General features: G+C 61.7%; 2 protein-coding genes and 1 long non-coding RNA gene across 25 annotated transcripts; 2 read left to right on the forward strand and 1 right to left on the reverse strand.

Annotated features, from left to right (window-relative positions):
* The first annotated feature begins 73,746 nt into the window (after positions 1-73,746).
* LOC309633292 lies at positions 73,747-83,079 on the forward strand. The gene is made up of 2 exons (XR_014247413.1): positions 73,747-77,223; positions 81,512-83,079. It is a non-coding gene; the product is annotated as an uncharacterized lncRNA (long non-coding RNA).
* A 15,095-nt stretch (positions 83,080-98,174) lies between these two features.
* On the forward strand, positions 98,175-108,005 carry EGFL7 (EGF like domain multiple 7). 22 transcript variants are annotated; one of them, XM_082402076.1, is made up of 10 exons: positions 98,185-98,414; positions 99,894-99,984; positions 103,397-103,624; positions 103,831-103,952; positions 104,200-104,316; positions 105,245-105,360; positions 105,572-105,667; positions 105,801-105,965; positions 106,614-106,678; positions 107,641-108,005. In XM_082402076.1, exons 4-10 carry the CDS (start codon positions 103,873-103,875, stop codon positions 107,899-107,901), a joined length of 900 nt encoding a protein of 299 aa, XP_082258202.1. In that variant the 5' UTR covers positions 98,185-98,414; positions 99,894-99,984; positions 103,397-103,624; positions 103,831-103,872; the 3' UTR covers positions 107,902-108,005. The 22 variants fall into 22 exon arrangements, 20 of the variants coding, with proteins under 20 accessions (XP_082258195.1, XP_082258198.1, XP_082258196.1 ...); XM_082402063.1 differs by lacking the exon at positions 103,397-103,624 and adding an exon at positions 107,273-107,435 and having other exon boundaries at positions 98,186-98,414; positions 107,641-107,750; XM_082402075.1 differs by lacking the exon at positions 103,397-103,624.
* A 436-nt stretch (positions 108,006-108,441) lies between these two features.
* AGPAT2 (1-acylglycerol-3-phosphate O-acyltransferase 2) lies at positions 108,442-121,547 on the reverse strand. Of its 2 annotated transcripts, XM_082402510.1 has the most exons (6): positions 121,191-121,532; positions 112,680-112,813; positions 112,100-112,275; positions 111,745-111,840; positions 109,969-110,041; positions 108,442-109,156 (listed from the first exon to the last, which is right to left on the reverse strand). In XM_082402510.1, exons 1-6 carry the CDS (start codon positions 121,370-121,372, stop codon positions 108,981-108,983), a joined length of 837 nt encoding a protein of 278 aa, XP_082258636.1. In that variant the 5' UTR covers positions 121,373-121,532; the 3' UTR covers positions 108,442-108,980. The 2 variants fall into 2 exon arrangements, with proteins under 2 accessions (XP_082258636.1, XP_082258637.1); XM_082402511.1 differs by lacking the exon at positions 109,969-110,041 and having other exon boundaries at positions 121,191-121,547.
* Positions 121,548-121,896: the final 349 nt, after the last annotated feature.

A 121,896-nucleotide genomic window follows, 5' to 3' on the forward strand; every position in this document is an offset into this window, starting at 1 on the left:
GATGTAGGAACCTGTCACTGTGTGTCCTGCCCCCTCCAACAGACGCAGACTGACCCACGGCTACCGGACGGCTCCATAATGCGGGACCCTGCACCAGGCCCTGCCCTGCTGAGGGTCCTGCCCACCCGTCACCCACAGTGGTCACTCCTTGCAAGGCCCCAGGCCTCTTGGCAGCTCAGGGCCAGGACGCAGGTTGGCTGTGAGCCCCCCTGCTGCCCACGAAGCCCAGGAAGGAAGGTCAGCATCCCAGAGGCGGGCACAGAGCCTGGGGAGCGTGTTGCCCGGGCAAGTCCCCGACAGGTAGCTGCCGCCCTGAGCAGGTGAGCCGATGCGGCCGGCTGCTGTGGGCTCCGAGGGCCGCAGGACTGGCCCTGGTCCTTGTCATTTGAGGGGTGGGCTGCGGGGCGGCCAGAGGAGCACAGGCCCCGGCGGAGACCACCTGCTCCTCCCCGGGAGCCCCTGGACTAACTGCTCAGGGCGCTGACCCCAGCGGCAGGGGGCCCTGGGCCTGGTGTCCCAGCTCTGAGAAGGAGGGGCCCTGCCTCCGCCTCTCCAGGCCCCGCGACCCCGTCAGCTGCCCACAGAGCCTGGGCGGAACTGGGCCTGGGGTTGGATCACTCAGGGCTCGGTGGCCCACCTCTGGGTGCCCCTGGGGGACAGCCGGCCTCGGAGGAGCCTGCCCAGACTCTGGGACATTGTGTGGAGCGGGCTGGGCCTGCTGAAATCGCGGAGGGACACCGGCGGGGCGGGGCTGGGCTCCGAGCTGACCTCTCCTGGCAGGGGCTGGCAGAGGGGCTGCAGCAGGGACGCCGTCACCGTGCCCGCTTTACGCACACTGATGCTCTGAGAGGGCTGTGGGGCCCAGCCCGGGTCTAGGTCTCCCCCTCCCACCCCCGGGGATCCTGGGACCCCTGCAGAGGCGGCTGGGAGAGTGGCTGGCTCTGGGGAGCTTCCACCCGGCCTGGCCCTGCTGGCTGCAGCTCAGAACTTTCTCCAAAGAGAAAGGGCCCCGAGGAGGGGGGGGGGGGCGGGAACTGCTTGGCCCCATCCGTCAGGCTTCAGTAGGAGCCTCTGCAGACCTGAGTCACTCACCCAGGGAAGAGCCGGCCAGGCTCCCTCCTCCCCCGTCTCCTCCCTCTCCCCTTCCTTCCTTCTTTCGTTCCTTCCTTCCTTCTGTCCTCCCTCCCTCCCTCCTTCCCTCCTTCCCTTTCTTCCTTTCCGGGGTTAAAAATAGCTGGAAATTACCTTCTAAAAAAAGTCCATTTTTATTTTTACAGGGAAGGTATAGGCTTCTCACAGCAAACTCTTTCTGCCCCAGCGGGAATTGCTGGAGGGAAGCCAGGAGTCCCCGCAGACTGTCCCCCGCACTCTCCACACCACACCCGCATCCCCACCCACCGGCTGCCCTGTCCCCCAGGCGGGCCTTCGCGGGGAACCTCAGCCCCTCAGCAAGTTTCTCAGGGCCGCCTGGGCTTCTTCCCATTTGCTCCAGACACATTTAAACATGTCTAGGGCTTCCCCCTCCCCCAAACTCCCCCCCAACGGCCCCCTGTTACAGAGAAAATGGGCCTGGAAATCAGGGTTTGGGTTACAGGGAACACAGGGAATCGCGTTCCCGAGGTAAACGGAGCGCAGGCATTAGCAGGTACGGCACATCTGTGAGTTATTTTCGTGTCTCCAGGGGGAAGGGAAAAACCCCCAACAATCCTTAAGTAAGACCAGAATTCTTCTATATTTCTGCCTTGACAGCTAAGGAAAAAATTTGCCAAAAACCAGAGGCGCTGCTGAGTGTTGGCGTGGGAATGTTAGTTTAGTCAGAGACTTGCTCTGGGCCATTTAAATAAAAACAGGCACTTTGGTGGCAAATGCCAGTGGGCCGAGCCTGCGACTGGAGCTTCTGCGATCCAGGGGGGGTTTTGCAATCTCCCTCTCGCGTCCCTTTTGCTCCAGCCTCCTTATCGTCACAATCAGCATCTCGTGGGTAAACATTCGTTGCAATAATTCTCAAAAATCAGCAAGGAAAGCCGTCTTTCACGTGGCCCCAGCTGGAGAGAGGACCGTTCAGCCGTCGGAGCCCGCCCCGGGGGCCTGCAGCCGCTGGAGGGTCTCTGCACGGCATAAATCAGACCGACTATCACTCAGGCACAGAGAGGATAAACATGTTTCAGCATTGTGGGAACCAGCAGGCCGCGATGGGATTAGCTTGCAGGTTCCCAGGGGCGCGCGGCCTTTGGGGGGGGCCGCCGCCCCTCCTCACCTCCGTGCGGGACCTGCCGGGGTGTCTACTGTGTGCTGAGCATCTGCGTGGGCACCCGTGAGGCTGGGGTGAAGGGCCTCATGGGTTTTTTCCCTCTTTGGTTCCCACGCATCACGTCTCGTGGAAGGAAAGCTGGTTCCCATGCCTGTGGGCAGGGCCGAGAAGGGGCGACAGGGGCCCAGGGCTCTGCTAGTGCCGGGGGAGTGTGGGGGAAGTTCTCCCTTGGCCACCCACCCGCTGTGCAGGGCGCTGGGGGAGGGGGGCGCCTCACCCCCTCCCTGGGGGCCCTGACTCGCGGGCGTGTCCGTCCTCCCTTCCCCAGAGCTGGGGGTCCTGAGTATGCTTGGACTAACGTCTGCTCCTCACTTAGAACAGCAAGGCTTGGGGTTAATTCAAGGGGAGAAACGTGACGCAAAGCAGACGCCACCTGCGTGGAGACCCCCGTGCTCTGCCCCCGCAGTCTGGGAGCTCGGCAAAGCTGGGGGCAGGGAGAGGCCTTATCACTCCGACGCCTGACCCCGGCGGCTGCAGGGGGCCGGCGGGTCCCAGAGGACCTGAGGCGGTGTGCCGAGCCACCGGCCCCAGCGGCCTGCCGTCCATCCATCCGTCCATCTGTCTGTCCCTGGGCCTGGGCCCCTCACCGGGCCGGGGCTGCGACCCCCAGGCAGCAGTTACGCACTGGGTGTCAGTGCTATGAGGCCACCTGGGCTCCGACCTCTTCCACCGGCTGAGCCTGGCCCGCGGCCCAGCTGACCCCCAGCTGAGAAATGGACCGGCGCCCGGAGCACAGGGGTGCCATGGCAGGGGGTTAAGGCGGGATTTGAGAAAATCTCGGGCTCTGCGTCGAGCAGGACGGGTGCCCTGGCCGGGGAGGTGACAGGGCCTTTCGTTGGCTCAGAGGACATCGCTCCTTCCCGGTTGTGTGACGGGACTGGCGGGAGGTGAGCGCTGGGTCCTGCTGGGCGAGGTCAGCTCAGGAGGCCTCTCTGAGGAGGCGACGGGGTGGGGGGGGGGCGGGTAGAGACCCCAGGAAGTGAGGGACATCTGGGCAGAGTGGCCCCAGCACACCCCGCTCTGCTCCCACGGGGACCGGCCACGGGTGCCAAGGGCTCGCTTGTGCCTTTAGCCTGGCAGCCCACGGTGGGCCTTTGGAATAAGATCGGATAAGTCCGGCATCGTCCACCGGCCCAGTCTCCCTCATTGTGCCCGGCTCTGCCCGCCGGGAAAAGCTCCTCGTTTGTCACTTGCCACTCGTGGGTGTTATGAGCTGAATTGTGTCCCCCAAAGATGCATCGGGTAGTTTCCTCCTGGAACCCATGGATGTGACCTTACTTGGAAATAGGGTTTTTGCAGATGTGATCAAGTTAAAATGAGGTCAGACTGGAGTATGGTGGGCTCCCATCCAGTGACTGGTGTCCCGAGAAGAGGGAATTTTGGACCTGGGAGCAGGCCCCGTGAAGACAGACGCAGAGATCAGGGTGATGCAGCCACAAGCCCAGGAACACCGAGGACTGCCAGCCACCGGCAGGAGCTGGGAGAGGCAGGAAGGACCCTCTTCTAGAGCCTCCGACACCTCGATCTCGGACTTCTGGCCAGGAGACTAACACAAGGGGTTTTAACGCAGAGAAAAATGGTTTTTGAACTTCACAAGCTTTGCGCAAGGTTGTGTGAAGTTGGCAAAAGGGGGGATGGCGGCGAGGTGAGTGGGGGCATCTCGGGGTCCCGCTCCCTCGGGAAGGAGAGAGCGAGGTGTGCCGCACCTGCCTCCGCGCCCACTGGCGGGCACGTGGCTACAGCAGGTCCCTCCTTAGATGAAACAACATGATGAGAGGCCTTGCTGTCTGTTAGACTGTGGGCTGGGACTCGGCTCGTCACAGCTGGCGGGGAGAGCACCGCTCTGGTCCCCCCCGGCTCTCTGGTGGCTAAGGGACTCTGCCCTGTGTCCGCTGGTCCATGGCGTGGGGCCGATCCCTCCTCAGGCCGGGAGGTGACCCGCCGCCTCCACAGGGTGCGAACACTCTGCTAAAATGCGACAACGACGCTGAAACTTGAACTTGCTCTGTCCCCAGACGCAGACTCCGACTGGCAAACTGTGCTGTGTTTGCACCACTGCGTACGTCCAAGCCCGTGGGCTCAGCGTTTCCAAGGAAAGGACAAAACAACCCAGAGGGATTAGTGTGGGTTACAAACATCCCAAGTTGGCTTTAAAGTGGAAACTAAATCAGGGTGGGTTCAAGTTCCCTGTGACTCAGGTGAAAAGTGAGGACGGAGCATTTCTCCAGGCTCCTCTGAGTCCTTTCTTCTGGGCGTTTCTTCCCAAGGGAGACGGCTGAGGGGTCCTCAAAGGAGCCGCGCTTCCTGTTTCTGCAGGAGGAAAACGGTTGCTTCTCGAATCTTCTGGGCCTTGCTCGGGTCCCCAGGCGGCTGACATCGGTCCTTGCGTGCGACTCCTCCAATTAACTGAACGTGCGGTAAGGGAGCTGGGTGCGCGTGGCACACAGCCTGCTCTTCTGAGACGCAGTGTCCCAGCCCAACGAGCGGGGACTGAGACCACATCTTGGCCTTTTCTCAGTCAGTTCATCTTCTCGTGCAAAGGTGGGCGATTTTGGTTCCAAAGGAGACTCTGGACTACAGGGAGGCGGCCCCCGTGGGGTGGCCCAGCCCCTGCTCGCAGACCCCGCAGGGGGGCAGGAGTGGCCTGTCTGGGAGGTTCTGGAAGAAGGGGCCCTCCTCCCCTGCCACACACGGCCCAGAAAGGCACCAGCTCCAAGGACATGCGCGGGACCCCGGGAGACAGAGGGACAGGCCTGAGATTTGGACCAGCTTCCCACTGGGAGGTGGTAGGGACCAGCACCCATCTCGTCTCCCTGAGGCCCTTGTCAACGCCCCACACCACTGATTTCTGCCCTCCACCCCCTCACGTGCTGCTCAGTCCTGAGCTGGGCCCTGGGGTGACGGACACCCCTGGCCTGTGTCCCGAGAGGCCCCCCAAGAAGGGAGGTGCTGTGAGATTTGGGGAGGCCGGTCTCTGCTGGAGCTGCACCCGGGGAGGCGGGGGCAACCTTCCCACCCCACGCCCAGCGGGAGGCCCCATTTCCTTGGAGCCCAGAGCCAGGAAACGGCTTCGCTCCACGGACCCCTTCCAACGGGACCGACCCAGCCCCCTGGGGACCCTCGTCCAGACACGGCAGGGGCGGGAGGGCAGTGATCCTGAGAGCCACACAGGCCGGGGCTGGGGACCCAGGGACCTGGAGGGGCACAGCCGGGGAGAGGCCCAGGGAGGGCCAGGTCTTCTGACCCGGCATCCTCCTCTTGGTCACAGCTGAGCCAGCGGCCTCTGAGCTTCCCAAGAGGGGAAACCAAGGCAGAGAAGCCGGAGGCTGGGGCCACTCTTGTAGGCAGGTCGCGGGTGGCCTGGGCCTCTCTCCCTCCGTGGCAAAGCAACATTTTTTTTTCACTTCGAGGCCAATGGAGGAAAAACAAAATGTTTGTGTTTACTGGTTACATCTTTTCACACAAGTGAAAATGCCTCATCCCCCACCCCGTCACAAAAATTCAGACAAAACCAACAAGCGTAGCAAAGGAAATTACATTGCGGGCAACCCCAGCAGAGGCCGCGGGTTTTTTTGTTTTTGTTTTTTGTTTGTTTAATTTTTACTGAAGTATAGTTGGTCTATGATGTTGGAAGCCGAGTTTTAAATGCATCTGGGGGCTTCTTTCCACCTCTGTTAGAATCCACAGCGTGGACTGTTTTGGGGTGGAGGCCCCTCCACTCTCGGGGTTCCCCTCCTGGGAACCTCCGCAACCCCGCACCCCGACCTCTGGGCCCACCTTTATGGTTAGACGTCGTAGTTATTTTCGTGAGTCTTCACCCACTGGATCAGGACTCGCTCCTGAGGACAGGGCCTGGGTGGGACCGTTTGCCTGGGGTCTACAGGGCCTGACGCAGTGTAGACGCTCAATCCCGGAGCGCCAGTCCTATGAGCGAGTATAAACTGGGGACTTTCTGAGCCAGCGCACGGCGGCCCCCACCTCCCACCCCGTGGTCCGCTCTCCGGCACCTTACCTGTGGTCACACCCCTGTAGCCCAGGTCCTCTGCATCTCGAGGTCAGGAAAGCTCTGGGTTCTGGGCGGGCTGGATGGAACAGGGAACTAAAAACCACGATGACCTGTGTCCCAGAGTCCTTGAGCCTCTTGGGGACATCCTGTGACCCAGCTGTGGGGGAGGGCCCTGTGGCCGGGCTGTGGCCACGGTCAGAGTCTCCATGGCCAGGGTGAGTGAGGGCGCACGTTGGGGAGCGGTGCTATTTTCCTTGGACGGTGGAGCTCATCTGGGATGCCATGCCCTCGGGGGCTGGCCCAAGACACGTTGCTTCCTCAGTGGAGGCTGTCGTGGGCTGGAGGGGACCCCGAGGCCCATGTTCCCCATGCCCTTCCCTGGACCTTGGGTGTTCTCTTCCAGCATCTCCCGGGCAACCTGGCATCCCAGGAGCTGAGGGAAGACTCCTGAGAGCCTCACCCGAGGTGCCGTGGGGTGCCGGGAGCAGAGGCAGTGGGGCATTCTCCAGGCCAAAGCCCACTGTAGCTGTCCTGTTGCACGAGTGTGTGTGTTCATATTTAAAAACTGAGTTTAGGGGCTTCCCTGGTGGCGCAGTGCAACTAAGCCCGTGCGCCGCAACTACTGAGCCTGCGCTCTAGAGCCCGCGAGCCACAGCTACTGAAGCCTGCCCGCCTAGAGCCCGTGCTCCACAGCAAGAGAAGCCACCGCGATGAGAAGCCCACGCACCGCAATGAAGAGTAGCCCCCGCTCGCCGCAACTAGAGAAAGCCCATGTGCAACAACAAAGACCCAACGCAGCCAAAATTAATAAATAAATTTTTAAAATAATAATAATAATTGAGTTTACATTTGTTTTAGAATTCAGGCACACCTCGTTTTATTGCACTTCTCAGATATTACGTTTTTTACAAGTTGAATGTTTGTGGCAACCCTGCGTTGAGCGGGTCTATCTGAGCCATTTTTCCGACAGCATTTGCTCACTTCCTGTGTCTGTGTCACATATTGGTAATTCTCGAAATATTTCAAACTTTTTCTTTTTTTTAATTTTTAAAAAAGTTTTCTTTTATTTATTTATTTAGGCTGTGTTTGGTCTTTGTTGCTGTGCGCAGACTTTCTCTAGTTGCAGCAACTCTTGGTTGAGGTGCGCAGGTTTCTCATTGCGGTGGCTTCTCTTGTTGCGAAGCACGGGCTCTAGGCGCGCGTGCTCCGTAGTTGTGGCTCTAGAGTGCAAGCTCAGTAGTTGTGGCGCACGGGCTTAGTTGCTCTGCGGCATGTGGGATCTTCCCGGACCAGGGCTCGAACCCATGTCCCCTGCATTGGCAGGCGGATTCTTAACCACTGTACCACCAGGGAAGCCCTCAAACTTTTTCATCAGTATTACATTTGTTATAGTGACTGTGGTCAGTGATCTCTGATGTTACTTCTACAACTTCTGCATTTTTTAGCAATAAAGTATTTTTTAATTAAGTTCTGTACATTGTTTATTTTTAGGCATAATGCTATTACGCACTTAATAGACTACATTATAGCGTAAACATGACTTTTAGTTGCACCGGGACCAAAAAATTCGTGTGACTGGCTTTACTGCAGTACTTGTTTTATTGTGATACTCGCTTTATTGCAGGGTCTGGAACTGAACCCACAGCATCCCCAATATCTTCCAGTTGCCCCTAAGTAAGACCCTGCTCAGAATAAAAAGGCTCTGCTTTGTCCCATGGGTCTTGGCTCTTCTTGTGCCCCACAAGTGCCCCAGTTCGAGGAGCTTTACCTCAAACGTCAACCCCAAATAGGAGGAGCACCGGGTGGGCAGGCCCTGGCACTAGGGTGATGACTGACTTCTGTACTACCGAGGTTTCCAGGATCGCTCCCAAAGCCCGCGGGAGAGCTTGGGGGTTGCATCCTAGACTTTGGGGCCAGGACCCCCTGATCCGCATCTCTTGGCCACAGTCTGGAAGCTGGGTTAGGCTTACGCAGGTGGCTTTCCTGCTGTGAACCTCTGGCTCCTTATCTGTAGGATGGACTCACTTCTGGCCTTGTTAGGGCATGAAATGGGCTAAGTGGACACTCAGTGCTTCTGAGTCCGGCTCATGGTCAGCACTTTCGGTGGACAGCTGTGGTTTGGAAACCTACTGTTCCCCTAACCATCTGCCTGTGTGTTTGGACTTCTGGGTCCACGGGTGGGCACATGCAGAGTCCCTCTTCCACAGGAGTTGCTGAGCAGGGGGCACCTGAGCCATCTCTGCCACTCTGTGGGGAGTGGGACCCCAGGAGCCCAGAGACAGACAGAAAGTCTAGATGGCATTGCTGGAGCCCCGGGATCCAGCCATACCTGAAGCTGTTGGGGTTTTTTGTTTGTGTTTTCTGGCCATGCTGTGCGGCTTGTGGGATCTTACTTCCCTGACCAGGGATTGAACCTGGGCCCATGGCAGTGAAAAGGCAGAGTCCTAACCACTGGACTATGAGGGAATTCCCTACCTGAAGCTGTTCTTAATAACCCCATTTACCCTTCCAGGGCTTTACTGTCTACAAAGCAACTAAATATTCATCTTCGCCTTTTACCTTCAGCGACCCTGCTGGAGGCTGGGCAAGGCTATCCTGCCTGCAAGACCGTTGGGACACTGAGGTCTGAGAGAAAAGGACAGCATTCAGGATGGCACAAGGCTTTGGAAGCAGAACCAGGATGAGAGTCCAGGCCTGTCTCCCTCCTCAGACCCCTCCAGAAGCCCCCTGGCTGGGCAAGCTCTGCCTGCCTGTTGGGCTGGTGTGAGAATGACCACTCAGGGCTTCCTGAGCGGACCTGGTACCCGGCCAGAGCTGGGAGGCCCGGCTGTCCAACGGCAGCCAGAAACCCTCCCAAGGCCCACCCAGCGCCCCCCCCCCCCCCACCGCCCGCCCTCTCTGGTCTCTGTACCACTGCCAAGTCAGCCTGAGAGGCCCCTGTGGTCAGCGACCTCAGGGCTTGGAGCAGACCCCTTGGCTCAACGCCTGTCACAGCAGACACTGAATCCACCCACTTCCTTCCCAGGTCGCCCGGCCCGGCCGGGGGCTGCACCGCTAGCCACCTGGGTGCCAGGGCCCCTTCCCATCCGGGCCCAGCAATGGGCACCCTCCCTTCAGCCTCGGGCCCTTCATCCGCCCCTGTGCCCACTTCCTTCTTCAACCCTGGCCAGGCAGCTTGTCGAGGGGAGGGTGTTGGCTCCGCTCAGGAAGCGTCCTGACCCTGATGTTTTCCCTCATGCTGAGCTGTGCCCTCTGCCGCCTTCATCCCAGGGGCGAGCAGGTGTTTCCGCACCCAGGCGCCCAGAGAACCTCCAAGCCTCACAGTGGGAATCAGAGGCCCCCAGAGGCCCCACAGCTTGGCCACGGTTTCTGTTGACTCTTAGGAGAAGTTCCCATCCACCTCGGCAGGAGCTGGTCCCCCAGCAACCAGCCAGCCCAGCCTGGCCCTCTCTGGGCGAGTCTCATTTCTGTCCTAGGATCACGAGGGGCCCGTGTCCGGGTGGGAGCCGTGGGGCTGGGTTCTCCCCTGGCTCATGGGTCCTCACTCTTCCTCAGGCAGGTCCAGCTCTCCTGCATCAACTTTCCCATCTGTAAAATGGGGCCAACAACCCCCCCCCAGAGACAGCCGCAGTGAGACACGGGGAGGGGGGTGTAGAGGGGTGGCCAGAGGCTCAGACGCAGTGCCAAAGAGGAGCAGACTCGTGTTACAGTGGGAGGTACCGAGGTTGATGCCAGACCAAGGAGGTGGGGCATCTTCTGGGCCTCACCTGGGAGGGGTGCCCTGCTCCTGGGCCCCGGCCCCACCTGGCACTCGGGTCTTCAGCCAGCTGTCCACAGGGCGTCTTTTGGGCCCCTGACCCCAGCGTCCTGGCCTGCCCCAGGAAGGCCAGACCACCGGGGACAGGAAATGTTCCCCTGGGGACTGTCCCCTCCCTCACCTGATGGTAGCAGGCCAGCTTTGTGACCACAGACAAGTCACCTCACTTTTCTGAGCCTTACTTTTCTCCTCTAGAAAATGGGAATATTTCTTCCTACCCTATTCACCCCATGGGATTGGCCAAAGATTGGAAAAGGTAAAACGGGGGGGGGGGGCGAAAATGCTGGAAGAATTAGGAAGAGTTTGGACTCCTCCAGCCAGGCCACCTGCCTGGCCCTGGACCACATGCCACCTTGGGAGGCATCAGCCCGAAAGTGTGTTGGGCGTTTGACCATCCACAAAGCAAGGCTGACACTTCACAGTTTGTCTACACTATTGCATGGGACCCTTCCCCGTGGCACCCTGGTCTCTCCGACACTAGGACCCCCTCCCCCCAACACCATCCCCCAGGCTGGGCTCTTCCTGGAGTTTGGAAGATGGGGGTCACCACCCTGCCCCCAACCAAACCGACCACTTGGAAATGTGTTTGTTGGGATGGGGTGGGCCTGAGGCTCTGAGGCTCCGGGTTGGGGGTCACACTTGGAGAACCTACTTCAGTAAGCCCCCCACGGCCCCGGCACTGCGTTTGGGCCTTCAGGGGTCACAGCCTCGCAGGCCATGGGCAGCCGGACAGCCCGTCACAGCTCCGGGGCCCTGAGCCCGCAGCAGGGCCCTCCTCTGCTGTGTGAGACAGTGTGGCCTGGTGTCAGCCTGGCTGCGGGGTGCCAACCCCCAGACCAGCCCGGCTGTCCAGGACCTGGGGGCCTGAGGCCGAAAATGGAATTGAGCAGTCCTTTCGGGGACCAGCCCCGAGCAGAGGGGCCGGGTCAAGGACAGCCTCTGGGGTGCAGGAAACAGCAATATCCAGGGGAGCTGGAAGCCCGGCGAGAAAGGGAAGGGCTGGGTCATAGGGCTTCACAAAATATTTGAAATAGGCAGGAAGTGATGACTTCTTAATGTCTACTACACCCCTCACTCCCGCCGCCCGCTGCTGCGCCAGCTCTGAGGCCACCAGGGTCCCAAGTCGGAATTTCAGGGAGCCCACAGCGTGGGCTGAGGTTGGTGCCCGCCCGGCGCCCATGAGGAAGCCCAGGCTCCTCTCCCAGCCCTCCGGGATGTGCAGCCAAGCGGACGGTTCCGGGGGCGACCCGGCCCCAGAGGGTGGCTCAGCACAGGGTCCCGTCTCAGTGCCAGACGGAGTCCCAGATTTATTCTGACGTCAGTGTGTAGCGACAGGCGTAAAATGTTCATATTTTTGACCCAGTAATTCTACTTCTGGGAATTTAACCTGAGGAAATAATGTGAAACCCAGAAAACCGGCCGCTTGGAGACTTCTCTGGCTGCAGCCAGAACCTGGAAGCAACCCAGATGTACGGAGAGGCTGGCTAAGAAAACCATCCGTGTCTGTCTAATTGAATAATGTGCAGTTGTTAGAAGGCATGCCTGTGGAAAGTTCCAACAACGTGGGAAATGGTTCCTATGTGATGGGGGGTGGAAGAGGTGGCAGACAGCATCTCCGGGCCACGCGGAACAAAGCCTTGAATTTCATGTGTCCTCCCTATCCGCCCTGGTTCCGGGTGGTGGGAAACAGTGGTTTATGTTCCTGCCTAAATGTTCTGCTCTGGTCCGTGGTCCACGGTGGGGACCTTCTTACAAGACCCTGGACTCAGAGACCTTCCACCTGGGCCCCCAGGGGCTGGAATCCCAGGGTCTGCCTTCAGCTCAGCAGGTGCAGGGGGTCTCCAGAGGGGAGTTGGGAGGGAGGGTGCACGTGGCCTCCTTATGGGGGGTGGGGCGACAAGGACGTGCGCCCTTGAGGGTTAGTGGGTCCCAGGGAGCACAGGACCCCGCGGCTGGGCCTGCCAGGGTCAGGAGGCGGCCCTCGGCAGCTCTGGCCTTGGTACGGTGAGCACCAGTCTCCTCTAACCTCCGCAGGCGGCAGGCACGGGCCCAGGCGCTGGGCTCTGCGGCTGGCCGGGGTTAGGCTGGGGGCTCTTGCTTGGGAGAGCACGGACAGCAGTAGCCACGTTCATCCCAGCGGGCACCACTTTTACTCTCTCTACTGTGTTACCCGACCGTCCTTTGAGGAAGGCCCATGTAAAAGTGGGGAAACTGAGTCACATGGTGTGTGGGGGGGGGAAGGCAGGGCAGGATTGGGTCCGATCACCCTAGCAGTGGCCGCAGCGTTTCTCCACAGTTCCCAGGACACCCTGGAGTCTGATGCATGACTTTGAGCTTCTGGTTTTCCTGGGGGAGGGGGTCTGAGCCTTCACCAGGCTCCCCAAGCCCCCCATGCCATGCAGAGGGGAAAAGCCAGGGAGCTGGCCCGGGCTGGCCAGGGAGGAGCCTCCCACAGCCATCTGGCTGGCGCTGGGCCGCACACATCTCCCCAGAATACTTTCCGTTCTTTCTACTTAAGACCTAATTTCAGGGGTGACCCAGGAGCAAAACGGGGAGGCCAGCAGGCTGGGAAAGGCCACGCACCCGTGGTGACCGATGCACCCCTGCGTGGCACGGCAGCTTTCTCACCGTTAATCATCTCGATGCTCACACAAGACACAAGTAATTACCAGGCTGAGTGAGGGTGTTGATCTGCTCTCGCTGCCGCTGCTGGGAGCGCGGGGCTGGGTTGGGCCCAGGCTGGTCTCCCGTGGGCACCTGGGGCTCCCTCATTCCCTCCACCCCACCAATGGGGAGCCCGCCCTAGGGGCGTGCAGGGAAGCCCCGGTCTGACTTCAGACCGTCCTGCTCTCGCCTCCTGGCCTTTGGCCCCAGCTCCCTCTGCCAGGCGCACCCCCCCACCCCCTCCCTGTTCCTAAAAGCACAGCCCAGGGCCTAGTCTCTGGGAGCAACGCCAGCCCCGCTAACCTCCCCGGGCTCAGTCTTCTCACCTGGAAATAGGGGCAGCGCTACCTTCCTCATGGGCCGTGAGGTGACAGGGGCGGCTACGTGAGATTTCTGGGGACCTCGTGGGGACAGGCTGAGCTTTGCCCTCGGCATGAATGAAGGAAGGAAGGAAGGAGGGGAATGCAGTCCTGACACGTCTACACACGATGTGCTCAGTGAGGAAAACAAGACAGGAAGAGCACGTGCTACAGGCCACCGTTGATACGAGGTGCCCACGAGAGGTAAACCCAGCAGGTAGAGCAGTGGCCGCCAGGGCTGCAGGCCGGCCTGGGAGTGACTGCTGACGGGGAGGGCTCTCCTCTGGGGGTGACAAGGAGGTTCTGGAACTGGACAGTGGTGATGGTGGCCCACCACAGAAGATGTATGAGATGCCACTGAACGGGGCATCTTAAAGTGGCTACGTCTACGTTATGTGAATTTCATCTCAAGTGAAAAAACCAAAGCATGAACGGGTGGAGGTGCCCCACCCAGGTAGCCGCCTACCCCCCGGCACGACTCTGGCCCCAGAGGTGAGCGCTGGCACTGTCCCCTCCCAGGTGAGGAAGCTCAGCCCAAGGAGGGAGGTGACTTGGTCAAGGGCACACGTGGTGGGTGGGGTTGAACCCAGGTCCCTAGCTGCAGAGTGGACACACAGGAGGCCCTCCGACCCGGTTTCCCCCTCTTAAGCCCAGGCCTCGGGCGTGGGGCAAGGTGAGGTCCGTTCTGGGGGCCGAGAGTCTGTATTCCCCGAGGGCATCCTTGGAGGCAGGAAAAGGCTGGACCAGGCCTGGGGGGCAGGCGGGCGGGGTGGGACGGGGGGCGGCCCTTTTGTGGGTCACACTCTCGACTCTGTCTGGTCCGCCCTCCCGCCCACATCCGGGGCCGCCGATGGCCGGAGTCTGGGCCTGACCCTGTGTGTAAACAGCTCCCGCCCCTGCCCTTCCTGTCCCTTCGGCCCCTCACCCCAAGCCAGGCCTCCCCTTCAGCCAGAGCCCAGGGGCTGAACCAGGGCCCCATGCCAGGGCCCAGAGCCGGGATCGCTGCCTGGCAGGCCCGCCTGGCACTCGAACCCTACCTGAAACGAGGTGACAGGCCCCCAGCACCGCTGCCCAGGGTGGGGCCAACCTTAGCCCCTGCGAGGGTGCGGTGCCCTCTCCCTGCCCTGACCCGGTGTCCTGGCCACTCGCTGGAGGCCGGGTGGATCTGAGGCTAGGAGCCAGCCCAGTTGCTTACAACCCCTGAGATGCAGGCCGGGGGGCCCTTCCCTCCTCCCCGTGCACCCCCACCCCAACTCTGCCTCTCACAGACTGTCCTCAAGGCTCCCGCTCAAGCTCCGGGCCACCTCTTCAAGGGACCCCCGCCCAACCCGCGGCCCTTCCTCCCCTGCAAGGCGCATCTGCCTCCTCCCACCGGTCAGGGCAGCCCCACGCCACTGCGTCCTCTGGGCTCCCACTTCATGGGCGGGGGCTCCTAGGGCAGGGAGGAGTTGACTTGCACTCTCCGGGCACCCAGCTAGGTCTCCGTGACTGTCCCAAGCTCTACGTGTGTGTGTTTGCACACGAGTGTGCGCATGCGTGCACGGGTGTGTATGCGTGTGTGCGCGCACGTGTCGGGGTGGGGCACGCTACGCGCTCTCGGGCTCGCTGGGCCGCTGACGTCTGCTGCTGCGGAGATCCCCGGGCCGGGAAGGAGGAGAGGCCTTTCTCCCGCGGCGAGGCCCGGCTTCCCGAGTGTTGGCAGCGGGCACGCAGGCTCAGCTGGGCCCCTGGCCGGGGTCAGGCCCCCTATATGGCCGGGAGAGGCTCTTCCGATGGGGCGGCTTCTCGGGTCTGCAGGTGGAAAGGCTCCTTGCTGCCGGCCGTCAGCCCAGCTCGCTGATGCCTGCCCCAGGTTTGGCCCGTGCCGCGAGCCCCCCAGATGCCCCTAGACTGCCCAGACCTTCAGGCCCCCGTTTCCATTCCTGTCCTCGTTGTCCCTCGTCTTCTGTGTCCTCTGTCCTCCCCCAGAGGTTCCTGAGCCCGCCCTGTCCATCGCTCCCTCCCTCCATCCGCGTCCCTGGCAAGCCCCTGCCACTCCCAGAGCCTTTTCCTCAGCCTCACAGTGAGAACTTGGCCCTCCCAGCACTGGGGACCCCAGCCCACTTGCCTTTGGCCATGTTCCCACTCCCAGTGTTGCCTCCGCCAGGGAGCCCTCCTGGCTTGTTCCAATGCCAACAGGAACCCCCTCGGCCAACTCCATGGAGCCAGTCAGAGCCTCAGTGAGCCCTGGCCGGTGAGGTCAGTGGCCATCCCCATTTGACAGACAGGAAACTGCGGCTGGGAGCAGAGAGCCGCTGGCCAAAGACCACACAGATGTGTGGTCAGATGTGTGGCTGAGCGGGGCCACGTCCCCTTGGAACAGGTGAGAATGTCCTTCCCTCCCTGTCTAATCCCCAGGGGAGCCATCGGACGGCAGTGCCTCCCACTGAAAAGGGACGGAGGGGCTGCCCTTCCCCAAGCTTTGGCCTCCCAGGAGCCCAGCCTGATCCGTCTCCTGGCCCCAGCTGGCCTGCTGCCTGTCGGCGTCCCTTGCCACGGCCGTGGATGCCAGGACAGGGCTGGTCAGGGCCCTGCCACACCCCAGGCTCTCTATGGCATCCACTGACCACCTGTTTCCGGGATGGCATGTCCCTTGGCTGGGGCAGAGAGGGGACAGACCGCCGCACCCTGGGCCTCCCGGCTGCCCCTCTGGCCTCATTTCCCCTCAAGGCAGCCCCCCTTCCCTCGTCCTCCTCAGCTCCCCCGCCCCCCGTGACCCACCTGATCACCGATGTCACCGACAGCCCTCCCTGCACCTGGTCACACCCCAGGCCTGTTCCCACCTTCTGGCCTTTGCCCTTGGCTCCCTTTGCCAGGTGCACCCTCCCCCGTCCACCCCCCACCCCTTCTCCAGAGAGCACAGCACAGGACCTCTGTCTCTGGGAATGATGCCAATCAGACCAGCCGTGATTTCTGGGGAGCTGATACTGGGCAGCCTCTCTGATACTTACCAACCCCCTTACCTCCTGCTCCCTGGGAGACACCATCCCTACTGCCTCCCCCATTTCACAGACAGAGGGCAGGGGTAACTTCTGAGCTGCTGACCATCACCCCAGATCTGCAGGGGGCACTTCACCACAGCGTCCGGGGCCCCACACGGCCCACAGCAGCCCCTCATGCTCCTGCATGGCCCACAGCCTGTCAGACAAGGGCCCTCTCCCTTCTCACAGACTCAGCAGATTTCCTTCCCTCTTCCCTTCCCTTCTGCCTCATCTCCCCTTCCCACCTTGGGCTGAGACCATTTTACTGCTGAGATCACTAAGGTCAACAGGGAGGCTGCAGGGTTGCTGGTAGTTGTGGCTGCCCAGGTGAATGGCGTACCCTGGTGTTGTGCAGTGCACAACCTGAACCACTGTGCTTGGCAGCCCGTGGTCACTCCCACTTGGTGCCTAAACCTGGCCAGTCTCTCCCTGTCCACCCTCTGCCTGACAGGTGTGAGTGACGGGAAGACTCAGAAGCTTGACAAGGATGTGCCTGGCTGGCCAAGTGCTGGGACCGTGGCCTCTTGGTGGCTCAGGCAGCATTCCTGGGATGCTTGTGCCCCATTCAGCAGCCAAGGCACTTGCTATGCAAACACTCAGGGCCCCACACACAATGGTTCCCGCCAGCCTGGCTGGCCAGCCAGACCCCCTCCTCTACCTCCTCCCTACACCATTGTCCTTCCCTCTGGAGAGGGGCAGTGTGGGGAGCACTGGGAGGGGGACCCAGGCCCGGTCCCTTTCTCCAAGGCAGGAAGGGGCTTCTGGGGTGTCTGGGAATGCAGGGGAGGATGAATGGCCATGCAAATGAGATGCTGATGAACCTGGGCCAGGATTCCCCAGCAATTGAGTCCTGGGAGCTGCCCCACCCCAGCCCAAGGGAAGGGCTCACCCACCCCGCCCCTGCCCCATCTGTGGGCTCAACTTCCAGCCCCTCCACTGGAAATTCCTTGGGTGGAGAGGGCGGCTCATCGGCCTCCCACCTTGGCCTCACACATTCTCTTCCTTCTGTCTGGGACCCCAGCCTGGTGGGCGCCCCTCCTCGGGGTCTGGCCCTCCACAGCGCGGCCCATGCCACAGGGGATTGTCATTGCCCACCTGCAATGGTGCTCCGTCACCCCGGCTGAGGTCTGAGTTGGAGAGGAAAGGGCCTACTTGGTCGGGACTGAGTTCTGGGGCCAGCAGCCACGTTTGATGAATGAATGGGCAACCTAGTCAGCCTTCCACACCTACTCCCACACACCCAGAGTCCCGACCCAGGCCTGGAACAGGGGGCTTTGACAGGACCCCGGCCCCTCCTTCGCTCCTCCTCCCCTGCTGTTGCCGACCCTTCCCTCCGCACTCGCGTTCCCAATGGGAACGCATTCGCCTGGTTCTGAAATCAACAAGGATCCAAAGAGCGTACTGAGGAAAGCTTTCCACACCCATCCCGGCTCTCCGCCCGTCCTGAGGGCCAGCAGGTGTCGTGTCTGTGGGTCCTTCCTTAGACCAGATTCTGCAGGCACGTCGAGCGCACATCTCTCTGCCAGCCTGCTCTGTTCCTTGACACGGTCGGGAACCCATTCTGCACACCGCTGGGCATCACTCTTTTCACGTACGACGCGCAGAAATGGCCCCTTATTAAAACTTGAAGGCCTTCTTCTGTACTCTTTTCTTTGTCCATCGAATATTCTGCCATATGGTTTCTACAGTCCACTGATGGGCATTTAGGGTTTTCTTCTGGACAGCTCAGGAACCATGACCTTGTACCTGAGATCACTGTGGGCAGGATGCCTTCCTAGAGGTGGGACCACTGGGTCAAAGGATGTGCATTCGTAGTTCTGAGACAGTTTGCCAAATGGCCCCCTGCTGTGATTGTACCCATTTCCAATAATTTACAGTAATATGTGCGAGTCCCTGTATCCTCACTGCACTGCCAACAGTTTGTCATCAGAGGCTCTGCCAATCTGATAGGTACACATGCCATGGGTGCATCTGTAATTTGCATTTCTCTCACCAAGAGTGAGGCCAAGTATCTTTCATCTGTTCATGAGCCATTTGCTTTTCCTTTCATGTGAACTCTCTGTTCATATCCTTTGCTTTTTCATTTTTTCCCATACTGCATTGGTTACCGTTTTATTGATTTGTTGGAGAACTTTACATATAAGATAAATGATCCCTTTGTGTGATAGAGCTTGCAAATATTTTCCCCATGTTGCTCTGGGTGGTTTTTGCTAAGTAGAAATTTTATTTTGTGTATTTGAATTGGTCAAAACACTTCTTTGTGTAAATTTGGTTTTTGTATTTTATGTCATGCTTAGGAAGTTCTCACCTCAAATTTATAAAGAAATTTCTACTGTTTCTTTCTAGGCCTTTGTGGTTTTATTTTTCACCTTGAAATCTCTGACCCATCTGGAATTTATTTTGGTATGAGGTGTGAGATATAGCTCCAATCTTATTCTCTCTTTATTCTTTCCAGATGGCTTCCCAGGTATGGGTGGGTCTTTGAACCATCCATCTTTTCTCACTGATTTGAAATTCTATCTTTGTCACATGCTAAATTCTTTTACGTGTTTGAACCTGCTTTGGGGCTCTATTCTGTTCCATTAATCTACCTGTTTATTCTTGCACTAGTATCACACTGTTTTAATTATTGTAGCTTTAGAATCGTTTTGATACTTGGTGGGGCGAGTCTCCTCTTCTTACACTGACAGAGATTACAGGAGCCCACCCCAACATCCATGACCTTCTCCCTTCCTCCTTTGTAACCTGGTTTTATTTGAGGCAGAAAAGCACTAAGAACCTGCGTCTCCCAGCTTCAATGCAGAGAAGTGTGGCTACATGACTAGGTTCTAGACAGTGAGAGAGAAGTAGAAGTGAGGTTTAGTGCTTCCAAGGACTTTCCCTGTAAAGGAGGGCGTGAATGCTTCTCCTCCCTTTCTCCTCCCAGCTGCCTGGAATATGAGGTGATGGCTGGAACTCCAGCAGTCATCTTGCACCACTGGGCAAACTTGGAAAGGAAATCACACAACAGAAGGGCAGGGTGGAGAGATGGAAGGCTCCTGAGTCCTGAATACCACGTAGCCACTGCAGCCCTGTACTGCCTGCCTCACTCAAGGCTCCTTTTGCAGGAGAGAGAAATAAACACTCATCAGAATAAACCTCTGAATATGGGTCTCTGTTATAGTAACCAAACCTAATTCTTATTGAAACATATTTGTTCTTTTTCAGAATTTTCTTGGCTGTTTTTGCTTGTTTAGTTTTCTACATGAACCTTAGAATTCGTTTGTTTAATTTAAAAGTAAATCTTATTGGTTTTTAAAAAGTGAAACATCATTATATTTATGGATTTATTAAGGAGAATTGATGTCTTTATGGTATTTTTATATTTTAAAAGTTAGGCCTTTCCATTTGTTTAAATATTCCTTTACATCCCTCAGTTGCATTTAAAATCTTTCTTAATATGGATCTGGAATATTTCTTATTGATTTCCAAATACTTTATAATTTTACAACAATCATATAGGGGATCCTCCTTTCATATATTGCCCAATGGGTTAGTATTTCTACATATGAAGGGTATTGAGAGTCCTGTATTTATTTTGCTCCCAGCCACCATAAGGAATTCTTTTATTGTTTGAAACCTTTCAGTTTTTTAGATATTTAATAAAATTTTCTGCAAACAATGATACTTTTATTTCCTCTTTTTCCTGCAGTTAAAACTTTATTTCTTTCTCTTATCTAACTGCATTGGCCAGTACCTCCAGAACAGTGTTAGATACTGGTGGACCCCATTGTCCTATTCCTGACTTTAATAGATATGCTTCTAGAATTTTCACATTAAGCAAGATGTTGGTTTGGGGTTAAGACAGATATTTTATCAAGTTAAGAAAATATTTATCTAGTCATATTTTATTATGATTGTTTAAAAATCTAGATATTGTTGAATTTTGTCAAATGCCTTTTTGGACATCAGTGGAGATGAATTTTTTTTTTCTTTTGAGCTATTCAAAGGTAAAGTATAATCATATAATTCGGAGTGCAAAAAGTAAACAGATGGTGTGCTCAAATGAGGTAATTTCAGGAGATTTAGTAAAGGGACTATTTACAGAGGTGGGGGCAATGATTAGGGAAACAGCAAGGGGTCCTGCAGCCTGAGGGCCATATGAGCTCCAGCTTTTAGGGCAGGGACAGGTGAGTACGGGAACCTGCAGAGAGGTTGCCTGGCAGGTCCCGTGACCCTCGTGACCCTCGGTGGAGAGATGAGCCAGCGCAGAGGGGGAGGCAGCAAAGCCGAGATCCTCACCCACCCTCGTCCCTCCCCCAGGCCCGCCTGTGGCCTCAGTGGGCGATTCCTGCAGGGGTGCCGGCCAGAGTCTTGCATCCCAGGGCCCAGCCAGGGGTGGAGGAGCGGGGGCTTCACCTTTTTAGGACTGCTGGGTTCTGCCAGCTGATAGCTGCCTAGGAGTTTCGCACTGATTTCCAAAGGTGAAATTTGTCTACAGTTTTTCATATATTTTAGTGCAATTTTAGCTGGGTTTGATATTAATATTATACTGGTTCCATAAAATAAAATTGGAAGCTTTCTCTTTTCCCTCTTTTTTTTTTTTTCCTTCTCTGTGTGCTGAAGGAACTTAAACAGCATCAGAACCGTCTCCTTCCTGACGGTTTGCCGGAATCCTGCTCGCAACCGGTGCTTTGGTGGGAAGCGGGTGGGTCACGCTAATTGCTTTCTTTTCTGGCACTGGTGTGTTTACATTTTCTATATATTCTAGTGTAAGGTTTGGTTAAAACTACCCACTTCTGGACTTCCCTGGTGGCTCAGCAGTTAAGAATCTGCCTGCCAACACAGGGGACACGGGTTTGATCCCTGGTCCAGGAAGATCCCACATGCCGCGGAGCAACTAAGCCTGTGTGCTACAACTACTGAGCCTGCACTCTAGAGCCCGCGAGCCACAACTACTGAGCCCACGTGCCACAACTACTGAAGCCCGTGCGCCTAGAGCTGGTGCACCACAACGAAGAGTAGCCCCCGCTCACCGCAACTAGAGAAAGCCTGCGCGCAGCAATGAAGACCCAACGCAGCCAAAAATTAAAATAATAAAATTGCCCATTTCATCCAAGTTTTAAAAATCCATTTGCATATTATTGAGCAAAGTGGACATTTAAGGGCCCCTCAGCGTTAGTGCTTGGTCCCCACATCTCACTGTTTATTTGGGGTAGTTCCACCTTCACCCTTTTAAAAAAAACCCCAGTTAACGAGTATGCTGTGCTTTGCAGGAGGACGTCAAGATCAGGATGCTACACCTCAGCATCTTGTACAAAACCTCATACACCTTTGCTGCTCCAGAAAGATCTTCTTTGCTGCTCCAGAAAGATCTTAGCAATATTTGGTCCAGCCTCCCAGCGGTGCAGATGGGGAACCAAGGCCCAGAGGGACCTGTCAGCCACAGAGAGACAGGAGAGTTGGGGCACAGCCACCATCAGCACCAGCATTTACTGGGTGCTTACTGGGTGCCAGGTGTGGGCGGGGGACTTTCCACCCACCGCGTCATCTCACCTCCGGCTGTGAAGCTGGGTGAGGCCCCCAGTCCTGGCGAGGGCAGCGAGGCTCAAGAGGTGCTCCTGCAGGAGGGGGATGGCGACCAGCTGAGGAGCAAGGTGGGCTGCGCCTCCTGAGCCTGCGGACACCAAGGCCGGGCCCTGCCAGTCAGCGGCATTTCCTGGGCAGGAGTGGCCTGGCAGAGGCAGGCGAGCCCCGAGGGGAGGAGGAGGGAGACGCAGAGGCCCAGGTGCCGCCCTTCTGGAGAGCTCTGCCCTCAGTCTTCGGAGAGTCGGTGGAGGCCAGGGCGGGGCCCCAGACCCACCTGAGCAACTGTCCAGGCCCCTGGTAGGGGGCCCTTTGTCTGCACAGCCCTGTGGAGCCCGTCTGGGCCTGGCCCACGTGGCCGGGGTCATCCCAACACGACGTGTGCCTAGAGGCTGCACCCACCCCTCCCCACCCTGGAGGGCTTTCTGTATTTTTACCCATCACGTGTATTTTGTTTGTTTGTTTGTTTTGTTTTGTTTTTCTCTCTCTCAATTTTAATTCCCTGCACTTTTTTAATTTATTTTTTTAAATTTTTTAAATTTTTTTATTTTTTTTATTTTTTATTTTTTTAATGCTATTCTTGTCTGCTTACATTCTTTTTATTTATGTATGTATGTATGTATGTATGGCTGTGTTGGGTCTTCGTTTCTGTGCGAGGGCTTTCTCTAGTTGTGGCAAGCGGGGGCCACTCTTCATCGCGGTGCGCGGGCCTCTTACTATCGCGGCCTCTCTTGTTGTGGAGCACAGGCTCCAGACGCGCAGGCTCAGTAGTTGTGGCACACGGGCCCAGTTGCTCCGTGGCATGTGGGATCTTCCCAGACCAGGGCTCGAACCCGCGTCCCCTGCATTGGCAGGCAGATTCTCAACCACTGCGCCACCAGGGAAGCCCTCCCTGCACTTTTTTCTTAAATTTTATTTATTTATTTTTTGGCTGCATTGGGTCTTCGTTGCTGCGCACGGGCTTTCTCTAGTTGCAGCGAGCGGGGGGCTACTCTTCGTTGCGGTGAGCGGGCTTCTCCTTGCGGTGGCTTCTCTTGTTGTGGAGCGCGGGCTCTAGACGCGCGGGCTTCAGGAGTTGTGGTGCGTGGGCTTCAGTAGTTGTGGCTCACGGGCTCTAGAGCACAGGCTCAGTAGTTGTGGCGCACGGGCTTAGTTGCTCCGCGGCATGTGGGATCTTCCCGGACCGGGGCTCGAACCTGTGTCCCCTGCATTGGCCGGCGGATTCTTAACCTCTGCGCCACCAGGGAAGCCCCCTTCCCTGGACTTTACACGGTAGCTCTTCCACAGCAGGAGCCATGCCAGGCAGGGGCTCACAGCGGGAGGTCAGTCACATTTGGGGAAGAATTTGGGGGTGGAATCAAAGAGGAGGGGGCCTGGTGGGGCTGCCTGGACAGGTCACGACCTTCGTCCTTTCCTCAGTGCCCCGTCGCCCACTCTGAGGGACACAGCGATCCTCGCCTCTGGCCTTCCTGCCTTCAGGTGGCAGGGTTCCCCTGGGGCTCGCCTCTGCTCCCGAGGAGTTGAGGGAACCTTCGTTCACTGGTGCAGTGAACTGAATGGTGGCCAACACAGGCCCACCTCCTGATGCATGTAACCTGAGAATGGAACTTTATTCGGAAAAAGGATCTTTGCAGATGTATTGGGTTGGCCAAAAAGTTCGTTCAGGGTTTTTCTGTACCATCTTATGGAGAAACCCGAACGAACTTCGGGCCAACCCACTAATTAGTTAAGGATCTTGAGATGAGGTCCTCCTGGATGAGGGTGGCCCTAAATCCAATGACTGCTGTCCTTATAGAAGAGGAGAGACAGACACAGAGGAGAAGCCGCGTGAAGACGGAGCAGAGACTGGGGTGACGCGGCCACAAGCCGGGGACGCCTGGGCCCCCAGCAGCTGGAAGAGGCAGGAAGGACCCTCCCTGGAGGCTCGGGAGGGAGCGCGGCCCTGCCGCACCTGGATTTTGGACTCTGGCTTTGTCCGGCTGCCCTGGGACATTCCTGCTCCAGCCTCCAGGACGCTGCCGCCTCTGTGCCCCCTTCCGCCTCCCTGGTGGGGCCTCTTCTCCTGCCGCTCCTCTCTCCCTGCTTCCTCGGTCAAGACCCGACCTCGGGCTCCACAGGTCACATGGCGGCCAGGCTTCTCCAGCGGAATTCCCTGTCGTAGCGAGGGCCGGGCCAGCGTCGCCCCCGTGGCAGGTGAGCGCCTGGACCCCACAGCTCCGAGACTGAGCCCCGTCTCCCCCCGACCCAGGACGCCGGCCGTTTTCTGTGTCCTCGGCTAGTGGCAGCTCTGGCCTCCCAGGTCCTGGAAACTTTGACCCCCTCCTTCCCCACACCGCACTGTGAGTTTGTTAGCAAATCCCATCAACTGGGGCCTCAGAAGGAAGCCAGGACGCACCCACTCCCCGCCCCTCCCCCTGGATTACCCCGGGGACCTCTTACTGGACCCTCCCAGCCCTCGCCCTGCAGGCTATTTTCAACGCTTCCAACTAGAGCAGACTTTCAGAACGCAGGTGGGAACAAGTCACCCCTCTGTCTCAAACCCGTGGGCGGCCTCGTTGCAGCCTGAAGAGCCGCCGAGTGACCTCCGAGGCTGGCAGACCGCTCCCACCGGCCCTCACCCTCACTCCACTGCCGACCTGCCTCCACACCTTCGCTGGCTGTTCCCTCTGCCCGGAACACCCCTTCCCGCCCGCCCGCCCGCTGGCCCCTCGTGGCCTTCACCTGCCGAGGACATCACAAGCCCCCTGCTTTACTACGAGCACCCCCTGCCCACACTGCCTGCACCCACCCGCCCTGCCCGCCCCCTCAAGGCGGGCTCCGCGCAGGCAGAGATTTTGTCCTCTTTCTCTCGCACTGCGACACCCCCGGCACCCCGATGGGGCCTGTCGAGCTGTGGGCTCTCTCCTCACAGATATCTGCAGGACGATGAACGCACGGAGGGGTGAGATTAAAACACAGAAACTGAGTGAGCAAAACCCGGGTGGAGGGCTGCCGACCGCCGGTGGTGAGGCTGCAGAAAGCCGGGGGCGCGCTGGTGGCATCAGCAACGGGTCCGTTAGGTTACAAGACCCATAAAACTGTCCACGGTCTTCCAGAGACAGCTGGCCCTGTTCAGCGCACACCTAGAGAAACAATCCCAGACCCTGAGGGGAACCTCGTAGGAACAAAGGGCCTCTGCGAGGGGGTCGAGGAGAGCACGACAGCCTGCCCCTCAGGTGGCAACACTGAGCGGGGCTGAGGGCACCAGGTGTCCCAGGGGGTGTCAGTGCAGGAAGGAATCCCTTCTCCCTCCGTGTGATGGTACGAGTTATGCTGTGTGTTAGCACAGTGGCCCAGTACCAAGCGCCTTCCGCTGGGATCCCTGCTGACCTGGGGACACTGAACCTCAGAGGGTGGCCCCGGGGGCCACAGGGCACTGTGTCAGGCTCCTAGCCCTTGGCCAGCCCCACCTCCGGGGCCGGCTGGCTCTGTCCTTAGGTGATGCGGTGAGGATATTCTCTGAAAAGCCACCTCCACGGAGGCCACAGCCCAGGCACCCACAGCTGCCGAGGCCCGGCCCCGTGGGAACCGTTATTTCCTAGGGGGCGGGGGCTAGGTTTTGCATGAAGACTGTTTTCCCAACCAATAAAATAAAGATTCTAAATGGCTTGGCAAATGGCCTAAACGACAAAACTCATTTTCCCTGGTAGAAGCGGACAGCATCAAAGGATAAAATGTAACAAAGCTGCCCGCTCTGCCCCAGAGGCTCCTGGCATCAACCCCACTTTTACACCCCCAGACACAGGCTGCTTATAAATAAACCCAGCCTGGGTATTTTTGTTAGAGAAAGATTCTCCAAATACAGCTGCCAAAGGCCCGATATTCAGAGACCCGTCCTGGGCCGGAGCTTGTGTGTGAGGTCCCCTCGGGCGGGGGGCTCAGAAGGAGGCATCCAGTGACTGTCATTCCCAATGAAGTTATTTTTATGCTCAGAAATGTTTGTGGGAAAGTCAGGGAGAGGTGGGAGGAAAGGAAACAGAAAGACCCCGATCACAGGCGGGAAGGGGACCGTTCACTCCAGCAAGGCTGCATCCTGCCCCCTAGGCCTTGGCGGGGGACGTGGGGGGCCAGAGGAGACCAGGCTGGACTTCCCTCGGCCTGGCCAAGCTCCAGGGGCTCGGGCCAGGGGGCAGAGGGCCGGGGGCTCTGTACAGCTGACTCTGGTCCTTCCAGGGCCCACCTCCAACTAGGGGCTAATTACAGCTGCTGAGGGTGCGGGGGCCCTGCACCCCCACCCCGGGCACTGAAATAAGCCTGTCCAGACAGGGCCCGCTGGTGGTCTAGCCCGTTCCCAGCCCAACTGAGCTGCCAGGACGACTTTCTGTGGCCAGGCAGCCCCGCAAGGTGTCTGGGGGTGTGCGGGGAGGGCGTCTGCCCAGGACCCACCCTCACCAGGCAAGGAAACTCCCCCACCCCCAGCCTCAAACCCGCCGTCAGAAGGGATGTGTTCCTGCTGGGAGCGCCCTCTCCCTTCCCCCATCCTGCAGCCCCGAGGGGGCGGCCAGCCTGAGCTCCCCCCTTGGTCTTCCGGAAAGGCCGGGCAGCTTCTGGGCCTGATGAGAGAACTTCCTGCTGGATACACCCAGGGTTCCTGGGCTGGTGGGCCTGCCTGTTTCCTCTTATTTTCTCTCTGTCTCTCACTCACTCACTAATTCACTCATTCATTCATTCAATAGATGTTTTCTGAGCCCCAGACACAGAGATGAGGGAGAGAGGGCGCAGGCCGGGAGGGGCCGAATGCCCGCGTCCGCGTCCAGTGCCCCGCAGGCTGTGCGGGCACAGGCCACCGAGATGTCTCCCGCCTATCAGGGTATGGGCAGCAGGCCGGCTTCCATCCCCATCTTTCTCCACTGGGGTCTCTCCTGGTGGCCCCACCCCCAAGGAGGCCTGAGGTGGGTCCTGAGCCAGCAGGGCAGGGTGGCTGAGGCTCCCTGGAGCCCTCTGGGTCACTGGACACACACATGGGGAAATGGACAAGCAAGCAACGCAACAGCAAGTCCCAAGTTGGCCAGAGACGCGAGGCAGAGACACGAGGCAGAATGAGGTGACCTGACCTCATGACTCCTCCAGGCCACACTCCGGCTGGCCTCTGAGCTTCCTGGGACACTGGGGTGCTGGCTTGGCCAGGTGCAGGGGACCCCTGAAGGACACACTTCCTGGCTCTGCCCTGGAGGCACCCAGGGTCGGGGTTTTGTCTTCAGAGGGACCCAGGCATGGGCCAGGGAGCAGCCCCTGACCCACTGGCACCTGCCACATAGGGAGGCACCCCACCCTCATCCCAGACCAGCCTGCGCTCACCTGTGCCCACCTGTGTATGTCTGCCTGCTGTGCCTGCCTGTCTACCTGGGTCTTATCTGATGGGCCGGCCATGCCCCTCGTGAGCCTGTGCAGGCCCCTGGTAGCAGGAGGCAGTCCCAGCTCACCTCCTATCCCCCAGACCCTTCCGGCAGCCCTGCCCTGCCCCTCCTGGTTGGGGCCCCATCCAGGCTGGCCGGCTGGGTGTCCCATCTCACCGCACCTGAGATAAGGGCCCGGCTCAAAGCTGCTTTGTTCGGCCAACAAAGGACATTTCTGCAGCGCCCTGGGAGCCGGGCCACAGGCTGGCCCGTGCTGGGGAGGCCCCGGCCCAGCCTCGGCACCAGCTCGGGAAACCTTAGCCCGGCCCGGCTGGGCCTCGGGGGCTGGGGACGCACCTGCCGCAGGCTTCCCAGGCCCTCGGGCCCACAGGAGGTGTCCCATTTCTGCTCCCCGGCCTGGCCCAGCTCCCGGCTGCAGGGCCCACGGCCTCGCAGCTCCACAGCCAGGAGAGCAGGCACCGGCGGGCAGAGGGGCAGATGCGCTGCCAGGAAGCCGAGCCCAGCGGACAGTCACCAGAGGGCAGGGAGAGCCCCCTGCTCCCGGGCCTGGGCCCCAGCACCCCAGTCCTGCGTCCTGGCCTTTGCCCACGCTGCTCCCTCCGCCGGGAGCACTGTCCCCGGCCCTCCCCCAGCTAACTCTGACTCGAGGGCACTGGGACTGAAGATTGCATCTGGGGAGGGACTGCTTGGATGGCCGGTGCTGGACTGAGGGTCCACGGTGTTTGCAGTGGGCAGAATTGCGGCCCCCAAAGGATATGTCCGCTTGGAACCTCCGGAGGTGAATTTATTGGGACTCGGGGTCTGTGCCGATGTAATGCAGTAAAGAGCTCGAGATGAGACCCTCCTGGGTTAGGGTCGCCCCACAGCCAATGACAGGCATTCTCATAAGAGAAGAAAAGAGACACAGACACGCAGAGGGAAAGGCCATGTGAAGAGAGAGGCAGGGGTCAGAGTGATGGGCCCACAAGCCCAGGAGCCCCAAGGGTCACCAGCAGATCGCCAGCCCCTGGGAAAGGCAGGGAGCGGACCCTCCCCGAGAGCCTCTGAGAAAGCGCGGCCCTGCAACGCTGTGATTTCAGACTCTGGCCTCCGGAACTGGGAGAAAATAAATTTCTGTTGTTTTAAGCTGCCCAACTTGTGGTCCTTTGTTATGGCCACCCAGGGACACTAATAGTGTCACCAGACGCCCCACCCCCAGGCACGGCCGGCTGGAGCCTCCTGCGCCCCCGACATCTTCAGGGCACCCCGCGCCCCCGGTTTGTAGGGTTCCCAGCTGGGCGTCTCCTGCAGCGGGACGGGTGTGTCCCCTCCTCTCTGACTGCAGTGACTGCCTCCCAGCCGGGCGGACGGCAGGGACTCAGCCGCTGCCACTGTCCCCGGGCTGCAGCCGGGGAGGTGCTAGTCTCCAGGGGGCGGCCTGGGTGGCTGGAGAGCCTGGCATTGGCCCCACCAGCTCCCGCCCCTCCCTCTCCCTGCTTGGGGTTTGCGGGGCCCCCCCAACTTCCTCCCTCCTTCCCCCACAGCCCTGGTCACAATGAGCGGCTCCCTAGGCGTCCCTGCTTTCTCCCTCCCCCCAGGCTGGCTGGAGCCGGCCTTCCTTCCACCTCACCCCGCTGCTTCCCACAGGCAGGCGGGCAGGCGAGCTGCTCACCGGGCCCAACCTGCATGCTCTGGGTCCCAGGGTCCCGGGCAAGTGCTGCAGGGACAGCCCAGGAGCCAGGGCCCCCTCACCTACTCACAGCCTGATGGGGCTGACGCTCAGCCGGTTAGAGGCGGGAAAAGTGAGGCAGGCCCAGAGAGGGCGAGCAACCTGCTAAAGGTCACACAGCCAGTGAGTGACAGGCTGGGCCTGGACACCGGGGGTCTGACTCACTTCCCTGTGACTCAGTCCCTGCCCCTTCCCCGCAGTCCCTCCTGGGACCAGCGAACGCGACGCGAGTGCCGCATGAGGGGACACCCCACTGCCCCCACCCTAGTAGTTAAAGATTTGGGCTCGAGTGACTTTGGCTGAGTACCTCCAATTCTCTGAGCCTTGGTCTTTGCGTCTGCAGGGTGGGGAGACAGGCCAACCACAGGACAGGGCGGCACTTGGACATGGTGCGGAGGAAGGCCTTTCTGGGCGGGGCGGGGAGAGAGGCTGGGCAGGGCCCCTCCTGGGCCCCTGACTGTCTTCCCTGCTTCCTCAGGCTCATCCCAGACAAGCAGAGATTCGTTCATTCATCCATCCATCCACCCCTCCATCCCTGGCGTATCTGCGGAGCACTCACGGTCAGTCGGGCCTGTGGGGCCTCTGGGAGCTCAGCCTCAGGAGGGGCCGCCCTGTGGGCTGCCGGGGGTCCACAGAGACGCCGGGGGTGGGGGGTGGGGCCAGGAGGATGAGCGGGGTCACATAAGCTAACGGAGGGCACAGGTGGTACTCCCGGGGACAAACACAGGCAAAGATCCAGAGGCGAGGCCCAGGGCGCTTCGGGCAGGGGCAGACCCCGAGTGGCAGAGCCCAGGCGCCAGGAGGACGAGGGGGAGCAGGGCAGGGCCGCAAGGCCCGAGCCCCACGCCCGAGGGGGCGGCCAGGGCCTGCCCCCACGCAGACCAGGACGGGGGGCCAGTGCAGGCCAGCGGCTCCCTCCATGGCCATAGGGGCCAGCTCCCCAGCACAGGTGCACACGCACGCCGCCACACACACTCTCCCACGCGGCCTGGCCTGCACGCACTCACCACCCCCCTTACACTGATGGCGGAGTCACGCACTTAGGCCTGGGGCCGGGCAGGAAATATCCAATAAATGTTTATCCGGTGACACATGGGGCTGAGTCAAGAGCCTGGGGTGGGCTGAGTGCCGGGACGTGAGGGTCCTGTTCTCGGGGCTCCAGATGGCGGGAGGTCCCCAAGGTGGCGGGTCTGGCGCCCTGTGCAGGGAGCCGTCCTGGTTCTGCCCGCTCAGGGGCCCTCCGGGCAGGTGCCCTGTCCTCCCGGAGAGCGTCCCACCGCTTCCCCACGGGGCGTCACACAGCTGCGTTGTCGCCCTCGGCCCGACCCCGCCTGCTCGGCCCCGATCCCTCCTGCTCCTCCCCCCGGGGGCCCAGAGCCTAGCAGACGCGGGCTTGGGCGAGGCCAGGTGATGCCTGGGCACCAAGAGGGGGAGCCAGCTGTACCCGGTGTGCGCATGCACGTGTGAGTGTGCACGCAGATGTGCCCCGTCCACGTGCAAGTGTGTTACCACGTGCACGAGGACACGTCACGAGCGCATGCTGTGTGTGTTCTGCATGTGCATGTTTGTGTACACAGGTGCGTGCAAGTGTGAGCCTGAGCTTGTTCGCCTGGGCGACCCACTTACATGTGGGCACATGTGAGCGTGTGCTTGTCTTCAGGCGTGCGTGCTGTGCGGGCGCCCTTGAGTGTACAAGTGCATGTGCGCACACACGTGTGTGTGTGGACGAACGTGTGCACGTAAATGTTTGGATGTGCGTATGCGCACGTGTGTGCACGGTGTGGCCCAGAGTGGGCAGCACTCTGCCAGGCGGGGCCTCCGAAGGCACGGGGAGGTGGACAGCAGCAGGGGAGGTGCTAGGCTGCTGGTGGCCCAGGGCGGAGGCGAGGGCACCCACGTGGGTCCCGGGGGCCTGCGGGCACGGAGCCTCCGCAGCCCCTGCTCTCCAGTGCCCGCGGGGCCCGCCCACGGTGAGGCTCAGGGCGGCTGAGGCACAGCAAGGCAGAGACCCCGAAGGAGGCCTGAGTCCCCCGGCCCGGGCGGGTCAGCCCCGGGGCCTCCCGGTCCTCAGTATCCCCATCTGATTAATGGGGGCAGTGTGGGCCCTTGCCCCTGTCTCTCTGACGGCGCCGGCCTGTGTCCCCAAGCCCCAGCACAGGCCTGAGTCCCGCCAGGCCCTGCTTGCACTCCAGGCCGACACCCCCAACCACTTCCTCTCCCCGCCCCCCGCCCCCTGGGCCACAGTCCCAACATCTGGTCAGCGTTTCCAGCGAGCTGGGGGGCGGGGGCTGGGAGCCAGGAGGGGCCCGTCTGCGGGACGGTGTGGGAGCGTCACCACTGGGGCTGTGACAACTAGCGTGTCCGGGGGCGGAGCCTAGCCTGGCTGGTGGCGGGGGGAACAGAAAGGGGAGGCCGTCAGGCCAGAGGCAGGTGGGTGGGAGACCCCCTCTGCAGGCTCTCCCAAGGAGGGGTCCTGGACTGCAAAATCCCCCCTCAAGACAGTGTGAGGTGAGGGGCAAGGTCCATCCCAGGCCTGCCCCAGGGGCTGGCCCCGCTCCCTGTGGAGCTTCCCACAGCCTCAGTTTCCTCTTCTGTAGGGTGGGCATGACCCTGCTGGTGCGGCCTCCAGGCTGTAGACGAGGCTGGGAGGTCAGGCGGCCGCTGCCTGGCCCAGAGTGGCCTTCCTTGCAGCGGGGCCACCTGCGTCCCGGGCGTGGATCCCATCCCTGCCTGTGGGTTTATCCCTCGGCCTTTATCAGTTTCTGCATCCGAGGCTGCAGGGTGAACTGTGTAGGGGAGGGAGGAAGTGGGTCTGGTGCCCCCCTGCAGGGTCTCCCCCAAAGCTGGCCTGCTGCCTGGCAGGTGGGTGCCAGGGCAGTGGGGGGCAGGGACCCCAGGCACACTGCGTCTGCTTCTACCCCAGGCTCAACGCCACCCTGGCCAAAGAAGACGCCAGCGCATCCGTGTGGAGGGCCGGCCTGACAGCGGCTCCAGGGGGGCGGCTCACCCCCCTCCGGCTCAGCCCTTCCGGGTGAGGTAATGGGAAAAACTTGCCGCAGAGGGGCCCCCAGCTCAGGATCCCCAAAGACGCCCACAGGTTTAGCGTGGCTCCTCCCAGCTGTAGGGAGGGTTCCCCAACTCCAGGGCCGGCCCAGCCCCGGGCTCCTGGTCAGGTGCCCCAGGTCCCCAGGCCCCAAAGCCCCGGTTATGGGGGCCGACCTGGGGGCGTTTCCGGGTTCTCAGACTCCACAGGCCAGGGGTTTATTTATTGCTGAGGCTTTGATTTGTGTGTGTTTTTTCAGTCCCTCCCCTCCCCCTTGGAGTCGGCTTCAGGAAAGCGGTTCCCCAGGCTGTGGGAGCCTCGGAGGAGGCCAGGCCGGAAGGGGGGACAATTAAATCCAGAGGAGAAAGAGTTAATCCCAGCACCCGCCCCCAGCCCGCTTGCCTGCTCACAATTCACCAGGAAATAAACAAGAAGCGGTTTGTTTCCATTTGTCCTCAAAAAATACAAGGATTTCCTCTCAGGCTGGTCTGGTCTGCCCCCCAAGGCCCCTCTGAACCCCAGGGCGGGCAGGGCAAGAAGGGGGTCCTGCCATGGGGAGCCCCTCATCAGGCCCCCGGCCACCCTGTCCCCCTCAGAACTTGCAGTCCGGCAGGGGTGTCCCAGGACCCCTGGGTGGATGGAACACCCGTCCTGGGCCGTGGCGGGTGAGCCAGCGCCTCCCCGAGGGTGGGGCCCGTGGGTCGTGCGCTCTCTCCCTGCCTTGCTCACTCATAGGTCACTTGTAGAGGACCTACTGTGTGAGGGCACAGCTTTGCTCTCAGGAGCTCACCGCACAGGCTGGAGAGCAGCCTTGTGTGTCCTCGTGTGTCAGGCCCCTCTAGAGAAGAGCGAGGGCCAAGCGGCCTGGCCAGGTAGCAGCTTGTGCAAAGGCCCTGTGGTAGGCAGGCACTTGGCACCTCCAAGAAACAGGAAGGAGGGGACCGAGGCTGCAGGGAGCGGGGGCAGGAAAGGCATCAGGGCAGCGACAAGGCCCCTCCCGCAGGATCTCCCAGGCCACAGGGAGGCATTTGGAGCTCGATCTGGCTACAGTAGGGAGTCCGGAGGGGACTAGTCTGGGGATGCTGTGGTTCACGATTACTTTTTAGAAGCTCACGCTGGTGGACGGTGACGTGGGGCGGGAGAGGGGCCAGCAGGACCTGCAGTTTCTGGGGCACCACTGAAGGGAAGGGGCAGGTGTGGGCGTCCAGTGTGAGAGGCCTGCTTTCTCCCCGGTGGAAAGGCGGAGGGAGGTGGGCGGAAGCGCAGCTCTGGGACTTGGGGTACAGGTGTCCTTCAAAGCCGGGGACCTGGCATGGCCTCCCGGGAGCTTGTACTGGAGGAGGGTTCCGTCTGAGCACTGGGCCCTGCAGCCAGTCCTCCAGGAGAGGGGACCCTGTGGGCACGGGGAAGTCGCTGCCTGGGAGGCTGGAGGAGGGGAAGGAGGAGGCTGTGGGCAGCGCCTGTGGTGCCCCCGGCCACCCTGGGCTAGGTTTCCTCACCCAGAGAGTGGGGGTGGTGATAGCACCTCCCCCACGAGGTTGTGCCCTTGAATGAGGTAACAACAGGCTCATTCAATGGGAGCTGGGCCCCAAAGGCCCTGTGGCCTCTTCAGTAGAGGAGCTGCCTGGGTGAAGCCTGTGTTGGCCACCCCCAGGAAGCCCTCCTAGATTGCCTCACCTACTGACTCACCACTGGTCCCCTACACTGGCTGTTCACTCTGCCTGTCACTCCCTTCCTCTCCCACCTCAATCCATGGGTGCTCCGCCCGTGTCCCCTCACTTCCAGTGGCTGGCGCCTGTATCCTTATCCACTTTCCCCAGGGGTGACAGCACTGGGGGGCTGGGAGTCCTGGGGCGTGTTTTGTTTTGTTTGTTTGTTTGTTTAATTTATTTTATTTATTCTTATTTTTGGCTGTGTTGGGTCTTCATTTTTGCACGCAGGCTTTCTCTAGTTGCAGCGAGCGGGGGCTACTCTTTGTTGCCGTGCGCGGGCCTCTCCTTGCAGTGGCTTCTCTTGTTGCGGAGCAGGGCTCTAGGCACGCAGGCTTCAGTAGTTGTGGCACGCGGGCTCAGTAGTTGTGGCTCGCAGACTCTAGAGCACAGGCTCAGTAGGTGTGGCGCACGGGCTTAGTTGCTCCGCGGCATGTGGGATCTTCCCGGACCAGGGCTCGAACCCGTGTCCCCTGCATTGGCAGGCGGATTCTTAACCACTGAGCCACCAGGGAAGCCCCCTGGGGCATGTTTTGTGTGGTCCCCCAGCTCCCCTGCAGGTTGAGCTGGCCTGGTCGTCAGGTCTGTTCCTGGGAGAGCCACACTAGGTCCGTTGGGACCGGAGAGGCCCCAGGTGGGGGATGCTCAGGTTGGGATTCTGGAACCCGAGTGCCGTCCAGCCGGGTGGCTGAAGAGCCCTGTTCTAGCGGCGAGGGTAGCAGACCCAGAACGCCGCAGGTGTGCAGACCCTCCCAGCCATGGCCATCTTGGAGGGGATGCTGGCCACGCAGTCTCCCCAGACCCCAGGGGCTGGGGGGCGATCATGTCACAGTTGGGTCTGGCCTGGTTTTCAGCCTGAGCTCCCCTCCGCCCATGGGAGGGGAGGGTCATACAGACTGCTGGTTTTACATGGCGGCCAGAGCTGGGGTGGGCTATTCTGGGCGCCAGGACCTCAGTGGACTCACAGCATTGTGGGGAAGGCAGAGCAAGTCCCCTGGGGAAGGGTCAGGGCTCTGACCCGGAAGAAGGGGACCCTGTGACCGGGAGTGGGGCTAAGGGGTGGGGGTGTCCGAGGAGAGGACTCCCCCTGCTAGGGGTCCACAGCCCCCCGTGTCCCATGGGACTTGCCCCCTCCCTTCGAGGCCACTCCCAAGGCCAGGCTGCAGTAACCAGCTGGGCAGTGGGGGGGGGACTGGTCAGGGAGGGGCTGCAGGACCCACTGGTACCTCCCCCACACCTGGGGGTCTTGAGGATGCCGGGTCAGGGCGGGGGCTGTGGACATAGCTGGATGGGGAGAGTCTGCTGAGACGCAGTTCTGTGTCCTGAGTCAGGATTTGACCCTGGAGCTGGCTCTGGGACGCAGCTCGCATTAGCCGAGGGGCGGGGCGGTGCAAGGTGAGCGCTGGACGGGACCAGAGAACCCTCTGTCCATCTGTGCCTCCCCCGAGGGCCCAAAGGACACCCTGGCTAACGTGAGCGGGACGCTCAGCGGATTGGGCACTGCACAGCTGAGGCCCAGTGGTGGCCGTCCCCTGGAGGCCGAGGTGAACAGGAGGGGACGCTGCCAGGAGCCGGCCTCCCAGCACCCCAAGCCCCCGTGATGGGGCATGTCAGAGGGCAGAGGCCAGGTGTGCAGAATCGTCCTCAGGGGCAGCAGAGCCAGGACGGCAGCCAGGGTGTCCTGCCCCGGGGACCTGCGGCACGGGTATAGGCCGCGCTGGTCTCTGGTCAGTTAGCCACAGGGCGGGGCTGATGGGGCACATGGGCGGGCAGCTGGCCAGGGAATTACCCCACTTATGCAGCGAAACATGGCAAGGACAGGTGAGCCAGAGCTGGCGCCAGCTGCTGCCATAGAAGCATTTCTCACCCATGTTCTGGGCCCAAGCCGGCTTTGAGACCCGGAGCCCAGCGCTTGAAGTGGAGGCCAGGTCCCTTAAGGAAAGACCCTGTGATGCCAAAGCAAGGTGTGCAGTGGCGGTTCTGCCCGCGCCTCCTTGAGGGGCCTGTGGCTGCTTCCCAGAGCACCTGGGCACCCAGGGGAGGACATTGGGAGACCCCAGTGGCTCGTGGCCCAACCCGTCCAGCGGGACATGGGGATGAGGTCATAAACAGAGCCTCTCCACGGAGCGTCCTGCGAGGTCAACGTGTTGACGACATCGAGGGAATCTGACTGGGGACCAGGAAGTGCCAGGTGGCTGATAAGCCTGCAGAGATTCAGGGGCTCCTCCACCAGAAACATTTTAGAGGTTTGGTGGGCTGGACCCGACGGCAGAGGCCACGTCGCCCTCCGAGACTGGAAGGGACCACTGGTCTCCGAGGGCGGGGCCGACGGTGCCCTTGCCCCTGCTGTGCAGGAGACAGCATGGCCCCAGCTGCCTCTGTGGATCCGAGAGGCACTCCAGGGGCCCCTGGGCACTGCCCCACCTGCCTTGGTTGGGGGACGCAGAACACAGTCAGTTTTGAGTGGGGTCCAGAACAAGAGAGTGTCTGCAGCCAGTTTGAGCTATGAGGCAGGCCTCCCTGCCCCATGGGCCAGGACCGGGAGACCCCAGGAAGCCAGAGGCATCGCATATAAAAGGACTCGGTAAGCCCGGCCGGAGGGCTACGGCCAGACATCTGCTAGCAGCGGGCCTCACCGCTGCGGGAGGAGCAGTCCCTGGTGTGCCGGGCCTGGCAGAAGCTGAGAGCCTGCAGGGGCCAAGTAGCCCCCCCGCCTACACAAATCCATGTCCACCAGGAACCTCAGAAAGTGACCTTATTTGGAAATAGGGTCTTTGCAGATGTAATTAGTGAAGGATCTTGAGATGAAATCATCCTGGATTGGGGAGAGCCCTAAATCCACTGACAAGTGCCCTTAAAAGAGAAAAGGAAACAGGCATAGACACAGAGGACGCCACGGGAAGCTGAGGCAGAGATTGGAGCAAGGCGGCCATAAGCCAAGGAACCCCGGAGCCACCAGCAGCTGGACGAGGCAGGAAGGACCCTCAATTTCTATTGTTTGTAGCCCCCCGGTTTGTGGTCCTTTGTTACGGCGGCTCCAGGAGACTCACACAGCGCTGGCCACGAGACAAGAAGTGCCTGTGATCAGGGCTACCCATCCTGGCCAACAAGTCCTAAGTTTGGGCAATAATGTGCCAGGGTGTCAACGGCCCTGGGGCAGCCCCTGGCCAATGACTGACCGGAAGCCAGCCTCCCGCCCGCTTCGGTTTCCTCGTCTGTAATGGGAGGTCTTGGGAGGAAGCATGTGGCTGGGCCCCTGCCAGTGGGCACCCAGCTGGGGGCCTGTGCTGCCCCGGTGCTTCGCTTCCCCTCCGTGAGTTTCCCTGGGGGTGACACCCCCGTCCCGGGGTGGGGGGGCGGATTAATAGTGCACCCTCAGCGGTCACCCGCCTCTAGTTGCATCTCTCCCCTGCCCAGCACTGTCTCCTGTGCCTCACCCGGAGCTGCTTTCTCTGTCTCGGGTGTGCCCCGGGGAGAACCTCACGGAAGGACCACCCACCCCAGGAGGTCCCGGGAGAATGCCGTTTCCAGTTGTCTTTGGATAAAGAAGCTGCACAGAGGGATCGGATGCATCAGAATGAAACAAACATCTGCGCTTTGAAAGGCACTATCAAGGCAGTGGAAAGGCAGCCCATGCGATCATATATGTGGTAACGAGTTAATATCCAGAATTCACAAAGAACACCTACAACTCAACAACAACAACAAACAACCCAGTTCCAAAATGGGCAAAGAACGCGAATAGACATTTCTCCAAAGAAAATATATGGTTTGCCAACAAGCACACGAAAAGATGCGAAACATCACTGATCATTAGGGAAATGCAAATCGATACCACAATGAGGTACCACCTCACATCCATTTATCACGGTATTATAAAAACAAAACCACCAGCAGATAAGTGTTGGTGAGCATGTGGGAAAATTGGAAACTGTGCACTGCTGGTGGAATGCAAACAGTGTGACGGTTCCTCAAAGAATTAAACATAAGAGTTACCATGAGGGGACTTCCCTGGCGGTCCAGTGCTTAGGACTCGGTGCTTTCACTGCCGGGGCCCGGGTTCCATCCCTGGTCGGGGAACTAAGATGCCGCAAGCCGCATGGTGCGGCCATAAATAAATAAATGAACAAATAAAAATAAAATTTTAAAAAATTACCATACAATCCAGCAATCCCACTTCTGGGTGTTTACTTAAAAGAACTGAAAACAGGGACTTGAACAGGTATTTGCTCACCCATGTTCACAGCTGCATTAGTCACCATAGCTAAAATGTGGAAGCAACCCAAGTGTGCCCTAACAGAGGAAGAGATAAACCAAACATGGGCAATGCAAACCTTGGAATACCACTGGGCCCTAAAAAGGAAGGGAATCCTGACACAGGCGGTAACATGCATGAACCACGAGGACCTTGTGCTGAGTGAAATAAGCCGGTCACAGGAGGGCGAATACTGTATGATTCCCGTTCGATGAGGTCCCAGTGGTCATGTTCACGGAAACAGTCCAAAAACGACTCAGACTCATCTGCCAGGAGATCCCGGCAGTGGGAACAAGGAGCGGACAGTTCAGCCCGGTGCTTCTTTTAGGGGAGCCAGGACCCCCCGCTCCGTGAGGGCAAGGGTGCTGCCAGACCCAGCCGGGCCACCTGAGCTAGGGTTTCCTCCTCTATCTGATGGTCGATGGTCGATGGTCGCGGCGAGCCCTCCTGGGTGTGGGCGTCTCCTGAGATGATGCGATGGTGGCGGAGAAAGTGCCCTGCCTGGTCCCACGGTCTCACTGCCACAGCACCTGCTTAGGCCGCCAAGAGCCTGGTGGGGGAGAGGTGTCCCAGACAAGGCTGATTCTGCCCAGGGACAGAGAGGTCCCCCCACGGGAGGCTGGGAGGGAGTGCTGGCTGCCAAGTCAAACAGACCCCGTGCTCTCATTGGTGGGCACAGCAGGGTGTCTCTCTGGCCCTCAGTCTCTTCATCTGCACGGCAGGGTTCATAATAGCACCTGATCCGCGGGGCCTCTGAAACCATACTCACCAAGCGCCTGGCACACAAACAGCAGCTTTAAAATTAAGCTGCCCTGAAAGCATGTTTGATAAACCGTGGAAAAATGCCTTCCATGAGACCCGGTGCCGCTATTAAAAAGGGAGTTGCAGAAACATGTCTAATGGTCCGGGCGAGTGCTCACGATCTATTGTCAGATGAGAAAGAGTGATTAGATGACGATCCAGTGTGTTTGCCTGATGACTGTCCCACCTTCTGGAGCGTAAGGTAGGGCCCCCGTGTTGCTCATTTGCAACAGCACTTCTGTTTGGGGGAAGCTCTGGGCCCTGGGCTTTTGGATAATTACTTGTGGAATGAATGAATGGATGGATGAATGAGTGAATGGATGGATGGATGGATGGATGGATGGATGGATGGATGAATGGATGGATGGATGGATGAATGAATGGATGGATGGATGGATGGATGGATGGATGGATGGACGGATGGATGAATGGATGGATGAATGGATGAATGAAGAGTGCCTCCATTTTGTGAAGCAAGGCACATGTTATAAATGTGTAGAGAAAACCTGGAAGGATATGCCCCAGATACTGATAAGCTGCCCCTGCCAGGAGGAATAACTGCTGATTTTTTATCTTCTTTTTTTGTGCAATCCCCCCTCACCCCGTTTTTTTTGGTTGTTTGTCTTTTTTTTTTTTTTTTGCATTCCCAAAGAGCTGCAGTGAATGTGTGGGAGAAAAGGTCAGAGCTGATGGACGGTTGTGCGGGGTTGCAGGAGGGGAGTCGTGCGGGAGTCACAGCTCTGTGCCCTCTGGCCCTTCTGCCAGGCAGGATGGATGGATGGATGGATGGATAGATCATAAGGAGGGACAGTCCCAACCCCAGGGACAGTGCGGTGGGTGCTGGAAGCCTGTGGGCTTCAGGCACAGAGGAATGTGTTTATTTCAACCCCTCCCCACCCAGGGGAGGACCAAGGGGAAGGGGCACGCTGCAGCTCCTCTCCCCTCCCCTCCCCTCCCCTCCCCTGTTCCTCCTCTCCCCTCCCCTCCCCTCCCCTCCCCTGTTCCGGGCCCCTTGCTCTAGCTCAGGATGCAGGGCGTTTCGCAAGGGATGAGAAGGAAAAACCAGGGCCCTCCCTGCTGCCATGTGCTGGCCCTCTGCAACAAAAGTGATTCTGTACTTGAGAAAAGGAGAGGGTTATGAGAAAAACTTCCCGTTACAGGGTTTTACATTCGGAGGGAAAATGCTGGGCCTTGCTGGGTCGTACCAGGGGGGCCTTCACAAAAGCCCCTTTGTTCCCCCCCCCCCTCAGTGCCCGACAATGGTACAGAAAGAAATTATCTTTTCAGCAAAAGATTAAGCGGGAGTCCGAGCCCAGACTGGCTTGTTTCCATGTGGCTGGGAGGGGTGGGGGCGGGGGGTGGACTCCTCTCCAGACCCAGGTCCTGGTGGGCCTCTTGGAGGAGGCAGCAGCCTTCCCAGGAGCTGACAGTTTAGCTGGGAGAGAGGAGGGGAGACCATCAACAGCCTCACTGGATCAGACGCTGTTGCCCCGAGTTACAGATAAGGAAGCTGAGGCGGACGGGCAGCTGCTCCACCCCTGCTGAATCTCACTCTCTCAGGGTCCCAGGCGGGCCTTCCCTGCCCTGGGAAAGGGATGACATCAGAGAAAGGGGGCTCGGGCCACCCAGGCCGGCATCAGGGGATAAACCTCGAGGGGGAATTAGGAAACCAGTCTGCAGCACTCACCTGCCCGCCTGGCTCGTCTGCCCACCTGGCCCTCCCCCAGCCTCGTACCTGAAACTCCCAGTTTCAGTCTTCACTTTGTCCAAGACTGTGGCCCCTCCCAGCCTCAGCCTCCCCTCCCCCATCGCTCCTGCGAAAGCTCCCAGGGAAGGGGGTGCTGGGGACTCGTGCATTTCCAGGAACGGAGGCAAGTCTGGACGGGCCTGGACCACATTCAGCCCAAAGCCCTCAGTCCAGACGGGGCCCAGGGAGGCAGGGGGCATCTGCGGGGGAGGGGCCACCTCGGGCCGGTAGTGCCGGTGAAAGTGAGAAGCAGGTCTAGGTGTGGAGGAACCCGCTCGCCTCAACCCCTCTCTGCCAGAGGGATCTCTATCCAGGCTGGGAACCCGGGGCCGTCTGAGGGTCTTCGTGGGCGCAGGGTGGCCCCAAGCTGGGACGGTGGGCCTCTGAGGGCACCACTCCTGCCCTGCCCCCCGGCAGGCACCACTTGCTGTCCCCTCCTGCCCTGGGAAGGGAAGGGGTGGAGGCCCAGGTGGCAGGAGATTGGGGCCCTAAAGGCTCCCGGTTGTGGAGGTGAGCCCAGAGGGGAGGGCTGGGGCTGGCGGGAGAGCGTGAACCCTCCGCTGGGCCTGAGGCTGCCCACCTGGACTTTCCTGGGCCACCGCCTGCCCTCCCCTGCCGTCCGGGCCTCACTTCTAGGCCCAGAAACTCCCAAGCAGAATCTCAGGCTGTTTGAGCTGGAGGCAGCCTGGGCGCTGAGACCCCGCTGCTGCCTCATTACAGATGCCGAGGCCGGAGCGGAGCTGGCCCAGTGGGGTGGGCGGTGAGGGAGGGTTCCCACCGCCAGCCCCCAGCGCGGCCACAGCGGCCGGCGGGCCGGCGGGGCGAGGAGCAGCCCCAAGCTGCCCATCTTCTTCCTGCTCATAACTCGGACCAAGCCTGTCTCTAGGGCGTTTTCACAGCTTTGGTTTCACGCTGTTGGTCAGCGTGGCTCCTGGCAGCTGTGCAGGGCCTGTCTGTCCGCTGCCCTGAGCGCCCAGGGCAGGGCCTGCGGGTGCCCTCACCTGGTGCTCACACCCCAACATGTTTTGGGCGCATGGATGGACCCCACCATTGTCCCAAGTGCTCAGAGCAGAGACAGCGCGTGTGTGCGTGTGCGTGTGTGTGGGTGCAAAGGCCTGTGGGCCTGGGGCAGGGATGTGGGATGGGTAGGTGCCACACAGGCAAGCAGGGCCCCCTGGGCAGGAGGGGCTGTCCCTGGGGTGCGGACAAGCTGGAGGCTTCCTGGGCCTGGTAGGTTCTCCAGATCCCCTGTCCTGCCCTCCCCTTTTCTCACCAGGTGCTGGACAGCTGTGGGCGGGGCCTGAGGGGAGGAGACCCCGTGACCCTCAGGAATCTGGGTCAGGCCTCCTGGCAGGATGAGGTGATAAAGGACTGAGGCCGAAGCTGTCACCTCATCCCCATCCTGGACCCCCAGACCCCCGGCCGTGTTGTGAGTCTCTTCCTGGGGATGCAAAGCTCCCAGCTTGGCCCTGACCCTGTTCAGTGGCCCTTGTCTAATAGCTGGACTCACAGGGCTTGAGGGCCCTGCAGTGGCCACAACACTGGTGGGTCGGGGCCCAACCGGGCTGCAGGGGGTCTCCACTGACCACCGACCTTCGGGGCCTGCTGGTGTCCCTGCTGCGCTCCGCCACTCGGGGTCCCCCCACCCTGCTCGGGCCTGGGAACGGGGGTGGGCGAGTCTCCTCCCTCACCGTGGAGCACTGCGCTGAGTCTTCATGACCCTGGGGCTCCTCGTGAGGCCCCGGGGGCTGGAGGACGCCTGCCTTGAAGGCCTCTGGAGGTCTCTGAGGGGCAGCCCCAGCCCCTGCTCTCTTGCCTCCGGGGCCGGGACCGTCTCCCCACTCTCCTGCATGGCTCTGAGCGGCCGGGGACCTCCAGGCTGGGTTGAAACTGGGCAGAGGGGACAGAGGACAAGTTCCTCCCGCTGCCTTCAGTTGCTCACCTGCAGCCTCCCTCCCGCCCGGCCCTGCTCTGCTCAGCTTTACTCTCCACACCCGCTTCAGTGTACACGTCCAGAGTCCTGGCCGGGCAGCCCTCGCTGGTCCCTTGGAGGGGCGCCTGTCTCAGTGACCAGGCAGGACGCAGAGTGTCCTTGATGAGTCCTTGCTGTGCCTGGGGGCAGTGACATCGTTACCCCACTGAGCAGAGAGGGGCCCCGGGCCCCAACACGGTGCGATTTGGACCCCGAGTAAGAGGCGGGCTGGGGATCCAGGTGCCCACGCCAGAGGTGCCTGAGGTGCATGGGGACCACGGGATGAGCCCTGACGGACAGGCCGGGCCTGGGTGCTGACCACAGAGTGACTGCTCCCCAGAACATTCCCCTCCAGGCAGCTCCCGGCTCCCTGTTGACCCCCCAGATGCAGCCTGCCCCATCCTGGTCCTTAGGGGTCAGCCGTAGGGGTCCAGCAGGCTGCGGCAGCCTGGCCCTGCCGCCTCCAGGCAAGAAGCCAAGAAGCGGGCAGGGGCAAGGGGAGGGGAGTAATGGAGGACAGACCACGGGGTGTCTCACACCCACTCCCCTCGCCTCGCCCAGCCTAGAAGGTCACCGCAGGGGGACCGGGGTGAGCCTGGGAGACAGGGCCTCCCCAACGCCCCACAATTTCTCTCCCCCCCTTCCCCTGCCTCCCCCGTGCAAGCCCACTGCTGCGGGGGAAGCCTGCCCATCTCAGCAGGGGCCCAGCAAGACCCCTCGGGGGAGGTGGCCTGACCTCTGGGCAGTCCTCCAGCTGCAGGTCCCAGAACAGAATCCCATGGGACTGCCGGCTTCCCAGTGTCCCTGGTCCAGCCTCTGGCCCCAGAGACCTGACCTCCTGGGACCCCTGGGCTCTGGCACTGGTTCTACTGGTTGGGGTCTGTGCGCTGGTGGCGGGGGGGGGGGGGAGTCAGGAGAGGTGAGAGCCCAGCGTGGCTTGGGGGCCTTGGCTGCGAGGCTTCAGGGCCTGGCACCTCCCGCCATTGCCAGCCGCCTTTCAGGCTCAGGGTGGCCGGGGGGTGGGGGGCATGGTAATGGCCATTGAACCCTCGCTCTGTGCCTTGGCACGCAGAGGGGTGGGGGGCTGCCTCCAGGGGGCTCGCTCGGCTACCTTAGCCCTGGCAGGGGACAGGCAGTGGGGACACAGAGGGCCCTTTGCCCGGCCACCAAGCCTCTGTCCCTGTCCAGGGCCCACACTTGCTCTCCTCTCACAGGCTTGCCCTCCACACCCCGTGTCCTGCCAGCTCAGGGGCCTGGTGGAGGCCACACCCCGCGGGCCTCAGTTTCCTCCTCCGGAACACAGCCCCTCAAAGCCCTCTCAGGGCAGTGCCCAGACCCCGGGGCTCAGAGCCACAGCCCAGGGAGCCCCAGGCCTCTGGCTAAGGGGTCAGGCCAGAGCCCAGGGCGGGCAGGGACTCTGCGTGTGCGTGTGCGTGTCCGGAATGTGCCTGATGCTCCGCGTGGAGACACCTGCCCGGGCGCCCCTCCCCCGCGCCCCTCCCCCATGCTCCGCAGCGGGCCCCTCCTGTCGTGGAGTCCTGCGTTGGTTCCAGCGCTTCCCGGGCACATTCCCTCCTCTCCCACCCTGGACCTCGAGCCCCTTGGGGTGCCCTGGTCAGTAGGGAGCCTCAGCTGCAGCTTGGCCCCCCCTAGGGACTCCCGAGCCCCTCAGGCCTCCCCCAGCTGAGGACCAGGGCGCGCTGCCAGGCGGGGGGCTGCAGGACATCTCGCCTAGGGTTGACCCTAGGATGGGCACCGGGGGAGTGGGGACAGAGCCTCTCCCGGAAGCCGGCATGAGGATGGACCCAAAGGGCCCAGGAGTCGCCTTGGACGGGGAGGCCCCAGGAACCCCCCAGCAGTCCTCCCAGGCGCCCCTGGGCTCAGGTGGACTTTAGTGGCTGGTGACCCGGGCCAGGGGCGCTGGAAGGCCCTCTCATCCTCTGTCCACTCACTCTGAGTGCTGGCAGCAGTGGCAGTGCACCGGCGCCGGGCCTGCAGTGGCTTGTGTCTCTGGGCAGTGATTTTTGGGGTGTGGGTGGGACGGGGAGGGGGGCTGTCCCCAGGGTCCTGGGGGAGGCGGGCAGGGAGGGGCGGTGCAGGTGGAAGGGAACACCTGCCACTGAAGCCTGGGAATGTGGGAACCGAGCTCGCCTGGGCCTCTGATCCTGCAGGAGGAGGTGGGGGCAGGGCAGCGGGGGGGGGGGGGTGGAGGGAGGGAGGGAGCATCTGCGGTCAGGGGTCCCTCAGGCCTCCAGGTGGGCTTGCTACCTCCTGAGCTCCAGCCTGTGGCCCTCTCAGCTGAACCCCCAGCCCCGCCCCTGAATCTGTCCTGGGGAAAGGGTGGTGGCCATAGACTCAGCCCCTTCGCAGACCCCGGAGGACCAGGGGGTCGGGGCGCAGCCCTGCCCGCAGTTTCCCGCCACCCCTCCCCAAGGCTCTGCCTGCACGCTTACTGCACTCCCACTTCAGCAAAAATGTTCCGCTTGCTTCCACCCCTGCCAGGGGCCTGATACACCCCCACTGCCCCCCCCCCAAATTCCTGGCACACTCAAAGTGCCCAGAACCACTCATCTGTGGCCCCCTTCCCATCAGTGACCCCCTCACCCAGCAAGCCCTTGGGCCTTCTGGCTGAGGGTCACAGGCCATGGAGAGCGTGGGAAAGGGGATTCGGGGACGGCCGGCTGCCCCCTTTACAGAGCGCTGACCACTTTGTATACAGCAGTCCCTCCAGCCCTCGCGAGCTTGAAAAGCCTGCGTTCTATCCCCACGTTATAGCGGGACACTGAGGCTTGGGCGGTTCAGCCAGCTCCTGAGGGCAGTCACCTGACAAGAGGCAGAGGTGGGCTTTGCACCAGTGGGCCGGGCTCCAGGGTGTGTGCTTGGGGCTGTCACTCACTGTCCCCGGTAAAATCGTCTGGAACCAGAGCTCCGGCAGGTACTTGGGGTTGGGTCTTGTGAGTCGGGGGAACTGAGGCCAAGGGACACCACACATGACCCCAGTCTCTTCTGACAACTGGGGATCACAGCTGGGATTTGAGTCCCAGAGCCAGGCTCTTACCCATGCTGGGCACGCTGGCACGGGCCAGGCAGGGCTGGGGAAGCCTGAGCTCCAGCTTGTTGGGCTCTGGAAGGCCCGCCAGCTGGAGGCTGCCCTCTGGCCGGGCGTCTCCAGGCCCAGTGGTGTGGTTGTACAAGTCCAGCCTCTGAGCAGCCTGGGGGCCCCACCTGGCTGGCCGGGGGGTAGCCGTGGGGAACATCTGTGCTTCCAGCCCCTCTAGAAGGCTCTCCCTCTGCCAGCAGGCTGCGGCCCAGCCAGCCCAGCTCTGCACACCCCTGGGACACCCTTCATGTCTCCATCCCTCCCCGCCCCCCAGCCTCAGTTTCCCCACCTGTCAGGTGGGAGGGACACCTCCTCCCCTGACGAGGGCTTAGCCTGAGGCCCACGGACTCCTCAGGTCTGAGCTTGAGCTTCCCGGGGTCTGTAATCCTCTGACTCTGAAAACTGGGCATGAAATTCTGTGCAGTTGTGCATTCCCCCAGGGAGGGGCTCTGTGATGCGTATCAGATTCTCAGGTGTCTCAGGCCCCTGAGCAGCAGGGAGCAGCGCAGCTGGGGCAGTTGCCCCAGAGGCAGCACAGAGGTGTGGGCAGGGGGCGTGGCTCGGGGGCCCTTGGGGGGACCTCAAGGCGGGAGTCGCTCCGTGGTGGGGGGCATATGGTGCAGATGAGAGGCAACTGCAGCGAGGATGGAGGGTCAGGAGGACGGTGGGCAGATGGGGGTCATGCGGTGTGGGGGGCAGGGGAGCTGTGGTGCGCTGGATGGAGGACCACTGGACGTTTCCCCACAGGGGCATCCCTCGGGGCTCCGACCTCCCTGAGCTGGGGCCGCCCCGGAGCCAGGATTTCCTGAGGGAGTGTGTGTCAGAGCCAGGGCCTGGCTGGGGCCCTCGACAGGGTGGCTCCTGGACAGGAAATCTGCGTCCCTGCGGCCCCTATCCCATCACTTAGGACTCTCCTGAGCCCCCGGATCAGCTGCTGGGCGGGTCCTGGGAAGAGAGAGAGCAAGCCGTGCTCATAGGGTCTTATCAGCCTCAAACCCCAGGCCCTCCCTGCTTAGGAGCCGTCCATGTCTCCCCCATGTCTCCCTCATGAGATCCAGGCACCCCTGCCTGAAAGTCAGCCCGCTCCTCAAGTCTGGCCTCCCCCAACTCCACACCTAGAATCTCCACCTCCGTCATCCTAAAGGGCCAGGGAAATGCCTCCCCCTGCAGGAAGACCGCGCTGATTGACCATCCACCCGTGGGCGTGGCCAGGCCCTTCTTCCCATTTTAGCTTCCGAGGGTCTCCCAGCAAGTCAGACCCCAGACCGAGCTCCTGGACTGAGCCTGGCACACTCCGCTGCCCCAGACAGGCTCAGAGAGGGCCCCGGGGCTGGAGGGACCTGGGCGTCCGACACTCTTGGGAAGCTCCGCCTGCCCTGCCCTCCCCTCCCCGGGTCCCCCCAGGCTCCATCTCTAGGTTCTGGCTGCCCTGACCCCGGGCCACACTTACAAGTTCCTTCCGCTGCCTGCCGCCTGCCTGGGGACCTTCCCAGGCCCAGGGACCTGCCCTTCAGGCGCAGCCCCATCCCATGGATTACACGGCTCAGGCTGGAGGGCTCGGCAGGGCGCATGAGTTCCAGGGATACCCAGTGCTTTGCTGTCCCTGCTGACCCAGGGCGTGGGGTGGGGGCTGGTGGCTGCAGCATCCACAGGCAAAGTGCCAGGTCCCCAGTGTGAAGTGGGCTCAGGGCCCCCCCGCCTCCAGGCTGCTCTGAGACCCCCCAACCCCCCTCAGTTAACGGTGACTGCGGCCCTGGCTTCGAGTGCCTCTGGGGCTGGCCGGCTGCCCTGGGGGCCTGAGAGGGCATCAGGGTCGGGGAGTGGCTGCAGCAACCTGGTCAGACCAGGGTCAGCAGGGCCACAGCCCTCGGCCCCCAAGGGCCCCGAGGTGTCCCATACCTTACGCAGATGTGAACCAGGGCACCCAGCAAGCTTGTGGCTCCCAGCGGCCCCTGGCCCCGGGCGCCCGCCTGCTGAGTGGCTCCAGCGGGATTGACCCCAGGCCGTCTCAGCCCAAAATGTTCACGTCTATCTCCACGTCTCGGTTCTGCATTCATTCGTTCAACAAATATTTCTTTTTTTTTTTTCTTTATTAAGCTCTACTGTATGCAGGTGCTGACCCCTGCCAGCATCGGCCCCCGTGGGGACCCCCCGCAGGGCGATCTCAGGGATGCGAGTCTGGGGGGTGGGAGTATCTGCCCACAGACCAGTGTGGCTGGAGTCATGGCGTCGGGGCCCGTGGGGGAGCCGAGGTCAGCGAGGGGGATCACACTGCACGCCCCTCGCCTGCACATCTGATCTTGGAAGTCAGAGCCGGGCCCCAGGCAGGACCTCTGGCTGTTGCTGGCTGCCCAGAGGCACAGAGGGGCCTTGGTGGCCGGCTGCACGGGTGGCTGATGCAGACACTTCAGGGGCCAGGCCCGGGGACAGCGTGCTGCCCCAGCCTCCGGGGACCCAGCTCTCCCAGTCGCCCACAGCGGGCCTCGGTGCCCCCGTCCACCCGCCCGGGGCGAGGCCCTCACGCTGAGCTGCCCTGTCCCCTTCCGCCCCCTGTCCCTGCCCCAGCTCACCTGACAAATTCCTGTCCCTCTTTAGACCTCAGCTGAGACAGGCCCCGCCAAAGCCTTCCGGACACCTCCTCCACCCCCTTCCCAGGGAGGCCACTAAGTGGGGGCCCCGTGTTGCCCACCCCTCTGTCCGGCCCTGCTCCACCTGTGCTCTTCCGGTCCTCGCTGGACCCTGATCCTGGGGGCCATCACTGCCGTCCAGCGAGCCCCCGGCCCCCGGCCTGCGAGATGAGCTGATTAACACCGGGCTGATGTCCTAGTGCAGGGCTGTAGAAGCTACACAGGTCCTGGGTGGGGTCCCTTCGCCTCCCCTGCCCCCTAGGGGCCCGAGGCTGGAGGGCTGCTGCGGGAGCTGTGGGCAAGGGGTTTCTGGATGCCCGACGTGCCCGTGCTCTGGCCAGCGCAGTGCCCGCTACCCCTGGCAGCCCTGCTGGGACAGGCCGGAAGGGCCAGGAAGGAAGGTAGTGTCAGCGGAAGGGGACCGCCTGGTGACTTGCCCCTCGCAGCCATCGGGGGGAGTTGGGGCTTCCTCAAGGGAACAGGAGCCCCAGCCCTGGCCCTCACCCTGCCACTACGCTGATCTGAAGGGCCCAGTCACCAGCTGCATGGTGAGACCCCTGCCCAAAGCTCCGGACACTCAGTTCTGGGTGCTGGGCTTGGGTCTGGGAGGGAGGAGGTGCAAGAAATTAGGAGTGTGTGTGCGTGTGTGCGTGCTTCCCCTCCCACGCCCATAACTAGGTCATTCCCTGAAATGATGTACTGCAGGTGACCTCACACTCTGGGCTGGCAGGCCCCGTTGTCCCTGGAACAATGGCCCAGGCCCGGCATTCCAGACCGTGGCCGCTGGGACAGGCGGGAGCCTCACCCCAGCCCTTTCTCCAGCCCCAGCCTCTGCATCCCCTGCAGAGGCCCAGCTAAGATGGCCCTTCCAGGAAGGGCTGCCGCCGGAGGCCCCTGAGAGCATCTCTCCCACAGCGCTGTCTCTGTTCTCTCCTCTGTGTCTCTTCCCCGGAGCGGAGCCTGGCCAAGAGTCGATGCCCCGTAAACCTGTGCTGAGTGCGCGGAAGAGTGGATGAGTGTGAACGGATGGATGGATGGATGGATGGATGGATGGATGAATGGATGGACGGATGGATGGACGGATGGATGGACGGATGGATGGACGGATGGACGGATGGATGGATGGATGGATGGATGGATGGATGGATGGACGGATGGATGGACGGATGGATGGATGGACGGATGGATGAATGGATGGATGGATGAATGGATGGATGGATGGATGGACGGATGGATGGATGGATGGACGGATGCATGGAAGGTCCCAGGGGGTCCCCCCACCAAGCTTTCTTCTAGAAACAGGATCCGGGCCCCCAGGTGGTAGGACGCTGAGAGATGGAGGAAGCCCCCCGCCGCTGACCCCAGCAGCAGGGAAAGAAGCGCTGCGGGGAGCCACCCCTCCCCCTCTGCCTGGTCCCTTCCTGCTCAGTGATGGGACAGGTAGGCGGTCCTCAGGGGAGCAGGTCCAACCACCTGCCCTCTTGGGGATGGAAGCCAGGTGGCCATGGAGCCAGGAGACCCTGCCCAGGGTCCTGTCTGGGCAACCAGGCTCCATCCTGGGAATCGGCGGCTGGTTTTCCTCCGCGTGTGGGAGAGTGAAACCTCCGTCTCTAATTATACACTGGCCCTTCTCCTCCTCCCTGCCCAAACCTTCCCACTTCAAAGGCCGCTGGCCCCTAGGCAGGGAGGGAAAGCTTCTGGGTGTCCTCACAGCCTCCCCTCCTCCTGGGGCTGGCGTCCCGCAGGAGCGTCAGTCCCAGGGTGGAGGTCGGGGTGCAGCCAGGGAGCCTCATCCTTCTGTGAGCCCCGGGGGCTCTGACCCAGAACCCAGCTCACTGGGCTGCCGGGCCCTGCTGATGGGGTGGGCGCTCACCCCAGGACCCCAGCCCAGCCCGTCTGCCCAGCTCCTCTGGCCCTAGCGGGGTGGGGTGGGATGCTCCAGCCCAGACAGGTGAGGGTGGGAGCCTGGCCTGCTCCCCACACCCGCTCCTGCTGTTTTTCCAGCAGCGCCCACCTCCAAGCAGCCCCACCCGACGCACAGGCCCTAGAAGCTCTGCTCTCGGGAGTCTGCCCCCCAGCCCCATGCAGCGGGCCCCCCACTGCCTGTGGCTCTTCCAAGTTTCGGTCCATCCTGAGTTTGCTTTTGGCGCTGCCCTGGGCTGCCCCTTACCCAGGCTCTGCCCTCAGGGCCCTCTTGCTGCAGACACACAGAGCCGGCGCCCCCGAGACCATGCAGCCACCTTGAGCTGGTGGCAGGGAGTTGGAGGGGGGGAAGTGCTGCCCCAGGCCAGAGCCATGCCAGAGAGCTCAGGATGCCCAGAGCTGCCCAGGGGTGTGGGGAAGGCAGAGCCCGCGTTCCCAGGCGAGGGATCAAGGCAGGTGGGACGGGGGGCCGAGGAGAGAGGAAGCCAGTGTGTGCCCAGGGAGGCAATGTGGGCAGGGCTGGGACGTTGACGTCACCACCCTGGGAGCGGCTGGCCAGTCCCCCATGGACCACGCAGCTGGATGGTTCCCAGGGGGCCAGAAGGGAGAGATGCCAGTGCTGGCCCAGGAGCCAGAGGTGGCTGTGGGCCGGGAGTGCCAGGGAGGCAGGGCCTGCCCTGAGCGTTCAGAACGAGGGAAGTGATTTCCTCTCTGCATTGCACTGATCGGGGCCCCCAGGCCAAGCCCCACCTGTGCTCCCGGCTCCGTCCTGACCCGGGAGCCCTCCCCCAAGCCCTGCGCCATCACCCCACGTGCAGTTTCCGAGTCGCTGCTCCCAACACCTTTCTGCCCATCAGAGAGTTGCCTGCTGGCCTCGCCCTGTGTGTGGAGGCACCAGCTCCCTCCAGCCTGGTGGCCCCCCGGGGCCAGGGACGGGGCTGCCAGAGAAGTGCGTGGCCAGCATTGGCTCAGTTAAGACAAGAAGCCCCTCCCTTGAGGCCTCCTCCCCAGGAAGGAAGGAAGCAAGGGAAGGAGGAAGGAAGTCCTCCCAGGATCCTTCAGGCCTCTGAAGTGGACCTCCAGAGGCAGTTCCAGCCTCACCTGTACCCCCGCCATTATACAGTGAGGCCCGAAACCGCTGCCTCTCCCAGGAGCTCAAATAAAACTCTGAGCATTTGATCTCGATTTCAAAGGGGTCTTTGTCCCTTGCCCGCTGGCAAGTAGGCCTGGCCGCTCCTGACTCACCTGTCCCTCCCCCAGCCAGGAAGGGCAGGCCCGGGAGCAGGTGTGGCCTGGCCCTGGCCCCTCCCCTGGGCGGGCAGCCTTGTCCTGGGTTGGGGGGTGGGGTGCGGCTGGCCGGCCCCTCTCCTGTTCCACTCTCTCTCTCCCCCAGCCTCTCTCTCATCCACCCTCTCCCAGCACGGCCCGCTCCCTGGGAAACCAGAAGCCGCGGGGTCTCTTCGGTCGGTCGGGGGCACAAATGCCAAATGGGCCAAGGCTGTCTTCTCGGCGGGGGGGCGGGGGGGGTGAGGCCCGACAGCTGGGCAGCAGCCTCAGCAAATGGTGTGCGAGGTTAGGCCTCCCCGCCCCCCGCCCCACACAAGCTGCTCCTGGGGGGCCGGAAAGGCATGCCGCCGGCTTCCCCTTGGGCGGCAGCGGGCTGTGGGCACGGAGATGGAGTCAGGCCCTGTGCCAGGCAGGCCCGATGGTGCCTCCGCCCTGAGGAGGGGGTCCTGCGGATGGGCGGGGTCGCCACGCCTGGATGGAGCCCATTGCCTGCCCCACTGTGGGAAGCCCAAGGCCTCCCGGGCAGGGCCAGGCCCCTTCCTGCAGCTGCCCTCTCCCCCCCCAACCCGGGCTGGCCTCGCCCCAGCCCCGCTCCCAGCTCCCCTTCCTCTCGGGCAGTGGCCCCAAACGCACACGGCCATCCCTTCTTGGAGCCTTCTCCCCTCTGAGGGGCCTTTCTTCGCGGGGCCTCTCGCCACCAACCGCCCGGGGCGCCTGAACCGTGTGCTGGCCCTGGGCTTGGGGGTGACGGCACGGGGACCAGCTCCGCCCCAGGGGAGCCACCCTCGGGGACACGGCGGGGCTCTGGGGCCCGGGCACCAGGAGGTGCCCTTCACTCAGCAAGTCTCTTCTGAGCGTCCGCTCTGTCGGGCCTCTCGTGAGGCGCGGGCAAGCCAAGGCGACTGGGCACTCTGTCCCCACGGGGCTCTGAGTTGGGGTGGTGGCCACCCTGACAGGCCTGGAAGCGCACAGGGTGCAGGGGGTGACGAACAGCGGTCGGAACCACCAGAAGTCTGCTGTCCCCGCGCACGGGGTCCCGGGGGTCTCCGGTCTCTGCCTTGGGAGGAACAGATGGCATTTGGGGTTTGCACCTCTCCCCCGCAACCCGAGCTGTGGCCTCAGCTGCGCATGCCTCCTCACAAGGCTTCACCCGGGGAACTGTGGAAACCTGACCCCACGGACAGCTGAGGGGCAGGGTGCCATCCCGCCCCGAGCCCGCCAGAAGGCTCAGCTGGTGTGGGCCACTCCACCAGCCCTCGGAGGTTTCCGGGGACCCAGAGGCCAGGGTGGCTGGCATGTCCCTCTGGCCGTTTACCACCTCCCTGGAGACCACCTGGGGCAGGGACGGCGGTTTCTAGGAAGCGAGTGGGCAGACGGTGCTGCCCAAAGGGTCACCGGCGCTTCCTGCGGGGGCGGGGCCACAGCTCAGCCCAGCCAGGGCAGGGCGGCGAGGGTCCCTCCCCGTGAGCGCGGCGTCCGGGCCTGGGCACCCCCATCCCGGCGTCCCCGGCGCCCGCCAGCGTCATCCAGGGGGCAGCAAGCGGACCGAGTGTGGGCCACCGGGGGCCAGGGCGGGCAGGGGGCTCCCGCAGGACCAGGGAGGCCAGGCAGAAAGGAAGCGGCAGCGGGGAAGGGGCCTCACCCTGTGCGTGTCCACCGGAGCCTGGGGGGGAAGGGGAGAGCCCAGGGGGCCGTGGACCACAGCCGGGCGGCCACTCACGGGCTGGCCACGGTGACGCAGGGAGCCCTGGGGGCCACGAGGGCCCTCCAGTACCTCGTGCCTGAGTGTGCTTTGGTCCTGGGCTCTCTGGCTTCGGGCCCAATGGCCGGCTCGAGCCCGGGCCAGGTGAAGCGTGGGGCTCGGGTACGGGGTGAGTGGTGGGGGAACCAGTGCTCCCCGAACTCCTGCCTCGCCCAGAGGCCTGGAGAACGCTGCCCAGCGAGGGGCGGGCCAGGCGGCCTGTGCCCCCATGCCTGGGGCCCCCACTCGAGGAGGGCCATCTTTCCCAGCCCGTGCGCTCCTGCGAAATGGGGACCCGGCCTTCCTGCCTGCCAGGGCTGACCCTCCTCAGACCAGTCTCACGGGCGTCTAGTGACCGCCGGTGCGTGTGCGTGTCGGGCCCTCCTCGCGCTCACACCAGCCACCAGCTGGGCCGCCCGCGGGAGGAGAGGAGCCCAGATTGTCCAGGGAAGGCTGGCGAGCGGGTGGAGAAATCAGAACCACAGGCACCAGTGCTGGGAATGTGACATGGGGCAGCTGCTCGGAAATCAGGTGGCAGCTCCTCGGGGGATTAAACACAGAGCTGCCAGCTGGCCTGGCAGGTCCACTCCTGGGTGGATACATACCCAGGAGAAATGACAGCGTGTCCACACAACACCTGGACACATACGTTCACAGCAGCCAGAAGCCAAGTGTCCGTCAACAGATAAACATGTGGTCCATCCAGACGGTGGAACATCACTCAGCCACGAAGAGGAGTGAGTACAGACACGGGCTCAACCTGGATGAGGCTGGAGACGTCATGCTGAGTGAGAGGCCAGCCTCAAAGACCACGTCGCGTACGATTCCACTCACGGGAAACACCCAGAACTGAGGAGTCCACGGAAGCAGAAAGAGGCTTCCTTAGGGTGGAGGGGGACTTGGCGGGGGGGGGGAGGAACACGTAAACGATGAGGGGTTTCTCCTGAAGGTGATGAAAATGTTCTAAAATTGATTGTGGTGATGGCCGCCCGTATTTGTGAATGCACTGAAAACCGTTGAATTATACACTTTAAATGGGTAGAGTGGATGGCACGTGAATTCTACCCCAAGCACGCCGTTAAAACAAAGACTTGCCCAGGGTCCCCAGCCGGGCAGGGTGCCAGCCTGGACTCCACACAAAGGAGCAGTGGCTGTGCCTTCTGCCACTGCTGTGTCCCCTGCCGCGGATGAGGGCGGGTAGCCACGGGGGCCAAATGGGATTGGGAAGCGGAGGCCCAGGCCTGGCTCCGGGCTGCCGTGGGTCTAGAGCTGTTTGTTCAGGAGGCCTGGGCCCTGCTCCTGACCTGCCCAGAGCCCTCCTCCCCTCCCGCCCCTGTCGGACCTTCCCAGAAGGATGTTTTTCCAGGGACCTGCTGAGCAAATGGCATTTAGTCTCAGGCCTGGAAGCCTCATGGGGACGGATCTCATATCCCACCCCCGTTCAGCAGCCGCCTGTTTCCTCCGGACAACCCAGACCTGGCCAGAGCCTGCTCTGCCGCTTCTCAGCCTCTCTGAGCCGGGGGATCCGGGGGTGCTAGGCTCATCGGCTCTCCAGGGCCTGACGTCCCCCACCCCAAGTGTGTGTGGTCTTTTTTTTTTTTTTTTTTATCATTAGGATAAAAATGGCTGCAGAGGCCCGGGCAGCTCAGCCTCAGCCTGGCAGCTCGGGGAGCACAGCCCAGTTGCCTAGGAGGGTGGGAGGCATCCCAACAAGCATCTCATCCCTGTCCCGGGCCCAGTTCCCTTCCCCCAGACCCCGGCCCCTAATCACAACCACATTTCCCACAGCTGGCCCCCGCGCGGCCAAGCCCTGCGCCATCAGATCTGGTGGGGGGGGGCAGTTTTCCCAGAAACGGCACCGTGAGTCACCAGCCAGCCCAGGAAGTGGTTGCCTCCTGTCCAGCACCACCAGCTGACCACTGGGCCTCAGTTTGAACCACAGAGCAAGCCGTTCACGCATGACCTCAGCGTTGACCGAGTGCCTCCTGCGCCCTGACCTGAGAGGCTCGGGGCTCGGTGGGCGGGGCTCGGTGGGCAGGTCCCCCATCAGCAGCCAACAGAACCCTCACTGAACTGGAGGGGTGACAGGAGCTCTGGGGAGGCGGGGGTCGCTGGGCCTGGGGCAGGAGGAGGGAGGCCCCTCGGGGACCTGTGTGGCAGGAAGGGCCTTCCCAGAGGGAGCAGCTGGTGGGGAGCCCTGAGGTCAGAGCAGACAGACAAGCCTGGAAAGGAGGCTGGGCGGCTGAGCTAGCAGAAGGGGCCAGGCTGGGCCTCGGAGCTCAAAGTGGCCACAGGACTGAGAGCAGGGGCTTCCCAGGTGCCAAGGGTGCACCCCAGGAAGCCAAGAGGAGGCAGGGGAGAAGCAGCTTGTAATCCCCTAACCACCCAACTGGCCCCCCACTACGGCCTTGGACGTGAGTGCCGAAGGGACCAGAGAGGGGAAGCAGGTGGCTCAAGGCCACACAGCAACCTAGGATCAGGCCCCATGAATCTAAATCCCATCCAGCAGCTTCCAGACCCCTCTCCTGCCAGCGTGCTGGAATCTTCCGGGGAGCAGAAGATGCCAGCTGAGGGGTATTTTCAGGAGAGGCAAGCAGGAAAACCCAGGTCCTCAAAAAATGAGGCTTCTCCGCCTTCTGGGGGTCGGCCCAGGCTGTGAGCAGGGCCCGAACACCGCGCTCAGCAGGCCGGATGACACTGGCCCTGCTGATCCCTGTAACGGCTGGGGGTCTGGGGAAGGGGCCTTGGGGACAAGGCTGGGCCTGGCAGGCTTTGTCCTGAGTGGGGAGGGGTGTACCCTGGGTCCAGCATTCTCACCCTCTGGCACCAGCTGCCCAGCCTGAGATGCAGGGGCCACCAGGGCGGAGCCTGGCACCCCTCCCCTGCCAACAGCTGCTCTTGGCAGACGCAGGGTGTGAGGGGAGTTGAGGGCGCTTCGTCAGCTCAGGAGAGTCGAGCAGCGCACAGGCCTGCCTTCCCGGCATTCCCTCCACTCGGGCCGTCTGGCTGAGCTTCCCCAGACCTTCTTCACCCAGTCCCACCTCTGAGCCTTTGTCCCGCCACCCCTCCCTGGGAACACATCCGCCCTGCAGGCCAGCGCCCACCGGCTCCACCTCAGCCCTGGCTTTGTTCTACCTCTCTGTGTCCGCCTCCGCTCTGGGATCCGGGACCGTCTGGGAAGTCGGCCACTGCGGGCTGTGGGACCTTGGAGAAGTTACCCAACCTCTCTGAGCTGAGACGTCCTGGGGTAGGATGGAGCTGTTTGCCTCGAAATGCCACTTAGAGGATGAACAGGGCACGGGCAGCGCCTGCCGTGGTGGGAGCATTATGGTCACCCACCAACTCCTCCCTGCCCGGCCACAGCAGGTGCTCAGGAAATGCAGCCCCTGGGCTGTCAGAGCCGGAGGGACCTCAGAGGCTCTTGGAACAAAGCTCCCGTTGAGCCAGGAGAGGCTGGGGCCAGCGGGGGCCGGGGTGCCAGCCTGGCTACCTCCCTCACCTGCCCCTGCGGACGCCCCCCCTGGCAGAGACCCCGCCTCCTCAGCCTACTCCGATCCCACCCACCCCCACCTCCTCCGGGGGCCTGTCCTGCCCCTGCTCAGCCCAGGGACCCCGGTCACCACCACGGCCCCTGCCTCCTCTTGGGAAGGGACATCAAGTCACCCGTCAGCCCTGCCGTGAGCCCGTATCAGGACTGTCCCTGCCCTGAGAAGACAGCGGCTGCTTGGGCTGTGTCTTGTCCGGGGCAGCAGGGGATGCCAGCTTCGGGGTCGCCCCCAGTCAGGGCAGAAGGCATGCCTGGCCTGCATCATACCCGAGGGTGGGCTGCGTGGGCCTTGTCACCAGACCAGGAGACAGAGGTCACACTGCTTACCGTCTCCCCACAGGGACCTGGCCCCACTGGGGCAAGGTGAGCCCTGAGCGCCCACAGAGGTCTCGAGCCTGCAGGGAACTCTGTGTGCCCAGGGGAAACCGAGGCACAGCAGGTCAGAGTGGCTGTCACACGGTGAACGCCCTCCAGCCCTATCGGACTGGCCTCTGCCCGCCTCCCCAGTGCAGGCACAGGCGGGTGCTGGGTCCCGGCCGGGGGGGGAGTGCAGGGTCATTCACATCTTCCCCTGAGCAGCCCTACTCCCTGCTGCTTTCCAGAGCCCCGGCCTTGGGAAGCGGGGGGCCCAGGAGCCCCTCTGTCTGCCCACACCCCGGGGCCAAGAGCAGAAGTTTCCCAGCCACACAGCTGTTGACATGTGTCCGTCCCGGCTCTCCTGCCGGGGGGAGGGCGGTGAGGAAGATGCGGGGCGGGGAGCGTTCGTTCTTGGGTCACAGAAACGTTGCCTCCTGCCAGCATCTTCCTGAGGAGGGAGTGCTCCTGGATCCTGGCTGACAGCCAACTCCAGAGCCCCGTCCTTCCCCCCAACCCCACCGCGGCCCCGGGGGTGCTCCTCCACCTCCAGCTGAGTGATTCTTCCCTGACGGAGGTGACTTCCTCTGCTCGGCCTCCTCCCATGTTCGCTTCCAAAAAGACTAATTAAAAATGAAATGGGGCCAGGCCGCGGGCTGGCTCTGGCCCTCCCAGCTGTCTAAACACCCCGTGCCTGCAGGGTGACCTGGACGGGGGAGGCTGCTTGACCCAGCTCCCAAACCGGGGGCTCAGGGATCCATCCTGCCCGGGAGCCCCCCGCCAGTCCTGTTGTTTCAGGGGTTTGTCACCGCTGTTGGACTTTAAGAGGTAGCCGGAGAGGGTGGTCTGGGGAGACCCTCAGGGTTGCCAGGGATGGCGGACTCTGAGAGACGTCAGCGAGCCGTGGGCCACCACAGGGGTGCGGGGGAAGGGGAAAGATGGGAGGGTTTGGGAGTGAGTCTCAGCCTTGAGGTCCAACAGGCTCTGAGGGTGGGGACCTAGCCAAGCCCTGGGTCTGGGCCCAGACAGGTCCAGGAGACACAACTGCCAGAGCGGGGAGGCCAGAAGTGGTGGGGGGGGGGTGGCTCTGAGCTCAGGATGGTCCCTGAGGCGGAGAGTACACGTGGCCCGGGGCTGTGGATCTGGGTGGGGAATGGAGTCCTCACCAAGGCGAGTTGGTGCACAAGTACGTCAGCAGGCACCTGGGCCAGAGGGCTTGTCCTGTCTGGGAGGGGTAGGCTTGGGGCAAGGAGTGGGGGAACCCAAGGTGCCAGGACAGGAGGTTCCTGAGCCAAAGGCCAGGGAGGGGACAGGGCAGCTGGGACGTTCGGGGGTGGGGTGGCAGGGAGAGGTCGCCCCAGGGCAGCCTAGCTGGCCAGGTTCCCAGCCTGTGGCATCGGGGGCCCCGCTGCAGGCCTGCTGTGGGATGGCCCTGCGCCCGACGGCCCAGCTGCAAGGGGCGAGCCCAAGGGCCCAGTGCGTCTGTCAAGGTGCTTTTCGGGGAGGTGGGGCCCCCGCTGGACCGTAGGGCTTTGGTGTGAGTCTCAGTGCAGAGGCGCCGGTGGGGAGGGCTCCCGAGAGGAGGCAGCCCCGCCCAGCCAGGGGATCTCAGGCAAATCTCTGCCTCGCTGGTGCTGAGAGCCTCGCCTGGGAGCTGGAAAGGAAAGGAGACTGTGGATGAGAAGAGGCACCTTGGGAGCAGCTGCGAGGGAGTTGCCAGATTTGGGGCGATCAGGAGCCTGGGCCCCGGCACTCACCTGCTCCGGGGGTGCCTTGGGTGGGGAGGGCGGCAGAGGCCTCCTGGACAGCTGCAGAGACAGGCAGGCCAGGGCTAGAACCTGTACTTCAGGGCAATAAACTCCCCACCAGCCGAAACCAGGAGAGAGGGATGAGAGAGAGGAGATGCGACGCCCAGGCCTGCTCGGCCCCGAGCGATGCCATTATGGGGCAGCCCCGCCCACCCTGGAGCCCACAGGCTGCGTGCGGAGAAGCTGCGGGGTGGGGGGGGGGGGGTTGCTGTCGGGGCCCCCAGGTAGGACAGGGCAGGCGGGAGGGCAGAGAGCATGGGGGCACTGGCGCTGCCTGGCCAATTACTCCGGGGAGAAGCCTGAGTAGGGCCTGGTTTGAACGAGGATTCAACCTTCTAAAGGACAAGATGATGTGAACCCAGTTTTATTGTCAGGCAAGATGTGCAGGACCTGCCGTAGGTTGGGGAAAAGGCAGTGGGCTGTGAAGTGTCCCTTCCAGGGTGGCTCCGGCTCTGTGAGAACCGTCTGGGTTGGGGGGAGGAGGGGGCCCGAGCGGCCATCAGTGCCCACAGCACGGAGCTCCAGGACCGCCCGCCCAACCACGTTTCTTCCTTTCTTGCCTACCGTGCATCTGCCAGTCTGTCTGCATTGAGCAGTACGGCCTGCCTGTTTTGTAAACAAGGCACCCTTTGCTGGAGGGCAGGCCGAGCCCCACCCAGAGCTACCTGTCCTGCTTCAGCCGCAGGCCGCAGGCCGGCGCCAGCCACCCCTCCCCTTGAGGGCTCAGGGCTCAACAAGGCTTGGCTCCTGGACCAGAGCCTTCCCCCTGCACCCCAGCCTGGCTGGGGCCTGGCCTCAGTGGGCGCCCATGGCTCACAGACGGGCATAGCCCTTGAGGGAAGCCATCACCCCTTCCACAGGTAAAGAAACTGAGGCAATCAGCAAACATTTAGGGACCACTTAATGTGTGCTGAGTCCAGTGGAGGAAAAAGAGAAAGAGCTGGACGAACACACTGTCCCTGAGCAGCCCGAAAGGGGCCACTGCTGGACACGGGAGGGCCCAGGGGTGGCTGTGAGTTGGGTGGGGGGGTAGCAGCAGGTAGGGCAGGACTCCCTGTTGCCTAAGGAGGCTGAGACCCCTTCTAGGTGGAGTAGTCCAGGAAGATTTCCTGGAGGAGGAGGAAGAATTTCAGGGGCCCTTGGAGGCTAGGCACTTCTCTTGACATCAGTTTCCCCCGCTCGGTGAAATGGAGAGAAGATGCTTGTCTTGTTGACTGAACAGATTTTTGTTTGGTTTTTTTTCTCAGAAAAGAGCAGATGAGCTCACGGACAAGAAGATATTAGGGCTTCTGCTCCCTCTGTGTGCCTCTGTTTCCTGTTTGCACAATGGGCCCAAGAGTCATCGTGTTCCCGGGTTCACTGGTAAGCCCTGGTGACCTGGAGGCTGAGCCCTGGGTGGACCGAGGCCGGTCCGTGCTCTGCACGCTCCCCCCACTCCCGTCTCAGGAGCCCAGGAAGCAGCTTCTGGGACCTGCCAAGGGCTCGGAGGTCCACACCCTCCCGGCCGGGAGAGCCGCTGACCCTCTGGGTGGCTGTCAGCAGAGCAAAGAGGAAGCCAGGCTGGGAACCTAGTGGTGCAACCAGTCCGTGGTGCCGACGACCTCGTGAGCTTGTGCAATGGACCTGGGGTCCGGAAAGCTGGCTGCCTGTGGCCGCACGCAACGGTAGGCCAAGGGGTCACCCAGGAGGCGGCCCTCTAGCCCAGGTGGCCTGGGCAAGCCGCGACCACAGGTCACCCCCGCCTGAGCCGGCCAATGGGACCCCAGCCGCCACTGCCCTTCCGGACACTGAGGCCCACACTTAACATCCCCCCCCCAACCCAGCTCCAGTGCCTTCTCCCTGGGGGCTCCCAGGGGCAAGGCCACCCTCCCCCCCCACGCATACGTGGCCACTGTCCTCCCTCCAAGGGTGCCTGTCCAAGCCCAGTCCCTATCCTGTTGCCCTTTGGGCCCTCGATCCCCCGGGACAGAGCAGGAGGCCTGGCCCTCAGTCGGAGCCAGGCTCTGGTCTCCGAGCGGCCCTGGGTTGGAGTCCTGCAGCCCCGGGACTGCCCTAGGGGCTGCGTCCGGAGAGGAGGGCTGGGAGGGGGTCAGGCGTGTCTCTGGGTGGACCGGGCATGGGAGGAGCCACAGAGGCCACTGCAGGCCAAGGGGGGCCACGGGCAAAGGCCAGGGCAGCAGGAGATGGGCCCAGGTGAGGAATCGGCCTGCCTCGGCCCAGCGTGTGCCGGGGAAGGCCGGGCTGCGGGAGGCCCAGGGGTGGCGATGTGGGGATAACAGGACGGCTCTTCCCACAGCTCCTGGCGGCAGCCCACCCCCCAGCACACCCAGGCCCAGGCCGGCTCGGATCTGGGGTTGGGAGGGCTGGTCGGACCCTGGTTATCTCGGCTCCCCTGACAGGGCGCTGGATACAGAGCCCAGAGCCCCCAGCCAGGCCGGTTATCAGGGGCCACTGAGCCCTGACCTCACCAGGCCCAGGCTGGGCACAGGGGCGGGGGTGCCTGAGGCGTTCCCAGCCCGCCCCCGTACCCACTATCTGGAGCAGCCTCGCCCGGCCTGAGATAATTGCCCAGAGAGGAGACAGATGCTGGGAACGACGCCACAGGGCCGGCTCCCAGTGGCCACGGAGAAGGGAGTGGGGAGGTGGCCCCGGACCCGGTGGATCGGCTCAGCGCAGCGAGCGCTGTTGGGGCGAGCCTGAGGGTCCCGCTGGAGAGGAAACTGAGGGCGCGAACTGCCTGGCGCCCACGTGTGTCTGAGCAGAGCCTAGACTGGGGCTCGGGCTCCGGCCTCCCGCCCACAGTGCCCTCCTCCCGGGACCCTCAGATGGCCTCTGCCGTGCAGGCCACGCGGTCTGCAGGCCTGGCTGCGTGCTCTCCACTCGGGAGGGAGCTGAAGGACCGAGGGGATGCGCTCGCCGCCACGGGCGCGCCCTGCACAGGGCTCCCAGGGCCGCACGGCCCTGCCAGGGACCTGCCGGCCCGAGCCCGTGCCCCAGGCAGGGGCTACCCTGTGCGAGGCCCAGCGCGTGGCTTGTGGCCTGGGGCGGGGGGCGGAAGGAGACACCTGTTCACGCCCACCCAGGGCCCTGGGGCCCGGCCTGGGCCTCGTGAGGGCAGAGGGGTTCCTGGGAGAACGGGATCCCAGAAAGCCCCTCTTCCCACACGAAGGGCCTTCCAGGGCCACCCAGCGCCCGCGGCCAGCCTTCCTGCCAGCTCTTGCAACACTGCGTGAGGGCTGCGCAGAAACCCGATCTCGGGCTCAGGCCCTGACGTGCCCCCGCCGCCCGTCCCACTGAGCTCTTCTCCGTGGCGGGGCCGCCGGTCCCAGACCCCGTGGAGACCCATGGCTCGTGCCTGCAGGTTCTCAGGAGGGCAGCGGTGGGCACTGTCCCGGCCCTGCCTCCCAGGTAAGGGGACTCCGAGACGGGACCCCCTGCACGGAGCCGTCCAGCAAAGGCCTCTGTCCCACCAGCCGGCCAGGGCTGTGGAAGAAACCAGCCCCTGACCCTCTGGCAGCTGGGCAAGTCCGCCCACTCCCCGCACCTCAGTTTCCCCATCCGGGAATGGGACGCCTGCCCAAGACCCTCGTCAGATGCACCCCCAGCCCGGCCTCCTGCAGGAGAATGGGTGCCACGCTGCTCTCCAGGCGAGAGGGGCGAGCTCTCCTGATTCTGCCAGGAGCCCAGGGCTGCCCCGGGGCCGGGCGGGTGTTCGGGTCCTGCCTTCTCCAGCGCTGGCCCCACTCTTGTCTCCTGGGAGGAGGGGTTCCGTGAGGTCTGTGGGAAGGGAACCCTGGGTGCCACGGGGAGATGGTGGGTCCTGCTCAGGCACGCCCAGGCCTCAGGAAGCTTCTCCAGGACTGGCGTGGTCAGAGCTGGGAAGAAGCAGCAGGTCTGGGTGGGTGAGTGAGCACTGGGGGCCCCTAGATTCTAGCTGGACACCCCCAGGACTCGTCCAGCCTCAGGCCCAGCCTTCTTCCCCCCCTGCTCCTCTTGGGTGGTGGAGGGGTAGGCAGGCCGAGGGCAGGTGGGCAGGTGGCCTGATAGCCTTGGCTTCCTGTTCCCAGCACTGGCCACCGCAGTTGGGGCCTTCCTTCCTCTGCAGCAGATGGTGAAGGAGCAGTGGTGACGGGGGATAAACAAGCCATGGGCCTCCTCCCTGTGGGGAGCTGCCAGAGCAGGGTCCTCACAGGTGGGCTCAGTGGAGGAGGGGGCTGGCCCTGTGGCCAGAAACCTCCTAGAGGCAGGCAATCTCCTCTCTGCACCAGGACCAGGCCCCTCTGGCTGCTCTCTACTCTGAAGCTGGCAGGGCTGCCCTGCCTGGGTGTGCAGGTTGGGCACTGCTCAAGGGGCTGTGAATCGTCAGGGCAGTGGTCCTGCTACACGAGGCATCTTCCTAAAGCTCGAATCGGAGCCCCTCCTCAAGTGCTGGCTTCAACCTGGAGCAACGCACCCTCTCATGCCCCCCCCCACCCCAAGGGATGAAGCTTGACTCCTCTGCCCCCGGTGCCACCATGGCTCTCAGCTTGGGTCTCACTTTCCCTGCGAGCTCTGTGCTCCTGCTGCCTCCGCCCCCCCACTGGCACCCTGGTCACACCATGCTGACACTTCCTGGTCTCTGGGGCACCTTTGCCTCCGCCATCCCGGCCCGTTGGTCTGTGCGTTCTGCCAGGGCCGGAATCAAACCACTTTGGAATCCCACCGAGATCTGTAGAAGGCAGGGGGGCGGGAGGGGCCTGGGGCCGTGGGAGATAGGCTTTCCTGGTAAGGCAACCCAGGACTGGGGCAGAGAGTACGCTGGCGGTAGGGAGCAGGTGGGTGCAGGGGAGCCTCTGGTCAGGGGCACGGTGCCAGGGCCAGCGAACTGAGGGAACCGTGTCCCTCTGTCAGCCCCCAGGACCCTTGCAGCCCCCAGTTGCCCCGCAGCCCTGAACCCCCTCCTTCCTGCCTCACACAAAGCCCAGGCTTTCCGGGCCTTACCCCTCCCTCTGTACAGGAGCCCAAGCCCCTCCACATCTCCCCGCCCGGGTAGCACCCCCAGCCGCTGGTGCAGCCGTGCCCCGTCCCTCAGGTGCGTCTCTGCTCCCGCGGCAGCTCAGCCCCCTTTGAAAGTCATGCTGGCATTCAAGGGCCAACCCCAGAGGTCCTGGGAAGATGGGAAGAGCCCGCATCTCCCCCTGCCTTGAGGGAGCCCTGAGGGGCCTCTGTGGGGCCCGGCTGGACCCTCGGGACATTTGAAACCCGGGACACTCAGGAGGCCTGTTAGGGGGGCCCACGCTCGCTGACCCCGCTGGGCATTTGGGTCTCCCCCATCCTGTTCCCACCAGGCAGCCCAAGGTGCTGAGAACCGGCACATGCCCGGGCAGGGCCCACTGCAGTTGGCGGCTCAGAGGATGGCACTCCTGCCCCGCCGCTGGCTCATGCCCCCTTGGGAGTCAGGGTCAGGGAGGTGCCCATCCACAGGTCACACCCTCCTGGCTCTGGGCCCCCGCTTCCTTCCTCCCTCCTTTCTCTCCGGCAAACTAGAGACCCAGAAACCAGACCTCCATGAGCCCAGTGGACTGCTGGGAGCCTGGTGACTCTGTCCTCCCCCATGCTGGGGAGCAATAGTCTCTCGAAGGGCCTCTGGGCGTCTCTCAGGCCTGTCCCCAAGGGCCGGCGCGGCTCGGGCTTCAGTGACCCTGAAGCAAGTGTTCCGGCAGCTCTCCTCTCTGCAGACCCCCACTGGCCACATGGCCAAGCTGCCCAGCTGAGGCTCCTGCTAGAGACAACCGATGGGGCGGGAGGGAGCGGCAGCCAGGGGTCAGCCCTGGAGGGGCCAGCGGTGGGTGTGGTCTCCAGGCCAGTCCCGGGAAGGGCCAGGGAAGGGGCCAGAGGTGGCCTGGCCTCCTCTCGGGCAGCAGAAGGGTGGACACCAGCTGACACCCACACCCCGCTGCCTGCCACACCTTCCTCCTCGGCCCAGCGTTTTCTCACGCTCGGAGCTGGCATGGCGAACCCTGCCGTGCTGGGACTTGTCACCCCATCCCGGGAAGGTGGGCGAGGCTTTTCCTCTGGGCCTGGGGGCAGGGGCCACCGCAAGTCAAGACATGGCCTGGAGTGGCGGAGCCGGGTTGCGACACCGGCTGAGCAGCTGCAGGGGGCCCGGCCCACACCTGGCCCGTGTCCCAGTCCGTCCGCCTACCGTGGCACCTACCCTCCACTGGGGAGGGCAGAGAGCATGGGTGGGCTTGGGGAGGCAGGTTCCCATCCTTCCTAGAGGTGGACCCAGGGGCTTGGGCCAAGGCCCTGCCCCGCTCTGGTCCCCAGTTGGAAACTGAGGAAACTGAGGATCATAACGGTCCGTCGGGACACCTATGTGCACCCACACGCTCGGCACCTTGTCGGAGCCTGGGGGTGTGGTCAGCAGTGTGACCTCAGTTTTCCCCTCTGGAGAGTGGGATGACAGGACAGCTACCTCAGGGCTGCTGGGAGGCTCCAATAGGAAATGCACACTTTGGGAGTCTTGGGTCTTGCAGCATCACGGCTGTGACTTCGGGACAGAAGGCCAGGAATTCCTAAGGGCCCCTGAGGCTGGTGCACTGCGGGGTCAGGGGCCTGATGGCCCCCGACTCCCAGGCGTCGCTCAGTCCCCGGACAAGACCTCGGATCTCTCTGGCCAGAGCTGGTGGGGCTCACTCTCCTGCTGAGAGCTGGGTGGAGGCCCCCCTCCAGCCGGGGCCCCACCTCCAGCTGGGCCCCCACCTCCAGCCAGTTCCTTCAGGGGCTAAGCCTCTGGTGACAGACTCTGGCCCCTGAGCAAATCTATGTCATCTGAGGTCAGGCCGGCCTGTGGATCTCCTCAACCCACCAGGCCCTGGAGTGGGCGTCTGGTTGTAAAGAAAAAACCAGATCTTCTCTGGGCACCACCCCTGTAGGGCTAGTGGGGACCCAGGCTGAGGGTGGTCCCCAGGAGGGTGGCATGAGTACCTGGCCTGTCCCATTTGCTTCAGCGAAATGGGGGGCGGGGGGTAGAGTGGGACATGGGACAGGCTGGAATGGCGCCCTGGACAGACCCTCCTCAGTTCTGTTGTCACATGGAGAAACTGAGGCCCAGGGAGGTGCAAGCCCACGGCTGGGTCCGTGAGCCAAGCTGGGCCCCCGGAGGCCCTGGGCCTTCCTGGCCTTGATGTGCAGGCCTTTCACTGGGCAGGAAGGAGGGCATGGGGCGCGGGGCTCTGGGGAAAGGGCCCCACAGCTTAAGAGCTCCTTCTGCAAGAGTCACCAGCTGCCGTCGGAGGCTGGGGAGATGGAGAGGCAGGCCCCCTGGGAGGCAGCCCCTTGACACCCTGGCAACCCCCCAGGCAGGCGTGGGAATGGGACTGGCGGGAACAGGGCCTCTCCCCCAGGAATCAGCAGCTGGGTGCCGGCCAAGGCCGGCCTGATCCAAAGAGGAAGCGAAGTTCAGCTGCTGCGGAGCAGATGAGCTGCTGGGGGCAGGCACAGGCTGTATGGATGGGGCTCCAGCCCCGGCACTGGCTGAGCCCTGATCCCAGGTGCAGATGCCCCAGACTGAGCCCTGACCCCAGGCCAAGCTGAGTCCTGAGCCCTGACACAGGCGTGAACTGAGCACGCACCCCAGCCTTGGACCAACCCCCGACCCCAACCAGACCGGCCCCTGATCCAGGCACAGACCACCCCAGCTCCAAACAGACCAGCCTCATCTCTGCTGACCTCAAACTCCAGCTTTGTCCACCTCTGGCTCTTTGCTTCCTCAGCCCCCAGACCGAGAGCATCCTGGGTTGCATTAGCAGAGGCCAACCGCCGGGATCGGGAAGGTGACGGTCCACTCTGCTGGATGCTGTGTCCCTTCCTGGTCCTGCACTTTCAAAGGTCCACAGACCAGCTGGAGGGGATGCAGGAGGGAGACCAGAGTGCAGGCCTGGGGGCGCCGAGGGGGCCAAGGCTGGCTGGTGTGGAGGCAGGAGGCCTGGTCAGCCTGGTGGGACCCATGTCACCTCCGGCATGTGAGCCAGCGTGTCACCTCCACCACCTTGTCTTCCAGCCAGCCCTGAAAGGTGGAGCGCGCCCGCCCTGCTTTGTGGACAAGGAACCGGGCCGGACAGGGTCAGTGATACCCAAACGTACACAGCACGATCCGAGTCAGTCTGACCCGAAGCCCAGTCAGCTGTGCTGGGGACAGACCTCAGCCTGATCCCAACACCACCAGCCTATGGGGCGGGGGCTGCCTTGAGTGGATGGGGCAGCTTCACGGGGGCAGAGGGAGACGTCGGGGGAGACGCAGGGGACCACCGAGCTGGGGTGTCGGAGCCGGATCTGGGCCCCCAGGTGGGAGGGGGGCCAGCCTGGGCTCTTGGGCCCCTGCAGCCACCAACTCGGGCTCCCTGAGCCTCCCAGGAGCTGAGGCTGGGCATCCCGAGCTTGGGGGAAAAGAAGCTGTGTTTATTCGGAGCTCTAATCTCTGGGCCTTATCGCCGCCTGTTTGCCCATTGAGAGTTCAAACATGGCTGGAGGTCACAACGGGGTGGGGAGGGGCTGACAATATTTGCCCGCTTCTCCCGGTGGTGTTATAAATAGTACGGAGCCTCTCAGCTCGGAGGGGTCTCCCGCGGGCACCAGATGCCAGGTGGTGCGCCTGCAGTGTTGACATTCCCCAGCTCCGAGTTTGGCTTCCGATAGCGGCGCACGAGGGCGTGGCCGGAGAAGCCCTTTCTCATAGGAAAGCCCGAGAAACAGCTGCGCAGCCCCCCGCGGGGCTTGGTTGCCCCCATGCTGTCCCAGCCCACACCTGGGACGTGGGAAAGTCCACCTGGAGTGTCCAGGGGCCGTGCTGGGGCTGGGGACAGCAAAGCCCCGCAGGAGGCCGGGCCCAGCCCCACGTCAGGGCCCACGGCGTGGTGCCCAGACCCTGCCCGAAGGAGGCAGTGTGGCCTGGTGGTTAAGGCACACGAAGGTTCCGTGCACTTGGGCAGTGTGTGACTTGGGGAGCCCCAGTTTCCAGCTATTAAACGGGGTGCTCGTGAGTCCCACACCATAGAGTTGTGGGGAGACGGATGAGATGCTCAGCCCCACACACACACCACCGCCCGCCTCCGCACTGGGCCCAGTAGGGCCATCGCCCCCCCCCTCACCCCACAGGCTGACCAGGCCCCAGGGGAGGCGGGCTTGGGCATGCCCTCCCACCCAGGTACCAGGCCGTGAGCCTGGGGGACTGCTGGCCAGCAGGAGCCTCCCCAGCTCCCTCAGCCGCTCCCCGGTTGCTTCCAATGAGGGCCCGTTTCCTTTCTGGGTTTATTGGGGTCTAATCATCCTCATCACCCAGTTTACGGGACCTCTGGTTGCTTCAAAGCCCGCCTGGTACCAGCAGCCTGGAGAATCCTCCAGCCCAGCCCCTGAGGATGGGAACCCACCTGCTGCTCCTGGGGGCCCTCGCGGGCTTTAGGGGGACGGGCCAGGAGGTGGCTGGTAGCCTTGGCCGCCTCGAGGGCCTCAGCGGGACAGCGGCACCCGGACGGTGCCGTCACCGCGTCCAGCCCAGGGGAGCCCGGGTCTAGGCAGGCAGGCTGGTCCCAGGCAAGGGTGCCAGCATGGCCGGCCCGGGGTCAGGTGGCTCCGGGACCAGGTTGCGGTGTGACCTGGGTGAGCCCAGGCCCTTTGTCTTCCCAAGTCCCTTCCTCCGTAAAAAACAAGAAGAGTGAAAATTAGATCTTATGGCTGTGTTGGTCTAAAGACAAATACATTAATATTATATATGAAAGCATTTTCTTGTTCTTAAAAATTCAGTTTTTTCTCCTGATTTTAAAAGACATTAAAATACTTCCCTGAGCCTCTGAAAGTCTCCTGGTTCCTGGTCTCTGGGCCTGAAAGGGGAGTCGGTCTCTGGGGATTCAGGAGCCCAGAGAAGGGGCCTGACCTGGGCTGGGGGTCGGGGATGCGACTCAGAAAATGTGACACCAGAGCCCAGAACAGGACACAGGAGGAGCCAGCCAGAGAGGAGGGGCGGGGGAAGAGGCAGGAAGAGTCTGGGGCTCCTGGAGGTTGCTGGAGCCAGGGTTCCAGCAGCCTCCAAGCGTGGAGGCGGGGCCTCGTGGAGGCGGGTGGGCAGGGCCTCTGGTGGGCAAGGGCTTGTCCTGAGCACCAAGAGGAACCACAGGAGGTTTACGCAGGAGTGGGGGGTGGGGGTAAGGTGTGGGGGGAGGGGCTGGAGCTGCAGCCCGGAATGTGGGGGAGACGCTGCTGCAGGTGTGGGGGGAGTCCCAGCAGGGAGCGATCCCAGCCTGGAGAGGTCCCAGCAGGGAGCGATCAGGAGGCTGGTTGGCCCTGGGCCTCCTTTCCCCACGTGCACAATGAAGGGTTGGGCTAAATGGTCTCCAGGGAAGTTCCTGAAGGCCAACGGAAGGCTTGGGGGGAAGGGGGCGTTCTACGGGTTGAGGGGTCCTCACCCAGCGCTCCAGGAGGGGAATAGGGTGGGGTGGGGCCGGGGCAGCTCCCTCTGCCGCCCTGCACTGCGGCCCCCCAGCTACAGAGCTCTGCCCATTGTCTGCCCCCCACTTCCCTCCTGGGACCACCTGCCTGGGGACCAGCAGCCCTTGCGGTCCCCCACCTGCGTGCAAGCGCCTCCCCTGCCCTCCGTCCGTCCCTCCATTGGTGGCTAAACTGCCATCAATCAGGGCAGCCACACCTGCTGCTTTCGAGTTCCCTCCTCCCTCCGCTGGCCCTGACAGCCCCTGCCACCCTCCTCTGGGCTCAGGGGGGCCCAGGCACCCAGCGGCCCCTCAAGGACCCCGAGGCAGGACTGCTCAGACCTGAAGGCTGCAGCCCTCTGTCCTGTGAACTCCAAGAGAGCCCCCGACCAGAATACCTGCCAGGAGGGGCAAGGCCCTGCACAGCCTTCTCACCATCCAACAGGTGAGAAAACCGGGGCCCCCTCCCCTTAGCTTTGCACCGGAGAGGGGAGAGGGGCACAGGCGGGGACGGGGAGGGGGAACCAGGAACGGAGCCCCTCAGCTGCCTCCCCCATCACTCAGAAGACCCCCTCCCCCCGTCATCTGTGTCAGGGATAGAGACCAGGGTCCTCCCCTGGCACTGCCCTGACCAGCGTCCTGCCCTGCAGCTCAGGCTCCCCAGGAGCACTTGGACCTGTGGCTCTGCACCAGGGATGGGACAGGCGCTGGGATGGGACAGGCGCTGGGGTGGGACAGGCGCTGGGATGGGACAGGCGCTGGGGTGGGACAGGCGCTGGGGTGGGACAGGCCCTGGGGTGGGACAGGCGCTGGGATGGGACAGGCGCTGGGATGGGACAGGCCCTGGGGTGGGACAGGCGCTGGGATGGGACAGGCGCTGGGATGGGACAGGCGCTGGGATGGGACAGGCCCTGGGATGGGACAGGCCCTGGGATGGGACAGGCGCTGGGATGGGACAGGCCCTGGGATGGGACAGGCGCTGGGGTGGGACAGGCCCTGGGGTGGGACAGGCGCTGGGATGGGACAGGCCCTGGGATGGGACAGGCGCTGGGGTGGGACCTCCACAGCATCCCAGCCCTTTCTTGGCAAACAAAGGCCCTGCTGACCATATGCTGCTGCTCTGATTTGTCTGGGCTGGGGGGGGGCTGGGGGGCCTGGGGGGCCTGGCACACCCCACCCAGCCACCTTGGCACCACAGAAATGCCTCTTAGCCTGCCGGGCCCCTCCCTAATCAGGGGTCCCCCAGCCCCCCAACGCCCCCTCCCCCAACTCCGTCCCCACAGCTCTGGGACCGATGCCTCCGCTGCCCTAGCTGGGCAGGCTGCCCATGTGTGGCGGTCCGCACGGGGCACCACAGCTCAGTCCCCAGAGGGCGGGAGAGGACTGGGGAGTCGCTGGGACAGACCAGAGGCTTGAGGGGATCCTACCCAGCTCCATACCAGGAGGTAGGGGGGAAGGGTCACCTCCTCCCCAGTGCCAAAGCCCCAGGCCCGTCCTGCTGCCCAACAGGGGCTGGCAGAGTGGGGTCCCGCCTGCTGTGCCCTGCCTCTCCTGAGCCTGAAGCCCCAGACTCCTCCCAGTTCCCCTCCCCCATGCCTCCCGCCACCCCCCCCCACCCCCCGTTGGGCGGGATCCCACCGCTTCCCTCTGCGGGACCTCCGGCAAGGCCCGGTGCTCTGCCCCCACCTGCGGGACCACGCAGCTCACGGGGCTCAGCCCAGCATCCCCACCCCCAGGCCCCGCCCCTCCCAGCCTCCCCTAGCCCCAGCGGCGATTAATAAATGAGGTGAACACTGAGCTCGGTGAGGCCTGGCAGTGCCCCCGCACTCCAGTGCAGCGCTTGGGGCTCAGCCGCAGCCCCGCGAGCCAGTCCACCCTCACCCAGCAGAGCCCTCCCCCCTCCCCCCACCCCCCACCCCGCCTGCCCGGGTCAGTTCCCCAAGCTCCTGGCGCCACCTGCTGGGCCGAGTGGACGCTTGCGGTGCTCGACCGGCTCAACCACAGAGGCCCAGGTGGGAACTCAGACGGGGAGTGGCTCAGATGGGGAGGGGGCTCAGATAGGGAGGGTCAGAGAAGTCCTGTGAGACCTTGGGTGGCTTGAGGAGGGTTGGCGCGGGCACACACTCACATTCTCTCTCTCTCTCTCTCTTTCTGTCGTTCACACTGGCCGTTCCTGGGGCCGCACTGCCCCCCTGTGGCAGCAGGAGGCGCTGCATGGAGCCCAGTCTCTGAGACCCTGGCAGGAATGCTGGTCCCTCAGCCACGTGTTGTACAGGGACCCTGAGGCCTGGGTGAGGGCAGAACCTGGCGAGCCATGGACCCCTTGCTCTGCCCCCCAAGTCTCCGGGGACAGTCTGAGTCTGGTACTTGGAGCCCTGGGTTCCAGACCTAACAATCACCCACCCCTTCCCTAGTGCAGGAGGAAGGGGCTCCAAGACCGTTCTCCCTAGAGAACCGGGTCCAAAGTTAGGACACATGTCCCAGCACAGCCCTGCCCTTCCTGGAGACCCAGACTGCCTGGGCAGCCAAGCAGAGCTGCCAGACGCTGCCAAGGACTGCGGAAGAGGAAATTAAACCCCAAAGAAGTAGAAGAAATAATAAAGATAAGAGTAGATATAGATGAAATAGAAAATGTACAAATAATGGAGAAAATCAGTGAAACCCAAAGCTGTTTATTTGAAAAGATCAATCAAATGGATAAATTTCCAGTTGGTGTGATCAAGAAAAATAAAAGGAAGAGACAAATGACCAATATCAGGAGTGAAAGAGAAGGTATCACTTCGTACCCTAAAGACATTACAAGAATAATATTTCAGTATTATCAATTGATGACCAAAAATTGGACAATTTAGGGCTTCCCTGGTGGCGCAGTGGTTAAGAATCCACCTGCCAACGCAGGGGACATGGGTTCAAGCCCTGGTCGGGGAAGATCCCACTTGCCGCAGGATAACTAAGCCCGTGTGCCACAACTACTGAGCCCACGTGCCACAACTACTGAAGCCCGCACACCTAGAGCCCGTGCTCTGCAACAAGAGAAGCCACCGCAATAAGCCTGTGCACCACAACAAAGAGTAGCCCCCTCTCACCACAACTAGAGAAAGCCTGCGTGCAACAATGAAGACCCAATGCAGCCAAAAATAAATTAATTAATTTTAAAAAAATTGGACAATTTAGATGAAATAGAAAAATTCCTTGAAAGACACAAATGATCAAAATAGGCACAAGAAGAAGTATGTAATCAGAATATTAAAGAAATTCCATTTATAATTTAAATTTTGCCACAAAGAAAGTTCCTGGCCCACACAGTTTCACTGGCAAATGCAACCAAACATTCAGGGAAGAAATGTCAATTCTACACAGACTCTTCCATAAAATAAGATTTTATGAGGCCACCATTATCTTGAGACCAAAATCAGACAAGATATCACAAAAGAAAATTATAGATCAATATCCCTCATAAACAAGGACACAAAAATCTTTTAACAAAATATTAGTAAATCCGGGCTTCCCTGGTGGCGCAGTGGTTGAGAATCTGCCTGCCAATGCAGGGGACACGGATTCGAGCCCTGGTCTGGGAAGATCCCACATGCTGCGGAGCAACTAGGCCCGTGAGCCACAATCACTGAGCCTGCGCGTCTGGAGCCTATGCTCCGCAATGGGAGAGGCCGCAATAGTGAGAGGCCCGCGCACCGCGATGAAGAGTGGCCCCCGCTTGCGGCAACTAGAGAAAGCCCTCGCATAGAAACGAAGACCCAACACAGCCAAAAATAAATATATAAATATATAAATAAATAAATAAATAAATAAATAAAAGATTATTATTAAAAAATATATATATATTAGTAAATCCAATTGAGCAAAATGTAAGAGGAGACTACACCATGACCACGGGGAGTTTATCCCAGGAATGCAAGGCTGGTTTAACATTCTAAAATCAGTCAACATAACACACCATATTAGCAGAGTGAACAAGAAAATCCACGTGATGACCTCAATAGAAGAAGCAAGGGGACCTCCCTGGTGATCCAGTGGGTAAGACTCCACGCTCCCAATGCAGGGGGCCGGGGTTCAATCCCTGGTTGGGGGACTAGATACTGCATGCATGCCGCAACAAAGAGTTCACGTGCCACAACTAAGAAGCCTGCATGCCGCAACTGAGACACAGCCAAAATCAATAAATAAATAAATATTTTTCGAAAAAATAGATGAGGCAAAAGCATTTGACAAAATTCAACCGCACTCATGATAAGAATGCTCAGCAAAGTGGGGAAGGGATGGGGCTCAACTTGACGTGAGCGTCTATACACAAAACCTACAGCTGAAGTCACGCATAATGCGGAAAAACTGAATGCTGCCCCCGATGGCAGGAGCAAGGCCAGGATGCCCAGTCTTGCTGCCTCCATTTAACCTTGTCCTGTAGGTCCTAGCCAGAGCAGGAAGGCAAGAAATAGAAATAGAAGACATACAGATTTAAAAGGGCAACATGGTCCTATGGTAGAGAATCCTTTTAAAATTTCAAAAGTAACTTCTAGAACTAATAAGTAAATTTAGCAAAGTTGAGGGATAAAGGGTAAATTTAGAAAAATCAACTATATTTCTATATGCTAGTATTGAAGCATTGGAGAAAAAAAACATTTTTTTTGGCCACACTGCACGGCTTGCGGGATCTTAGTTCCCCAACTAGGGATTGAATCCAGCCCATGCCAGAGTCCTAACCACTAGACCACCAAGGAATTCCCAGAAAATAAAATTCTTAAAAATTTACAATAGCATTAAAAACATCAAATAATCAAAATAATGAATAAAATATTAAGGAATCAAAATAATGAAAAAAACACAGAAGACTTTCAAAAAAAAGACTAGAAAACTTTGCTGAGAGTAACTAGGGAAGGCCTAAATAACGGGAGAGATATACTGTATTTGTAGACTAGAAAACTCAATATTTCTAAGGCACTCATTCTCTCCAAAATAATGTAGAGGTTCATTGCAAATTCTATCAAAATTCCACGAGGCTTTTTAAAAGGTTTTGACAAGATGATTCTAATTTGAGGGACTTCCCTGGTGGTCCAGTGATTAGGACTCCGCGCTTCCACTGCAGGGGGCTCAGGTTCGATCTCTGATAGAGGAACTAAGATCCTGCATGCTGCACAGCAAGGCCAAAAAAAAAAGGATGATTTTAATTTGAAATTGAATTGCAAAGGATCTAAAATAGCCAAGAGAATTTTGGAAAAGTTGAAGGGCCTACACTCTAAAGACTTACTATGAAGCTGTAGTAATTAAGACAGCATGGTACTGGCAGAAGGATAGACAAATGGGTTAATGGAAAACAGAACAGGGAATCCAAGAATAGACTCCCAAACATATGGTCAATTGATTTTCAACTAAGATGCCAAATCAATTCAATAGGGAAAAAAATCTTTAATAGATGGTGCTGAAACAACTGGATACGCATAGAGAAAAAAATTGAACCTCAACATTTATTTCACTCTCTCCACAAAAATGAAATCTGAATGGATCAGAGGCCTAAACATAAAACCCAGAACTGGGCTTCCCTGGTGGCGTAGTGGTTAAGAATCCGCCTGACAATGCAGGGAACACAGGTTCGAGCCCTGCTCGGGGAAGATCCCACATGCCGTGGAGCAACTAAGCCCGTGTGCCGCAACTACTGAGCCTGCGCTCTAGAGCCCGCGAGCCACAACCACTGAGCCCTGGCGCCACAACTACTGAAGCCTGCGTGCCTAGAGCCCGTGCTTTTCAAGAAGACAAGCCACCGCAATGAGAAGCCCGCGCACCACAATGAAGAATAGTCCCCTCTCTCAGCAACTAGAGAAAGCCCGCGTGCAGCAACGAAGACCCAATGCAGCCAAAAAAAAGAAGAAAAAAAACAAACAAACCCAGAACCTTCTGGAAGCAAACATAAGACAAAATCTTCATGACCTTGGAGTAGGCAAAGATTTCTTTCAGGTCACAAAAGCACCAGCCATACAAGAAAAAAATTGCCAAATTAGCTTTCATCAAAATCAAAATTTTCTTCTCATGAAAAGACACCATTAACATAACTGAATCACTTTGCTGTACACCTGAAACTAACACAACATTGTAAATCAACTATACTTCAGTTTTTTAAAATAAATTTATTTATTTATTTTTGGCTGTGTTGGGTCTTTGTTGCTGCGTGCAGGCTTTCTCTAGTTGCAGCAAGTGGGGGCTACTCTTCGTTGCGGCGCACGGGCTTCTCATTGTGGTGGCTTCTCTTGTTGCAGAGCATGGACTCTAGGTGCGCAGGCTTCAGTAGTTGTGGCTTGCGGGCTCTAGAGCGCAGGCTCAATAGTTGTGGTGCATGGGCTTAGTGGTTCCAAGGCATGTGGGATCTTCCGTGACCAGGGCTCGAACCTGTGTCCCCTGCATTGTCAAGTGGATTCTTAACCACTGCGCCACCAAGGAAGTCCTACTTCAATTTTCTTAAGAAGACACCATTAAGAAAATGAATAGGCAATCCACAAGCTGGAGAAAAAATTCGCAGTACAATCTCTGATGAAGGATTTGTGTTCAGAATATGTAAAGAGCACCAATAAACAAACAATGAAAATACAGACAACTCAATTTTTAAAATGGGCAAAATATTTGGATAGGCATTTCACAAAAGAAGATGGACAAATGACCAATAACCCTGGAGAGGTACCCAACATCTGCAGACATCAGGGAAATGCAAGTTAAAATCACAGTGAGATACCAGTGCACACCCATTGGAATGGCTACAATCCAAAGACTGATGACACCAAGTGTTATTAAGAACATTTAGCAACTGAAACTCTCCTACTTTGCCAGTGGGAATGTAAAACGATATAACCATTCAGAGAACTCTTGGGGAGTTTCTTATTAAGTTAAATATGCATCTGCCCTAAACCCCAGCAATTTGACTCTCAGGGATTTACCTGAAGGAAATGAAAACACATCACTGTATCAGTCATCTGTGGCTGTGTAACAAATCCCCACAAGCCTGGTGGCTTAAGAGAACACCCAAAAAAAAAAAAAAAAAAGAGAACACCCACTGATTAAATCATGGGTCCATAGGTCAGAAGTCTCTTGTGGCGTGGGTCTCATGATGCTGAGATCAAAGGTCAGTCAGACTGGGCTTGTCTGGAGGCTCAGGGACAAATCCAGTTCTTCATGTTGTAAGATCTGGTCCCCACTTCCTGATGGCTGTCCCTCTGCTCCTAAAGGTCACCCTCATGCCCCCTCCATCTTTAAAGCAATAGCACAGTGTTCTTCTCCGACTCCCTCCCCACCTCCACTGGGGAAAACCCTCGCTTTTATTTTATTTTACTTTATTTTTATTTTTTAAATATGTATTTATTTATTTATTTGGCTGTGCCGGGTCTTAGTTGCGGCTCGCGAGATCTTAGTTGCGGCATACGGGATCTAGTTCCCTGACCAGGGATCAAACCCGGGCCCCCTGCATTGGGAGCTTGGAGTCTTAACCACTGGACCACCAAGGAAGTCCCCCAAACCCTCTGTTTTTAAAGGATCATGTGATTAGGTCCTTCTCACCTCATGGTCTCCTGTTGCCAGACAACGTAACTTGATCTCAGGAGTAATAGCTGGCCATATTCACAGGTCCCACTTGCTCGAAATGGAAGGGTAAAGTCATTAAGGGCAGTCTTAGAATCTGCCTACCTCATTCACCAAAAAACCTGTATAGGGATGTTCCAGGTAGCCTCATTTGTAAGAGCCAAAACGCAGAAGCCAATCAGATGTCCATCAGCAGGTGAGTGGATCAGCCTCTTGTGCTGTAGCCATATGGTGGACATACTCTGCACTGAAAAGGAGCTACAGATGCACATAACATGGATGATATCAAAACAGTACAGTGGTAAGATTGTTTCCCACAGGAGTGCAGGGTAGCAGTTCTGAACCCACTGTGCATGCATCTTGGAATGGCACATTTAAGTGAACGGATGGTGGGAACCAGTGTGTCACTGTTGGAGTGGGCATTGCAGGTAAGCAGGGGAGGTGCTAGAATGGTCCTTGTGGTGGTGGATTCGAGTTGGAGGCATCAGTATGAACCCGTGATTAGCTTCATATAAATACAGATGCTACATAGAGAAATATTTACGGATATGTGTGCATACATAGGTTCCAATATGCACATATGTTTCCTTGCTCTGACTGTGAGAGGGCTTAGACGCTATGACACCCCAAGGGCAATGAGCACCCCAGCACCCAGATCTTGGTTTCTAACACCACCCTCCAATGAAAGGATCCAGGGCTCTTTGGAGAAATAGCTGATTCTAGGGCTGGGGCAGGAAATACAGATGATGAGCCTGGAGCGTCTTGTGGTGCCAGAAAGTAAGGAACTGTTCAACCCCCTTCCCAGAAATAAACAAACCCACAATGGTGGGGTGTATATCAAAGGGACACAAAAGCCAACCCCAAAAAACCCCCAATGGGCCAAAGCTGGAGAAATTTAAGCAACAAAATAATTTCTTATCGCATTCTAACCCACGGTGTAAAATAAATATCCTGGAGTCCATAGTGATACAAATAAATGATTGGCTCAGTAAGTGGAGATAGTAGACAAACCTCTCATGCAGAAGAACTCCAAATGGTTTATGTAGATACCCCCTGGAGGGGGAGCATTATCCCCTCTCCTCAGGTGTACATGGGGATGTCCTTCCAGAGGACAGCAGGGAAGGTGTGGGGAGTAGCTTTACCGAGAACACCTGGAAACACACCTCAGCCAGGTGGTCAAGGTCCGCATCCTCGGTGATAAGTCATGTTGACAGCAAATGCCCCTGATACGGTGTGATGAGAAGGGCACCTCGCCTCTGTGGTCTTCCCCCAAAACCCATCACTCCAGTCCTGAGGAAAACATCAGACAAATCCCAGTAGAGGGACATTCTATGAAATCCCTGGCCAGTCCTCCTTAAAACCATCAAGGTGATCAAAAACCAGGAAAGTCTGAGAAACTGTCACCGCCCAGAGGAGCCCCAGGAGACACGGCGACCAACTGTCTTGTGGGTCCTGGGACAGGAAAGGGACTTAGGGAAAAGCTAAGGAAATCTGAATAAGGTTCGGACCTCTGGTTAATGATAAATATTGTATCAATGTTGGGTCATTAGTTGTGGCTCTCCTGAAGTAAGATGTTACTAATGCGGAAATGGGTGTGGGGTGTACGGCTACTTTCTGTACTATCTTTGATGTTTTGTGTAAGTCTGAATCTATCCTACAATTAAAAGTTTACTTAAAAACCCTTAAAATGTGGGCTGCAGACACATGGCAGGCAGAGAAGGGGGCAGATTGGTAAAATCCAAACTCCATTCCTGGTAACTCAAAGCATATGCTATGGATAGAAACATCGAAATGAAACACAGTGGATGCCAAGGCCTGGTCTCACTTTCTAAAAATGCCCAGGACAGGATTCCAATCTGTTTTTAAAAACTGACCTTGTGCATCTGATCCCTGCTGGGGCCCCGAGAAGCTGTCGGGTGTGTGGACATGGTCATCTGGTCCAGGAGGAGCCCACCTCCTCCCACGAACCTACCCTGCTGTCAGATCTCTGTCCCAATTCTTTCTTTCCCTCTACTAATTTATCTAAGTTTATCGGCTTAATCAAGTATAACTACCTCTTAATTGTATAAAACCCCTTTTTCAAAGTTTGAAATGGAACACCTGAGAATAGTCCAGACGTCCATGTATTTTAAACAAGCTGTGATAGTAAAATTCAATATGTGATTTTCAATTTAAAAAAATTATGCTAAGCTAAAGAAGTCAGATAAGGACAAGAACGGGCTGTCTGATTCCATTTACATGATGTCCAAAGTCCAAGCGCTGTCACAGCTGGTCTGTGGCGACAGGAATCAGATAGTGATTGTGGGGCAGAGGTGGGGGGAGGGAGGGGATGTGGGAAGGGGCCTGAGGGAACTTGTTAGTGTAATGCCTTCCTGGTCTCTACTTTTTAAAAAATTATTATTTTTAATTGTAAAATACACATAAAATAAATCTACTATCTTAACCATTTTTTTTTTTCCTTTGGCCGTGCCCCACGGCTTGTGGGATCTTAGTTTCCCGACTAGGGATGGAACCTGTGCCCCCTGCAGTGGAAGCGTGGAGTCTTAACCACTGGACCACCAGGGAAGTCCCTTAACAATTTTTAAGTGTAAATTTCAGGGGCATTAAGTACATTCACACTGTTGTGCAACTATCATCATCATGCATCCCCAGAACTTTTCATCTGGCAAGTAGAAAATTCTACAACCATTAAACACTAACTCCCCTTTCTGTTTCTGTGGATTTGACTACTCTAGGTCCCTTATGTAAATGGAATCATACAATATTTGTCCTTTTGTGTCTGGCTTATTTCACTCAACATAATGCCCTCAAGGTTCACCCATGTTGTAGCATGTGGCAGGATTCCTTCCTTTTTGAGGCTGAATAATATTCAAGTGTGTGGATAGAGGACATTTTCTTTATCCATTCATCCATCAGTGGACATCTGAGGTGCTTCTACCTCTTGGCTGCTGTGAAAGATGTTGGAGTAAATGTGGATGTGCAAATATCTCTTCTAAACCCTGCTTTCAGTTCTTTTGGGTATACAACTAGGAGTGAGATTGCTGGATCATACGGTAATTCTATTTTTTTAAATTTATTTAATATTTATGTATTTACTTATCTGGCTGCGCAGGGTCTTAGTTGTGGCACTCAGGACCTTTTGTTGTGATGCTCAGGCCCTTCATTGGGGCGCACGGGCTTCTCTAGTTGTAGCTCGCAGGCTTAGCTGCCCCGCGGCATGTGGGATCTTAGCTCCCCGACCAGGGATCAAACCCGCGTCCCCTGCATTCGAAGGCAGATTCTTAACCACTGGACCACCAGGGAAGCCCCTATTTTTAATTTTTTGAGAAAACTTCATACTATTTTCCACAGCAGCTGCACCATTTTACATTCCCACCAACAATGCACAAGGGTTGCAATTTCTCCACATCCTCACCAACACTTATTTTCTGTTTTTCTGATAGTGGTACCTCATCATGGTTCTACTTAACTTTTGAACATACAGAATTCAGCTATAATAACTGTTTCAATGTCTTCCTCTGCTGATTTGTGATAACATCTCTATCAACACTGGGGAGGTTTGGGGGGATTGGTTACTCTCATCATAGGTCACGTTTCCGTGCTTCCTTGCATGTCTGGTAATTTCTGCTAGTATGCCAGTCATTGTGAGTTTTACCTCATTGAGTGCTGGATATTTTATATTCCTGCAAATCCTCTTGAACTTTGTTCTAGAATGCAGTTACATTACTTGGGAACAGTGTGATCCTTTTGATCCTCGACTTTATGATTTGTTAAGTGGGTCCAGAACAGGGCTCAGTCTAGGACTAATTATTCTCCATCACAGAGGCAAGTCTGTCCAGAGGTCTGGCTGATGAGAGCAGCAGTCCCATGGGGCACTGTAGCTTCTAATCTTTCCAGATGACTCTTCACATGCCCCTTCCAAGGTAGGCATGGGCCAATCCTCCACTGGAAACTCCAGGGACCCTCTCAGCTCACCTGGGTTCCCTGGGCAGCTCCCCCCTCTCTGACACTCTGTGTCATGTTGCTCGCGGCCTGACCTCCCCAGACTCTCACCCAGGGGATCCACTGGGACCATCTCGTCCCACTTCTCATGTCACAACCTGGAAACTCCCTCAAGGCAGTGAGCTGGGGCAGGTCTAGGGCTCGCCTCACTTGCCCCCATCTCTCAGGGATCATTGTCCCATTTTGCCTCGTATCCGGTGCCTTCAGAGCCATTGTTTCACACATTTTGTCTGTTTTTTTTTTTTTTAACGAAGCATTTTTATTTTATTTTATTTTTTTTTTGGCTGTGTTGGGTCTTCATTTCTGTGCAAGGGCTTTCTCTAGTTGCGGCAAGCGGGGGCCACTCTTCATCGCGGTGCACGGGCCTTTCACTGTCGTGGCCTCTCTTGTTGCGGGGCACAGGCTCCAGACGCGCAGGCTCAGTAGTTGTGGCTCACGGGCCTAGTTGCTCCACGGCATGTGGGATCTTCCCAGACCAGGGTTCGAACCCGTGTCCCCTGCATTGGTAGGCAGATTCTCAACCACTGCGCCACCAGGGAAGCCCTTGTCTGGTTTTGTGTTGTTTTTTGGTTGTTTCAAGTGGGAGGGTAAGTTCTCCATCACATCTGGAAGGAGAAGTTTTTCCTACTGGAAATGTCCTAAGTCTGGTTTTGGATGGTGGCCACATAGGTGTATCCAGTGGACAAAACTTATTGAACTCACTTGATCCGGCAGGTCCCCCTCTGAGCATAACGCTGGAAAACTGAAAGTAGGAACACAGAGATTTGCTCAGAGGTGTTCACAGCTGCATCGTTCATGGTAGCCAAAGGTGGAAACAGCCCAAGTGTCCACGGACCAATGAAGGGTAAACAAGATGTGCTGTATCCATTCAACAGAATATTATTCAGCCTTAAAAAGGAAGGAAATGATGACACAGGCTACAACATGGATGAATCTTGAGGACATCATACTGAGTGAAATATGCCAGGTACCAAAGGACAAATCCTGTAGGATTCCACTTATATAAGTGTGATGGTTAATTTTATGTGTCCCCTTCACTGGGGCAAGGAGTACCCAATATTTGGTCAAACATTATTCTGCATGTTTCTGTGAGGGTTTTTTTTTTTTTTTTTTTTGTCTGAGATTAACATTTAAATCAGTAGACTGAGTAATGCAGATTTCCCTCCCTAATGTGGACGGGCCTCATCCAATCAGTTGATGACCTGAAAAGAACAAAAGGCTGATCCCCCCCACCCCCCCAATAAGAGAGACTTCTTCCTGCCTGAGGGCCTTCAAACTGAGACATTGATCTTTTTCTACCTTCAGACTCCAAATAAAGCCTTGGTTCCCCCGCATGTCGTGCCTGTGGACTCATCCTGCCAACCTTGGGGCTTGTCAGCCTCCATAATCGCATGAGTCAATTCCTTGTAATAAATCTCTCTAAGATACACACACACACACCCTACTGGTTCTGTTTGTCTGGAGAACCCTGACTAATACAATGAGGGCCCTAGAGGAGTCAAATCCATAGAGACAGAAAGTAGATGGCGGGGGCCTGGGGCTGGGGGAGGGGAGAAGGAGTGCGTGTCTAGTGGGAACAGCCATTCAGTTTGGGACAAGGCAGGAGTTCTGTGGGTGATGGTGGTGATTGCGGCACAACAATGGAATGTGCTTAATGCCACTGAGCTGTGCACTTAAACATAAGGTTAGGATGGCAAATTTTATGTCATGTATATTTTACGACAAACATTGAACTGAACACCTCAGCTCTGTGCAGAGAGGGATGTCACCCAGAGCCGCAGCCACACACCAGGGACCCGGAAGTCACTGCCACCGCAGCCACAGCGCCGGTTGACCCGACTGAAACCAGCAGCCGAGATAAGAGAGCCTCCGTGACCTTCCCCGCCAGCAGCAGCCGTGACATGGCCTGGCCTCCTGAAGCTTGAACAAGATTTGCGAGCTGCGTCCAACAGAGTCTTTCAGTGTGGTTATAAAGATGGGGTTTGGGCTTCCCTGGTGGCACAGTGGTTAAGAATCCACCTGCCAATGCAGCGGACACGGGTTCGAGCCCTGGTCTGGGAAGAGCCCATGTGCCACAGAGCAAATAAGCCCATGCGCCAGAGCTACTGAGCCTACGCTCTAGAGCCCGTGCTCTGAAACAAGAGAAGCCACTGCGATGAGAAGCCCACGCACTGCAATGAAGAGTAGCCCCCGCTCGCTGCGACTAGAGAAAAGCCCGCGCGCAGCAACAAAGACCCAATGCAACAGAAAATAAATAAATAAAGTTTAAAAAACAAACAAAACATGGGGTTTGCTCGAGTCCACCTTTTTCTCAAATGCCTGCCTCCTCGAGCCCCCTGTGCCCTGGAGCCCTCTGTGCCCCGTCCGCTGTGCCCCGTCCGCTCTCCACCGGCCACTCCTTAAGCCTGCGGCTCAGCTGTGATCCTGGTACCTCATCGTCACAAGAATGCCCCTGCGGGTCCCAGAGACTCCGGAGCCAGTCTGCCCCTACAAGGCTGTGCGCATCTGTCGCCCGTGAGGAATCTCCTCTCCAGCGGCAGAGCCAGGAGGCCGGGAGACCAGCTGCGTCACCAAGCGTTCAGCCCACAGGGCACCAGGCACCTCGGGGGAGCCCAGAAAAACACAAGCATCCAGGTGCCCGTCCAGCTCCTGCCCCTCCTGTTCCTACTGTGCCCCAAGGCCAGGCCAGGCACAGATCCAGCGGGATTCACCGCCCTGAGCGCTGCCACAGAGTGAGCGGACTGAAGGATGTGAGGAGCTCTGAGGGGCCAGCGCCAAGGGGCCCGGGGCGCGAGCCGGCGGCCCTGGCACCGCCCCCTCCCCCCACCTCCCACGCTGGGCTCCGGCTCCCGGCCCCGCTGGCCTCTTGCAGGCGGTGGAACCCTGGGCAGAGACACCTAGAGCGGGTCGGGGTCTGGCACGGGCTCGGGGGTGAAGCCTCTGCGTCGAAGCCTGGGGGCCGGAAGTTTCTCGCGGACGGAAGGAACGGCTTCATCACAGCTTGGTCTACTGACCCCTGTGCACCTGAAGCACCTTCGGGAGGAAACTATGCGCGGGTCGCCCTGGACATCTACCCACGTGGTCCGGGGAGTGTGCCCGCCCAAGCGGTCCACTCAGGGCCCCGCTGCCCAAAGCCCCGCCCAGGGTTTCCCCGGCGACTGGGGCCGGGCCACGCGGTGAACACTGCCGCCCGGTGGCCAGTGGGTGAACTGAACGGGGCCGGTGCCCTGCTCCTCTCCAAGCCAGTCTGCTGCCCGGAGGGAGGGGCGGTGGAACTGCTGGGTCTGAGGACCCTCGGCCGGCCCCGGGGCTCCCCCGTCCTGAGAGGCTTCCCCAGGCCTCCCTGCCCCACCCCTTCCTCCGGGCCTGGAGGGGACAGGGATGGGCGACAGATGTGCTGACCTCTCGCCAAGTAGGCCTTGGTGCCCCCCCCAGTGCTAGGCCCTGTGTCTGGGGTGTGGGACACAGAGATGACCCCTGCCCCCAGGGAGCCCCCCAACCTGGAGGTGGGAGCCAGGTGTCACGGAGAGCAAGGCGTCGGGGGCCAGGCCTCAGAGGTGACAGGCAGCAGGGGGCTGGCTGCAGGGCCCCAGTGCACCCCGGTGCTCCTGAAGCAGCCCAGGTGGGTGGGTCAGCGAGGAAAGAGGCCACCAGGGACTTCCTCCGTCCTCTCTGGTCAGCAGAGGCAGGGCCTCCGGCCAGGCTGGGCCAGGGCCGAGTGTGGACGTGCTCTGGACACGACTGCTGACCCTCCTGTGGCCCCGAGCACGTCCCGTCCTGCAGCTCGGCAGGGCTGCCTCCAGGGCTGGGTCAGGCACTGCTCACGCTCCAAGCCTGGCCCCCTGTGACAGGGGCAACTGAGGCACGGCCAAGCCCAGCGTGACGATGGAGCTGGCAGCAGGATCCTGGCTGGGGCCTCGCCCTCTCGTCCTGTGAACCACAGGCCCAGCCAGGACCCATGGGAAGGACTCTCACAGCCAGACGCTGTGCCAGCACTGCCCACGGGGCACGGCCGTCACCCGCTCTCAGGCGAGGACGCGGAGGCCACGTCCCACGGCAGACTCAGGACCTGAACCCTGGGCTGGGAGACTGGGCTCCCCATGTTTCCCCGAGATGCAAACAGGAACATCTGACCAGCCCCCCCCAACCCGCCTGCCCAACCACCCAGAGGAGAGCCCTTGGGTTATAGGGGTGAAGCATCTGGGGGCCTCTTCCATGGCCTTTCCTGCTCTCTGCAGAAACGGGGGCCCTGCGGAGGGCCCTGGGTGCCTTCCTGCACCCGGTGTCATCAAGGTAGACTGCATGACCACAGATGCCCCGTGGGGGGGGGCGCGGGCACCAGGACACCGCTGCCCCCGTCTGTGTCCTGCAGTTTGTCAGGGTCTCCCCCAGCCCCAGTGCCCTGTTCCACCCAAGAAAGGGTGGAACCCTGACCTCACACCAGCATCCCCGGGGGACGCTCTCAAAGTCTCCACTGTCCGGGCCCTGACCCCAGGGTCGAGAGGGGCCCACACAGGGGACTTGTAAGGGTTCCCCAGGTACCAGGACTGAGAACCATTCCCCTTCTCTGTGCCTCGTTCTCTTCATTTGGGAAATGGGAATAATCAAGCCAATGGCAGTGGAGGTGGAGGCCATAAGCACCTGAGGGCCCTTTCAGATCAGGCCTCAGCCCGGGCAGCAGGGGGCATCCGGGAGAGACCCCTGCCCATTTTACAGAGGGGAAGCCTGAGGCTCAAGAGAGACCTGTCCAAAGTCTGTAGGGCAGAGCCCGGGACCTGGGGCCACTGTGGCCCAGGCTGGTGTGCTGGGGGGAGGGGCAGAGTGGTCATCACCCCCAACCCTGGGCTTAGTGCTGGGGTAAATAGTCACCCCAACTTTGGGTTTCATATGCTGGGGGGACAGTTGTACCCCCAGTACTGACAACCCCCAGAGGGCTGGCTGTGTTCCCCAGTGTCCCCACCTGCTCCCGTGTCCTCCCAGGGCTGGGAGGGAACAAATGTTGGAGCCCTGCTGGGAAAGCTGCCCGGCCAGGTCGCCCGCACGGGGCCCACGCTGAGGCCAATCCGCTCATGTGGCCTGGGGCTGGAGGTGCCCCTGGCCGCCCCTCCTCATAGCGGGGCAGCCCTCAGGCGGACCTCATGCCACAACCGATGGGCAGAAGGTGAGCACGAAGGGCCGCTGACCTGGCTGCTCTGGGTCCGCCGCCCCCACCAGCCCTGTCCTGCGAGTCTGCGCCTGCAGCCCCGCCCCGCCCGCCCCGCCCACCAGAGGGCGGGGCCTTGGGGCGGGGCCTGCAGGGGCCGGGTGGTGGGAGGGGACAGGACCCCCACCGCCACGACCGACCGTTCCCTTGTAGGAAACCCACGGAGCCCCCCGCACCCACTGCCTGCGGCCACCTCCTCGTGTCTGTCCATCGAGACGCACTTTCTGTACACGGAATAACACGAGCGGCTCCTAAGTGTACAGTGTGGTTGTGACACGTGTGCTCCCCCGGGTCGTCCCCTCCCCTTCCAGCGTACTCCCAGCGGGCCCTGCAGAGCTCCGGGCGCCTGCCCCCCCCCTCCCGGCGCTGCTGCTCTGGGCCTCAGTTTCCTCATCTGACAGATGGGGGAGAATTTTAGCTTCCACTTCCCAGCAGCAGAGTGAATAATGCTAATGCGTTACTCGAATTACAGCCCCAAACCCAGGCCAGGTGCCCCCCCACCGCTGCCCCTCCCCCCGGCTCCCCTGCCCTGCACAGGTGCGGCCCGGCAATGGGCAGGAAGGCGGGCGGAGAGGAGTGTTTCCGCCGAGGCCCCGGGCCCAGTGAGTGCAGACCCTGATAAGGGCGCACATGGCCAGCCGCACGTCCGCCTTTTGTCCCCAGCTCCGGTCATTCTTTCCTGCCAGGACAGAAGGACTGAGCGCCTGGCGGTGGCCTTCCTCCCCTCCGCCTCCTCTCTGCCCCGGGCTCTGAGGTCCAGGGTCTGGGGGAGTTTGAGGCCCCAGGTGGCAGGGGCCCCAGGACCAGGCAGGAATCTGGACCGAGCTGACCAGGCTTCCTTCCTGCTGGGTCCCCTCCAGGGCCAGCACTCTGCTGGCTCAGTTCAGGGCAGTGGGGAAGCGGGGAGCGTTTGGCCAGGGAGACTCCAGGGGCTCAGGCCCGGCTCAGGCTCCCTCGGGAGCAGACACTGCCCCCTTCCCTGCCTGAGGTCCCAGGGAAGCACGGGCCTAGCTCAGCCGGACTCAGAACCCACCTCCTAGGCGGCTCATCTGTCCTAAAACGACCCGGTCCGCGTGAGCCCGACATCAAGCAGAGAGAGGGCTGTCCCCCCACCCCCACTGCCGACGTGCCCACAGGGATCTCTCCCACCCAGTGAACTCCAGGAGCTGCCCTTGGCTGAGGAAAGCGTGCCTAGCTCTAAGGGTGGGCGGTGGGCTGCAGCCAGAGCCCAGGAAGGCTGGGCTGGGTGTCTGTTTCCGGAACTCCCAAGAGAGTGGGAGAGAGGGCCTGGGACCCCTGGGGTGCTGCCTCCCCACTGGCTCCCTGGTCCCCCAAAAACATGTCCCCATACCTTGTGGGGTTGGTAGCAGGGCCTGGTGGGCAGACACTCGGGCTACCTGCTCGGGAAGCACTCTGGGGCATTTCTTTTTCTTTTACAACAGCTTCTTGAGGTGTAGTTCACATACCATGCAATTCACCCATTCAAAGTGTACAATTCAGTGAGTTTGGATATATTACACTATTAATTCTTTTACGTTGTGGTAACATATATCAATATATGACATAAAATTTGCCATTTTGACCGTTTTCAAGTGTACCATTCAGTGGAATTAATCACATCCACATTTGTACAACCACCACTGCTGTCTCTTCCCAGAACTTTTTCATTTTCCCAAACTGAAATTCTACATCCGTTAAACAGTAACTCCCCATTCCCTGCCCCCATCAGTCTAGTTTCTGTCTGTCTGGATTTGTCCATGCGGGACATTTCATACACATGAAATCATATGACATTTGCCTTTTTGAGCCTGGCCTCCTTCACTCAGCTTCACGTTTCCAAGGTTCATCCATGTTGTAACATGTGTCAGTGCTTCATTCCTTTTTATGGCTGGATACTGTTCCGTTGCCTGGCTGGACCACATGTGTCCTTCATCCATCATTCATCGGTGAATGGACATTCGGGTTGGTCCCCTCTTTTGGTTATCGTGAGTAATAATAGTCACGGGCTGTGGTGTCCCTGCTTTCAGGTCCTTTGTGTGCACACCTAGGAGCGGAATGGCTGGAGGTAGTTCTATGTTTACTTTTTGAGAAATGACGGGCCCCTTCATTTAAAATGTATTTGCGGGGCTTCCCTGGTGGCACAGTGGTTAAGAATCCACCTGCCAATGCAGGGGACACAGGTTCGAGCCCTGGTCCGGGAAGATCCCACATGCCACGGAGCAACTAAGCCCATGTGCCACAACTACTGAGCCCGCGAGCCACAACTACTGAAGCCCGTGCGCCTAGAGCCTGTGCTCCACAACAAGAGAAGCCACCGCAATGAGAAGCCCATGCGCCGCAACGAAGAGTAGCCCCCGCTCGCTGCAACTAGAGAAAGCCCACACGCAGCAACAAAGACCCAACGCAGCCAAAAATAAATTAAAATAAAATAGATTTTTAAAAGTAAATAAATAAAATAAAATGTATTTGCTATGAACTGTGGTCCACCCACACCGAGGGGTCCCGCTCAGCCACGGGCAGGGACATCATGGACCCACTCACAGCCAAGACCGTCTCTGAGGCCCGGAGCTGAGCGCAGGGCACTGCTGTGTGGTTCCAGGATGGCAGGGGCCAGCCGAGGGCATAGTCACCACAGGGGGGTGTGGGTGCGTCGGGGGATGGGTGGCCCCTCGGTCGATTGTGGTGGGGATTACAGGGGGATTACCTCTACCAAAATCATGAAACCATCCACGTAGAATGCGTGCATCTCAGAGGGTGTTTAGGGCAGTGAGGCTGCCCACATGAGCCCATATGGTGGGCACGCATCTTTACACCCCTGTCCAAACCCAGGGGATGCACCATGCCAAGAGTGACCCCGGGCCGCACGATGGACTCTGCGTGGTCAGTGTGGCTTCGCCCCTGTAACAAGCGCACGGCTGGGAGGCATGTGGACGGCAGGGGCGGCTGCACGTTGGGGCGGGGGTCTGCGGGAACTCTCCCTACCTTCCTCTCAATATTGCCATGAACCCAAAGCTGTGCTAAAAATAGTCTATCTTTTATCCTGGCGCCCTCCGCCTGTAAGTGGCGGGCGGGGTGTTGCGGGAACACAGGGGCCCCCAGGACCCCAGGCGATGTGACGGAGGCATGGCGGTTTCTCTTTTATGCTTTTGGGCATCAAGTCCAACTGGCTCTTTCAAAACGAGCACTTGTTACTTCGTGGGCTGGACAACACACACAAAAAGTGATTTTCATTTTGGAATCGTAAACTACAATATAAATAAGCAAACTTGGGCCCAGAGGGCCCTTCCTGTCCTGCCCCAGACACAGGCCCCTGGCGTCCCTGCCCCTGGAGGACTCGTGTCCTATCTGGCTCTGGGGTTGGTGGGGGGAGCGGGGGTACTCCTCCCCTTGCCCGTGTCCCTCTGTCCCTCCACAGCACAGCCCACAAGTTCCAGGGAACCAGCCCAGCGAGGGGAGGCGGCTCTTTCCCTTCTGAATGTTGTTCCTTCAAATGGTGGGGGAGCCGAATGGGGTGAGGGCTGGGGCACCCCTGTGCCTCCCGAGTCAGACCCAATAAAACAGTCATGGTCGTCCCGGATCGCATTCCTGAGCCCTCGAGCCGCTTTGCCCCATTAACCCAGCGGAGCCTGGAGCTGGGACTCGGTGGTGGTGGAGGTGAGCATCCTTCTCTGAAGCCTGGGGCGGGCGGGGGGGCCCGGGTACGACAGCCACCTGTACCCGCCTCCTGAGCCCTCCACCAGCCCGGGGCTCCGTGGGCAGCTGTCCACAGTCGGCCCCGAGACGACGGGCCCTCGGGGCTCCCAGTTCCACCTAGGGGGCCTGGGGCTGGTGCAGAGCAGCCTTCCGCCTGTCCCAGGGCCGCTGGTGGCCTGCCTGGCCCGCAGCCTGAGCCTGGGGTTTCCGGCCATTGTCGGGGGTGGGGTGGGGGAGGGGTTTGGCTCAGGAAGCTGTGATCCCCAGGCGGGCCTGGCGGTGCTGGGCGGGAGGGGGAGGGGACATCCTGGCTGAGAGTCCAGCTGGCGTCCTCTGGGCCGGGAGGGCAGCCCGTGGCAGCAGCACCAATACCCTAGATGTGGGGGTGATTCTCACACCTGGGTGCCTGCCGGGCCTGGGGAGGGGCCTGACCCGCATCCCCTCCCACCCCGGGAAAGGACGCAGGGCCCCCTTCACAGGTCACACTCTGGCGCAAGTGGGGAATGCAGAGCCGTTCCCCAGAGCAGGATGTTTGGTGGAGAACTCACAGGGAGTCAGGAGACTCCAAGCACCGCTCACCTGGGACGTCTGGAATCCTAGACACAGGGCGGGGGAGGACGGGGGCAGGAAGGGGCAGCGAGAAAGCACTGGGTGGCCCGGATTCTAATCCTGGCTCTGCCACATGCCAGGTGGCCTGGAGGGGCGGTCGGCCTCTCTGAGCCTCAGTTCACTCCTGGTGCAGTGGGGGCCGAGGAGGAAACCCAAGATTTAGCCAAGGGGTCCTGAGTAATCGTTGCCACGGAGGACACTGGGGCCCAGAGAAGATGGGGCTTGCCCAGGATCGCCCTGGACCCCGGGGGTCCTGAACACACAGCCCAGATCAGACCCCAGACTGCTGCTCTCCCCAAGCTGCTGGGGGCCCAGCCTTCCTGATCCTGGTCCCACATCCCTGGATTGGGGGCCAGGGAGGCGAGAACGGGGTCGGGCTGGGCCTGTAGGTGCTTCCCAGGCATCAGGGTGAGTGCCAGGGACCCCCTGCAACTCCCAGGGGCTCCAGTGGCTGAGTCCAGCACATCCAGGGGAGGGACAGGCTCCTGAGGGGTCCAATGTGACCCCTGGCTCACAGTTTGCAAGGAGGGGATGGCTCACGGGCCACGTGACATCCCGTGAGCTTCAAGGGGCCTTGGTTCAGCTCCGAGCCCGGCCCAGAAAAGGCCACAAACTCTGGGTCCCACGTGTGCATTTCCTACTCCATCCGGGGGTCCCGGCAGGATCCGGCAGCAGCGCCTCCAGCCCTCCTGGGGTTAGCAGGGAGAGTGTGACCAACCACCACCAGCTTGGGCAGCTCCTCAGATGATAAAGCACAGAGGGACCTCTCGGCCCAGAAATCCCACTTCCAGATACGTTCCCGAGAGAAGGGAATACAGGCGTCCACACAAGAACTTGCACATGCGTGTTCACAGCAGCCCGAATGCACATCAGCTGAGGAATGGACAACACATGTCCATCTGCACAGTGGAACGTTATTCGGCCGTAAAGAGGGACGAAGCACTGACTCACGTTACAATATGCGTGAATCTCAAAAACATGATGCTGGCGGGGGGATGGGATGAACTGGGAGATTGGGATTGACATGTATACACTAATATGCATAAACAGATAACTAATAAGAACCTGCTGTATAAAAATAAATAAATAAAATTTTTAAAAAACAAAGAAGCAGGCTGCTGAGTGAAAGAAGTCACACACACAAGCCCCCACATCGTAGGATTCCTGCTGTAGGAAACGTCCAGAACAGGCAAGTCCACAGAGACAGAAAGTAGATTGCTGGTTGCCCAGGGCTGGGAGGTGCGCGCCATGAGGGCTGTGGGGAAGAGACAGCATAAGGACGCAGGTTTCTTTCAGGTGATGAAAATGTTCTAAAATTGACCGTGATGATGGCCACTCAAGTGACCGTCCTGAAAGCCGTCGACTTGTGCACTTTGAGCTGGTGGCTTGTGGGGTACGTCAATTACATCTCAATGGCGCTGTTATATTAAAAAAAGAAACCACTGGCCGGCCCGTCCCGGAGCTCTGGCTAAGGTCACACAGCTCTCAGGGCAGAGCCTGCTTGTTTGGAGCAGAGTTGCCTGCCGTGGGCAGGGGGGCTGAGCAGCTGGGGGCCGGGGGAGGCTTTCTCCTCCTCTCCTGGGCCTGGTGGGGGGGGGTCTCTGTCCCTGCACACGTGGGCCTCTCTGGAGACCTGTAGCCGCAACGGGATGGCCACGGCGCTCCAGCCCCACACCCCGCAGCCCCTGGGCCAGGCTCTGCTCTTCTCTGGGCCTCAGTTTACCCCGGTGGTCCCTAAGACCCCAGGAGCCCTGCACCCAGGGACGGAGGAGGGCCCTGCACCCCCTCGCCCAACCACCGGGCACGGGAGCTTTTCACCGGGAAAAGAACCCAGACTAAATTTACGCCCAGGCCCGTGCACAGCGGGGAGAGGTCAGGAGGCCCCCACCCCGGCCCCTTGACGCAGTTCCCTTTCCCCTCTGGAGGGGGTTTCTATTGTTCTCGAAGCCTGGCTCCCAATCTCCCGCACGCTCACTTCCTGTTTCCTGGCTGAGAGGAAACAGAGATTTCTGGCCGGGTAGCCACCCCCACCCCACCCCCGCCTGTCTCTTTACATTTTTAAGGATATTAAATTGCAATGATCACAGGCGGCTTGGGAGCTGACTGTGAGGCCAGGGGGACCTCAGGGCCACCCACAGGGAGCTCTGCACTTGGGGGGCACGGGCCCCTTTGAGAACCTGGTGGAAGCTGTGAGCCCCTCCGCCCCCTCCCCCAGAAAGGGCTTGGGCGCAAGCTGTCCACCGTGACAGTGTTTAGAGACACCCAGATCCCCCCCAGGGCTCCCCATCTGATCTGACAAGCGGGGAAACTGAGGCAGGACAGCTTCCAGCCTCTAACCTCCCTGACCTTTCCAGAGCCCACGGCCGCCCCACGGAGAGGCAGACTCTTCTGGCCACACCGTCTCCCTGAGGAGGGGACCCCCCGCTGCTCCCAGCAGCCCCCTTGGCCCCCCAGACAGATGGGATGATGCGCGGTCCGGATGCGGGGCCCGAGACCTGCCTGGGGGTGGGGGCCACCGTGCCCACCGCCCTGCAGACTGCTGGAGGTTGGAGGTCAGACTGCCCGTGATGGTCTTCGTGACCCTGAGAGGTCAGCCGTCCTCCACAAACGGGGTCAGATGGCAGAGCGAACCCCGCAGGGTGGGCCTGAGAGCCTGCGGGAGCCACATACACGCAGCACGGCAGCCCCAAGCTTCAGCCGTCCCTCTTGTTATTTTCTTCCCCGAAGGCCTCGGAGAGCCTGGCTCCCGGCTCTCCGTGAGTGGGCAGGGCGGGGAGGAGACAGGATGGCCCAAAAGGGGGCGCTGAACCGTGGCCCACCTCCATTAGCCTGCTCCCCCCCCCCCCCCCCACATACACACGTCGGTTCTCTGGAACTTCCCTTTCCCTCCCGGGAGATAAAGTGTTTTTTCCCCTCCACGTTAACGGCCGCCCCATCCGTCGGGCTTGGCAAATTGCAGCCTGACCGTGAGTGGGGCTTCCGTCCAGGGTGCCAGGCAGGGAGCGCAAGCCTCCCTCCCTCAACCCCCACGACAGGGGGAGCTCTGAGGGGCTGGGGGCAGCGTGGGTTCCAGGCAAAGCCGGGCACTAGGACAAGCCCGGGCCATGGGGCTGAGGACCCGAGGATTAGGGCCTGGCCACAGCCCCAGGAGGGAGGGTGTCAGGCTCTGTCCTCGGCTCTCCCTGCTCAGCGAGGCTCCTGCAGGGGTCAGCCCGGACCACCACTGCCCACCTGCCAGCTTCCAGGCGGGACTGGGTGCCCAGCTCCTGGCCATAGTCAGCACCTTGACCTTGACCTTGACCCCGACCTGGCCAACAGCTCTAGAAACAAACATTTCATGGAGGCTCCTGGGAGCCAGGGATGCACTGCACACCCACAGCAGAAATTACGCCAGGGGACCCCCAAGCTTACTCCCCAGGGGTGGTCTCTCCTCTCTCCACTGCCCAGACCACTGGTGCCCTGGGACATTCACTGTGCCTGCATTTTACAGACCGTTCAGCAAAGCAGAGGCTCGGAGCTCGGCCCCCTCAGAGCTGCCCTGCTCCCCAAGTGCCCCCTGCCCGGCTCTCACCCCCACCCCGGTGTCTCCCCCATAAAATGAATCTGTCCCCAGGGAGGAAATCTGTTGTTCAAAAAATAAGATTTTCTCCATCTCCCTGTATTAAAGAAATAACAACACAGCAATAGCCCTGCAAAATCATCAGAGTGGCTAAAGTGAAAGAGCGGAGAGCAATTAAGTGCTGACGAGGCTGCCAGGCACTGGGGCTGGGGGCACCTGGAGAAACGTTGGGCAGTGGTTGGTTTCATGCCTCTCCTGGAAGCAGCGACTCTCCCAGGAAGTGTGGTGACCAGGATGGGTCAGTGGCAGAGCCCATGGAGACCCTCTGGGAACCGAGGTCGGGGGGCGGTGAAGGACATGTTCTGGGCCTCCGCCTGAGCAGCAGAAAGGTTGTGACAGCTGCGTGGGTGGTCCCCAGGGAGGGAGGACGGGGAGCAGCAAGGAGAAGAGGCCAAGGGTCCCCCGAGGGTCTCCTGCTGCCCAGGCACCCCTGGGCTCCACGACCAGAGCTTCCATTTCCCGCCAGCCGACCCTAGATGGTCATCTTGCCTTGCGAGCCTCAGCTGCATCAGCTCAAGGGTAAGACGTGAGCCCTGCACACGCCGCACGGCCGTGGGCACTTCTAACAGATGTGCAAGGCAGGAGTCAGTGGGGGTTGGGGGGGAGGTGAAGACCCCCAGCTGCTGGACAGACCCCATTCTCCCTGTGGGACCTCTGGCTCCCTTTGGGACCTGGCCCGGCACTGGAGACAGCTCACTGGACCCAGGGGAAGGCGAGCTCCCTTCCAGCCCCACTGGGGACGGGTCACTGGGCCAAGCGCCTGCGTCCCTTGATGAAGGGTCAGCCGCATCTGGCGTGAATCTGGCTGACAGAGCCATTCTGTCCCCGAGGCCAGCGGGCCACTCGGGGGATAAACAGGAAGCCCCATCTCTCCCCTGCTCTGTCCGCTGGTCCTTCCCTCCTGCAGCCCGGCTCACACGCCGCGCCCGGCGCCCCTCAAGCCGCCTCAGATGCCCACGCTGGCCTCTGCTGGGGGCTTGGTCCATCCACTCCTGGGCCTGTGGAGGCCAAAAGCCCGGCGGTGAGGGCTCCCAGGAAGGTCCCAGGAGGACCAGGAGACCCCGGCCGCCCCCGCCATGCCCCCGGCCTGACCAGCACGCTCTGGGAAGGTAAGGCAGCACGACTCACCTGCAGTCGACCTCAGCACGCCTGTAGGCAGGCTGGGAGGCAGCTCCATCTCACCTACTGACCATGGAGCAGATGGGGAAACCGAGGCCCGCTGTGGCCAGAGGCTCCAGCCGTGCGAGCCAAAGCTGGGACCAGAACACCAGCTTCCCGACCCCGCTGGGGCCCTGCCTTGGACGCCACACCCAAGGCCAGCGAGGCTCCGGATCCGGGTCTCTGAGCCACCCAGGTGTGGACGGCCTGGACGGCCTGGAGGTCGCTGACCAATCCCACCAGGTGGCCAGCTCCACGCTGGGCCTGTGGGGTGGGGGTAGCCGGCCGGGGGGGGCCTGCCCTGCCCTCACGGGAGGCACCAACTCCTTCCCGAACTGACTCCTGCTGTGGTGGTGTGCTGGATGATCTCGAACAGACTCCAGGGTCGGGCGGGTTGGGGGCGGCAGGGGGGCCTCCTTGAGGATGGGGGTAGTCCTGGCCCACCCCAGGTAGACTCCCCCTCCAGCCTGGACCACAGAGTGAGCTCCACCCACCCCAGCACCCGGGAAGGGGGCCCATGGGGCAGGAAACACCCCTGACCCCTCTGCCAGCCCCCAGGACCCTCCTGGAGTCTGAGAAGGTGCCAGCCAGCACCAGCCCACCCTCCTGTGCAGCCCCTCCCCGTCCCGGACCTGCCGTGGGTTAGAGCAGGACCCTAGCCCATCTCGCGCGTCCGTCTCTGAGGCTCTGGGACCTGAGAGTGGAGGGCACCGTGGGGTTTTAGGCGACAGGCCGCGCCAGGCTGGCGTGTGGAGCCAAAGCCTCCTTTCCTTGCCCTGGTTCTGGTCTCAGCCCAGGAGGGGCTGTGGGAGGGCAGAGCTTGTCGGGAGGGGGTCCCAGAGCAGTGGGGGTCCCAGAACCAGTGGGCAGCAGCGGGGGAGCCAGGGCAGGGAAGACTGGGATGTGGGGGACCCGGGACTCCGCCCTCCCCATACCTGTAATTCCACCATTCAACCCACCATTCTATCTCTGTGCTCTGGGCATCCTTCCAGAAAGTTCCCTAACAGGCTCATGCTTTAGAGGGAGGGGTGGCCCATTAACCGTTACACAAAGTTGGCTAATTAGCTACTCCCAACCTCAGCCCGTCCCCTGGCAGGGATAGGTCTGCCCCTGGAGTGGGGGCACAGGAGGAACTGGGGGCTCACTGAGAAAAGAGAGAAAGGGGACAGCTTCTGTCCTGATCCGTCCCTGCTCACCTGAGGTGAGTCTCTTTCCTCCCTGGGCCTCAGTCTCCGCAGCCACACACAGAAGGCGCGGGGCCCAGCCAACCCTGATGTCTGCTGTTTCTTCCACCCAGGGGCACAGAGCAGATCCCTGGGCCTAGAGTTAGGGTTAGGCTTAGGGTTAGGGTTAGGGTTAAGGGTTAGGGTTAAGGGTTAGGGATAGGGTTAGGGTTAAGGGTTAGGGATAGGGTTAGGGTTAGAGTCTAGGTGATGTGGGCAGAGGGTCACCTCCTTGGTGGGAGCAAAGCCCAACCTGGCCCCTACACTCTCGAAAGTACACTCAGAGGACATACTCAGTGTATGGTTAGGGAACCCTAACCCTTCTGGACAGATGTGCCCTCGGGTGGGAGAGCCAGGGGGGCGACAGTGGGCCACGTAGGTTGGAGGGGAAGAGATGGGGGGATGCGCACCCCCCAGACCTCCTCCCGCTCAAACCAACAACGCTTGACAGCCCGGAGCCTCCTCAGCCGTCACTACCACCTCACTGGCTGGCAGCTCTCTTGACCCCATGGGACAGATGGGGAAACTGAGGCCCGGAGAAGAGAAGGCCCTGGGCTGACCCCAGCCTCATGCCTGCAAGAGACCCTCCCATGGGGGTGGGGAAGGGAGCAGTCCCTGCTGACCACTGAGACCCGCCAGAAAGGTGGGCAGACTTCCCTCCTGCTCTCGGCGGCATTCGGGGGGGCGGTGCGGATTGGAATTTCCCAAGCTGCTCCGGCCTCCCTCTTGGCCCGGACGTCCAGTTGGGTGGGGCCGGAGGGAGGTAGGGCTGAGCAGAGATGCTCAAGGCCAGAGAGTCGGAGAAGGTCCCACCTGTGGGTGGGTGAGTGCTGACCCCAGAGCAGGGCTTGGACCCGAGGACAATGGGGTTTGGGGGGCGTTGCTCACTCAGAGCCCTCAGCCAGGTGTGTCCTCAGTAGCTGCCCAGTTCCTTTGGGCACCCAGCCAACCAGCATCGCAGCAGCAGGTGTTCGGCCTGCGGGTCCCCAGCACCGCCTCAATGAGGAAATTGAGGGTCCGAGCTGGGGACTGGACCACCTGGAGGAGCTGAAGGAGTGCCCCCTTTGGCCACCTAGAGGCTCCTGCCTCCCTCCCGCAATGCCCCCCTCAGCCTCTGGAAGCCAAGGGAGGAGGGGGGCCTGGGAACACGCTTTGCCCTCCTCCGAAGAGGACCCTGGAAGTAGGACTGGGGGCTTTCGCCCCTGCTCGCACACGCCCAGGAGTAGGGGGCCCACCGCCCCACTCCTAGAGAAGGCCTGAGCCTCTGAGCTGACGTCTGCCCCTCTCCGTCACCCCCACCATGGCCACTCTAGGCCCCAGGGCCTCACAGAGCAGGCTGTCCTCAGACCACCCAGCCTCCGGCCCCATCCCCAGCTCTCTTCTGGCCGCTCCCACCCCCGGGCCCTGGCACACACATCCGAGGGTGCCGGTGCACGCCCTGGGGGTCACAGGAAGAACGGGCCCCTCTGTGGAGCCGCACTCATGTGGTCCCACCAGCTTGGTGGACCCACGGCCCTGGGAGGGCCCTGTGGGCCAGCCACGTCCTCTGTCACACACTGGGCCCAGCTGGGTCCCAGGGTCACCAGCCAGGCTGCAGCTGGGCCCAAGCACGGTCTCTGGCTGCTTCAGGGTTAGACTCTGAAGTCCCCGGGGACAGCTCCCCCACCCCTGCCCCAGCCGCTGGGCCCGGCCCCTCCCTCGGCGGCCCCCCACCGCCCCTCGGCCTCCTGTTTGTTCACTGACAGATCCCCGTTATCAGCGGACAGCACACACAGGAAGTCCGGCTGGGAAGGGCCCATCCCAATCCCGATTTACACGGGGACGGAGCATAAAAAGCCGCCCTTCCTCGCTCCGGGAGGAACCTCCCTGCCCCAAGTCCACCGTCCCCATGGCCGAGACGAGTCCACCGTCCCCATGGCCGAGGCGAGTCCACCGTCCCCATGGCCGAGACGAGTCCACCGTCCCCATGGCCGAGGCGGAGGCTCCAGCCGACGGGACAGGCAGGCGGCCTCGGGAGTTGCCTCAAGGTGGCCGGCGAGGGGTAGGGCCCAGCCCTGGCCTGAGGGGGCAGCAGTGGTGGCCATGGCCGAGCCCGGCCCGGGGCGGCACCAGGTACGGCAGGGGCGGCCTTGGAGGGCAGGGAGCGGGAAGAGCAGGACGAGCGCCCCTCTGCGGGCCCTGTGGACCGCGGGCCCCTGCAGGCTGAGCTCTGAGGGTCTGCACTCTGCTAGCTGGGGCCACCGCATCACCCCCCACTGGTGCCATCCTCACCTTGGCCAAAGGCACCCTCTGGGGGTGGCACAGTCTGGATGCCCGTCTGGCATGCCCGACCCTGACGCTTACGCTGGGCGGCCCAGCCGCTGCTGTGACCCCTGGACGGAGAAGCCAGTGCAGCGGCCTCCCTGCCCCTCGCACGCCCTCCCGAGCCCGCTCTGCTTTCCCGGGGAAGCCCCCGGGTTGGCAGTAAGGCCACCTCAGCTGGCCCCTCTTCTCTGCGACCTGCGTGTGCCGAGGGCATCATCCCCCAAGGGTGGGGGAGCACCCCGAGGGTGTCGGGGAGGGGCGCCGGTGGGGGGTGGGAACCCCAAAGCCAAATCTAGAGCCAGGAGGAGCCATGCAAGTGGGGGGCACTGAGCACAGCCCCAGGAGGAGCCCCCGTCTTCTGCCGCGCCGGCTGGGGGGCGGGCAGAGGCACAGCTTGGTCCGGTGCAGCGTGGGCGCTCTCTTGGTTCCCCTTGCGCCCTAGGGGAGCCCCCCACCCAGAGCAGCCCAGGTCCCCGAGCGGGGGGGCCCTTCCTGGCCCCTGACAGTCTTGTTGTCACGTCCACCCCAGCAGTCTGTGTGACAAACACCCGCTTTCCAGATGAGAAAGCAGGTGCTAACGGGCCGCCCAGCTTAGCCGCGGAGCGAGGACCAGCCACCCAGCTCGCCAGGCTGCCCCTTCCTCTCAGGCCTGAGGTCAAAGGGTCAAGTGACCAGCTTCAGGGCCTGGATGGGGGCAGGGAAGAGGGCAGGGCAGCTCTCCCTCCAGTCCCCCTACGCCTGGCCCGTAACTCTTTACTGCCTGGGGCTGCCTGCTTGGGTTGCGGGGGGAAGAGACACCGCCACGCCAGGGACCCCCCCCTTTCACAGTCACAGGCATCCCAGCCCCAGCCACCCCAGCCACCCTCAGGTCATCTTCCAGGGGCTGCCAGGGGCCCCCGGGCCAGGAAGGGGCTCCTGTCCAGCCTCCTGTGTCCCCTCCCTTCCTTTACCTCCTGTGCACCAAAGTAGGCCTGATCCGGATGCCCCCCGAGCTGAAGGCCCCCCTCCCCATGAACCTGCAGGATGCCCACCCAGCACCCCAGGCTTTGCAGAGCTTTCCATCCCGGGTCTCAGGACCCCCGGGCAACAGACACACCGAGGCTGAGGGTGTGGGCAGGCCTGAGAGGCCCGTTCGGCTCTGGCCATCAGAGGGGTGGGGGTCTGTAGGCCAAGTGCAGGCCGAGCTCCCACAGCCGCATGGAGGCTGGCCCTGTCCCCCTCCCCAGCCACTGGATGTCACGGTGACCAAGGCTGTGCGCTAACCCACACTGTGTCTCTGATCGGCAGACCCCGGCACAGGGGAGGAATGGGCGGCCCCCACCGCTCAGAAGAGCAGCTGCCACCAGTGTCCGGGGCATGAGGGAGACTGCTTCTCCAGGTGAGTGCCACAGGTGGTGCTCTGGGCAGCAGCAGGGGGGCCTGGCTGGGCCTGGGCACGTTTTACACACGTGCACACACACAAACACACACACACACACGCACTTAGGCGAACAGGGCCTGGGCTCCAGTTCCAGGGCAGAAACTGCCAAGAGGTGCAGGCCCAGGGTGTCATGCACACTAATGGCTGTAACAACGCTGGTGCAGAAATGACGGAGCTCCCCAGGGGAGGAGGTGGTGGGGCACGGGGCACCTGGTTCCAGCTGTGCCGGCTGCTGTCTCTCAGTGGGCACTGCTGGCCACTCCACCACATGGGGCTGCTTTAGCCCATGTTGCAAATGTGGAGAGGGAGCCTGGAGACGAGAGGAGAGGTGACTGGCCCAGGAGCCCCCAGTGGGGGACTCCTTGGAGGCCTGAGGAGCACTCAGGGGTGGTCCCAACTGTCCTGAACAAAGGGGGCACCAGGTGGGAGCGTGGCAGTCCCCCTAACCTGGCACACTGGCTGGGAGGGAGGCTTGGTGTCACACCTAGGACCCAGCTGGGCTCTGCCGAGCCCCGCCGCCACCTGTGTGATCTCTGGAAGTACCGGCTATGAGCCTGGGGATCACTGCCGTCCACCGCACGTGTGGCCGCAGGGCAGCGGTCAGCTTTAGCCAGCCCCTGGTGCCTGGGGAGCTGGCCACCCGGTTGCTATGGCCATCCCCGGGAGTCGGTGCTCAGCCTGGGGGAGTCGAGAGCTAGCTACCCGCGGCCAGCGCGGGCTCCCCATGCGGCCTCCGGGCACCTGGCTGCTGGCTCAGCCCTGCGTCCCCGCGAGCCGGCTGGGAGGGGCGGCAGCGCTCGGAGGCGGGTAGTGCGTCAGGAGACCCGGTTCCAGCTGACTCACTGCTCGGCCCCGGGGGCGCCGTCCGCCGCGGGGCCTCAGTTTCCCAACCTGCGCAATGGGGGTGGGCGGGGGTTCGGAGCCCACCCAGGGTGAGGGCGGGCCGGGAGCGGGCCGGGAGGGGCGGGGCCGGGGTTGGCGGGCGGGCGGGGCCGGGGCCCCTCTGCGCGGTGGCGACAGCGGCGCGTGCGCGCCCCGGATCGGGCGGTGAGTGCGGAGGGAGCGGGGCGCCTGGCTGGGGGCGCGGGGACGGCCGCGGGCGGGGGGGTGTTCGCCGTTCGGGCTGGGGGCGGGGGCCTCGCCGCGCGCGGAGCTGGGGGGCGACGCAGGGCGACCGCGGGGAGTCCAAAGGTGAGCGGGCCGGGAGCGCCGGGCTCTGCCGCGCGGGCACCCGACCCCCAGCCCGGCCCCGGATCTCGCGGCTGGGTCCGGAGAATGGGCCCAGCGGCCTTGGGAAAGGGCGCCCCCTGCTGGTGACAGGTGACCCGGGCCGGGCCGCGCGGGGGTCCGGGCGGGGACCCGGGCGGGGGAGGGGGGGGCGCCGCAGCCCCTCATCCCCCTATCCGGGCCCTGCGGCTCCCCCAGGGCCTGACTCAGAGCCTCGCGGGCCCCGGACCCCGCAGCCCAGGCCGGCCGTACCCTGCGGTGGCGGAGGGGGGGGAGGTGTCACTCCACCCTCGCTCCCACTCCCCACGGAGCCGGCCGTGCAGGGGGAAGGGGAGACATGGGGTGGGCGGTGGAGAGGGCGCACCCCCAGGGAATCAGTCTTGTAATCTCACTCCACCTCTCCGCATCCACCCCCGCCCATCCTAACGTCCAAAACACCCCTCACGGTGGAAGGGGGGAACTCAGGGCTATCGCCCTGCGGTGGAGTCAGGCCCCTCCCTCTGCCGACTGTCTCCCCGGGTGGGGGCAGCGAGGCGGCAGCCCGGGTCAGGTGGGAAGGAAGGTGGTGGCAGGGCTCGTGCAGACACTCAGAGGGGATGGGACATTATTGCTTATCATTCTGGAGGCACCACAGACCACCCTGCCCTGGCCCCCCCGCCCCAGCAGGGCTGTAACACCAAAGGGAAATGAGATTCTGCCAGCCCAGCACAGGCTGGTCAGCGCCATCGGCTTCCTCTGGCTTAGGGGAAAAGCGTGACTTTCAAAAATCAACTCCCTTCTTTTAAAAAGCACGATTTCCTTTCTAACCAGCTTCCGATAGGTAGGGGAGGTGCTTGGGGTGGGTGTTTGTGGAGGACAGTTACATTTGCATGAGATGCACCGCCCTCCAGGTGCCCGGTGTGGGAGAGCTCAGGGTCTGCGGAACCCCGGAAGCCCCTGCCAGCCCCTCGGCCCACCTCTGCCTTCCTGGGGCCCACTCCGCAGGGCCACCTGTCCCCACCATTTCACTTCTTGCCTGGACCACCACCAGGCCCTCTGCCTAACAGTGTGCCCCCCGCAGAGTTCATCTGCTGAGCCAGCTCTGACTGGCAGGACATGTCCCTGCTCAGAAACAGCTAAGAAGCACCCCCAACCCCCGCCCCAAAACTAAGTCCAACACCTCAGCTGCCCGCTGCAGCCTCTGCCTGCTCCGCCACCCAGCCCTCCCCTCTCAGGCCCGTGACAGAGAACAGGAGGTGCAGGAAAGCCCTCGTGCAGCTGCCTTCCTGCCCAGCCCAGGGCCACGTGGTGCCGTGGGAAGAGCATGGACCGAACACCCAGCTGAATTCCCGCATGGACCAGGCGTGGCATTGCCTCCCTCTGGGTCGGCCTGGGCGGGCATCTAGGGCTCAGTAATGCTCATGGTGGTTTATGGGACTGACCATAAACCAGAGGAGGGGCCTCCAAGACCCTAGTGGTGTCTTTGAGGAAACTGAGTCCCAGAGTCCCAGAGAGGGAGGTGACTGTACCCAGCCTCTGCTCCCCGCCCCCACCATACACACCAGTTCATCTCCTTCCTGTACCCTTTCCTTCACGGGCGGGGGGAGGGGTCCCCTGCAGGGCCGGGCTCAGCCCACCTAGGGGAAACCTCGGATGGGGCACCCGGAGCATGGGAGCAGAGAGCTCCCAGCTCCCCAGACCCTTGGCTGTGCACACGGATAGCAGCCCCGCCCCCGTCCCCTCGGCTTGTTGCAGACCATCAGTTCCCAGCTGGGGCTTCCCGGGAATCCCTCTCTGGGCCTCCCCGGCTCCCATCCACAGCCAGGGCAGGGACGGTGACCGGCTCCACTGGCGTGTGGGGTGGCTGCTCCAGTCCCCCCACCATCTGGGTGCCCAGTAGGGCCACTGTCTTGGGAGCCCTGGAGGCTGTCTGCACTACCGGTTTAGTCCCGGCAGGGGAGTGACCCCCCTCTTAAGTGCAGACCCCGGCCCCACCCTGAGGAGGACCATGGTGGCCCCTGCCCGCTGGGCACCTGCACCCCAGTGGGCCCCCAAGCCACCACGGCTGGCTCCCCGTCTGGCACGTGAGGTCACTGAAGGCCTCAAGGGCCAGCCAAGCCAGCTGGGATGGGTTCCCGCCCTGCCACTAACACCCCAATTGCAGACTGAGGTGGGGAGTACAAGCCCTGCCCTGTGGGAAGGGCACCAAACCCAGCCAGGGGACGGAGACGTGGTCCAGATGCCCGCCCTGGGCCCCCACCTTCCCCAGTGAACTTGACCAAGCCCAGTGCTGTCCAGGTGTCCCTCTCCCCAGGCGAGGGCTTCAGCGTCTGTTCCCAGACCCCGGATGTCGTGGCCCTTCTGTGGTCCCTGAGCGGGCTGTATATGGCTGGTGAGGGGCCGGTCTCCTTGTCCAGGTGGGATGGGGGTGGGGAGAGCTGGCACCGCCCGTGGAGACTCTGCCGCGGCGGTGAGAGGTCCCAACAAAGTGGACGAGCTGGGCAGGTGTCACGGAGCCAAGAGGCCAGTCTCCACGAGGGGCACGGGCTCGAGGCGGGATCTGCAGAGGGACTTACAGGGTTGTGCTGTGTGCTCCAGGCCATCCTGAGGAGAAGGCCGTTCCATCCGGAAACACAGGCCATGTGGGGCTCCCAGGAGCTGCTTCTGCTTTGGTTCCTGGTGCTGGCGGCGGGCGGCACCGAGCACGTCTACCGGCCTGGGTGAGCCGGGGCTCGGGCCTCTGGGTGCTCAGGAAGTGGGGGTGTGCGGCCGGGAGCCCTCGGCCCCTCCCCAGGGCAGCCCCAATGTTTGAGGAGCTGTGGCTTTCCTGGGCTCCTGCTGACCGTCCTTCCCATGGTGACACTGGGAAATCCCTTCCCCACTTTCCGGCTCCCTTGGGTTCTGGGGCTGGGAGGGTCACAGCCCTGGGAGCCCCCCACTGACTTTCTGGCCCCCATCACCCCATAGCCGCAGGGTGTGTGTCATCGGGGCTCCCAGGGGCCCCGTGTCCGAGTCCTTTGTGCAGCGTGTGTACCAGCCCTTCCTCACCACCTGCGATGGGTACCGAGCCTGCAGCACCTACCGGTGAGCGCCGCCTGCCGCCGCAGGGCCCCATCTGCCATGCAAAAGCCCTGGGGCCGGGAGGGCAGTGCGCCCCAGAAGGGAAACCGAGGCCCAGAGCAGTGAAAGGACTCGCCGAGGCCACGTCTGAGTGGGTGGCGGAGACTGACACCTGTTGTAACCTGGGCAGTCCCGACTCGGGAAGTTACCGCCGTGACCTCAAGTATCAGCTACTACAAGGGCATCTGGCACATCCGCTCCCCACCCTCATTTTAGAGGGGTCCCCCACCCTGTCTGCTCCCCTCCACTTTGGGGGTACTCCCACCCCCACCCAACATCGCTGGCTACAATCTCTTACCCGCTTGGCTCCCTGAAACCTTCCTTGTCCTGGCCCTGCCCTTGGGGCTCCAGAGGGCACCCCTCTCCCCATGGCAGCCCCCGACAGTTACAGATGGAGATCTTACCGCCCCCAACACCTAAGATGTCCCAGTCTGTGCCAGTGAGAGGGGCGTGCATCTCTGGTTCTCTGCTGTGGGAATGTGGCTTTAAAAGATTTTATTTTCTGTGAGGTTCTTGAAGACCTCCCTGGTGGGGGATGGGAGATGGTGTGGCAAGCCCCTTCCCCTCAGGGCCTAGATCCCCGCCCCTAGAATAGGAGGCTGTCCCCCGGGGTGCCACCTCTGCTCCACGCCAGGCTCAGCCAGGCTTCCTTCCAAGCCTCGGGGTCCTGCTCAACACGGCAGGTTGGGCCGGGGAGGTGGCTTGTGCCGTGACCCTGAGGTGCCATCCCTGGGGGAGAAGACCTCTGGGGGCACACCTGGGTGACCTTGTCCACACTGGGGGAGACGGCTCATGTGGTTCTGGAGGGCATGGGGACGGAGCCAGCCTGGAAGGCAAGCGGATGGGGAAACCTTGGCTGGGCCCCTCTGAGCTGCCCCCACCCATCCCGCAGGACCGTCTACAGGACTGCCTACCGCCGCAGCCCTGGGCCGGCCCCCGCCCGGCCTCGCTATGCCTGCTGCCCCGGCTGGAAGAGGACCAGCGGGCTGCCCGGGTCCTGTGGAGCAGGTGAGGGCCCCTAGCGCCTGGGGTCGGTTAAAGTAGAACCCAGTGAGGGAGCGGTCCACCCCGCTCTCCAGACCCGGGGCCAAGCACCAGCTGCTTGTCTCTCAAAACCTGAGTGAGCATCTCCGGCACGGCACCCCTTCCCTGGCTGCCACCCCTGCGGGGCCCTGGGGACCCTCCTGAGTTGGTGACAGGCCTCCCCACCCACCCACAGCAGTATGCCAGCCACCGTGCCAGAACGGAGGGAGCTGTGTCCAGCCCGGCCGCTGCCACTGCCCTGCAGGATGGCGGGGCGACACCTGCCAGACAGGTGAGGCTGGTTCCGCCCTCCCAGAGGGGGAGGGGCCTCCGGGCACCTCCTGTGTGTCCTGGGCAGCCCACCGATGGGTGGGTCTCGAGGGCGCTCAGGGTGGGCCCCCCTGCCTGACAACCCTTTCCCGCAGACGTGGATGAGTGCAGGGCTGGAGGGGGCGGCTGTCCCCAGCGCTGTGTCAATACCGCGGGCAGTTACTGGTGTCTGTGCCGGGAGGGGCACAGCCCATCTGTGGACGGGGCACTCTGCCTGCCCGAGAGAGGGGCCCCCAGGGTGGCCCCGAACCCCGCGACAGGTAAACTCCCCGCTTGCCCCCCTTGCTGATGCGCCTGGGGGGTGGGCAGGGAGGGCCCGGGGTGGTGGGGGTGACGGGCGCACTGGAGGGTGGATGGGTGATGGCTTCCCACGGGGACCACGGGGAGGGCCTCAACTCAGCCCCGAGTGGAAGGAGGCGCCCACGCCGGGGTCCCGTTCGTGTCCCTGCCCGGGCAGCCTGGAGACACAGCACCTCCCTCCGCTGGTGACGGGACATTATTACTTTTGGTACGCGCTGTGACACTTCAAACTCGTACCGTGAGTAATAATGCGCCGTTGGCAGCCCGGCACCGAGAGCGAGAGCGCGGCACGGACCTCAGCACGGACCACCTCAGCCCGGACCCCCTCAGCATGACGGGGACCCCAGCACCGAGGGGCGGGCGGGCGGGGTGAGGCTGCGTCTGCCCAGAGCCACCTCCCGGACCTGGAGGATGGCCTTGGTGGACGGTCAGCACCCAAGGTCGGGGGAGGACTCGCCACGACAGCTGGGGCGGGAACCCGGTGCCCAGGGCTGCGTCCCGCACCTGGAGCAGAGGCTGGAGGCCCCGCGTCGGGAGGCGAGGCCAGCCGCGGTGGGGTGCAGGGTGGGGAGCCCGGCGCCCCTGACTCGGCACCTGGCTCTCCCCAGGGGCGGACGGTGAGGTGAAGGCGGAAGTGCAGAGGCTTCAGTCCAGGGTGGACGTGCTGGAGCAGGTGAGGGCTGGGCTGGGGCCCGGGGGCCTCGGCCTGGGGGCGAGGTTCAGTGGGGGATGAGAGATGGTGTGGGAGCCACAGCCTCCTGGGCGGGAGGCTTCCCGGCTGCTGACAGCCTAGGGTGCCCTTGGCCTGCGCGCCGTGCTGGGCCGGGGCAGCGGCCGGTGTCTGGGATGCCAGGACAGGAGGGGCGGGGCCACAGAGAGCGAGGACTCAGCCCAGCCCACCCCCGCCTCTGTCCCTGCGGGGACAGAGTGCCCCTGCGGCCTTTCCACAGGGTCCTTGGCCCGAGACCCCTCAGCCGCCCCTGTCCACCCCTCCTAGCTCCTCCAACCAGGGGTCCCAGGCCTCAGGGACCATTGGCCAGGCTGGCCTGTGTGACGTCCGTCTGTGCCGCCCCCTGCCCCGGTCTCCTGGCGCAGAAGCTCCCTCTGGTGGACGTCCAGGGCCCTGCAGCTAGAACTGAGTCTGGGGGTTGGCAGTGCCCTTGCTGGCCACCCTATTGTCCTTAAATCCCTGTGGAACAGAGAGGGTAAGGGGCTGGCCCAGAGTCACACAGGCCCTTCCCCACCGGGCCCTCTGCCTGCCCCGTAGAAGCTGCAGCTCGTGCTGACCCCGCTTCACAGCCTGGCCTCGCGGGCCCTGGAGCACGGGCTCCCGGACCCGGGCAGCCTCCTGGCCCACTCCCTCCAGCAGCTGGACCGCATTGACTCTCTGAGCGAGCAGATCTCCTTCCTGGAGGAGCAGCTGGGTTCCTGTGAGTGCCGTGGTCCCTGTGACCTCCCCACCCACAGAGTCCCCCTCTGGTAGCCTAGGACCCCCGAGGCTGGGGCCGGCTCCTGCCCAGAGAGGCCAGAGGGTGCAGGGGGGGCAGCCACAGGCCAAGTGGGCAGATCTGGCTGGGCCGGAGGGTGGTGGGGAACGGAGACTGCTGACCCCAGCCCCGCCCCTTCCACCCATAGGTTCTTGCAAGAAGGAGGTGTGACAGTCCGACCCAGGCCCCCGCTCTGGCTACCAAGAGCCCGAGGACACCGACCCCACCCCGCCCTGCCCTGGGCCCTGCCCCGCCACCTCTCCGACCAGGAAGGCCCCCCTGCCCCACGTGGGGAGGTGGGAGTGCGGGCCCTCCTGTGCGAATCCAGCCCCAGCCCAGCCAGCACCCTGGCCTTGTGAGCAGAGCCCGGCCAGACCCCTGCGCCCCCCGGCCAGCTCTGCAGGCCTAGTGGGCCCACGGCTGAGGAAGGTACGAGGGCTTCCTGCCCAGGGCCTGGCGCCTGTGCTGCTCACCAGGCAGCCCTGATCATTGTCAGAATAAAATGAGACTTGAGCCGCTGTGTCCTGAACCTGACGGGCTTCCCCCTGGCCGACCACCACGTGCTGGGAGGGAGGAGGCTGCCAGCGCGCCCCCTGGGCCCTCCCAGGCAGGGTCGGGGTGCCCCCTCTCCAAAAGGGGCTGGAGCAGGTGGTTTCGTGAAGGTGACGCTGGCCACAGGGACAGCCCCCGCCTCCCCGCCCCCCCCCCCAAGCTGGCCCCACCCCTAGCCAGCAGCCAAAGAGCAAATCTTCAGCCTCCTTCCCAAGTGCCTGCCTGATCCCTGGGCATGCCTGCCACCCCTAGTGGAAGAAAGTATTATAGGATGACCGTGGGCCCAGGCCCTGGCAGGGGGCACCCCCAAGGGCGGAGGATGGCGCTCCCACACTCCTCCTGGGGGGGACGTGGCGAGGGCAGCCCTGCCTGCCCTGAGTGACCACAACTCACCAGGTACTTCCCAGAGTTCGTTTATAAAAAACAATGACGAGCGCAGTACCAATTCAGCAGACTTGCTCCCCAAGGCCGGTGGGAGCCACAGACCCTGCTTTCTGGGTCCCCTGAGGCCCAGGTGGCATGAGACCAGGTGTCCTGGCCCCCCAGAGCCCCGCCTCTCCCTGAGAGCCTGATGCAGGCCGTGGCTGGGACCCCGGATCCAGCCTCTGCGCCCCCCAAGCCCAGGCAGGAGAGTGGGGGCGGGGCAGATTGGCCCCGCCCCATCAACCCATCGGGGCCCAGGCCCACTCCCACACCGGACCCCGGAGGCACAAGGGTGGGTGAGGCCCTGCCTTCAGAGCTTGGGGGGGCTCCAGGTGACTCTCCTTTGCAGGGACATCAGGGGCCTGGACCCGAGGCCAGTGACAGGAAGGGGTCCCTTGCTTCCAGGGCCTGAGGAAAGCTGGGGGAGCCGCGGGAGGGGACACAGTGATACTTGGTGGGCAGGGGTCCCTCTGTCCATCGTCTAGCCAGGTCCTGCCCCGCCCCAGGCCTCGGCTACTGGGATGCCTGGGCATCGGGCCCTGCGGGGGCCCCATTCTCCTGGGGGAGCTGGGATACGTGGAAGAAGGTGGTCCTCATGGCCTGCTGGCAGGTGTCCAAGAGCTCGGGGACGTCGGCGATAGTGAGGCCAGCGGTGGGGATGGCGTCCAGCACCTCCACCTTGACGGTTCCTGGTGGGGTGGGGGGGCGTCAGCAGCCTGAGGGGCTCTCCGGGGGGGGCCCCTCCCCGGGGGGGCCCCTCCCCTCCTCGGCTGCCCACCAGCCTCCCCCGCAGAGCCTCCCAAGGGGCTGGGCCGGGCTCTTCCCCGGACACCCTGGTCCCGGGTGGTTGGCTTCTAATTGAGAATAACCGACACAGTCGTACACACGAGTCCCAAGTATGTTCTCAGTGGGTGTGGGCAAGTGTGTGCTCCCCCATGAGGACCACCCAGGGTCCAGACGTTTCCTCCCCCAGAAGGTACCCACCCTCCCTTCCACTCCCACCCTCCACAGTGGTTCAGGCGGCCTCGGGGTCTCAGATGTGGGCGGAGGCAGCTTCTATCTTGGACCCCACTTCCCACCTGGGCACCAGGTGCCCTTGTGCAGGGTCTGGAGGGAAGGGCGGAGGGAGGTCCCAAGCTCCATGGCCGGGGGGCAAGGGGGTGCCCGGGAGGCTGCTGCCCCTGAGAGGCCTGGATGCGCTAGCTCAGAAGCCCACCCTGGCACAGGAAGGGGCCACCTCAAGGCCCCCGAGCCGTGTGCACGGCCCGGGCCTGTGTGTATGAACTTGGGCACCCAGCCCACCTTCTGGGCACCTCGGCCTCCCCACAGCCCAAGGCTGAGACTCTAGACCCTTCCCTCCCTCCCTTCTTCCTTCCCCAAGCGGTCTCTGAGTAGCAGGGGTCTGTAGTGACCACCCAGAAACGGGAACTGTTCTCTTAGGGGCGCGGGTGTCGCAGTGACTGAGAACAGGCGGGCCGGCGGGTGCACAGGTTGGGGGTACCTGGGGTGAAGAGCTTCGTCTTGTAGTTGTAGAAGGAGGAGAAGCTGGAGTAAACCACGGGGATGATGGGCACCTGGGGACGGCAGATGTGGCAGCCTGAGGATGGACCGGAGCCCTCCCCCAGCCCAGCCTGATCCCCAAGGATGAGCTCTGGGGAGAGGCCTGCCTGGCCGCCAGCCTGCCCCCACCTTGGGGCTGTTCCCAGGAGTCCCTGTGGCCACATCCTGCCCCAGGGTGCTTCCACACACTGACCCCTGGGCCTCCACGCCCTGGGTGGCCCAGAGTCCATAAACTCATCCTGCACATCACCATTCAAGCATTCCCTTCTCCAGGAAGACTTCCTGGGTTGGCACGTCTCCATCTGATGCACATCTGCATTCCCCACGGGGTCCTAAGATTACCCAGGGCCCTGTCCCGTTTAGCCAGAGGAGGTAACTGAGGTCTTTCTGCCCACCCCTCCCTTCCCAACCTCTCCCCCATCCCAGGGAAGATGGGGGCAGCTCCAGCCAGGGGAGGGGGCAGGGTATTCCTGGAAGACACCAGCATCAAGTCCAATGGTGACCGCAATGGTGATGCCAATGTCGGAAATGGCACCTGGGGGTAATCATCAACCCGGGGCGGGAGAGAGGGGTGACAGCAAACGATGTCCGGTCTCCTGGCTGACACTCGCTGCCCCCGGCCCCCCAAAGCTCCTTCGGTATCTCATCTCTCCTCTTCCACGACCCCTTCTCCACCGGCGAAGGGAAGTGACCTCAGTCCCAGGCCTGTGGCGGGGGTGTCCTCCTCCTCTTGCTTGGGCAGGACTGGGGTCAGAGCCCAGGCTCACGCCCCCATCCCCACACGCCCACCGCCAGCTCGGGGCCCCTCCACCCCACGCTCCAGCTCCCACACCCGCCTGGCGCTGGCTGGGAGCTTCTGGAAGGAGGGCTCTCCCGTCCTTGCTCAGGGCCACCAGGGGGTGCTAGAGGCCACCTGTCACAGGTGAAGGACAGGAGAAAAGCAAACCCCTGCCCAGCTGCCCCCCTGACTCCGATCAGGCAGGATGAAAGTCCCCTCCCCTGACCCCAGACGATGGCTGCCTTCCCCTACACAAGTCCCCCAGCACAGGACCGGGGTGAGACAGGGCACCCCTCACCTACCAGGAGACCCCACCCCATGGATGGATGTGCCCCAGCCTCTCCTGCCATCACCCCAGACCCCAGGACACCTCTAGGACAAACTGCATCCCTAGAAGTCAAGGACCAGAAAAACATCTAGCCCCGTGGAGGGCTCCCAGCTCACCTATCCCGGCCCATCGCCAGCTCCGGCCCGACCCTGCCTCACGCCGCAGGCCCCGCTCCCCCTGAGCCACTGCCCACTCCCCTGCCCAGCTGGGGGTGCTGGGGGCCTGAGCCTGGCACAGCCTTCCCGAGACAGCTCAGCCAGCAGGCCTCCTGCCTCCGCCTTGATGCCAACCCCAGCCTCCCTCCGCAGGTCCCTCGCCTGGCCAGCTAGAAAGCGGGGTGCTGGGGCTCCAGGCACAGGTTCGGTGGTGGCGAGCATCACTGTAGCTGGCGCTGGGCCTGATCAGGTGCCAGCCTTAGCGCTCAGCGCGGGTAAAGCGGCCCTGCCCTCCTTAGCGGGTCAGGGCCAGGTGCTGGGGGCGGGGAGGCCCCGCCGCCTGCCCAGCGGGAGGCGGTCCGTGAGCGCCAGTGGCCTCGGCCTGGCCAGGAGGTCACCTTCAGCCTTAAGCCAACCTGGACGCGCTTCCCACCCCTGGCTGCGGCCCTGACGTACCTGGGCCTGGATGGCCAGGTAGAAGGCACCTTTCTTGAAAGGCAGCAGATCCCCATTGTCATTCCGCGTGCCCTCGGGGTAGATCCACACTTTGAGCTGTTGGAGAGACAGGAGGCGGGTCGGGGGGCTGCCCCTGGGGGGCCACCCAGCCCCAAGGAGCCCCACTGCTCAGCGGAGAACACCACCGCTACCACCACTGACAGCCGAGGCGCCGCGCCTGGCTTTTCTGTCTGTGGTTTACGGACACGCACCGATGATGCGTTTTCTTCTGCCAAAGGGAGTCACACGCGCGGGCTGTCCTGACAGCACAGAAGGGTTCACACCGCCAAGCAGGCCCCGAGCCCCAGGCGCTCACCTTCTCCCTGACCATGCGCTCGCCCACATCAGAGATCACGGTCATGGCCATCCTGGAGCGCTGCCGGTTGATGAAGAGAACGCCGCCCAGGTACATGATAAGGCCCACGGGCCCCAGGAAGAGCAGCTCGCGCTTGGCAATCTGCACGCAGCGATCAGGGAGGACCTCCATGAGGCCTGAGCCCAGGTCGGGGGCCGGGGGAGACAGAGACAGAGCCCAGCCTCAGAGCCTCCCCGAGGAGGAGCGAGCTGGCCCTCGGCCTCGGCCGCCAAGAGGCCTGGGCCAAGTCACGCCTTCCCGCTGGCTACCTGGGCATCCCCTGGCCTCTGAGCCTCAGTTTCCCCTGCAGAGGGAAGGTGCTGAAGCAGGGCTCCCGTGCCCGGCGCCTTGTCTCCCGTTACCAGCCGGAGGCCTGTGTCTGCAGGGGGGCACAGGTCCCCGGTCCGCATCTGCCCCCTCACCTGCCAGCTCTTCCGGGCCCAGCCCCCACCAACTGAAGCAGCATACCCCACCTCCCCCTCCCCACCCAGGCAACTGGGAAGGGCCGGCCCTCCCGCCAAACCCTCCGCAGCCGGCCTACCCATCATGTCCAAGATGCTCTGGTGGTTGGAAATGATGACACAGGGGCGGTCCTCCTCCAGCTTCTGGCGGCCCTTTACCTCAAAGCGAAGACCGTACAAGTACTTGAAGGACCGGATGAACCAACTGATGATGCTGAGGGGGGAGACGGGCCGTGAGCAGAGGCCAGCGCCCACCTTGTAACTCAGGCTCCGCCCGCAGACCTGGCCAGGGTCATCCCGGTGCAGGACCAGAGACAGACACAGCACGGGGACCCGCCGCCCGCCCTGGCAGGCTGGCCGCTGACCCTGAGCTCGCCTTCCCCTCGGAGAACCTTCAGGTCCTGTCCCTCAACCCCTCAACGGGATGGCGAGTGCCTCCCTGTCCCCCTGCTACCCCAGCCGGCGAGGGTAAGGTCACACAGGAGCAAGGCCTCGGGGGCCCGGACGCCCGGCAGGGGGGAGGGCGCCTCCTTCCGCGTCTGCGTTCCCAGGCCTGCACCTGCCACCCAGCCCTCACCCCACACCCCTGCTCGTCACCACAAGCGGGGGGGGGGGGGGGTGCCCAGCTGGACGGGGCTGAAGGCCGAGAGCCCCCGGGGCCGGGCTGGCTCCGTTCTCAGACGTGTCAGCGACCGAAGGACCCGACACGGAGAGGCCCCTGCGGAGGAGGCTGGGCCCCCACCCACGGGAAGTGACCGTCCCCTCAAGGCAGAGCCACACCGGGAAGAAAGCGGGGGCACCAAGCGGAGACCTTGTAAAGGAGCTGGAGGTTGCTTCCAGTCTCCACCGCCGGGGAGACCAGCCCGGCCGGGCATCCCTCCTCCCCTGCGCCCCACAGAGCAGCGCCCCAGCCCCCTTCACAGACACACCCACGGTCACCTGAGGATGGCAGCAGAGCCAGGATGTGTGTGCGCCCCGCTCCCAGCAGGAGGCTGCCCTGGGCACTCGTGACCTTGAGGGGCCTGGCCCAGCAGCACTCGACAGGCAGGCACGACCAGGCATGTCCCTGGGAACGGTGTCTGCAGGTGGCTGGCCGGCAGGGAGAAGGGTGGCCCTGGCCCCCTGCTCTGTGGGAACACTGCACACACTTGGCAAGCAAGGGACAGGTGCCCGTGAGGGGTCAGCCTGCTCGGGGTGACGGAGCCCGAGGCTTGAGGTCACTCCTCTGCAACTCAGGCAGGTCCCCTGGGTCCTTCCCATCCGTGGGTGGCAGGGGGCTGAGGGTGGGCCCCAGTGGCCCAAGGGTTCCTGACCCAGAACTGTTCCGCTTCTCCCAGAAGATTTGTGCGCGCGCGCACACACACACACACCCACACCAGGGTCATTTGATCTCCCCACGGTCCTGACCGGAAGGGAGGGATTTCCCACTTTATCCAGAAGGGCCTGGGCTCAGAGCTGGCCCTCAATAGAGCAGAGACTCAGAGCTGGGCCCCTGACCCAAAGCCACACTCAGGTCTTTAAAACTGTGGTAAAATACACACGACATAAAATTTACCACCTTAACTCGTTTTAAGTTCAGTGGCATTAAGTGTACTCACATTGTTGTGCAACCGTCCCCCCCATCTGGGACTCTTTCATCTTCCCAGACTGCCACTCTGTCCCCATTAAACACTCACTTCCCCCGCCCCCCCTCCCCAGCCCCGGGCCCCACTGTCCACTTTCTGTCTCTATGGATCTGTCTCCTCTAGGCCCTCACATGAGTGGACCCTGTCGGATTTTCTTCTTCGTGTCTGAAAGGCAGACTCGTATCCAGCTCACAAAGCCTAACTCCCCACGTTATCTCGTGGTGCAGATGGGGAAACTGAGGCTCCAGGAAGCAGCTGACCCTGGGCTGCTCTCACAATCAGACCGGCCTGCCTTCCCCGGATCTGGAAGCCAGGCCTTCTTCCTTAGCTTTGTAAGCCTCAGCCAGCTCGAGCCAGACCTTCCCGTTTGTCCCCATCCGGCTCAGGGGTTGCCAGGCTGGACACTCTCGGGAGAGCTGACTGGCGGTCTCAGCTGGGGAGCCTCGGGCATCTCAGCTGCAAAACACAGCTTCTCGGGTCATCTTGAGGGTTGAAGGGCACAGGGAGAGGGCCTGTGTGTCCAATAACACGGGGAAAACGCAATCTCACTGGCAAAGAAATGCAGGCTGAAACAAGAAACCCCGTCTTCATGTCTTCATCCTTCAGATCGGCAGATGAAAGCCTGATAACAGGAGGTGTTGGCCTGGTGTTAGGAAATGGCCCAAGGGCTGCTGGCAGAAGTCGGAGGCCACAGAGGTTTCTGGATGGCAGGTTAGCAGCACTTGGCAAAAGCCCTTAACAAGCCTATTCCCTTTGAGCTGCAATCCTCTTCCGGCCATGGATCCTAAAGCAGTTGTGAGGCAGGCATAGGCACGGTCTGAATTAGCAAAATCTGAAAACACCTCAACGTCCCCCGTGGGGAGAGGTAAAATAAACGGGGCTGCGGCAGAGGAAAATAGCAAAGATCTGTATTTATTTGCTGCCAGGGCTGTTCCCTTGACTTCTAATAACTACATATCGTTTCCATTTCCCTCCCAGGCCACATCTGGAAGGGACAGTGTTTCTCTCTGGTAGTGGCATCTGCTGGCTCCATTTTTCTTCTTTTTTAAAAATTGGGGTGAAATACACATAAAATTGATCATTTTAAACCATTTGTCAGTGTCCGGTTCAGGGGCACAGGTACATTCACATTGCTCCGCAGCCATCCCCAACCATCCGTCTCCAGAACTTTTCTATATTTTCTTTTTGTATCTAATTTAAGGGATCAGTTGTATATGGGTAGGTTTTTGATTTTGTTTTGTTTGAACTATGAAAGATGCTGTGTATAAGACTCAGCTGAGCAGGGGCTCTCTGCAGCTGCTCTGCTGCTTGTTTCCCGCCTCGCCCACTCCGGCTGGGAGCCCAGGCCAAGGCAGAGCCCCCGCACCAAAGGCTCCAGGACGGACAGACAGGCCCAGGGCTGCCCCACAAGCTGCAGCAGACGGAGGCGCCCATGGCAACTCTCCACACATTTACAAATAATTGCTCTCAGACAAACTAAAAGATACAGCCGCCGGGTGAGTACAGGAAGCTGGGAAAGAAAGGCGCATCTCGGGAGTGGAAAGAGGCAACGGATGTTCCTCAAGGGGAGGGGACCGGTCACTCCCAGCAGGCGGCATGCACGTGGGTGCCCACTTTTCCTTCTCCTAATGTCCCATGTTTTCAAGGTTTTCTGTAAAAGTGGTGGGAAAGTATCTATTATCATTTTAATAGTGCTTCCTTGAAGAAGGAAGCAGACCGAGCTTTGCAGAGGCCCCTCCAGTGCCCAGGCAGGGAGAGCCGGTCTGTCCTGGCCTGGAGCTCAGCATGCTTCCAACCACGGGGACAGACACCCCACAGCCACGCCCGGCATCTCCTGATCGCTGCATGCCACGCCTGCGCCTAGAACAGGCGTGAACTGTCCTGTTTCGGTCAGACAATAACCCCACAAGGTCGTACACTCATTACACCCAGGTGAGGAAGTCAAGGCTCAGCAGAGCTAAGTGACTTGCCCAAAGTCACACAGCAGGGAGGCCAGGATGGGCCGGAGCCCACCTCGAAACCTGACTTTTGAAAAATGTGTGAAAAATGTCAAGCAGAGGGCCTGCTGGAGCTGGAGTGACGGCTCCAGGATTGCCAGGTGGAGTCTCGAGCTCCTTTTGAGGCCTCCCCCTCCTCCCCTGGGGGGCTCTATGGCCCCCACCCCACCCCAGCAGGGCTGCAAGTGGCTGTGTCATCCCCTCCCAGCAGGAAGCTCAAAGCAGCCACCTTCCCCGGGCTGCCCTGCCTGCCCAGCCCAGGCCTCATCCTGAGCGCCGACACCCCCTGTGCCCCAACACCCACCTGACCCCAGCGCCCCACCCCTCGGCCGCAGGAGGCCCGGAGCTGCTCCCTCCTCTCCCCTACGGGGAGCAGGGCAGGAGTCACGGGTGCACGCCAGGGATGTGCCCGCCCCACACCCTCCAGCCCTGAACCCCACGTCCTGCCTCCCCTGGGGGTGGAGCTAAGGTTGCCTGAAGCCCAGGTGGCCCAGGGCTGGGTTGAGTGCATGGCCAAGGTTTCAGAAGCACTGCTGACAGCTGCCAGGTAGGTGATTGGTGCCAGCTTTCCGTAGCAAGGCAGGTGGCCCCCAGGACAGGTTCCTTCCAAGTGCCCTTAAGCAGAGGGGATCTCCTGGCCCTTCCTGGGTCTTTCTCAGAAGCCCTCCACTTAACCCTGACCGGGGCCGCCAGCCTAGAAGTGAGCGTCATAAGCGCTGCAGATTTTGGGGGGCCTGAGGCCGACCTCCTGTGCTCGCCCGAGGACACCTGGGCCCGGCCCAAGCTCAGGGTCAGACAGACCCTGACTCCCTCTCACCAGCTGCGACCTTGGGCAATGGACTTCACCTCCCTAAACTTCCGTTTCCACTCGTGAAATGGGAAGGGTGTGGAGGGACTGAGCGAGATGAGGCTGGAACACCCGAGGGAGCCCTCCGCAAACAGCAGCTGTGTCGGCGACGACACGGAACAGAAGAATCCAAAGTAAATGAAAGCAAGAGGATCCCCCCCGACCCCCGGCCGGCAGCTGCTCCAGGCGGCTGGGAAGCAGTTCAAGGTCAGGTCTGAGCTACCTGCTGACCTCTGCCCTCAGCCCCTGGACTCGGCGTAGGTGGCTCTGGGGAGACCTGGCAGCGGTTTCGGCCGAGAGGCGCCAGACCTCAGCCAGACCCCACGGGCTTTGCCCCGGAAAGGGAGGGGCTTGATGGGGTTTGTTCAGGGCGGCCCTGCCAGGAGGGCAGCACACACAGCCGTTGATCTGCTCAGGGGACGGGAGGTCCTGGGAGGGCCGCCTGGCAGAGCAGCAGTGTTTTCCAAGTGTCATGTGAGCTGGAGCACAGAGGGGGCCTGGAGCTGGGGGCTCCAGCCTGTTCAGGTGCCCAGAGGTGTTAAGAGGGGCCTGGAGGGAGGCGGGGCCGTGAGCAGAGTGTCCGGGGCTCTCGGGAGCTCTGCTTCCTGGGCCCGCAGCAGTACACCCAGAGGGGAGGCTCTGCCCCTCACTATCCCACCACAAGCAAAGCCAGGGCAGACCTTCTTGCGAGACCAGGGCCCCAGGCCGGCCCCCAGGTGCTGCGGCTCCCCGACAGCGCTGTGTCTGCCTCCACGCATACCCCAGGGCCATGCAGTGCTGGCAGTGCTGGGTTCAAACCCTGACCGGCATCGACAAGCCACCCGCCCCTGGCTGCAGTGATGCTCGTCCTCGATGTTTCGAGTGGGGGGGGGGGCGGGGGGGGCGGCGGCTCCATCTGCCCTGCCCCCCACCCCACCCCGCAGCCTAGCTACACCCCCCCGGTCCCGGCCACTAGGATGGACGCAGAAGTGGGCAGTTCAGTCCCCAGAGGTCCTGCCGTAACAGTGGCATGCTGGACCCCGAGAATGGGAGACCACAGGCCAGAGGAGCCGGCAGCTTTCTGTGGCCCCAGGCTGCCCGCCCTGGTCGCCTGTGATGCATGAAAAAGTAAACTCTCCGGGTTAAGCCGCTGTTGTTAGGTTTCCTGATCCTGCAGGGAACCCAATTCTAACACACACCGCTTCCCTGGGCCTCGCTCTCTTCTCTGTCGAATGGGTGTAATAAGGGCATGTGCCCCTGGGACGAGGAAACAGGACCTGCTACTCCAGCCTCACCCTGAACACGGGACCCTGCCACTCTGGGAGGGGTCCCTGGCCTCAGCCCACAGCCTGGTCAGAACAGAGCCTGCCTCTGCTTCTCAGTTCCCAGCACCGCCCTGCACACTCAGAGCTCGCAAGTAAATGGCAAAGGCCTCCTTGGGTGCTCACCCAGAGCCCCATCATGGGGAGGGGCAGCTGCTCACGGGGAACACGGGAAAGTGAGGGGGCAGGCGGAGTGGGGCTGCCCCTCCTGGAACTCAGGGATTCCCCCGAGCCTGGCCTACAGCCCCAAAGCAGCCATGGCGCTGCCCCCAGCCCCTAATGCTGTGAGAGACAGAGGAAAAATGAAAAGCGTGCACTGTGGAGTCACTCTCAGTGGGTCTGCAGCCCGGGGCCCCCGTGTCCTAGCTCTGGGATCCCGCCAGCCATCTCCCCACTCCCCGCCTTGGAGGCCTGAGTTTCAAGCTGCTGCTCTGCAGACTCATCTGTAAAATGGAACACGTAATAATCCCTGTCCCCAAGCTTGAGGCATCCGCGGCGCACGGTGCGTGCTCAGGAGATGGAAGCAGAGGCTGGTGTCGAGGATGGTGGGCAGAGTCCTTCCGGAAGTTAGGGTGGGACTGGAGCGGGGAGCCAGCCAGGCACCCACGGTGCTCAGTGGTCCCAGCCCAGGAGGGGCCTGAAGCCTGTCCACACAGCACCCCAACCTCCACTTCCGTCCTCCTGGGCCCTGTCCCTGGACCTGCTACCTAGAGGTACAGGGCACCTCCTCATCCTCTGCATTTCCCAGGCCCCCACAGATGCACGCCTTGGGGAACTCGTGTTCACAAGGCACCCTGTCCCTACCCCCTCTCTTGGCCATCACTGGGGAGACTTGGGGGTCATCACTGTGACCCACCTCGTGGGACCTGGGGGTGCAGGGGAAGGAGGCTGTGGGCTCCCAGGCCCGCCCCTCTCTGGGGAGGACACAGCACCTCTGCTATGTCCTGGACTGGTCCCTCTGCAGAGCCTGAGTCAGGGGCTGCCCTGGGGAGGGAAGGGCAGCAGGAAGCTCCCTCCTGAGCACCATCAGGGCCTCCAGGGTCCTGAAGAGGATGCCCCAGTTGGCCAGAATCTTGGGGGAGGCTGGGGGCCAAGCCCGGCTCTGGGCTGAGGGGAGCGGGCCAGCAGACGCTGGAGGGCCGGGCTGGGCAGGGTGGGGCCGGAGCGCCAAGTGCTGGTCAGGCTGGCCTGCCAATCCAGCCACCGCGTCACAAAGGGCAGCTGGTGACTTCTGATCTGACGCCAGGAAGCAGCTTTGAAGCCCAGGCCTGGAAGAGCAAGTTGGGCCTTTGAAAGACAAGGAAGCGCCTTTGAAAGACAAGAGGCCACCTGATAATACTGAGCCAGGGAGGGGGAGGGTCACCTCCAGGAACGCCTGTCACCTGCTGAAAACCTGCTCCAGCCTTGCTTCCCACCCGAGCCCAGGACAGCACCCCCTCCAGGGAGCCCACCGGCCCTTGCTACCTGAAGCCACCCCCTCCCCCTGCCCCTCCAGGCCGGTCCCCAGCAGGTCCTGAATGGAGACTCTGGCTGTGAGCCCACTGCCTGCAGGGGATCCTCAATCTCAGGCCAGGCCCTCAGAGATATATTTCTGGAAACAGGCCCTCCCCACCCCAGAGGGTTGGCTGCTTGAGAAGACAGCTGGAAGGGCAACAAGTGGGCCGCCCCTGGGATCTGGGCTCCCTGGGACGCTGGCCTGGGCCATTTTGGGGGGGTACTAGAGACCCATGGCCCATCCACCAGGCTCCCCCGCTCCTACTCCACACTCCCACTCCTGGTGTCACAGGAGCCACAAACCCCTGAAAACAGGGCCCGGAGGACCCACTGAGTGTGGGCCAGTCCCGGCAGGATCAGCCCGCCCAGATGAACAAGGACAGGGACGGCAGAAAGCCAGGAACCCTCACCCACTGCCCTGTAAGCACGTGGGTGGCGAGGGCCTCGGGGACCACAGTATGCCCACACCAGGCCACAGCCAAGGGCCATCATTGCAAAAGCCGGTGAGGAACGCCAGCAACAGCCCCTCCCAATCGGAAACTGGGAGAAAGGGCAAGGAGCCCCCTCTCAAGCCACCGTGCCCCCGCCCAGCCTCTGACCCAGAGAGGCCCCCCGACTCTTCTGCTCAGCCCAGCCTGACCCCTCACCCCAGCAACTCCTAGCTCCCCAGCTCTGGAGGGCGTCCCAGCCGCCACCCGTTCTTCCCGCCCAGAAGCCGGACCCCAAGGACTCCCGGCCCACCCTCCCCCGCGGAGCCACCACACCTTCCTAAGCGGAAGGAAAGGGAAGGGGAACCGGCCTGGTGCGCGAGCACCGGTGCGCTCATCGCCCGCGGCAGGTGGGCGCGAGGGGGTGGCGGAGAGAAGACGAGGAACGCCCCAGGCCCCGAGCGGAGGCGGGTCCGGGCGGGGCGGGGCGGGGCGGGGCACGGCGGGCGGCCCACCTCCCCGCGGGGAAGCAGGACCGAGCCTCTGCCCGCTTGGCCCGGCCGCGTTCCTCTCGGGGCCGCCCGCACCCCGCACTCCCTGCGCGGCGCCGAGGGCGAGACCTGTTTAAACCCCTCCGTGCCTGCCCCTGGCCGGGGCCCCGGGGCAAGGGCGCGGGGACACTGTGACGCCGGCTCCGGGGACCCCGGCCCACCCTCGGCCGCCTCCCCAGCCGCGCTCTCCGACCCGCTCTCCCCTCGGCCGCTCCGAGAGCCCGGGAGAGGCGCGGGCAGGGCAGGAAGGAGGGAAAGGACACGGGAAAGTTAGGGAAGCGGAAGCGGGCGGCGGCGCGGCGCTGCCCCCGCCTCGGTGTCTCTCCCCACCCCGCCCGGCCCCCTTGCCTCATGTTCTCCACCGTCCGACCGCCGTGGCGCAGCAGGCAGACGACCACGGCCACCGCGGAGACCGTGAAGCAGAGCACGCAGTACAGGCCGATCTTGGCGTAGAACTTGGCGGAGCGGCTCAGCTGCAGCAGCAGCAGCGCCAGCAGCAGCGCCGCGGTCAGCCACGGCCAGAGCTCCATGGCCGCACCCCGGGCCCCGACGGCGCGAGCCTCCGGCTCCCTGCCCGGGCTCCGGCCGCGTGCTGGCGGCGGCAGCCCCTCCTCCTCGCCCTGACCCGCCCGCGCCCCTTATGGCGAGGGCGGGGGGCGGGGGGGGGGAGCGAGGGGGCGGGGCGGCCGGGGTGGCGAGCGGAGCTCGAGTGAGTAAGAGGCTAGGTGCGCCCCGCCCGCGACGTCCACACCCGCCGCTGGGTCACCGGCCCGGCGCCGCCCCCGCCCCGCCCCGCCCGCGACACTGCCCTTGCCCTGCCGCCAGGTCTCTGGCCCTGCGCCCCTCCCCAGCCCCCGCATCCCCGCAGCGGGTCGCCTGGGCCGTGGCACCCCGCAGGTCCCCACCGCCGGGCCGCCTTCCCCCCACCCGCGGGCACCGCCCCCGAGCCCTAGACCGCGGCTCCAAAGGCGGCCGAGGACGCGGCTGCCCTTGCCAGCCCGGTTGCCACACAAAGGGCCCTTGAACCGCGCCCGGTGACCGACGGGTAGCCTGC

Source organism: Balaenoptera borealis (assembly GCF_965194805.1).
Source record: "Balaenoptera borealis genome assembly, chromosome: 8".
In the NCBI taxonomy this organism is placed as follows: Eukaryota; Metazoa; Chordata; class Mammalia; order Artiodactyla; family Balaenopteridae; genus Balaenoptera; species Balaenoptera borealis.

What these genes read in the sequence shown, in the direction of transcription:
- EGFL7 (XM_082402062.1), top strand. Translation starts at nt 98,217, where the DNA reads ATGGCCGAGGCGAGTCCACCGTCCCCATGGCCGAGACGAGTCCACCGT. An exon ending in CGAGCCTGCAGCACCTACCG is followed by an intron (nt 104,317 to 105,244) that starts GTGAGCGCCGCC and finishes CCCATCCCGCAG; the next exon opens with GACCGTCTACAGGACTGCCT. An exon ending in GCCCGGGTCCTGTGGAGCAG is followed by an intron (nt 105,361 to 105,571) that starts GTGAGGGCCCCT and finishes ACCCACCCACAG; the next exon opens with CAGTATGCCAGCCACCGTGC.
- AGPAT2 (XM_082402510.1), bottom strand. Translation starts at nt 121,372, where the DNA reads ATGGAGCTCTGGCCGTGGCTGACCGCGGCGCTGCTGCTGGCGCTGCTG. An exon ending in CGGACGGTGGAGAACATGAG is followed by an intron (nt 112,814 to 121,190) that starts GCAAGGGGGCCG and finishes CTCCCCCCTCAG; the next exon opens with CATCATCAGTTGGTTCATCC. An exon ending in GACGAAGCTCTTCACCCCAG is followed by an intron (nt 109,157 to 109,968) that starts GTACCCCCAACC and finishes CCACCCCACCAG; the next exon opens with GAACCGTCAAGGTGGAGGTG.